We start from the raw sequence: 120,514 nt of genomic DNA on the forward strand, positions 1-120,514 counted from the left end.
TACGTTTTTTTTTCGTTTCATGCTTCACATTGACGACGTATAACATTCAATAAGCATCGTAAATTTTGCAAGAATTATAATTATAAACGACAAGATTCTTGTCTGTTTCTGCAATTTTCCTTTCTATTTTGTACCGTTACCATTAAGTATCATTATTTTTTACGGGTATTACGACAAAGAATTTTTTTTTTCGAATTGGATTGCGGAAGAATCTCCGGGAAATTCCTTCTGACAAATTCGCCTTCATCACTCTTGGTTTTTGTTTTGTTTGCAGTTCATTAAACGCACCAACCACATTTAAAATAATAATAAAATAACGTTACATCACATTGCATATTATTTGCCATCATCATTTCTTTTAGTGCGATGCTTAACTGCAGAGATGGAAAATTTATTTTTTTTTCACGGGATCCAAATTTATTTTATAAAGCCCCTCAATTTCTGAGCTAAATTTTTAACAAAAAAAAATTAAATTTACCTAAATCAAAAAAAAATTAAATTGAAAACTAAAACAAAAAAAATATTTAAATAATTATACAATTTAGTTTATTTAAAAAAAATTATTTAAAAAATTATAAATTACTTAGCATAAAATCGACGATTAAATTAAAATTTTAAAAAATAATTTAAAATTAAATTAAAATTTTTTGATTAAACTTGTGAATTTAATAAAATTAATTATTTTATTAAATTATTAAATCAATTATTATTTTATATTATTTCTGCACTTAAATGAAAAAAAAAAAAATAAAAACTAATTAAATAAAAAAAAAATTAAATAAAATTGTGAATTAAATTGAATTAATTAACTAAAAAAAAAAATTAAAAATATTAAATATTAAATAAATAATTTTTTTTTTAAATTTCTCAAAAATATTTCCGCACTTTTTCCAACACTGACAAAAAGATGCTTTGATTTAACATGTAACTGCGGTTTTGCCTGTCGATAAACATTAGCGAAAGAATTCGCTAGACGAGAGTAAATTTTCATATATTATGCAATACAAACGATTTTTTCTTTTTTTTTCAATAAATATTAAAAATAATAATCATAAAATTAATGTTTACATTGAGCAAACCGAGTTGCGTTGGTGCGAAAAATTAAACTTTATAAAAGGAGAGAGTGCAAGATTTACTGATAACCCTGAGAAAAACAATAAAATAATAAATTTTTAATGACGCACGTTTATGTTTTACGATTTTTCGCTTGCTCTTATCTGCGTTTCGCGTGAATTTTATTAATATTTAACATTAAAAGTGTATTAAAGATGAGTTATGGCTTAAAATTAATCGATAAATAATTCACTTCATTATTGACGTTCCTTTAAAAAAAAATCGAATTCAGTCCTTCGATACACTGCTTGAGGTCATTTAATCAAAAAAAAAAAAATAAAATAAAAAATCTCGAGAAATTAAATTGATTGATTTATAAAAATAATAATTATCTTCCTTCCTTCACAACATTGTTAGGCAACATTGTGGCGAACACAAAAAAAAATCACAATTAATTACATTTTATCGAAAAATCATTAAAATAATTAAGTTACAAGACATTTAAATGCCTGAATTGTTGTCTGTCTAATTCAATCAATTCTTTGTCGTTTCATTGCCATGTCCGCGTAAATACTTCCCATTATTTCGCTCATTGAACCATGCTTTGAAATAGCGCGGAATTTGAACTTACAAAATTACGCTAATTATTTATTTTTTTTTTAAATTGTAGACTTAGAAAGGAAAAAAATAAACACATAAATTGTTTATCGGGTCCCATTGTTTATTGTTTCATAATTAAAATAATTAACTAGAGTTAGATATCGCTTCGCTTGGTTCTTTTTCTCATTTATCGTTGTCGTTACTTTGTTTTAAAAGTTACAATGTTGCAACATAATAAATTTCAATGCAAGTGTAAGAATTTTTTCGCTGTTTTTGTTCTTTTTCTATCTGTTCTCGCGAATGTGAGACTATTATTAAGACATTGCAGGGCGAATAATCGAGAGTCGTGAGGTTACAGGTGAGTTTTAATTTGTTTTAAGAGGAATTTTTGCGCTGTCGTGTTGTTTTGTTATTATTTAGGTGTGAATTACGAAGGGAGTTGACGTGAAATGAAGAAAGAACATTGAACTTTTAGATATTTTTTAATGTTAAAAAGTTGCAAGTTTAGTTCTTTAGAAAAAAATTGATGGTTTGTTAATTTTAATATTGTTAAAAAAATTAATATTAATTAAATTTATAAAATTAATTAAATAAAATTTAAAAAAATTAAATAAATTAATGATCAAATTTTAATAAATTTTGTAATAATTTCTAAACATTTTTTTATTAAAAAATTTAAATTTTATAAAATTTTTTATATGTTAATTTTTTTATAAAACAAAAATTTTAATTAATTAATTATCAATTAATAATAATAATTATTTTATTAATTAATTAATTTTAATAGTAATAAATTAATTAATAACAGTTTTAAAATTAAATCATAATTATTTGAATATTTAATTCTTTAATAAATATTCAATTTTTTTTATTTTTTATATTTTATTTTTTATATTTTATTTTTATATTTATTTTCCTTTTATTTAATTAATTTTATTAAAATAAAAATTAAAAAAATTAATTTTAAAATTTTTTTAAATTAATTAATTTATTTTAAAAAATTAAATATTAATTTTAAAACTGTTTTAATTTATTTATTTCATTTAATTAAAATTGAAAATATATTTTATTTTTTTTTTACAAATCTTGAATGAATTCTTGAAAGATTGTTTTAAGGAACTTCGAAGGCCATAATCTTCAAGTATGATGTAAGAACCTCTTAAAAACAGCAAAAAAAAACTTGACACTTGTACAATAAACACTTCTAATTTACCAGTTTTGCACGAAAAAAAAGTCTTCGTTGTTACATCAGCACACCGTTTCCAGCCTCTTAACGTATCAAATTGCTCGAGTAATGATCAAACAACGCTCGTTACTCTCAACTCTTAATACTTCAAATACACTTTTTGTCCATTCTAATTCTTTTTTTGTTATGTTTTCATATGTTTTGTCATTAATATCTCTTGTAACATAATAAAAACAACAACAACAACTAACAATAAGGTCCCATTTTATCTCGTAAATGTACCGCAGGAAAAAATACAATCGTCGAACCACAACAAACATTCGCGTTGTCAACATAAAATGCGCAAGAAATCGAGCCGAAAGACCTTCAAATGCCACTTTAAACATTTTATTATTGCTATTATTATAATTATTTTGGTGTTCGATACAAAAAATGTGTTTAAAATGTGTAAATTAATAAAAAAAAAATCGCATCTCATATTAAGTTTATTAACGTGCGGTGCTTGAATTAACGGAATGGATGGTGCGACATGAATTTTGAATGTTTTACCAACGGGGATTGGCTCGAATTGATTTCTTTTGTTGAAAAATTTAAATTGTTTGCAGTAAAGTGCTTCAGTTTTTTGTTATGATTTTTTTTATTGAATTATTGTTAATTAAGTAGTTTTTAGTTAGAGTTAATTGAGATTTTTTTCGACAGCGCTGTGGGTGTTGAAATTGGATTTAATATCAATTAATTTTATATTTACAAAAGTTGAACAAAAGGGATGAAATAATTGGAGATCATGGACATGCAGGCGGATATTTAATTAATTTCCGCATTTTATTCACGATTTTTAATAAAATTTTATAAAAATGACCAAAAATAATAATTTTTATTTTTTAAAAAATTATTAAAATAATAAAAAAACTTCAATAATAATTTTAAAATTATTTAAATTTATTTTAAATAAATTTTTAATTAATTTAAATTTAATTTAATTTTAATTTATTTCAATATTAATACTTTGTTTTATATTATTTTATTAATTTAAAAATCTTTAAAATAAATAAAAAAAATATTTAAAATTTTTTGAAATTTTATCTTTGACTCAGTTAATTTAAATTTTGTTAAAAAATTTAATTAATTAATTAATTTTTAAAAAATTTTAATTTTTTAAAAAAATAATTTTTAAAAAATTATTAAAAAATAGAAAAAAATGAAAAAATAAAAAATATTATTTTAAAAATGTTAAATTTATTTTTAATTATTAATTGTTTGTTTAAATAATTTACAAATAATTATTTAAAAAATAATAAAATATTTTAAAATAATTATTTTTTAATTTATAAAATAAATTTTAAAAAATATCAAAAATTTCCAAAAATTGTAGGTAAAAATTTTAAATTATATTTTAAAATTGCCTTAAAAATGAATTACAACTCAAAAAATTAAAGAAACCGTTATTAATCCATAAATTTTCATAAAAGCCTGCAGCTTAAGGACCTGTCATCAATTCCAACTTTATTTCGCAAAAATCGTGAATTACCATAAAAACATTAAAAAAAATAAAATTCTCTCTCAACAAATAAATGAATTATTAGTCACAATTTTTTATTATTATGATATTATTGTCACTACAAAGCACGACGCACGCCTGTCTTTCAACACAAAATCGGCACGAAACAAGAATTTATTTTTTTTTGTGTGTGTTTATCTGGTCATTGTCACATAACTTACTTTGTAATCCACTTTTCACTATAAAATAAAACTTTATTATTATTTTTTTTTTCGTATTAAGACATTCAAAGCTGATCATGCAGCAAACGTTCTGCAGGATTCCGCAAGTGTTATTGAACTTTTTCTTCGTACGTTTGTCAAAAAAAAAATAAAAACAGTAAATAAAGTCGTGAATGAATTGTCATCAAGAGAAAAATCGTGAGCAGCAATTAGTGTTAAAACTCATCAAGGTTCTTAATGAGTCTTAATGACATGTGTGGAGCAGTAAAAATTCATGATCCGTTAGAAATTTGTGCGGTCCAATTTTGAAAACCGAAACAATTGAAAGCTAAAAGTGCGTTAAATAGCTGGCGATGTTGAAACAATTTTTTTTATTGTTACGCACTCACATTTCTTGGATGAATTAAAAATTATTCAAATTAATTCACACTTTTGTTTGTTTGTTTATTTTTTCCTTTCGACACATTTTCAAAAGATTTCAGCAACTGACGAAATCGTGATTGTTCGCAACATTCCGGGTCATGCGTGAGGAACGGAAGTTGCATCTTCGTGAACTTGAATTCTCTTCAACCATCATAAAGTTTGCGCGAAAATTACCTGATTATTTCTTAGCTGGAATAAAATCCGTTGTTTCAAAAAAAAAAATACTAATTTTGAGCAAAAGCAATAAAAAGCGAGTCTGAATGTGAAATCATGACCGTGAAAAAACCATATTAACAAAACATTTATCATGTCGCGCCGCGTGTGTGTGTGTTTGGGTCAATTTTGTTGCTTGAATGACTCATGCGATACGAAAAAAAATTATTTTCGGGTCAATTTGGGTCATTTTTCTGAACAATTTCTCTTCGATCGCGTGATGGATGTTCAGAAATTTTTTTTTTTTGCGATGAAATTTGAGATAAATTTGGACCTTTCGCCTTCATGGAAGTGGAAATTTGATGAGTTTCAGATCGAATTACGATTTCCTTCTTCGCCATAAACGAAATTTGTTTGACGTTTGAATTAAATTATTGCCAAAATATGACTTGATTAGTAGTTTTTTTTTATATTTTTGCAATAAATCGCTAATTTGGTTGATTTTTGGCAAATAAAAATTATGACATCAATAGGAAATGCGACAAAGACAAAAATTAAAAATTTTTCAGGCAGATCATTTTTTTTATTTATACAATTTTTTCGGATTAAGGGAAAAAAGTCTAAAATATTTTGGAATATTTTTATTTTATCCCTTAATTTTGCCCTTAATTTTTCTGCAAAATGTTATCTAAATATTAAATGTACGGTCAATGATGATTCATATACAAATGCAGTTTTTGAGCATTTTTTTTGTATAAAAACTCTTGCAGAACTTCAAAATGTCATCAGTTGTCATAACTTGATCAACCCAATAACTAGAACTCTTTGATATTTTTATGTATTAAGAGTTGGAAAAAATATTTTTACTCTTTTTTTAATCTAAAAAAAAATATCTCTTAAACTTACATTATATTGTTATTATTTTATAAATAAAAAAAAATAAAAATGTAAAAAGAAAGAATTTTGCCCAAAAATTGTTCCGAAAGATTAAACGTAAAATCAGTTGAAAAGTTAAGATTATTTAATTTTTAGTTAAAAAAAAATTTAAATAGAAATTTTTTTTTTTCAAAATTTTAAAACAAATACTTTTTAATTTTATATAAATTTCACTATTAATTTTATTATTGTTTTTAAAGCATAAGGAAATTGGCACATTTTTTTTTTCAATAACTATTTAGATCTCTTTAATTTCTTATTAAGAGTTCGGAAAAACTAAATCTTAGAAACATTAAAGACCGTTTTTCAATTTCACTCTTCATTTCACCTAGAACATATTTTATGACATTTCTCAGTAATTCTACAAATTTTAATTTTTAAATTAAAAAATTTCTCCATTTTTCTCTTAAAAATTCAAAATTTTTTTGTAAATTTCCTATTTTTTTTTCGATATTCTTCTATAAATAAAATCAAGTTTCATTTAAAAAACTGAAGAATTAAAAAAAAACTTCAGAATGAAACTTGGGCTTGATTTCTACCTTTCCCGCTACTCATAAATAATTTGATGCTGATAAAAATGAAGACAGTTATTTACTGCAAGTCTCTTTCAAGAACATGAAAACCTATGACTAGACAAAATTATGGTATAACTTCAACAATAAATCTGCTTTTTGTCATAAATCTACCATTCTTCTTTCAATCTTCCGTGTCTTCTTGCAGAAAAAATGACATAAACCGAGAAGAGATGAGTATCTATAATTTCATCGATTTATAATTATAATATTTATAAACTGCCGAGAACGATTGAATCGATGATTACCTGGTTTGCCCTGAAGCAACTCCATTCTGTGACGAAAGAAAAAAAAGAACGAAGACGACGTTTAATAAATGGTTACAACATACAGAAGCATCGAGAGAGACGACAAAGATGGCAATTAATATTTAAACAAAAAAAAAAACTTTGCAAAAATAAATGCGTGGGATCACGAATTTTTAAAACTGCGAATTTTTCTTTTTTTTTCAAAAAAACCTCGCCGAACATTCCTTCAGTTTTTTCTTCAACAACGACCGATAAAATTCTATTGGCATTGTTTGGTCAATTAAAATTAACAAGCTCTCTTATATGATCCTTTTTGCCACTAAACTTGCCATTGTAATTGAAATTCAATAGAAAATGAAAACATGTTTCTTTTGATAGCTTCTCTGAAAAAAAAGTACACAATGTTCATATCTTTGAAAAAAAAAACGTTTTCTAACAATGAAGAATTTTTTTTCGTGTGATGATAATTGAAATTTTTATCATATCATGGAGATGACGCCGAAGTAATGTTTAGTAGAGTCATGATCAAAGCAAATTTTGAACAATTGGTGCTAAAACGAGTGTTTAAGTCAACACTGAGGAATTTTTGTCTTTTTTTCTGCAGTTAGTAGCAAAGGTTTTTTTTGCGTTTTAACTGAATGTTGTTAAGTAAAGGTCGATAAAGAGCAAAAGTAGACAAAAAATTGGTTAAAGCACACCTTTTTCATGTAATTTTTGATTTTTTTCGGTTGACTTGACAAAAATTGGTTTAAAAAAATTAACAATCTCAAACAAGATTTAATCAAAAAAGTTAAATTAATTGTTGAATAAATTACTTATTTTTATATTTTTTTTCTTTTCAGGTGAGGATTTTTTAACAAAATAATTTTTCGAATAAAATTTGGACCTAATGATGAGTTTGATATTTTATTAAAGGTAAAAATAATTTTTTTTACGAAGAATTTTGAAAAATTTTTTCAACTATTTTTTTTCAACTATGATTTTATTTAATAATTTTTAATTAAATTTTTTTATTTAATAAAAAATATAAAAATTTAAATAAATTTAATAAAAACAGAAAAATTAAACAAATAATTGTAATTTTTCGTTTGTATAAATTAAATATATTAAAATTAAAAAAAAAATAATTTTCATTTTTTAAATTTTTTTTTTCTATTTTTTTTTTATTTAATTTTAAAATTTAATTTAATTTAAAAAAAAGTTATTTAATTAAAAATATTTTTTAATTAAAATTAAATTTATTAAATTTTTTGTTTATTTAAAAAATTAAAAAATAGATTTTTAAAAATTAAATTAATAAAATAAATTTTATGTGCCTAAAATTTAAATGTTCTTTAGATATTTTTATTTTTTGTTTGTAATTTAATTTTTTTTTCTCTATAAAATATAATATTTTTTTTTCAAAAAAAAAAATAATACTTTCAGTCAAGTAATTTATAAAAACCATTCAGAAAAAAATTTTTAATCACAAAAAAAAACGTTAATGATCGCCAGACAACCGAAAAAACGTTTAATATCAACAAAAAAAATTAAACAAACTGAAGCAAGGTCACATTAATCACAATAAATAATAACAATTTGTCCGAAAATTTTTTGTTGTTTTTCGTGCATTCACAATGTCGTGTTTTGAGGTGTAAAACTGTAAACAGAACATGCATGTTTTCGAATTTTCTGTGGTTTCCCTTTTATAACCAGCAACAAGTTTCGCCATTGATCAATCTTTGTTGCACATTATTAACAACATATCCGAAATTAATTGCGTTTTTCATGTTCAAGTTCATGCGATTTCTCAAAAAAAATGCGTCCTAAACTTGTTATTATTTCTCGATCCAAAAACATAATTTACCTCGCTTGTAAAACATAGACACGATATTGGATGCAAAATAAAAAAAAATATTTTAAATTGTCTGAAATTAAGTGGTGTATCTTGTCTATTAACAAAACATTTCACCACATATGATTGAAAATTAACAAGCGTAAAACGACAAAAGGTTTGTTGTTTATTCGCGATACACTCAAGAGATAGCAAGACAGTAGTTTACAAAAAAAAATATTATTTGCGAGCTATTGTTTTTGGGTAGAAAGTGAAAATTTTTAAGAAATAATTTATAAAAAAAAATTAAATAAAAATGCATTTCCTCTAATTTTTATTTTTTATTATTTTTTTGAAGCAATCAGGAAATTATGACAAGGAAAAAAATATTTTTTTCAAGGAGTTTCTAATTATTTTATTTTTTTTTTGTATTTTTTAAAATTATTATTAAAAAAAAAACAAAGAAATATTTCCCAATCTCCGCATTTAATAAAAAAACAATTAAACAACACGCACTCATGCAGAAGGGTGTTGCCTTTTGAACTAAAATGACCTTCCGAAAAGCTCTTACAAGCACCCGAGCCGCTAACAAGGCAAACTTATGAGAGCGTTAAAAACACTCCCCATTAAAAATTCAAAAATAAATCTTTATGAGATGTCAACACACATAAAAATTTGCATTTTTCGTAAATAAAAAAAAATAAATTTTCGGAATAAGTCACGTGACCTTCGCGAGACTTGCAAGGCGTTTCTGCACCTCGTTTCTGTAATGCGCACACCTTTTGACATTCTTAATAAAATTATTTACGTTACGAAATGCAAAGAATATCTCATAAATTATAAAAATAATAGTTGTAACACATTTCACATGCAACACACTCGGTAACGGAATACCTTTAAAGATTAAAAAAAAAAGAATCTTTGTAAACAAACAAAAATGTTACAATAAAAAAAAATGTAAGACAATGAGTAATGTGTGGCAACATAACACTCGAATGCACATGAATGTGGTACTTTGAAGGTCAATTAACATTTTTTTATTAGCTTTATCGTCTCTCTGTGTCGTTGAGAATTGGTCCAGATAATAATTTTTTATTATATGAAGTTATTGTTGTTGCTACTGAACATTTAGAGTTGTGAAGGCATGAGACATAAATAATCTGATTAAAATGTTTATTTGGCTTAACTTTTTTTTTGTTATTAAAACAAACATTAAATTATAAGCATTTTATCAAATTTTAATCATTGAGCATTTAAGACATTTTTTTTTTGTTCTAAACTTTTTTTTAGAATTCTTTTTAAAAAGCAGGAAACAAGTTTTAAAACAGGTATTTTGATGATACCGCTTTTTAAGAGGATTAGAAGGATGAAAAGCGTGTCGCTACAAAAACAAAAAAATAGTTGGAAATTCCATTTCTGAAGAAATTGTACCATCTTGATGATTCATCATAGTGCGTTTTGAAGCCATTTTGGGTATTTTTGTGTATAAAAACTTTTGTAAAACTGTAAGTTCTTATCAGTTGTCAAAACTTGATCAATCCAACAACTTGTGTTCTTTAATATCGTATTAAGAGCTCGGAACAAAGATGTACATATTTCAACTAAATCAATTACTAGGTAATGAACATACAATATCAGGTTATATCAATTGTAATAACTAAATTTTCACCTTTTCAGCAAATGTCATTTCTTTGTAGTTTGAACTTCAACAGACATGGAAAAAGTTTATTTTTTCCCGGGAACCAAATTCATTTCCCAAAATTATATTTACCCCAAGATATTGAAAAAAATCATAAATTTAGTCAATTTTATACATTACTTCCACAAATTTTAATTTTTAAATTATAAAATTTTCCCATTTTACTCTTAAAAATTCAATACTTTTTTAAGATTTTTGTAAATTTCCCGGGAACGAGGTTCCCAGGTTCCCGCACTTTTTCCAGGACCGGTTTGAACATTATATGCATCATTTCACAAATTGTAATTGATAATCTGAAGAATATTAAATAATTAATAATTATGAAAATCGTTAATAAAATTTTTCTATAATTTATATTGGAAGATAAGAATTATTAATATAAATAAATAAAATGATACAATGAATAAGGGTTCTATTTTTTTTATCATTCGTCTTAGATTTTTCTTCTGTCAATTTTTGTCGCACAATTCCAAATTTAATTAAAAAATATAAAATTTTTTAAGATTTTTCAAAATTGTTAAGATCAAATTAACTTTTTATCCACTAACAGAGCATAAATAACACAAAAAAATGATTTAGAAAAATTTTTAAACTTATGCATTTGTGCGATTTATTCTTATTTTTGTAAATTTTTGCAATTGTGTTTGCAATTTTTATTTTAATTTTGAAAATCTTTCATAGTACTCGTATTAACGAATCAAACTCAATTTCGTCAAAAACTGCAGTTGTGCGATTTATCCTTTTTTCCCTTCATTTGAATTTAGACAATAAAAATTTATTATTTTGTCAAAAAAATATTTTATCATTAAAATTCTTATTAAAATTTTACAAGTTTGTCTCAAATATTTCAAATTCTCTCACTTTTTAAACACCATGTTACGTTATGAGACCACAAATAATTTTTAATTCTCACATTTTATTAAGTAATAAAATTCGAATAAAATCTAATGAACTTAATGATGTTTTATGTACTTTGCCGGCAAACACCTTCTTCAAAGCTCAAAAAATACTTCCTGATTAATTTTTCGTCGTCGTTTTTGTTCAATATTTCAGCTTTTTAAAATAAGAAAAATTAAACAAAAAAACTTTCACTATACTTCGATTCATATCTCATCTGTCTGTTGTCCAGCAAGAATCTGTCATTCCTGCGCGCATTGCGAGATTACGAGACAATTACGTGCAGTTTCATGTGGAGTCGAGAGAGACAACAAATCGTCAAGTTAATAAAAATCCGCATCTATCGAGAGCACGTTTTATTTCTACTTTCATTTTCTTTTCATGTCGACTACTGTCTACTACTTTCTTGTTTGTTTGTTTTTGTGCATCATGGATTCTAATGTGTTTCGAATTAAACGAAGAAAACGATAACGATCATTGCATGTCGATGTTTTTGGTACATTTACTCCGAAATAGTCGCATGCGATGCACTTTACATGCATCACAAGCGAAGAAAATGAAAACAACAAAAAAAAATAAACGGTAGTTCAACCGTTCGTTGATTCAGTAAAGTGGACGGAAGCTGATAAATAAATTACGGGGAAATTTATTTCTTTACTTCAATTTAACGGTCGAACTCATTTTTCGTTGAGAGAGTTTTCTTCATTTTCCGGTTCATTTGGGAAATGACGTTGTTCAAGCTCGTCAATGATCCTGCGAGCTTCATCGATGCTATCGGCAATTATTTGCTCGTAAACTTGTGTATCGTTGACTAACTCTTGATGGGTGATGCTAACTTCTTGTTCATACCTTCTCATTGGAGTGATCGAGGAAATCTTTTGAATTTGCGTTTTTATATCCTGCAAACTACTTTTGAGCTCTTTGAAACTTTTTTCAAGCTGAGTTGAAGTAATTGAAGATGTACTTTTGAGTTTTTCCTTCTTCATAGTTTCAGCAATGATATCTGCCAAGATCTTCAATTGACTTTCGGAGATGTAAAATTTATTTTTTGTCGAACTACTTTGGGATTGAATTGATCTTGGATACGAATCTTCCGAAGGATGAAGCAAATTCATCGTGGATTTGTTCGAACTTCGTCTTCGACTTATACGACTTTGACTGGATCTTTCGAGATCTCTTGAGATCCGACGAAGACTTTCAATGTCGGGATCTTCAAACTTTGGATGATCACTGAGACTTAAAGTTTCAGTAGAAGCGATTTCATGACGTAACGACTCTGAACTCAACTCTTGGAGACTTTCTTTGATGAGAGATGCTGCTTTCATCTCAGTTGGCATTCCCACAATTTGTTTAATGACTTCAGCGAAAGTGACAAGAAGTTCATTTTCGGTCAAAATATCCTCGAAGGATTTGATTTTTTGACGATCTGCGATTATTCGTTGTTTCAAGTTCTTCCAAATGTTCGCAACTTGAATAATTGACTCGACAAACACTGCATCCGATTCTCCAATGGCTTGCGATAAGTTCAAAGACTTTTCATCAGATTGAAGAGGCGTGGATTGATACAAGGGACCATCGATAAAAGACACGGATTGACGTCTTTTTTGTTCATCCATCGTCGAAGGTGATTTTTCAGGTTCAACAGTTGATTCCAAACTCACAGCATGGAATGAGGTTTCTGCAATAACCTTCATACTGTGTTCGATAGCTTCACCAAGACGCATTAAGCTGCTGTTAATTGATGTCAAACGATCAAAAATTTGACTTGGATCTTTCTGTATCTTTGAATCCTCTTGCGAGACTTGTTTCGACTCAATTCGAGAATAAGAAGGTTCCAAAGTGATTTCTTCCGATTCCCAAATCTCAACTTTGTCACTCATAGTTAAGACACTTTTGTTAAAGTTGTCGATTGAACTGCTAGTTGGTCGAAAAGAAGGTCTTGAATAAACGGGAAATGATGCTTCTTCTCTTGGCGCGAAACGTTGATCAGTTGGAAATGTGTTTTCATTCGTTTTATCAGGATCGACTTTCCCATAAAAGGCATTCATTTTCTCAATTTCATCTGGAGTCAACGTTTTTCGTTCAGCATGAACCAAATTTGTTGATCCAATGTGTTCATAAGTTGATCCATCTTGGGTTTCAGTACTTGACGAGCCTTTTTGATCATAAAATTTGTTTAGCTCTCGAATTTCAGACGAAGTCAAAGTTGGTCTTTCTTCAAAAACAACATTTTTCGACTCAGAAATCGGTGCAACGTCATAAAATGATCCCGCGATAAGTTTCGCTTTAGCTAAAATATCATCAATGATCGATTTAGAACCTTTCAACATGTTCAACAACGATGAAACTTCCTTCGATTTGAGAGTATCGGTATCTTCTTGTTGCTGAAGCTCTTTCGATTCCTGTCGAAATTCATGATAAGAAGGTTTTTTGCGAACATTTATGTCTGAAACTGCAATATCCTTCAATGGCGTTGTTGAAACTTCAGAAACGCAAGCTGATGTTACAGAAAATTCTGAAAAGCTTTCTGATTCTGAACCGATCGGATTGGAAATGTTCAAGACGGAAGTATTTTGAGTATCTACAATGAAGTCCATTGCCATGTGACGATGAAAGCTGTGACTTTTGCTGTGACGAGATTCACGTCGCATGGTAGATCTTCGAGGAGGATGATCCTTAAACAACCAAAAATTAATTTTAAAACCAAAAATCAAGAAGTTCAAGCACAAAACTCACTTCTTCAGTACTTTTGTCATCGTTAACGGGCAATTCAATGCTACTTCTTGCCTTAAAACCAACATGTTGTTGCACAATCTTCTCATTTGAAGGAACAATCATCACCCGTTTTGAAGTTTTTCTCATAGGTTGAACATCAGACTCACTTAACATCGCCAATCTATGAGTATCGCTCGACGTAACTGCCATAGTTCTCATCAAATTTCGCAAATTAAAAGTTATTTTTGTTCTAACAAATTTTCGTTTTGATTCTGAAGCTGTTGTTGCTGGAATTTTGAATACAAATCGCTTTGAACGTCCTCCATTAACGCCATTTGGATCAAAATATCGCGATGGAGCTGAATTTTGAACACGAACAAATCCAGATTCTAATATATTTGATTGAAAAGTACTACTTGCAGCGAGACTTAACTCATCATTTTGATAACTGACATGAGGTTTTTTCACCGGCAAATCAATTTTTGATAATTTTTCTAATTCATTAGACGTTTCTGACATTCTAAAATTTACAATTATTATCAAAACATTCAAAATTTTGATGCTAAAATTACTTGTTTCTATCTCACAAAAATTTTTAGACATCAATACGAATTTAGAAGCATTAAAAGTGATTTATTGCTCTGAACGAAGACAATTGATACTTAAAACAAAAGTGCAACTACTGCCAAACAACGTTCAGTTCATCAAAACAATAAATAATTGACATACTTTAAATGTCTTATTGGCGCATCTCTTAGCCTACTACGACCTCGTTACACTCCATTCAGCCAGCAAGAAGTCGAAAAACGAGTAAAAGAAGTGTAACCAAAGATGCGCACATAAATTACCCATTCAACTATGAAACAATGAGTTTTTCTCAATTGCACCGAGATTTCCCAATACTTAATCGCTATCCATCGCTGATTTTGTGAATGGAATAGAAAAGTTGTTTGTTTCTTTTTTTATATCTCCATTGAATTGCTCATTCATCGCTTTAGGTCATGTTCATCATCATCAAGACTGGCTCATCTCAATGAGAATATAATGTCTTGTTTACCTAATTTTTGCGAATTAATTGCGAAATTTATCGTCGTGCATACACAGGACAATTTTTTGCATTATTTGCATTAGAAATGAATTAACCTGAAAAAAATTACAGCTTCAAAGGTTAATGCAAGCATCCGATGTTGGCGATGTTCGCAAAATGCCATAACTCATTGTTCGAAACAAAAAATAATTTAATCATAATAACGATAATTAGTTTTATCATCCGCTCATATATATATTTACGAGTGACTCGCATGTTTGTAATTTGACGTAATAATGTTTGAACTTTTAATAAAAAAAAATAATAATAATAATGGAAAGAAATATGGAACTTGAGAAAGTTATTTATTGCGGTCGGTTGTGCGCTTTTGTTTACTTTTTATGATAATTTTTCAATTTTTTTTAAAGACATTCGTTTGGGTGAGAAAGAGAGGAAATTCCATTCTCTTGTGACGACGCCGCGAGATGAGATGACGCACATTTCTTCTTATGCAAAGTAGATCGTCGTCATTATGACATTTGATGAGAATCGGTTTATTTTGGTTTTGCTGGCATTAAATTACTTGATTGGATGACTTTTTTCTCTCTTGTTGATGATCTGTGTGTGTTTTTTGTTTGTTTTATGATTGATAGATTATTGATGGGAGAAATTTTGTGCGATGATGAGTGATGCGAGCTGGAAAGTGGGACGATGTCATCATTGTTGATTTAATTGGTTGTGAGGTTTGTTTTATTTTCTGAATTCTGAATTAAATAACATGACAACAATTTTGAGCCTTCATGATTTTGAGCCTTCATAATTTTTCGCATGAACAAAAACAAAAACATGAGAACTTACCTGAAAAGTGATTCCACGACGCCGTGACATTTCTTCAATTTTTCTTTCGTCTCAGTTCGATATTAACAATACCTCCCCTTTGCCATTCTGTAATAAAGAGAAACACGATTGTTATGTCACTTTACTTACATTTAACGGTTTGATACAACAAAAAGGCAGCTACATGATGATCTCAGTGTAACAAAAGTTGTTTATTTATTATTAGATAATACAAGTCATCAGTCTCCTCAAGAGTTGTTGAATCTGCAATAAGAAAAAAAACTCGTCATTAGGGTCAAATGTTACAATATAACTCGTCAAATTTACCAATATGAGAAGTAATTAACTGGCAAATGACTAAATTTTTGTTTTGTTTTTTTTTTCAGAGTAGTAATATGTAAAAGAGTTAATTCAAGCAACAATCAACGAAACACAGCTTTAACTAGAGTTTAAGAGAGACGCAATAAACACACAATGAAAATGGCATTACGCTTGCGAAAGGATGTCCAAAAAGCCTCGTACTACGTCTGGTTTCTTGGTGCCCAAGAAGCTAAAGGACTGAGGGGCTCCAAAGTCTTGTTACCGGCAATCCCAAAGCTCTTAGAGAGAGCCCGGATACAAGAGCCGCTAAAAGTCACACTACAAATTTCACACAAAGGACTGAAAATTATTCAGGTAAGGCAATTACTCAAATTAATGATGATCGATTATAAAACATAAGAACAAGCCATATGAATGAGGTCACTACACCAATTTTTCTTCTTGACTTTTAATTTATGCTAATCGACGACATTTTTAATGACATTAAGTGTTGAATATAAGTCACAACAAAGCTTTCTCGTTTTTTTTTTTGCATAACTGTTTAATGAACTACACAAATCGTGTTAATCAAAGCGAATAAATTTTTGGCCATTTCCCATTCAAAGTCAAGAACGGAGTCATGTTAACCGCGTCGTCGTTGTCGTTTGTTTACTAATAATAAAAACAAAGTGTATCAATACGATGGCGAAAAAAGTGCCGTTAATGTTTTCCAATAAATTAGATTAAAAAAGCAGCACAATTGAATGGGAATAATCGTGACCATTTTAAGCGACTTTTAATGATCTTTGATTCGATTCTTTTACTTTAAGTGTGCGAAATAATTTCTACTGAATTCTAAATTGAATAACTAGTTTTAAATTTTCTTACAATTTGAAAGAGACAAAAATTTTCTAATCTCTTTAATTTCGAAAGCTATCAGATTTTTTTTCTTTAACATTCAGAATCTTTTCAAAAAAGAAAATTATTTTAATTAAAAATTTAATTTTAAAAATTATTTTAATTAAAAATTTAATTTTAAAAATTTTATTAAAAATTTAATTTTAAAAATTTTTTTAATTAAAAATTTAATTTTAAAAATTTTTTTAAATTAAAAAATTTAATTTTAAAATTTTTTTTAATTAAAAAATTTAATTTAAAAAAATTTTTTAATTCAAAATTTAATTTTAAAAATTTTTTTAATTAAAAATTTAATTTTAAAAATTTTTTAATTAATTAAATTTTAAAATTAATTTTTTAAAAATTTTAATTATAAAAAATTAAAATTTTAAAAATTAAATTAAAATAAATTTTAATTTAATTTTAAAATTATTTTTAATAAAAAATTTAATTTTTAAAATTAATTATTTTAAATATTTGATTAAAATTTTTTAAATAATTATATAATCGAATAATTTTTTAATTACTCTGAATCTTTTAAATATAAAAATAAATAAGTTAAAGTTATAAAAACTTTAAATTCTAAAACATTTATGAAAAAAAAATTAAATTTGTGAATTTTTCAATTTTTTTAAAAATATTTTTAATATTTAAACTTAAAAATATTTTAATTATTCATAAAAAAAAAATCTTTCAGAGTAATTTACTTACAATTTTCTCCATGCATGTCCATTTCTATACATCGTCATTGATCTGAAAAATAAATGAAATATCATTAAAATGAGTTATTATTACATTATTTATTTATAAATAAAAATAATAAATCCGAGAATTTCACTTTCATACAAGTTTTTAATGATTCATGAATACAAAAAAAGAGCTTGTAAATACTTTAAATTCCTTTGTTGCTGGTATTGTTGCAATAAATGCATTAAATTGATATTAAAAAGTATAAATAAATACAAAACGCGAAAATAAATGCCCTAAATTAATATTTTCTTTCATATTTCGAACGCTAAATAAATATGTATGTTGCTGGTCATTGCAGCATGGAAATCAAAAATTATTATCGTGAATATCAAATTTCCAAAGCAAACAAACAATTTTTATGTACAACTAACATTTTCTACTCATGTCATAAATTTTGTTCCATACAAAGTTGCAAAGATTTCATGATTCAGATTAATAAAAATTCACCTCTTGATACTTTTTTCAGGGTTCCACAAAGCACTTTATTCCACATGGCGCGATCACGTGCTCGATGCAAACCGATGATATTGTCGCTTGTGTCCTTTTGCTGTACAATCCGGCGACAAAGTGTCCTTTGCACGTGCACGCATACCGCTGCGACTCGGAGGCAACTGCCATCGCACTAAACGACCAATTACAAATACTGATCAATAGGCCAGATAATCAAAAGCGCTTTAATGAATTAGAGTCAAGGTAAGTTGGATTTATGATTTATTTTTACAACTAATAAATTCCCGAATGTGATGTGTGCGAGATGATGCGATCTAACAATTAATACTTAATTACGGGTGATGTTTCGTGCCACGACTTGATTGAAACCTTGATCAAAATCAATAATTTTTGCGCGATGGATCAAGTGACGATGACGAATTACAAGGAAACCAAAATTGTACAAAAGACTGCTGAATACAAAAGAAGAAGAAGCGACGAACCTGAGTCGATCACCTTGACAACCAACGTGTCAAGTCAATTACTTTCTATTCGACATAAATTCCGCATGCGAAGAGATAAACGCACTTTGGCGAATTTGTGTCACCAGAGTAAAGTTATTGGCATGCATGTAGCACTCAATCAATCAATTGTGCACTTAACTTCTTGGTTGCGTGTTGGAAATTGGAGAGAAAAGATTTAGCTGACGGCGAAGTAGAAGTGATGTTACTGAAAATTTATGTTGTAGTTAATGGAATTGGATGTCATGAAGCTAATTGTTTGATGTCAAGAAGAAATTTTTATGGAAAAAATTTTCATTTTAACAAGTTTCTCGTGATTTGAGGTATGCAATGAATCTTACACGCTGTATTTGGGAAATTTTTAAATTTTCTTAATTTTTTATGATTTTTTACTCAATTTCTTTATTTTTTTGTTGCAAAACCTTCTTATAGCCAGTCTTGACAAATTACAAAAAACCCTACAGAGATTCGCGAAACAGATTTTCAGTGAATCCGTTACAAAGTTTGTTTGAAATTTGAATTTCAATTTTAAATTGAATATTTTAGTGCAGTTTATCACGAAAATCCAAATTTTTTAATAAAAATATTTTAAGACTTTAGAATTATTATTAACGTATGATTTATTAAAATTTTTCAAATGGAATTTAAAATTTTATTATTGGGTTTTCCAACCATATTAAGGCGTCTTCAGAAAGGTTGTGAAGGTCTAGCATTGTCCCGTTAAAGCGTGTTAATAAGCATTCAAAAATTAAATGTTCCATTGTTTGAATTGATCCGCACTCGCATCTTGCATTGTCTGTTATTCTCCATTTATTTAAAAGATATTGACATCTTCCATGGTTACTTCTGACACGGTTCAATTTCACCCATGATTCACGATTTAAGTTAAATCCTGCAAATTTTTTATTTAGAATGAATAGCTTTTTAAAAAATGGATTAAAAAGTTAAAAATCGGCTCAAAATTGCAAATTTATCAAAACCATCAGTTGACAAATGCCAAAAAACTCGTTTATCTCTTTGAAAATTTGCAAATTTTTGAACCAAATGAACTTTCTTCGTTACATATGAATCACTTATCTCATAAAAACCGCACCAAACACTGCAACGCCCATAAATATTCAGCACTAAACGTTTCTTTATATTTTTTCATGGCCATGGAGAAAGGCATTTAACATGTAGTAGAGATAGTCGTTTTGTTAACATTTTCGTCTTAATTAACATAAATGATGGACCATGAAAGTATATTAAAAGTGTATTATGGATAACGGCACACGTAGTAATTAATTAGCATGTGTTTGAATATTTTTTTATCGTAATTTGCCAACTCACGCAACAAAACGGTGCAATTTTTAATCCGTCGCATTTTTTCTCTTCTTACAAATGCCGCCTATCATAAAATGTAACAAAAAATGGCCTTAACAGGGCACACAAATCTATTTCCTTGTCACGCTTCATTAAATTAATTTTTTGATATTAAAAATATTTCTTTCTTCCGATTTGTTTCGTCGTGGCATGGCATGGCAAAAATGTGCAGGAAACCGATACAGTTTAAATTTCTCACAACAATGAATTATCTCCAGCTGAGCGAAGGAGGCAAAGACTGACATTGTGTGAACGCTAAATTAAATCGATATATTGGGACAAACGTGTAACTTTTTTTTTCATATGAACGTAAGGTCTTAAGTCATGTTAAGTTATGTTAAGTTAATGAATCATCAAATTTTGTACTGTAATTTGCTCAAAAGTATCAAAAAGAGACATTTAGGTCTCAAAAGTTCAAGAAATGAGCAAATTTCAGTACAAAATTTGATGATTTATGAACTTAACGTGACTTAACATGACTTAACGTGACTTAAGATCCTTACGTTCATATAAAATTTTACACGTTTGCGCCTAATAAATAAAATTTTTATGAATCAATTGGACTTACCTACTTCACTTGTCTTCTATAGCGTGATTTTAAGTGAAAGTACTTACTTCTCTTTCTCTCTCTCTCCTCATGTTTGGTGACGAAAATTACTCGTTCGTTACATCGTTGTTAATAAAGTTATGAATTTAGACAATTTTTTTCATTTCGACAAAGGTGCGAAAGCATTACAAATTAACAACAACAATTCCATTACGAGTGTCATGTCATTGGAATTTTGCGACGATTCGTCGTAACAAAGACGTTACCAATTTGTGGTGTGAACGTGCCGTCGATTAAGATAATAGCGTGGAAGGGCTATTGTGCGCTAAACTTTACGTGGGACTTTTAATTATGAAAATTTAGTTTTTTCGAATGAAAGTGAATTTTTTTATGCTGCGCCGAGCTGGGAGGTTACATAAAAGTCATAAAAGGGCAACAACTACAAAGGCGCACACACAGAAGGAAAATCATGCAATATTTTTTGCGCCCTAAGGCACTTGTAGCATTCGAGATTTCCAATTTTGATAATCTTCTGTGAAATATTAGAAAGGTTTTAATATTTTTCATGAAATTTTTCGAGTCTCATGACGATTATTAGATAATCGATAATTTAGGGTATTTTTTTTTGTCTACTGAAATTACTTAACAACTTTTTTACTTAAAGACAAAAAAACGATAATTATGAATTTACTGAAGAAAAAACAGTTAAAGAGGTTATTGAACATTTTAACACGACACGAGTTCCATCCAGGGGGTCCCCTGATGATCGATGAAGAGTGAATCTGGGGCTCCGTTAGGCAAACATCAACAGGTGTTTTAGCCTTCATGCGATTAACTCAAGCCGTTATCGCTTCAAAAGTGTAAAATTTGCATGAAACATAATTTTTTTTTGCCGAGTTTATGTTACAACATCCACTTTGACAGTCGATTACATGTATTTATGTTGTCTCCTCTTTAAAATTCACAAGACACATTTGATGGGTTTGGCAAATCCAAATGGAAGGCATGGAACATTATTAATCATTTCCTATCCAAACGTTGACTTTACGTTACATGTTGCCTTTCATAATATTTTTCTATAGTACGATAAGACGTTGGAGAAATAAACATTAAAAAAAATAAAACGAATAAATATAAAAGTCGAGAAGCTTAAAGTTAGTGACATTTGTGCATTGAATTCGTAATTTATTTATCAAAACTGACTTTTAATAATAATAAATCGATGTGAGGATGTTGCATGACGACGTGAATATTACGTGGATGTCGGTTTAAGTCGCTGTGCGGTGAAAAGTCATGGCGGCGATGAAGAAATGATGTAAGAATTCCTTTCTTGGTAGTGAAGAATTATTTTTTTATTATTTGTATAAAAAAAAATTTATTGACTCGAATTTTGAGACGAAGAAAATCTAAAGTCAAAAATTTCTTTAAAAAATTCATAAGAAAAAAATTTTTTGTATCAATAAACTTATTGACCTTAACTTAAATTTTAGAAAAAAAAATTCAATTAAATTCAATAATATTTTTGATATTTAATTTTTTGGAAATTTTAATTTTGATAATTTTTATTTTAAATTTTTTAATATTTTATTTTAGTGAAAATATTTTGGCAAATTTAATTTTTACAAAGCTTAAATATTTTAAACAAAATTTTGAAAGTTTACAGCTCTGTTTTTTTAATTAAATTTGATTTTTTGCTTTTTAAATTTTTTTTTTAACTTTTTTTTAAATTTTGGTAAATTAAATTTTTGCACAGAAAATTATGTCAAATTTAAGTTTAATTTTTTTTTATTTTTGAAGCTTAAGTTTATATTTTTAAAAAATTCACTCTTCAAATTTTAAAAAAAAAAAGTTTATTTTATTTTTTAAAATTTATGCTAAAAATTTGAAAATTTTTTTTTAAAAGATTTTTTCATATTTTCAAATAAATTAAAAATTTTTAAGAAAATATTTCAAGTTTTACTTCTTCAAAATTAAAAAAAATAAATTTAAATTTAATTAATTAAATAATTAAATTTAAATTAATTAAATTAAATTAAAGTAAAATTAAATTAAATTTAATTAAAATTAATTAATTTAATTTATTTTTAAAATTTTTTTTTTTAAATTAAAATTCAGGTCAATATTTGCTCCAGTTTCATTCGTGCACATGCCAAATAATTTCTAATTACTCCTAAAATAGCCACATCCTCCGCATTCTTCAACTTTCTTGACCTTCTTGACACTCACACAACTGATTTGCATGTCTCTCTCTTCCACTTTCTACGAAATTCTTGTCTTGAACGAACAAAAATTATATGGGACACTAACGTATTAATACAATTTCTTTGTTCAAACTCTACTTCATGCATTGCCTAAAATATGAAATTCCTACACAACTTTTACATTACAACAATAAATACATGCCTTTATCTTGTTTTTTTTTCGTATTAAATTCCGTGTCTAAGTTGACTTGCACTTTTATTAAAATCCTCATGTAATTTACTGTCTTCATTTTTTTCGTGGCGTTTATCAAGATGATGACGATCTTTCTTTCTCTCTCTCCGTACTATGTCATTATTAAAATTTCTTTGCAGACACTTAGTTGGTTGGTACTTAGTAAAATGCAAATTTCGTACCACTTTTTGCGGCGTTTACGTGATTTATGGTGAGCGTCATGTGTTGCAAGATGCGTGCAAGTGTTTAGCCATTTTTATGCACATTGTAGGTAATCAGCGATCATTAAGAGATTTTATGGTAAAAGCGATAAATTACGCGGTAAGCAGTGGAAAACTAGGTAAAAACAGTGAAAATACCCGCAGACATGACATGACAGGGAGATGTGATTGTGAAATATGGAGAGAGAGATGCGCTGGTAATTTATCTTCCTCGATGTGCAGTTTTGAAGTTGCAGATTTAGGTTAGTAGGCAGAAATTTGTTATCAAATTACCAAGTATTTACATGAAGAAGTTGCATTTTTGGAATTCTATTTGATCTTTATAAAAAACGCAAATTTGTTAAGATTTTTTGCTTGGTTTGGAATAATTGAAAAATTGAGACGAAATCTATTTTCTGAATTTTTTTGCAAAGAATTTTTTTCACCATTAAGTAAAAATTTTCTTTTGAATTCAACTTAAGTTAAATTTTAAGTCAGTTCTTCAGTTTAAGTCATAAGTTTTTCCTCAAATTGATAAAAAATTGCTTATGACTTAAACTAAAGCTTTAAAAACGTATGTGACTTAAATTTTAACTTAAGCTTAATTCAAAAGAATATTTTGACCTAACAGACTTTTGACTTTAACTTAAGTTCAAATTTTTTTGAAATTTTGAACAAATTTTGGGAAATTTGGAAAAAAAAATTTAAAAACTTTGGTAAATTAAGTCAATTGATTTGACTTAAGTCAAACTTAAGTGACTATTACTCAAGCTTAAGTCTTAAGTCAAATAGTTTTGACTTTTGAATCAATAAGTTTGGCAGCCCTGAACTTTTTAAAGCCCTTTTTCAGCTATTCACTAATTTTAAAAAGCTCAAGAGGATCAAATTTCAATCCTTAATGAGTAGATTTAAGCTTTTTCAAGGTCATCCAAGGTCAACTTAAGTTCTTAAGACCCCAACTTAAGCTAATTTGAACTCTTTGACACTTGAAAAGCTATTTTAACACTTCTTCACAGGATACAAGTATCATTAACCTCCGTTAACTTAACCTGCTGTGATGAGCACAAACATTTATCGAAAGCGAAATGATAAATGTATTGATTGCAAAGATCAACAAACCCGCGCGCGCGTCATAAAATTTAATTACACTTCATAAATTTCTACAAATACTTTGTTTATTTACAATTTTTGCGAAACATTCCGTTAGCAATATTTCAAAGTAACGCAACGAGAGAGCGAAGAAGGAGGAGGAGAGAAGGTCATCCTCGGTCAGTTGTACAAATATTTTCGTGTTTCATGTCTACTTTTATCGCAAACGATAATAAATACTTTTGATTCTCTTCAATTATTTTCTCATTTGTTGCTCAGCGTCTTTGTCCAGCTTTAAATTTTTTTTTTGAAAATTTGAACAATTGTTTGATGTGTTTAACGATAGTGAAAGCTCAGATTTTTAAAGTTATGATTTTTTTTCATGCGATATTTGGCCTAATTTAATTTATTTTTTGTAACTGAGACAGAACAATTTGCCAAATTCAATAAAAAAAAATCAACTCGATCATTTCTAACGTTTTCATGTCAAACAAATCGCTCAGTTTAACGACCTTTCCTTTCAATTTTTGTGCATTAAAGCTCGAGGTCATCAACTCTGTGGTTGGTTGTTTGCTACAAACTGCACAAAAAACATCGACATGTGCTCCTTTTTAATTAAGACTCAATTAAATCTCTGTTTTTATGTAAAAATTTCGCAACACTCCCATTTTTAGATCTCTAAAAGCGACTGTTCGTTCACCTGTTTTTGGAAAAAAAAAAAACGCAAAAAACATAAAACTTGCGACACTTTTCATGAGTGAGCACCATAAATAAATATCAACGTAATTTATGCCGAGACTGTCGATACATGTCTGTCGGTAATTTTTTTTTTCCGCAAATATTTATTTTTTTATCGAGATTTTGCGTTAAATAAAACTGTGGAAAGTCGATCAAAATTTGCGTTAATCTAAAAATCTATCTAATCATGTCTTATGCTTGATACTTAATGATAGATAGTAGCAACTAGTTGTTTAGCTACTGTTATAGATCGCTAATTGTATGAGCCGAGCTACATAAACAAAGATAAATAATAATGAGAAAAAAAGCAGAAAATGTTAAATAAATGTCTCACTTTGTAATTTATTATGCTTTGAGATGAATGTAACTCTATTGCTTCTGTTTTTTTTTATTTATTTTTTTCTTGTAAAACATACAAAATTAAATAAAAAATAAACAAATGAGATTATTATTTAATCTGATATGCGATATGGTTCTTGTCTTGTGTGTGCAAGAAAACAAAAAAAGAGGTTGATTAATAAATTATATTGTTTGAAGAAATGAAAAGAAGAACAACAGAAGTTAATTATTATGCAATTTTTGATACGGTAACGAAACAAAGGATGAGAATGAGGCGACTAGAACAACTTGATTGAATTGTTAGGTTGGAATGAACGGTAAATGCATCCAAAATAGGGCATTTTTGAATAGTTATTATCAGAGTGAAGGGTTTTTTGACGTGATCTACTTGTGGTTTAATTTTTCAAAACTTATTAAATTTTTATGTTTCGCATTTTTTATTCAGAGTGTCTTTTCTTTGCCAAATTTTCATTTTTATTATTATATTTTTTCTTTTAAAAGAAATAATTAAAAAAATAATTTTTTTAATTTAAAAAAAAATAATTAAATATTATTTATAAAAAAATAATTTTTTACTTAATTTCTCGAAAAAAATTTTTTTTTTAATTTTTTTTATGAAATTAATAATTTTTTTAAAAGGTTTTTAATTTTTTTTTTTCAAATTTAAGTTGAATTTTATTAAATATTTTTAAAATTTTATTTCAATTATTTTTTTTATTTTAATTCAAATATTTTTACAAAATTTTTTTTTATTCAAAAGAATATTTTATTTTTATTTTATTCTATTTTTATTTTTTACAAATGAAGTGTCAATTTTAATGAATTTTATAAAATTTTTTTTTTTTTAATTAAATTTTACAAAATTTTCATTTTTTTATTTTTATTTTTTTTTCTATTGAGAGAAAAAATTAAAATTAAAATAAATTTAAAAAAAAAAAAAATTATTTTGAAAAAAATATTAAATATAATATTTTATATAATTTTCGAAAAAATTTTAATTTTTTTATGAACTTAATAAATTTTTTAAAAAGTTTATATTTTTTTTTTTTTTGCAAATTTAGGTTCAATTTTATTAAATTTTTATTGAATTTTATTTAAATTATTTTTTTATTTAAATTAATTTTTTATCTAATTTTTTTTGCAAAAATAGATTTTACAATTTTTTTTTTAAAAAACCAACTATCAAAAAAAAAATTTAAACTGCTCTTAAAACATTTCACACATAATTTCATATAAACACCTCATCACTGCGAGACATAAAACCTTCGCACTGAAATGTGTGTTGCTATTATCGCATCAACCCACATCCCATAAGACAATGATTGACAACCATATTCTAAATTATGCATTATTACCATAACCCATTCATTCATATGTTCGCCACAATCCACAAAAAAAATTACTCTACGGAGAAAGGCCCTTTAAGTCATCGCAACACTTTTTCTATCTGTGTTTATTTATTTTCAAACAGAGAAAAATAAAATATCGAACCGTTACACAACTCCAACCATATTTAATCAAAGAATTGATTACTTAATAGTTTTTTACTGCTCCCAACCACATAAATCACATGCACTCACGTGAAATACCGCAGAATGATATGAAAATGTTATTTCTTTTATTTTTTCGAGAGACAAGATTGGAAAAAATCACATAAAATGAAGGTGTAACTTTTTTCCATCTCTCGGTCTACGTAAATCTGTCTGATACTGAATGAATTTATGAATTCGATTATAAAATGCAGTTACGGCGGTATCAATAGGTTTGGCACAAAACACCATGTGTGATTGTTGTCTATGGACATTGGGCAGCTAGCTACAAATAACGGTTAGGCAATTTTTGCAAGAAAGTTCCCGTTTCGCATAACCAACAAATCACGTTCGATTGTCATTTTTGGTTAAATTTGCACAAAAGCAAAAAATTTGATTGAAAACCACATATGGGCAAATAAAACGGGGAGGGACATTTATGACACTTTTTCATAAAAAAAACATTTTTTTTTGTATCACGTAACAAAACCACGCGAGAGAAAATTTTTTTATATGACATGAAAAAGTGTCGTTGTCACCGCCAAACAACAAGTGCTTATAAGAAATCCGAGCTACTTGAATTAATTGACAAGTATATCTTACTGTACAAACAAAAAGATTTTCACACTCTAAAAATTAGTGATCTCACTTTTTTTCGTCGTGACACCCGCATGCTCACAAAAAATAATAATATTGGTTCTGTCTGTCCCCAAAACCTCGTTACGTTAAGTAAATGTTTGCTTTGCACATCTTTAAATTTTTTTTCATTCACTCAATTTCATTCAATGAATGGAAATTTATCACCTAGATAATTTCTTGCCAGTAACGACAAATATTTTTTCTCACTTGAAGTGTTTTTTCGTGTTATTTACTTCTTAATTGTGAAATAGCAAAAAAAAAATGAAGATTCTGAATGACTTGACAAAACTAAAATTGGGCAAAATTTGAGGTAAATTTAAAAAAAAAATATTTCTCACAATTATTTTATGGTCATTCACCTCCACGGATGCCAATTGATCAATAAAATAAATCAACAAAAAAATCCATGTTTAATTGTTGTTTTGTATATTTTTTCCGCCGGATCTTCATTGATGCCGGTAATCGTTGAGTTCGTAAGAGTCAAGTGTCTCTTAAAGAAATACTTCAAAAAAAATTAAAACGTGGCGTTAATTGGTTTGAAGCTGAATCCAACTTGAAATTAATCGCTTTAAAAAAATATTACGGTTTTCATACTTAATCCGTAGCTGCGAGCTGTTGCTTTAATTCAATCTAATAAATAATATTAAGGTAAAAAAAGTACAAAATGAAAGCAACTTTTATCAACTTAAGAGACAGACAGATTTATCTCTTACGACCTCTAAAGTGATCTCATTTACATCTTTTGCCCATGTTTTATGATAGTTTGCATATAAACAAGCGCCTGTCGCTATTTTGTGTTAAAACATGAATTTTATCGTCTTGGAGGTTGGCATCTTTTACGCACCTCAAGCGGTTTTTTGTGCATCTTCGATGATGGTTAGAACGTCATGATGATCCCCAAGAGCATTTTTGTTTAAAGCATGAACAAACGTGAAATGATTCTTGAAGCGAATACTTACCTTTTTGTATGGTTTTCTATGAAATTCCATTCTGTTTGTCACTCTGTTTAGATGTCGCTGAGTTCGCTGATTCCCTTAAGATGGCGTTGATACTTATTTTAAGCGCAATAAGCCCATTGGTAATTCTGTAAGAGAACCATAGTAAGTGTTAGGTAAAATTTTTAGATTGTGCATTGGGTCAAATTTTCAAAATGTTCATTGGGTCAAAACTTCAGAATTTGCATTGGGGCAAAATTTTAGACTTTGCATTGGGACAAAACTTAAGATTGTTCATTCTTCTTAAAACTTCAGAATGTTTGAGAATCTTCATCAAAGCTTATAGAAATAGAAAATAAAAAATTATAAAAAAAAAATTAAAAATATTTTTTTTATAAAAAAAAGGTTCAAAAAGTTAAAAATAAACAAAAAAAAATTTTTAATTTTAGCAATAGAAAATTAAAGCACCATAAAATAATAAAAAAATTTAAAAAAATTAACAAAAGTTACTGATGTAAAATTTTTTGACTCGAACAATTTTTATCTATTGCTAAAACTTGAAAAATTGACGTTTATTTTTAACTTTTTAGAACCCATTTTTATAAAATTTTAGTTTTAAAATATTTTTTTATAAATTTTTTATTTTTAAATTTTTATTTCCTATCTTTGAGTCTATCGTTTTAATTTTGAGACACTTTTAAGTTTTTCGAAGGAAAAAGTTTTGAGAACTTTCATAAAAACAATTTAATCACTTGCATTAACGCAAAAAAGCATGTAATTTAAAGCAACGATAAAAATAGTAATAACACACAATTTATTTATTAGAAAAGTCGTAAGGCACAAAAAAGTTTCACTTGTGGCGAAAAGCTGTAAGCAACCAAAGAAAATGAAGAAGAAGAAGGTGCAACACAAAAACATATTTTATGAATGGATGACATATTCGATAAACTTGATACACATTCACAGAGAGTAGCTTTCATCGTTAAGACTAACGTTTATGTACCTTTACTTTGTGACTAATAATAATCATTATTTTGATAGCCGAAGGAAATTTCTTTATTGCTTTTTGTTGTTTTAAACTTGATGGGAAATATTTCGCTTCAGTTCAAAACAATGTCCAATTATTTATTAAATGAAAGTGTTTCCAGCGCGATCAAGACTACGCATGATCATCGACAGACCGGCTATCAAAAAACACTTTTCTTGTTTAAGTTGCTGTAAAGTAATTGAGCTTTATACTTTTTATGACCAGCTCATGTTTTTTTTGCATATTTAATGTGTCTTCGATGCTTTTTTTTGTGAGAAAATGGGGACAATTTGTACTGAAGTAATTTTGATAAATAAAAGTGAAATTTGTTTTTTCAATAAATCGTACATGAATTTCAAGTACAAGGTGAAAGATGACACCCTTCAGATATGAAATTGAAAAAAAACACGTTTTAGTCATTATCGTCAATGATGATGATGATCATGACTTGGGGACATTAAATATTTTGATTAACATCTTGGCGAGTAAAGTGAATGATTAAAAGTAAAAATTATCTTGATCAATAAAAAAGTGTGATGTGCCAAAAGCGACTTGGCAACATCGCAGGTGAAAAGTAGTTTTGTGATCGATGTCTAATGACAATTTCGAACCGGAGTTGCTTGTTTGCTGTCAATAAGTCATAAAAGTGAGAGAGTGAAAGAGGAAAAAAGTGTTAATTTTTTTATTGGTTTGTTTTTATGAATAATTATAAGTAAAATTAATGGACAAAAACATGTCGGTGAGTCATTTAAAAATATGAATTATTACTAAAAAGAATGTGATTTCACAAGTTTTTTAAAAAATTTATGAGTAGTTTCATTAAATATTTTATTATTTTTTTTTTTGTATAAGTGCAGCTTTGATCAATTTCTTGTGAGAAAATATGAAATTAAAATTCTAAAATTTAAAAATGAAAAATAACTTACCGGAAATTCATGTCAGAAGATTGTTTTTCATGAAAAAAAATAAAAATTTAGAAAAAATTAATAGATAAAAAAATTAAATAAATAATTAATTAATTAATTCAAATTAATTATTACTTTTATTTTATAATTTTATTATTATTATTTTTATTATTTTATATTTTAATTTTTTTTTATTTAATTATTTTACTCAAAACTAAGGAAAATTTCATAAAGTAAAAATTAAAAAATCAGAAAAAAATTATATCGAAATTTATTATTTTCACAAAAATTTTAAAGTAAAGATAATCTTTTATTGCAAACTTTAATTTAATTTATTTTTCATTCTTTTATTTTTTAATTAAAAAAATAATTAATTTACTTTTAAAATTTTTTTCGTTTTTTTACACCTTTTTTATTTAAAAAAAATTTTTTTTCTTCAATTTTTAATTTTTTTTATTTCATTTCTTTCGCTTTCTTAATTTTTAAAATATTTATTTTCAACAATGGAACAAAACATCTTTCGTACCAATTCTAATTGTCGATTACAATTTACCTTTACAAGCAACTCAAATTACTTCTGACGTATTTCTAACGAGAATTAGAATTACAGAAAGTACAATTACCAGAAGATAATAACTGAACATGAAGTTAAAGAAAGAAAGAAACAAGAAGGAAATTCACATCAACATTTCCAGTTAGTTACCTTTAACTGTGGGGACCCCAAGGTGCTCGTTCTTGTTCTGTGTGTAGTGATTAGAATAAAATAAAATGAAATTATGTCTGTAATTGTATCACGTTTATTGGACTTTGTACTTTTACGAAGAAAAGGGAATTGCAAGAAACATCTTTTGCTTTCATAGAACAAAATGCGGAAGAATAACAATGGAGCAACAACAACAACAACAGATATTCTTGTCATGATAAATAACACGCAAATTAACTAGCGGACTGTGATGTAAAATAATTTTTCTCTCTCTTTCAGTGCATTAAAGAGTTATAATTATTTTCTTATTACCATTGGAAATGTGCATTATTACACCGCGCAGAATGACAATAAATTGCACAAAGTACACACAGAGAGAAAAGTTCTCATGATCATTAGGCATTGTTTGGTGTTTGTTTTTCTCCAACTTCAATGCTGAAACAATGCCTGAGTGATCTAGTTCGTTGTGACAGTTACAATTGTCGTCAGCATTTAGCTGTTAACCAACATGTTCTTCCAAGTAATTAATAAGAAACGAAAGAAGACACGAGATCGGAGAGTTATTAATTACCCAGTGGGCATTTTGTGTGTTTTTTTAAGTGATCTTGAGCTGAAAAGAGGGTCGTTTAAAATTTTTAAAGATATTTTATATTAATAAAAAATTTAATAAATTAAAAATTATCTTCTATAAATTATATAATTCAACTTTAAAATTAAATATTAAAATTTATTTTTTAATTTTTAATTTTTTCTTCAATTTTTAAAAAAATAATATTTTTTTTTTGATTTTTTAAAATTTATATTTAATTTTATCTTTTAATTTTTTTTTGTATTTTTTTAAATTTATTTTTTTATTAATGTAATTCTTGATAAAATTATTTTTCTTTTAAATTTTAATTAATTTTTTTTTCAAATTATATTTTAAAAATTTATTTAATATTTTTTTTATTTTTATTTAGTTTTTTAAATAATTATTCTTAGTTAATGACCTAATTCATAATAATTTTTTTTTAATTTCCAATTTTTTTCAAGTAAAAAAATTCTTTTAATTAATTTCTTTTTAAATCATATTTTTTTTAATTTTTAAAAATTTTTTTCACCCAATTTTGATTTAATAATTCGATTAATTTAAATTTATTATTTTAATTAATTTATTTTTTCAATAATTATTCTTAACTAATTTCATTAATTAATTTAATTTAAAATTTTCAATTAATTTTTCAATTTATTTTAATTTTTAATTTAATTTATTTTTTATGTAAAACCTTATTTTAAACATTTACTTGAATTTTCATTAAATTTAAAAAAAAAATATTAAATAAAAAAAATTATGATCTTTTTCAGTCCATGAAAGCCTTAAAAAACGCCACAAAATTGCCCATTGGGTAAAATTTAACCAGCAAAACAATCGTTTAAGGGTCATTTATGTGACATGTGAATGTCGTCGTCATCGTCTAATGACTGTCAGAACCTTATCTGATCCAAGACTAAATTATGTCAGAAAAATGAACAATAGAATATCATCACACTTCCCGTAAATGCCGTCAAAAAGATAACGATTAATTCTCCGGCATGACACGAAATTCCCACAAATCTCCGTTCTAACTCCACGTTCTCTATAATTATGTTTGTTTTGAGCTCATTTCTTTCTCGCCATCAGTAAAAGAGCCAGAAGTGAGAATTGTACTTTTAATTGCCCCACAATTTAACTGTTAAACAGCTATTTGCATCCCACGTTACACAGGCCACCCATTTGATGTTTTGTTGTGCTGCTTTCACGTGATTGTTTCTTTTCAACCATATATCATCAACCGTCGTCGTCATAACAAAAGTGCAGCATGTGAAATTTTTTTGCCGTGCTTTGACATTGACCTTGTGTACTTGTGCAGAGATTATTGTTCCATTCATTTTTTTTCGCTGCATTTTTGTGAACAATGCACTAAAACTATAAAATGAGTTGTAAAGTGAAAATTACCTGAGGACAAATTACTTAAAAGTAATTTATTTGTACTTACTTGCGTCCCATTCCATGATCATCTATGATTACGTTAAATTATTATTCATACAAAATTAATTCATCAGCGAGACCTTCATGCGTGATTTAAGACGACGAGAGTGCCAGCAGTGATTATATTTTGATGACATTGCGCAGACACGGTTCAGTTGACAGCGTCATGCGATAGTTCGTTAAGTAAATAATGAACATGAGAAAAAAAAATTAGTTGTCGATGATGTTGTTTAGAAAGAGACTTGAACAACACTTTCTTCTGTCAATTTGTCACTACTTGTACTTTTATTAATTTATTAAGAGATTTAAATTTTTTTAAATTATTTTGTGGACCCGTAAACTTCGTTCTACGTTGAAATTTTTTTTAATTATTTTTTTTTTCCTTAAAGTTGGTTTCTAAATAAACAAGTTATTCGCAATTTTTTAATTTTTTGAACATTTTTTTGAGTTTTTCAACTCTAAAAACCTTCTTTAGATAAATATAAATAATTTTTGTCTCAATGAGGAAATCGCTCAACTAGATGGTTTTTGAGTTAAAACGTTACAAAAAATTTATGGAATACCTAAATGAATTTATAGTTTAATTAATTTATTAATTTTTATTTATTTTTTTATTTTAAGGCTTTTTTATGTTTTTTAAATTTGTTTTTTAATCAAAAATACATAATTACTTTTTAGGATTTATTTAAAAATTTTAAAACTTCAAAATAATTTTTTAAAATTTTTGGCTAAATTTTTATTTTTTTTTAATTTTTTTTTAATTTTTTAATGTTTTTTCAATTTTTTTAAAATTTTTTTAAAATATTTTTCACGATTTATTTGAAATTATTTTTTTAATTTTTGGCTTAATTTTTAAATTTTTAATGCAAGTTAAAATTTTATTGATATAATAATTTTAATTAAAATTAATTAAAAATTAATTTTCTCAAATTTCCACACAAAATAAAATTTTTCAAGTTTTTGCATTACATTCCATTTCGGGGCATGTTGTCATACTCGCGCAAGCTGCAGCTTCTTCCTCCGTCAGCGGATCTGGTTTTCGATAATCGCAAGCTTTCTTTGTGTCATCCCAGTACAATTGATTTCCCCATGGCGACATCCATTCAGCCATCCAGGGCATAGTTTGAACCCCTGTACAATCATTCTTATAAGGACATCCAGCATGACATTTCCAGAAAAATAGCTTTGAACATTTATCCGCAATGTGAAAAGTTTCGTCATTTTCTGTTATATTATTGTACGTAAAGACAGGACACTGAGTTTTGGGACACGGCATGTAATTTTGCGCGCGAATCGAAAAAATTAAGAAAATTTTTACTAATAAAAGAGATACTAAATTCATCTTTAAAAGCTTACTCGACTCGAATTTTTCACAAAATGACTTAAAATTTGGCGAAAAGGTTGAATTTTATACAAAATTAGGAATTTTTGAACGTGAGAAATGAAAAATAACAAAAATTCTAATGTTTTTTCTATAATCTCGTACACTAAAGAATTATGTAATTTTAAATAACGTGTCGTTTTTTCACGGCAAACTTCAGAAAAATTCGAAAAAAATAAAAATAAGCAAATTTTATTTTTATTTAAGCCTCATTTTTAATTAAATGCTTTTAATTACGTATTAAAGATTTTTATTTTCAAATATTAAATATTTTTTATTTTATGGCTAAACTTTTTAATACAAATTAAAAATCTGTTGATATAAAAATTAATTAAAATAAATATAAACAAAAAAATAATTTTTAAGTCTTTGCATTGCACTCCATTTCGGGACATGAAGTCATACTCGCGCAAGCTGCAGCTTCTTCCTCCGTGAGCGGATCTGGTTTTCGATAATCACAGGCTTTCTTTGTGTCATCCCAGTACAATTGGGTCCCCCAAGCAGGTACCCACGCAGCTACCCATGGCATTGCTATTAGTCCTTGACATTCTTGCTTATAAGGACATCCAGCATGACATTTCCAGAAAAATGTCTTCGAACATTTGTCTGCGATGTGAATAGTTTCGTCATTTTCTGTTATATTATTATAAGTAAAGACAGGACACTGAGATTTTGGACATTCCATGTAATTTTGTGCGCGATTCGGAAAAAATAGGACACTTGTTAATGCGAGAATGAACAAAAAATTCATACCGAGAAAGTTACTCGACTCAAATTTTGAACAAAATGACTGATATTTCTGTCAAAAAGTTGTTTTTATACTCAAGAATTTTTGAAAATGTTTTTTCTAAAATCTCGTACACTGAAAAATTATGTAATTTTTAAATAAAATGTGTCGTTTTTCACGGCAAATTTCAGAAAAATTAAAAAAAAAAATAAATATAAGTTTTTAGAGCAAATTTTATTTTTATTTAAGCCTCATTTTTAATTAAATGTTTTTAATTAGGTATTAAAGAATTTTTATTTTCAAATATAAAATATTAAAAATTAATTATTTGATTAAAAATTAAATAAATTATAAATTAATTTTTAATACGAATTAAAAACATTGAAAAATTAAAAAATTTTTTAGAAATTTTGTATAAAATAATATTTTAATTTTTTTTTTTTTTAAAATAAATTATACATAGCTATTATTTATTTAATAAAAAAATTTTATTATAATTTTTAATTATTTTTATTAATTTAAATAATTTTTATATTAAATAAATTATTTTCTCTGTTTATTAAATATATATTAGAATTTTACCTAAAAACAAGTAAAAAAAAATTTTTTTTGATTTAAGTTTAAGAATAAGTTAAATAAAATAAGCTTTTAGATTATTAAAAAAAAAATAAAAATTTCAAAGTAAAAATTCGAGTAAAATAAGTGTCAAAAAACGAACGAGAAAGTCTCTTCTATGGCAAATTTTAACAAATGACTCAGAAAACTGGCTTCACCTTGCGTGAATTGCACATTGATCACCATCACCGCAACATTTGTTAATATTTATGTACTTGCCAGACTCATTAATTTTCTTCTAATTTTTTTCACTTTCACACACGTTTTGCGATTTTTGCAAATGTTTCACGAGTTTTGCGAGCAGAAAGTGCGTGATGCTTCATTTTTGCTTGTTTTTTGCTGCATATTTGTGCGAAATTTATGATCACGTTTTTTTTTGTCGATGATTTCAGACGCCGATAAAAGCGCGTTAATTTTTTAAACACTTTCTCAAGCAAATTTTTTTTTTGTTTTTTCTATTTCCAGATTAGGATATCAGAGCACTCCATCGTCCGTTCCATCGTCGGAGCCAATTCCAACGAAGCCGAAGCAAGTCACGCGTCGTTACGAGTCACCGCGACGCTTTGATTCGTCGCTCGGCAGCGACACGGGCACAAGTACACGCGAATCCGAATGCAGCGAAGAACACTCGCCAACAACGGGACCAAAGAGCCCTCTCGCACATGCCGGTTCCACGAAGCTATTTGACTCGCTCGCCGCCGAATTGCGAGCCAAGTTGAATGGCAACGGACCGCCTTTGTTACTGCCGCCACGCGATTACGACACCGTTCATCGATCGCAAGGGAATTTAGCTGCCATTGAGTTAAGAAGGTGAGATTTTTCGAATTTTTTAAAGAAAAAAAATAATTTTTATAATTTTTTTTTAATTTTTTAGATGCCGCAATCAATGCATCGTCGGAAATAACATCAAAAACTCGAAGCAAGTCGTCTCGTCACGCGGTTCTTCAGGAATTGGATCCGATTTGGCGCCCAGTCCTGAACGACATGATGGACAAAGTTCAAGCGGTAAGCAATCAACTCTCACTTTTTACTCGAAACACTTCGAAAAATCAATAAATTTCATCTTTGCATCTTCGAACGAGGCAATTAAAAGGCAATTGAGGTTATTTATCAAATAAATTTCGCTCTCACTTCAAGTGTGGAGACGTAACATCGCATGTTGATCAAGAAAAAATTATTGAAATCCTGAAAACATTCAAGTGTGCTTTCGACAAGTGCGTGTGAAACTAATATTTACACTCCCATTTTATGAGTAAATACAAAAAAAAAACCAAACAAACAAAAAAATTGAAAGCAGTTCAGATTCATATCTCTAAGAGTCTCTATTTAAGTAATGTTTGCAATCAATTCGCAAAACGAAAAAAAAACTTTAAACACGAGGCAAGTAATTGTATGAAATAAAAAAAAATGATGAGTATTGGAGTAATAATAATTATAATTTATTTTTGATTCAATTAAAAAGGCAATGAACGATGACGTTAGAGGTATGTGGAAAGACATAGAAAACGTTTTTACAACGATTGTGAACAGATTTCATGTTAGCCGCAAGACTACTTAGAAAACATGATGGATATACGTATCTCTTGATCTTGTTTCTTGTGAAGACATAAAGTGAAGAAATAAGTAACAAAAGATTAGGAAAAAAAAATCAAAGTAGGACGTATGAGTGTTGCAAAATTGATGTTCACATAGGAAAATTTTTCATTGAGAGTTTTGTGGAAGAATTTCAAGATGTTTTTGTTTTTCACAAAAAGGGCTTTAAAATTTTTTTAATATGAAAATTCATTTTTTTGTGAGAATTTCTGATCTTGAAGATTTTGAAGAATTTTTAAATTAGAAAAAAATAGAAAATTTTTAAATAGAAAAAATTAAATTCAACAAAATTAAAGAATTTTTCATATTTAATGTTAAATAAATTAGTCTGAAACGTCTCGAATTACACTTCAAATTAAGGAATATTTAACATATTAAATTAAATTAATTAATTATTTAAATTATTAAATTAAATTCATAATCAAATAAAATTTTTAATAATTTAATTTAAATATTTAAGAAATTAGAACAAATTTTATTTTTTAAAAATTAAATTAAAATCGAAGTAAAAAAATTAATTAAAAAAAATATTTTTTTTTAAAGAACATTTTATTTTTTTTTTATTTTTATTTAAATTTTATTTTTTTATTGACTTTTTTTTACGCAAAACCAACGAAAAAATTGAAGCAAAGTATTTTATTTTCCTTCAAAAAATAAAGAATTTTATGAAAATTTTGTCAAAAAGAATCAAGTGATGGATTCAGAATACCTAATTCTAAAAGAAGAATAAATTTTCTATATTTTTACTTGAACAATAAAAAATATTTAAATATTATTTAAAAACTTTTAAATTTTTGTCCTGTAAATCTGATTCAAAAAAATTAGAAACGTACGAAAATTAAAAAAAAAATTTTGAAAAAAAATTTGAGTTAGGTATAGAAATATATTTAAAAAAAAATAATTAATAATATTTAAAAATAAAATTAATTCAACTTTTATAAAAGAAAATTTTAAAAATATGAAAAAACCTTAAATTTTTATTTTTTTAAGGATAACTTGAACTTTTATGTCAGTTTAAAAAAATTTATCTAAAATTTATCTATTTTTCAACAATTTGTCATAAAACTCATAAAAAATATTTTTTTTTCAAATTCTACGAAAAATTCACAGCAACCATAAAAATTCACAAGAGACTGATTAAAATATCTTCATAACAATTTTTCTCATTAAACCCACTTTTATATAAAAATTAATTAACCAAACACCTCCACGTCTCATAAAAAATTACAAGTTAATTACCTTTCAATCGAATGGTTCAATAAATCGGAAGCAATTAATCGACAGCAGCAGCAAAAAATGTATCAATCGAACATTATCAAAAGTGATATTTCTGCCAATTTCTCCTCCCATCATGTCACTAAACGACGATTAAACGCCAACGAACTCTAACATTTTTTTTTTCATAACAATTTAAAACCCGATCATCAGGATCTGTGTCTCGGAGAGACAGAAAGTAACCAACAACCGCAATAAATAATAATTTTTATCAAGCTGGGTAAAAGTAGTGCAAGTTGTTTATTTACTTTTTTTTCAGCATTTAACATGAGAAAAAACGATAAATAGCCTTCTATGAGCATCGACCGATTAAAATTGTTCGCAGACCAGACAAGCAACTAGACTAGATACACGCGCAGTGTACAAATAAATTACTTTGATCAATCAATAAAAAATAGATAGGTAATTATGTCTGTAGCTGATGTTATGAAGAAAAAAAAAATTGAAATAGATTTTTAATCGATTTGAAAAAAAAATATCACTTTTTGCACGATGATTAAACGTCGAGCTTACATTGACTTACATTTTTAGATCGGGTAACGCGTTGTGTAAGAACAGATGGTTTAAGACAAGAAATTGCCAGTAACTGCTGCTGGTTGAGCGAATATGGGACTGAAGTAGCTCCGTAGTCTAATTTTGGATTTCAATTATTTCTTTTTAACGAAAATGACCGACTTACTTCATTACTTTGCACTTTTTCATCAGTGGCACTGCAAACTCAAGTAGAAACAATAAACAATCCCCACGAGAGTTCGCATGGTTGTCATCAAAGCAATTAACATAATTTAATTTTCAACATCATACCAGCAAATGAGCATTATTGTCGACGAAGTATGATTGTTACGAGATTATTTTTTCGCTTGTAGGCATAAAATGTGGAGTGTCGTGGAGATTTATGAGAGATAAAATCATGATTTGGAGACGCGATGTGATGTAACGAGGTTTTAAGAGCAAAATTTCTTTCCAAAAAAAAAATAATGGAAAATTCATGAAATTTTATTTTTATTTTAAAGAAAAAAAATTTTTAGTTTTTTTTTAACAAATTTCTTCAATATTTTTTTTTTTTAATTTTACCCTTTTAAAGAAATTTAATAAAAATTCATTAAAATAATTATTTTAGATTTTTTTTAAAAAATTTTTACCAAATAATTATTTTTTTTTTAAAAATATTTTTTTTTTTAATTTAATTAATTAATTTAATTTTACTTAATTAATTAATAAATTTGAAAAGACAAAAAAAAATATTTTTCAATTTTTTTTTTAATTAAATTAAAAATTAATTAATTAAAATTATTTTTTTTTTTAAATAAAAAAATTTTTAAATTGAAAAAAAAAATTTAGTATTTTTCACGAGACGAAATTTTCATGATTTTTCAGAAATCTTCTACAAAAAATATTTTATTTTATTTAAGGGTTGATTTTTAATTTTAATTTAATTCGAAAGTAAAAAATCAAATTTTTATCCGTCACCTAATAAATTTTTATTATAAAAATTTTAAATTTTTAAGCATCAAAAACTTCCCAATCACTAATGAAACAATCTCCAATCTTCAAAAAACTTTCATACCAAATCTCAACTTTAAATCTCCATTCTCCAATAGTTGCTGCCGTTGCATCAATATTCTTATCTGAGACAGGCACCATGTCAAAGCTAATTTCCTCTCCTTTTTTAAAAGGACACGAGTGAATTGACTTTGTTGCTCTGTAAAATGGCTCAGCTTGTGACTTCATATCTTTACAAAAATCGATCATGATGCGATTATATTCTCCAATTTCCCATCCAAAACCGATTTTTCGCTCGGTAGAAAATCGAACCTTAAAAAAATTAAAAAAATAATTAAAATTTTATTAAAAACTAAAAAAATTTTTACCTTTAACGGACTTTTTACGTCTTGTAACACTTTGAACTTTCCTTGCGCGAAAAGTTGACCATCCTGCGTGACAATTTTAAAGCCCGATGGATCCACTCGATTGAACTGTTCACTCGGTAAGCAGCTTCGCACGCCGAGATCTTCATCCATTACGGGTTCATAACGCACCGCAAAAATTACTTTCACACAAAATACGACAATGAGCAAAGTTTTCATGATAACTGATAAATTGAACTTCGTGGGCAGTGAATTTATATGCAAAAGGGAAATGTTTACTCGGTAACATTGTCGGAAGTATAGATTCTTATCATGACGTGTCAAACAGCCTTTTAGAGGTGTTTTTGCCGGGTAATTGTTGCAAATTGTAATAATTTTTGCCAATTGACACCTGTTGTGGGCGTTTTTACGGTAATATTTTTGCGACATGAATTGTATCAATGTAACGTGATTTTGAAAGGGAAATTACAATTTTTTTGTTCTTATCGAAAATTTCCATTACATTTTGTCGTTTAATTGGTATTTTATATTTTTTAAAAGAAACTTCGCAAAAAAAAAAACTAATTTTAAAATTTTTCAAAAAATTATTTTTTTTAAAATTAATTAATGAATTATATTATTAATAAATAAATAATTAAAAAAAATAATTTTAATTTTTTTTTATTTTAATCATTAATAAATTTGTAATTTTGATTTTGAATTTTTATTTTTATTTTTTTTTTTTGAAAAAAATTGTACAAAAAAGTTTAAGATTAAAAATTATTTTTTTTCATAAATTTATATATGTAAATGATTTCTTATTCAATTTGTCAAAAAAAAACTCAAAATTAATAAATTTAAAATTATTTTATATACCTAATAAAGTAAAAATTGAATCTAAATTTATTTAATATTTTATTTAAAAAAAAATATTTTATTAAAAGTTTTAAATGTTTAAATTTAATTTATTCAAGTTTAAATAATTATTTTTTTAACATCTATTCAAAAAATATTTAAAATAATTTTTGTTAATTTTTTTTTCAATGAAAATTAAATTAACTTAAAAAATAAAAAAAAAAATATTATAAAATTAAAGTTTTATTAAAAAATCATTTTTAAAAAAAAAATAAAAAAATTATAAATCAAATAATAATAAATTTAATATTTAATTAAATAAAAAATTAAAATTATTATAAATATTAAAAAAAAATTATTTTTCATGAAAAATTTATTAAAAAAATATTTTTTTAGGAACAAAACTTGAAGCAAAAATTAAAAGTTGATTTTTTTACAGAAAAATCACAAAAACAACTTTCCAAAGACTTTTTCAAATGATAATTTATCAAAAAATCATCACGATAATTAAATTTATCAACGACACTCTCAATTTAATTTATGACTTAAATTCTCACACGAGCAATCGTTAAGCTACTAACTTAATTTCTTAGAATACAAAAGTGATGTTGTTATGCAAAACGCAAAAAAATAGAAGTCATTGACTTCAAATGGTCTTTCTTTCTTCAACATTTGCAAGCCACGAGTTGAAAGAAAGAAGGAATAAATAGACGATAGAAAAACAACAACAAAAACCTCGTTCGTCTTTATGTTGCTTCATGCACCCATGATAACGTGCTCGTTATGTTACAATTTTTTTTTTTATTTTTCAACTGCTTGAAGGTATTAAAGACCGAATAATGTTTATTTTATAAGACGAGAGAAAAAAAAATAGAAATGATAGTGAATGTGTATGCAAAAATGGAATTTAAAATGGATTTCTTGAATAAATTTGAGTCAGTGACATTGGATTCACGATTTTTTTTCTTTTTTTTCCAGACGAAGATTGGGTCAATGATCACCAAGAGTCAGTTATTATCATGCCAGCGACCCAAACGCGCCATAAGAAGGAAGAATACGCGAAACAAAGCAAGCCGATTTCGACGTACATTTATCCGAGGGAGCCTGTAAGCACGAAACATCAACGCTACCAACGTTCCTCGAGTCGCGAAAACAATTCGAGTCCCAAGGGATCGTTGAATTCGCACGAAGAGGAAGTCAAACCGGTCTTAACGAAGCCTGTGCCTTTGGAAAATCGCTTCCGAGAGGTGTTCAAGATGAAAGATTATGACGACAGGAAGAAATATTCGTCGGATGAGGATAGAATTGTGGTTGAGGAGCGTCATCATCATCAATCGAAGGGTAGACCTCAACCGAAATATTTGCCGGAAATCGAGCCTGTTGAGGTTTATAAGAAGCCTTACATCAAAAATGGCAAGAGAGATGCGGATTATCGCGGAAATAAGACCGACAAGCAGAAATATAAGGAAATTACGGAAAATCGTTATCGCACTGCGTCTCCCGTTCATCATCAGGAGGGATACAAGGGATATCGTGCTGCAAGTCCTGAACGCACAAAAAGCTTAAAACGTTATGAAAGTCGCGGAAAAGACGTTGAACCTTCACATCGTCGAGATTCGTATCGCGAACCCATCGACGACGGATATCGTTACAGAAATCGCAGCTCTGAACCGACACGTTATCGAGATAATTCCTCTCCCCCGCCCTTAATTGAAAATTATCCCCCTCATAATCCCTATAAACAGCACGAAGCACTGCCGTATCGCGAATCTATCGATAAAATGATGAAATCGCCCGTCATGCGATACAAATCCTTCGCCGAAGATTCGCGTTATTCGCAACCCCAAGACCCAAGCAACAACAAACACTCATGGGAAACGCGCGGAAAACGTCATTCATCGCAAAACGGAAGTCGTCACAGTCGCGAAATTAGTCCGCCAGATCTGTATCGCGACGATTCGCGTCATCATTTTGTTCAGGTGCACGCAAAACCGCACATCATTGACTCTATCCCGACACCCGAATCGACGTTGCAGAAAAAATCGCCGCGCGATCGCTTCCAAAATGCAAAGGAAAAGTTTCAGGCAATGGAACGCGATCGCATTCCAGACTTGCGAAAACAACCGGAACCAGTGAAGATGCAACGCAAAGCGATCAACGAGATGTTTGAGCAACGCACAAGTCGGCAGCAATATCACTCGAATGGATGGAGTAGCGACGAGGAAATTTCGCGTCCCACACGGAATGCGTACAAAGAGTTGCCTGCGCAACCACAGCCATATGCGATGGATCCGCCCGGAAGAATGTTGCCGTCGAAAAGTCTCGGAAATCTCGTCAAAGGATATCGACACAGCTATGCGGAGCCACGAAACTTTCCGCGAGTCAGTGGGCGTGTAGGACTCGCAGCTGTTAATCCATACTAAATTTTCAGTTTAGTAAAAAATTTTTTGGTTGACGCCATTTTTTCTTGTTTTATTCTAAAAAAAGACAAATTTTCTTCGATCCCATTTTTTTCACACACGAAAACAAGATTTGGGGAAATGTGCCTTATTATGACTTATATTATTTTACATTGAGAAAAAAAAATAAAATTATATTTTAAAGAAAGCTCTAAATAGATTTTAAGTTAAAATTGTATTATTTTCAAAATGTATTCAATTTTTTTTTTGGTTCAAATCAATAAAGAAACATTAAAATAATTTATTTTCTCGTTTCAAGCTTCTTTTTGAAGGAAAAAAGGAAATGAAAAGTAAGTAAAAATGTCATTTTTTTAGTTGTAGTGTACTTTTTATTTGATAATAATTTTAGTCATAGTCAATATAATTCATAACGATCGATAGTTTGTAAAAAGTTTTTAAATATTTAAATGTAAAAATTAACTTTTCTTTAAATGTTTTAAGCATAAAATTATTTTTGAAAATTAAAAAATTTTAACAGCTGAATTTTAACTTATTTTTAAATTTTTTACTTAATTTTACATTTTTTTTTTATAAAAATTAAAATTATATAAAATAATCAAAAAAGTGAAAGTAAAATACAAATTTCAAGTCAAAAAGTTTAAAATTATTTTTCTATTTTTTTTTTTTTTGTTTTTTAAAATAAGAACTTTTTACTAATTTCTATTTTATTTTTTTTTTTAATTTAATTTAATAAATTCCTAGAATTTTATTGAATTTATTTATAATTTAATAATTTTATAATTTAATATTATAATAAATTATAATTTTAATAAATTCTTTATTAATTTAATTTAATAAATTCATAGAAGGAGAATTATAAAAAATTAAAATTATATTAAAATTAAATTAAAATAAATAATTAAATTAAATTAAATAAATTTAAAATTAAAATTTTTAATAAAATCTTAAAATAAGTTTGTAGAATTAGGTATTTAAAATAATTTGATAGGAATCTAATTTTCTCACAAATTCCTGTCAATTTTACAAAAAAAAAAAAAAGAATAAAAATTTCTAAAAATATCAATTTTAACAATTTTTTATTTTTTTGCAAAAAAATCATCTTTAAAACTATTTTAAAAATATTTTTATAATTAATTTAATTAATAAATTAAAAATTAAATAAAAATTAATTTTTAGACTTAAAACAAACATTTTTACTCATAATTTTATTTTTTTTTTTTTGTAAAATTGACAAAAATTTGTAAAAAAAAATTTTTTTTTAAACATTTATAATTTTTAACATTAAAAAATTTAAATTTTAACAAAAAAAAATAAAAAATCCAGCTGTAAAATTTTTTTAACTATCAAAATAATTTCATGCCCTTTTTTAGAACCTTAACAATAATATATGAAAAAACTACTTTGAACAATATTTAAATATAATTCATAAAAAGTAAATATCATCACTTCACAGCTCAAAGCTTAATTTTAAGTAATTTCATTAAATTTAAGTTTAACATTTTTTTTTGTTTCGTGAGGAAGGAAAGCCTTTAGTTTTTTTTTATTTTCAAATTTTTTGAGGGAAAACCATTTTTTTTCGATATAAGTTCGTTCAGGTTTTTATATTTTTAATTTTTTTTTCATAAGAAGGTAGAAAGGTAGAAGAAGCTAGACAACACCAACAAACTAACTAATGATCAAAAATTTGTAAGAAGTTTTTTTTTGTTTAGGTACTACTCTTTATAAGAGTCTTGATTGTTTATCTAACTTTTTTTTTCTTTTTTTTATAATTTTTCTTTCGACTAACAACAATTCTATTCTAAAATATATTTTTTCGTTCCTTCATAATTTTGTTTCGTTAACTTTACATGTGATTTTTGTATTTTTTGGGTTGAAAATTAAGTTAAAAATGGAAGCGCGACACTGATTGGGAAAGTTTTCATTTTTATTTTCACTTAACTACCTGTAGTAAGTTACTTTTATCGTATTTTAATAAATATATATATTTTTTCTTTAAAATAGTAACAAAGCTTCGTGTTTAAATATTCTTTAATTAAAAAGACAACATCGCTATAGACACTTTTTAACACACAACACTTCTAAAAATTTACGTTTTTTGCTATGGAATGGTAAGTTTCGATAATATTTTGTGATTCAATTCATAGATTATTGTTATTTTTCATAATTTTCATGTTTTTCTGGTTGGTACGGGTTGCGATGCATGACAATTTGCATCTCAATTGGGCTTTTTTTGGTGTTTTTTAAAACTTTATTGCTTCTCCTCGTAGTTTTTTGCATTTTTAAGACATTTTACTTCAAATGTCTTTTCATTTCCTTGTTTTGTTCGTGCATTGCTAACTCGGCACGTTCTGATTTCGCCAAAAGTGAGTCCAAAACGTCGATTTGTCGCCCAACTTTATGTCCAATATCACGAACGGAGCGTTTTGGAGTCCCATTATCGGTTGAAGCTTCACCACTGGCAGTTGCTTCGTCGTGATTTTCAGGTTCAGAAGCACCTTCTGCTGCTGGAGCTTGTTCCTCGTTCACATTTGAAGCCGATCCCATGGGACGAAATTTCATCAAACTTGTTAATCCGCCACAAACGACCTGAAAAATGATGAAATTTAATATTTTTCATGGAAATTTTAAAGAAAAGTACCTTAAATTTCGTGTTGAGTTTCTTTTGTGTGTTCGCTAAAATACTGTTAAGCTCGTCAAGTTTGCCGGAAGTGCCTTGTAGTGTTTCGTCGGACTGTGCAATTTCCTGAAAAATGTTTCCTTGTAAGTTTTTCTAACAAAATATTGATTTTTCGCTACTTACAGCATTTTCAGCAATATCTTGTTCTTCTTGCATCTGTTCAAAACGCTCTTTTTGGTTTTTTTCCCATGTTTCACGGTCTGGCGGAGCTACTCCAAGCAATTCAGCTCGCTCTAACTCGTACTCGTAAGTGCCTTCTGCCATTTTTTAATTAAATTTTTCCTTTTTGCAGCTCAAAATCCTTAATTAAGGAAATTTTTTATCACTTTATCACAAAATTATGGCACAACCTGAAGTCAAAAAGTCTTCTAAAGTCCTTTTTACTGGATGTCACTACTTAATTTTTCAAAAAAGGGACACTATTTACGTCTTGGGTAGGAGGAAAATGGGGAAAATGATGAAAATTCATCCTCGTAAAGTCATAAAATTGCCTTTTTGCTAATTCAATCCCGTTTTCTTGATTCAAGCTTCCCATCCAAGGCTTTTGTGCAAGTCCAGCTCTCAAGATAAACAAAAATAAATAGAAAAATTGAGCAACGAGAAGCAAAACATTCTTGTTTTCCTTGATTTTTCGTGGAAAAATGTCCTTTTAACACCAAAAAACCGTGTGATAAATCGCCCAAAGCTCTTCTGTTGCCATAAAACTATAAAAAATCATGCAGAAAACAGTACTCATATCGATATTTCTCGTAAATTTGTGTCTTTCAAATGCCGACGTGGAGCTGCAAACCAAAATCAGTCGCAATGAACGAAGTCCCGCAGTAATTAGTGCTTCGTCGAGTCCCAAACGTCTCATTGACGAGCCAGTTTGCGCTATTTTACGCACTTTTTGCTCCAACACGTTGCTGGAAGTGGATGACTTTTACACGCTCGAGTGCGTACAAAGCCTAAAAAATGACCAAAAAGACCAACTAAGTGACGAATGTCAAACAATTATTTGGAATCACATTCACGAGCTGGTCGAAGATAAAAATGTCTACAGATTACTGCAAAAAAGTTGCAGCAAAGACATGGAAAAATTATCGCAATGCAAACCCACGGACGAATCGGGAAGACTTTTGGGATGTCTTTTGGCGAAAAAGGAGGAAATTCATGGCGCCGATTGCAAAGCTTTTGTTCAAAGATTAGAACTTGTGGCATTTTCGGACTTTAAATTGATCGCTTCGTTCGCGCAAAGTTGTCGCGAAGACGTGGAACGAACAGCTTGTGGTCGCGTTGGTGCAGATGGCAATCAATGGTCACAAGGCGAAACGATTGCTTGCCTGCAAAATCATCTTCAGGCGAACGGAGATGCTCAGGGATTGAGCGCCGATTGCAAACAAAGCATTTTACGACTTTCGGAGATGCAAGCTGAAAGTTTCAAACTCGATTGGAAGCTGTACAAGGCTTGTTTGCAAGATGCCACGACATTTTGTCCCGAAGTGAAGCCCGGAAATGGCGATGTTTACAAATGTCTTTCGATTCATCGCAACGACGATAAGATGTCGCTTCATTGCCAACAGGAATTAACTCGTCGCGAGAAACTTTTGGCTCAGGATTACAAAATGTCACGTGGTTTAGCGAAGTCTTGTAAGGATGACATTCGCATTAATAAATGTCGCCGCGGCGTTTCTGAAGACAAAAACGTTCGTCTCGCCCAAATTTTGTTGTGTCTCGAGAGCGCATACAAAAATAACACAAAATTGACGCCAGAATGTCTCGCCGAGATGCACGAACATCGCAAACTTTTGATGGTTGATTATCATTTGACGCCGGAACTGCTTGATGGATGCGCCCCCGACATTGAAACTTTTTGCAAAGACTTGACCGGAGCTAAAACAATTCATTGCCTGATGGAACACGCTCGACCAAAGAAGAAAACGGAAATTCGTGTGACCCCAAAATGCCAAAGAGCAATAGAATTTTTGGTAAAAGTCGCGGATGTTGGCGAAGATTGGCGCGTTGATCCAATTTTAAGGATGTCCTGCAAGGCAGTTGTTGATGTGGCATGTCGCGATACACAAGGCGGCGATGCGAGAGTCATGTCTTGCTTGATGGAAAAGCTCGGAACGAATTACATGACGGAAGATTGTGAAGCGGCACTGTTGCAAATTCAATATTTCGTCGCCCGAGACTTCAAACTGGATCCGCAGCTGTATCGGGCATGCAAAGATGACGCCGTTAAATTTTGTAAAGCGAAAAAAGCGTGGAATACGGAAGATGATATGGATCCTGAAAGAGGTCCTTTGATCCTGCCATGTCTACATCGGTATGCCTATCAAGCGGATAAGGCGATGCAATTGAAGCCACATTGTTTCCAAGAAGTTAAACGAGTTATGAGACAACGGGCGACCAGTGTCGACCTGATTCCCGAAGTAGAAGACGAATGTTTGTCAGATTTGGCGTTATATTGCTTCGATAAGACCCACAAAGGTGAGGAAATGCAATGTTTGCAAGATAGTCTCGATCGTTTGAGTGATCGTTGCAAAGAAGCTGTCAATCGTTATACCGAAGACGAAGCCGGGCATGTCGAACTGAACCCCATCATCATGTCCGTGTGCAAAGTTGCGATGGAAAAACACTGTGAACACATCCTAACCACCGGCAAAGACGAAGGCGAGATGATGGAATGCCTAATTTCGCACAAAAATGACCCGGATCTCCGTGCTGACCTGAAATGTCGCGCCGCAATCGAACATTTTCAGATAATTTCGCTGAAAAATTACCATTTTACGTACAAATTCAAGGAAGCATGTCGTCCCCATGTGAATCGCTATTGTCCCAATAGCATGACAAAATATGACGTCGTCTCGTGTTTGAGTGAAGTTATGCGAAATGACACGATCAGCGGTAGTCGTCATACAATTCCGAAGGAATGTCGACAACAAGTGCGTGCCCAGCTGTATCAACAACGCGAAAATATCAACTTTGATCCGAAATTGAAGACTTATTGCGCCAAAGAGATGCAAGATTTGTGCCAAAATGTCGTACCGGGGGCGGGACAAGTGCTGGAATGTCTTCAAACGCATCATCAAAAGCTTGGGCCCATGTGTCGACATGCCTTGTTTCCCATTAAAAAGTCAGAAATGTCGGATAGCTCCACGGATTACACCCTGATGACCACTTGCAAGGAAATGTTGAACCAATTTTGTCATGATGCGGATCCGGGAAAATATCTCGATTGTCTGAAGCATCACAGGGACGAACCAAATTTCGATAATGACTGTCACGTGGTCGTCGTTAATCGCATGATCGAGCAAAATACGGATTTTCGCTTCAATCCGGCACTGCATAAGGCTTGCAAGAATAATATTGCGAATTTTTGCGCCTCTGTCATCGCCAAATCCAAAAAAGACGAGGAACTCAACGGAAAAGTCGTCGATTGTCTCAAAACGAAATTCAGGGAAGGCAAGTTGAATACGGAATGTGAGAAGCAAATGACGGAATTGTTGCATGAACAAGCTTTAAATTACAAATTGAACCCGTTGCTGCAAAGTGTGTGCAAAAATGAGATTGAACAAGTTTGTGTGCCGAAAGATGACAAGGTCGAGGATCACGGCGAAATTGAAGAATGTCTCAAAAATATGTTTATGCAGGGAAAAATCATCACGGGCGAGTGTAAAGTTGAGGTAGCGACACTGATACAAGAAGCCAAAGCTGACATTCATGTCGATCCGATTCTGCAAAGGTCGTGCACCGTTGATCTCTTGAAATATTGCTCGAATGTCAAAAGTGGAAATGGAAGAAGTAAGATTTTTTTTAATTCTTTTTTTTTAACAAAAATTTATTTTTTTTTTTTTTAGTGTTAAAATGCCTTCAAGTAATCTTCGAACAACGAGCAGAAACCCTTGAAGAAGACTGTCGACAAAAACTTAAAGAGCGCATGGAAATGTTTCGAAATGCGGCAATTGTAAATTTTAATTTTTTTCAAAAAAAATATTTTTTTTAACAATTTTTTTAATTTTTTAGGTGATTCCCCAAGCCGAAAGTCTCAGTGATCTGTACTCACAAGTTGTGACGTCGCCGTCCAAACATTATTTCATGATTGTTTTGCTGACATTCGTGGGCATCATCTTCATATTCGGACTATTTTGTGGAAGAGTGACGCAAAGAAGTCTTGCACTTAAAAATAAATAGATTTGTAGGGAATTTAAGTTAAACTACGGCCAGAAAATTTAAAAAACTTAGAAAAAGCCTTTTTTAATATAAATATTTACCTAATCAAAGTATATGTTAAGTCATTGTCTCCAAAAAAAAAAAAACTAAAATTAAAAGAATAAAATGATATTTTATGAAAAAGTAGAAAATTGAAGTGTTTTTTGTTTATCGTCAAAAATATTTTTAGTTCTAAAAATGAATTTTTCAGTTTTAAAAAAAAATTCAGCTTTTGAACTTTAAAAATTATTCATCGAAATGAATTTTTAACTCTTTAAAAAAATTAGCTTTTAAAATAATTTTTTTTTCTAAAATACCTATTAATCGAATTAATTTTAAATTTTTTTTTGTCTGAAATTTTAAAAAATTAATTTATCTTTTTATTTGAAAAAATAATTATCATCATAAAATTTAGATGAAAAAAAATAGTTCAATTAATTAAATTTTTAAAAATCTAATTTTTAAATTTTTTTGAAAATTTCAACTAAAATATTAATTCAATTTTTTATTTTTTTTTTAATTTTTATCTTTTTTTAAAATCTAAATTTTTTTATGAACTTTTAACTGAAATTTTTCGATTTTGAAATAATATTTTTAGTCTTAACACAATTTTTAACTAAAGTTTTGAAATTTTTTTTTTATTATTTGAAGCGCAATTTTAAGGTAAAAATCGATTTTATCTCTAAATAAAATTCTTAACTTTTAATGTGTAAAATTTTAGACATTTTAAATGATTTTTTATTTTTAAATAAATTTTTAGCTCTTATAAAAAATTTTAGATTTTACAATGAACACTATACATTAAAAAAAAAATAATTCTTTAAATGTTGATTTTTTAAAGCTTTTTTAAAAAATATTAGCTCTTCAAAAAAATTCTTTGCTTTTAAAATGAATTTATCTCTTGAAGTAACGTTTTTATACGCTTTTTGAAATTTTTTAATAAAAAAAATTAGTTTAAGACATTAAGGAATTATTTAATAATTTAATTCTCAAACAAACTTGTTGTCATAAAATTTGAGTTATTTAAAAAAAATTTTTTTTTAAAATTCTCAAAAATTATATTTTTTTTTATATAAAACCACATGACCAAATTCAAATCTCCCGCAAAACTCAACAATTCACATTTCCATACGCCTTTTCCATAATATTTGAGGAGTTCCGCGCCGTATTGTTTATTAAAATTCTCCAAATTGCATCAAAATCGCAGACTTTGTCGGAGTAAATTAATTCACCAAATAAATAATGTTCCTTGTAGGTTTGACCGGAGGCATTTCCACGGGAAAAAGCACAATTTCCAAGCTCTTTCGCGACAACGGAGTGCCCGTAATCGATGCTGATATCATTGCAAGACAAGGTAAGAAATCTCTCTTCATGACATAACTTTTTTTTTCAAAAGTTAACTACACCTACGGAACTCCGCTCGTACGCGCGTTGATTAATAATGAGGAAAGGATTAATAAAAAAAAAATTCTTGACGTTATCAATGATGCAACTTTTAAAGAATTTCGTAATTTTTCTCTTCTTTTTTAGTCGTTGAGCCCGGAAAAAAGGCCTGGAAAAAGATAAAAAAGGAATTCGGCGACGGAGTTTTCAAAGAAAATGGAGAATTGGATCGTGATGCGTTGGGAAAACTAATTTTTGATGATATCGAGAAACGGCGGAAGTTGAACGACATCACGCATCCCGAAATTCATTGTACCATTTACAAGGAAGTTGTCAGATATTTCTTCTTAGGACACAATTTTATCGTGCTAGACCTGCCATTGCTCTTCGAAACGGGAGTTATGCTCAATTATTTGCACAAAATTATCACCGTTACATGGTAATTCCTCAAATTTACCCAAATTTCTTTTAAAAAAATAATTTTATTTTGAATTTTCAGCGAAGAGGACATCCAACTCACAAGACTGATGGACCGCAACAAGTTATCCGAATCAGATGCCAAGAAACGCATCGCATCCCAGATGCCGCTGGAACGAAAATGCGAACAAAGCAACTTTGTCATCGAGAATTCCGGCAGTACGAAAGACGCCGAAGAGCAATTTTACAAAATTTTGAATATCTTGTCGGAAAGCAATCAGCATTGGAAGATTCGTGGAATTCTTCTCGCAACTACCGCTTTACTTTTTAGCGGAATCGCATGGCTGTTGAACTACAAATACAAGTTTTTGGGCGCCGCAAGTCAAACGTCGTAAATGCAGCACAAAAATTTATTCCAAAATTATTCCCCCAATTTATTTTATTTTTTTGAATAGGGTTTAAGAAGCTTTTTTTTGTTTATTGAAGTTTTTTGATAGTCAGTTAAGTGCCAGAAATGAAATGAGGCAAGGTGCATTTATATATGGAGTTTAATAGATTTTTAGGTTTAGCATTTGTTGTTTTTCTTCTGCTTTTACAATTATTTAAGGATCGCACGAATCAGACCTCAAAATTTTTCGTACTATAAAAATAAAAATTTTTGACGGCAATTTAATGTTTTTTTCTTTACTTTCCTTGAAATAATTTTTTTAATTCCAAACTAAATTTTCAATTCTTGAAATAAAATTTTTCGTTTTCGAAAAAAAATTTTTCAACTTTGAAATGAATTTTTAGCTCTTGAAATAATTTTTTTTCATCTCGAAATGAATTTTCAGCTTTCGAAAAAAAATTTTGGATTTCGAAATGAATTTTTAGCTCTTGAAATAATTTTTTTATATTTCGAAATGAATTTTTAGCTCTCAAAAAAAAATTTTTCTATTTCGAAATGAATTTTTAGCTCTTGAAATAATTTTTTTATATTTCGAAATGAATTTTTAGCTCTCGAAAAAAATTTTTTTTTGATTTCGAAATGAATTTTTAGCTCTTGAAATAAAAATTTTTCTATTTCGAAATGAATTTTTCAGTTCTCGAAAAAAAATTTTTCGATTTCGAAATAAATTTTTAGCTCTCGAAATTTTTTTTTTGATTTCGAAATGAATTTTTAGCTCTTGAAATGAAATTTTTCGATTTCGAAATGAATTTTTAACTCTTGAAATGAAATTTTTCGATTTCGAAATGAATTTTTAGCTCTCGAAAAAATTTTTTTAGCTTTGAAATTTTATTTCGAAATGAATTTCGAAATGAATTTTTATTCTCGAAAAAAAAAATATTTTTTTTCGCTCTTAGTTACATACTGAGGATACAGATGGCGCTCTAAATTTCGAAATGAATGTTTTGGGGCGAAGTTTTAGAATGTGCATTGGGGCTCAAGGTTTTAGAATGTGCAAGGTTTTAGAAAAGGTTTTTTTTAGGGCGAGGTATTTCGAAATGAATTTTTAGCTCTCAGAAATTTTTTTTGGGGCAAAGTTTTAGAATTTCGAAATGAATTTTTAGTCTTAGAAAAATTTTTTTCAGAATTGAAATGTGCATTTTTAGAATGTGCATTGGGGGTGCATTGGGGCGAGGTTTCAGAATGTGCATTGGGGCGAGGTTTTAGAATGTGCATTGGGGCGAGGTTTTAGAATGTGCATTGGGGCGAGGTTTTAGAATGTGCATTGGGGCGCGGTTTCAGAATGTGCATTGGGGCGAGGTTTTAGAATGTGCATTGGGGCGCGGTTTCAGAATGTGCATTGAGGCAAGGTTTTAGAAATAGAAGCTTTAGAATGTTCGAGAATGTTCGAGAAACTCCATAGAATTTCCAGAAAATGAATTTTTCGAAACTTCATAGAATGTTCGAAACTCAATAGAATGTTCTCGAAAATAGAATCAATTTTTCATAGAATGTTTCGAAAATGAAATTAGAATTCGAGAAACTTCATAGAAGCTTTGAAAACCTCATAACATTTTTTTCTAAAATTATAAAATGAATTTTTAAAAAAAAAATATTTTAACAAGAAAGTTGAAAATAAACGAAAGTTTTTAAAAATTTAAGCAAAAGAAAAAAGCATGAGAGGCCAAAGCTTTACGTAATTAAAATAAAATTGTTGGTCTCGAATGTCTTTTTCTTTTGCTTAAATTTTTAAAAACTTTCGTTTATTTTCAACTTTTTAGGGCCCTAAATAAAAAAGCATCTTGTTAAAATATTTTTTTTTTATAATTTTTTATTTGATTTTGAAATGAATTTTTAACTCTCGAAATAATTTTTTTCTATTTCGAAATGAATTTTTAGCTCTTGAAATAATTTTTTTCTATTTCGAAATGAATTTTTAGCTCTCGATTTTTTTTTTTTTTTTGATTTCGAAATAAATTTTTAGCTCTTGAAATAAAATTTTTCTATTTCGAAATGCATTTATAGCTCTCAAAAAAAAATTTTTCTATTTTGAAATGAATTTTTAACTCTCGAAATATTTTTTTTCTATTTCGAAATGCATTTTTAGCTCTCAAAAAAAATTTTTTCTATTTCGAAATGAATTTTTCAGTTCTCGAAAAAAAAATTTTCGATTTCGAAATGAATTTTTAGCTCTTGAAATGAAATTTTTCTATTTTGAAATGAATTTTTAGCTCTTGAAAAGAAATTTTTCGAAATTAATTTTTAGCTCTAAAAAAAAATTTTCGATTTCGAAATTAATTTTCAGCTCTTGAAATGAAATTCTCGTTTAAAAACTGAGCAAATTTTAATTTGAAACTAAAAAAAAAACAAATTTTTTGAAAATTTAATATTTATTCAGTACAAAATCTCAATTCACAACAAATTCCTCCACTTGGAATGTCTCCGACTTAATTTTATTTCCCTTCGCGTCAGTATCTGTTACTTCAATAACGATATTCGAACTCGCCTTTGCCGGTTTCAAGTACTTTTTCATCATATCGAAGTCTTCAATGCGCTTTACGGGGCTCGCCGCATCCTGTTTCGCTTGTTTTTCCTTGTCCTGTTGCGACATTATCTGTTTCGTGACTTCCAAAGACTCCAATCGCATCGATTGGAACTTGAAAAATCCATCTTCGTCTTGAACGAAACGAAAACGCAAGTGTCCCGGCGGATATTGGTAGTTATGAGCAGCAATCAAGTGTCTCGAAAGTCGTTTTCCGTAGTTGAAAGTCTTATCACAGATATGGCACTTGTAGATTTTCGACGTCATTTCGCCGTGTTGTTGCTCCTCGTGCTTTTGCAAGGAAGCTAAATAGCGACATTTGTATTTGCAACCGACAACGGGGCATTTGAGGGCGTATTCCTTGTCATGGGTACGAAGATGCGTTTCGAGATCGCGTTTTGTCACGGATTTGTGATCGCATTTGTCGCACGTAAAAGGTCTTTCGGCGATGTGTCGATACCGAATGTGCTTGGCAAGTTGAGATTTGGAAGCGCAACTCATGTCACAAAGTGTGCATTTGTAGTAATTGACGTGCGCTTTCATATGGACGAGCAAATATTTTTCCGTGGGGAAGCAACGGAAGCATTGCGAGCATTCGTACTGTCCTTCCATTTGTCGCGTCAAGTGATTTACCATTTTGTACTTTGTCACGAAGGATGCCCCGCAATTGTAACAAGCGATTGCCTTTTCTCCCGTATGTTTGACGCAATGCGCTTGCATGTGAATCTTTTGTTTGTACTTTTTGTCGCAATTGAACCATTTACAAGCAATTTCCTCCGTGGCTTTTACGAGTGCCGTTGGATATGCCAGCAAAATATGATACGCGACATGATCAAAAAAGTTCTGAATCGACACAAAAGTCTCTTGACATCCGTCCCAATGACAAAAATAATCTGTCGTCACTTCAGGAATCACATTTCGACTCTCGGAGCTCATTTTACAAACAGGCAACTTCACCGTGTTGCATAAATCCGCGCCTTCAGTCTTAATTCTCGTGTGATAGGCATGAAAACACAAGTGTCGCCGAAGAGATTTTCCATCGGGAGCTTCAAATTTACACAAACTCCATTTACAATTGAGATCTAAAATGAAAATTTTAATTTTTTTCGAAGAAAAATCACGAAAAAACTCACCTTCCGCTTCTTCAGATTCATTTAATTCAACAATATGTGAGTTTATATGCTCCAAATACTTCTTGATTTCGACAAATTCTTGGGTACATCCGTTCCATTCGCATTCCAACATCATTTTTGCCGTGTCTCGAGGCCCATTTGGATTTAATTTTGGCAACTTGCGAAAGGAACATTCGTAATTTGCGGGATTTTCGTTGTAATCGTCCTGTGGTTCGACGTCGTCATCATCCGAAGGCAATTCTTCGACAGTTGCGTGATCAAATTCAGCTTTAGGGACCTTTTTCAGGTCAAAAATCCAGTCTTTGCATTTCTCTTGAATCTCTTGAGGGACTTTAAAGGGGACTTTTTTGCGTCCTTTTGTCTTTTTCTTCTTCTTCGGTGTCGATTTTTTCACTTGTTTCGCGGAAATTCGTATCTTTGGAGCCATTTCATGAGATTTTCAAGGAGATTCTTCACGAAAAACGTAAGAAAATTGAGAAAATTTAAGGAGATTTCATTTTTTGTTGACAAAGTTGCATAAAAGGCGCCCAATTTTGTTTGCTAATTCAGAAATATATTCAATTTCGCACTGGGTTGTCGCCATTTTATGAGGATTTCAGCGAATCACAGAGTGGGAATCAAAAATTCAGTGTTCTGATTGGATTTCAACTCAAGGCAGATGATTTTTAGCCAATCAGCGTGAAGCAGAAAAGTTTTGAGTCCCATTGTGAAATCAAAAATCTTCCTTTCTGCCTCGTTATTCAGGTATGAGGACGTCAAGTATTAATTTTCCTCAAATTTTATCGAAAATTGGTCACAAAATTGCCCGTAAATGGCGTGAAAATGCGTTTCAGAGAGAGAATTTTGCATTTTCGGTGAAGTTACGTCGCGTAACGTGCGATTTGTGCCCGAATTTCGGATAAAAATACGAACCACGCTTACAAACACAAAACCTCCGTATAACTCATGCTCTTTCCATTCACAGAAACCATGGCACCACGGTATGAACTCTGTGTCGGTCTCAACAAGGGACACAAAACCACCAAAATCAAGCAGTTGCAGTACAAGGGAGAACACAAAGTCAAGGGTGTTCGTCCTCAACGTTTGAAGAATGTGAGTAATTCCCGTCAAAAAGACAAAAATTAACCTAAATTTTCGTGACTTGTCCCGTACGAATGATGAAACATCCACTAATCCATTCACAGACTCTGCATAATTGGGCCACTGAACTGCTATGGGCTAATATTCTTTTAGTCTAATGGCAGCGAAGGGTTTCATGGTGCGGTTTATGGTTAAAAATGGCTCTGATATCCCCAAAATTCACAAAAAATCTTGTCGCGATATGAATTTTAAACGTAAATTAATGAATTTTTTACTTTTTTTTGCAGATCCAAACCAAACACACAAAATTCGTGCGTGATTTGGTCCGTGAAGTCGTTGGGCATGCCCCATATGAACGCCGTACCATGGAGTTGTTGAAAGTTTCCAAGGATAAGCGTGCTCTTAAATTCTTGAAACGTCGCTTGGGCACACACATCCGTGCCAAGAGAAAGCGTGAGGAATTGGGTAACATCTTGGCTCATATGCGTAAAGCTGCCCACAAGTAAATGGACATTCACAACATGAATTCAACAAAAAATTTCTTTCGGAAAACTTGATTACGAACAAGATCAGTAATAAAACAAGATGAAGATTATCTATAAATCTTAAAAAATGCATTTTTTCTTTGTTTCTCTTTGTTTTTGATTGATTTTTTTCCTCACAGAATAATTATTAGGAAGTATCTCTTCTAAAAATAAAAATAAAAAGAATCAAAATAGCTTTTAAACTTGATATTTTATTAATTTTGGAAATTTTTTCTCCCAAAAAATTATTTTATGAAGGTTTCTTAAAATTTATCAAAAGATCTCTGAAAAGGTAATTTTTTTTTCATTTTTACCTGCTTCTTAACGAAGTTGCTTTTAAAAAAATATTTTAATTTTTTTTAAAGAGCTCATTTTTTCATAACTTATCGATTTTTAACTTTTTCTTTCAATTTTTTAACTTGAAAAATATATTTTAAATTTTTTTTCTTTAAAATTTGTCATTTTCGTATCGATTTTTGTATTTTATCATATTTTTATCTCCCGTAAAATTAATTTAAGAATTTTTTTTGAATTTGTCTCTAACAAAAAAAATATAAAAAAAGCTCGAATTTTGAGATGATTTTTAACCTTAAATTTTTCACAGTTTTTTGTAATATTTTTTTTTTAATTAATTTTTTTTTATTAATTTTTTGAAATTTTTTTTTATAAAAAAAAAATTTCTTTTCATAAAAAAATATTTCTTTTCATAAAAAATTTTTTTCATAAAAAAAATTTTCCCTTAAAATTTATTTGCAATTCATGAGAAAGCTAAATTTTTTATCCTTCATAAAATTTTCTTTTGAAATATTTTTTTTTTTAATCAATGAAAAATTTCTTAGAAGGACAAATTCGTGATTTTTATGGAAAAATAAAACATTTTATCAACCACTGACTAATATTTTCACGTGATGTTGATCATTCAATACTCTTTTAGCGAAAAATTGATTAATATTTCGACAAAATTTGAAGATTTATAGAAAAAATTTTGCTTGGGGAGTTCAAATGACAAAATTTCTTTTAAAAATTCTCGAGATTTTTTTTTTACAAAATCCATTTTTGAATAAAGATCTTAAGAAAATGAGAAAAACTTATGAAATTAAAACAAATTTTTAGGATTTTTTAAGTTTTTGTGTAGTTTTTTAATAAACGCCCTTAAATTTTACATTCATTTATTGTTTCAAGTAAATGGTTTAACGTTTACTTCTTCTTGGGCTTCTTTGTGGCTGGAGCTTCTGCCTTCTTTGCGGGGGCAGCTTTTGAGGGAGCTGGTTTGGCGGCTTCTTTCTTTGCGGGTGCAGCAGCCTTCTTGGGTGCCTCAACCTTCTTAGTTTCAACCTTCTTTTCCACCTTGGCGGGAGCCTTGGCGTCTTTCTTTCCCTTAACGTCGTCCTTCTTGGCCTTCTTGTCGTCAACCTTCTTGGGTGCGGGCTCCTTCTTCTCAACCTTTGGTTTGCGTTCCTTCTTCTCGACGGAACCGGTTGAGCTCTTGGAGTCGCGCATCGACGACAAACGACTGCGGCGACGCAATTTCTCCTCCTTGCGACGTTGCACAATCAACTTGGCGTATTCGGCTTCGGATTCCTTGCGTGCCTCGACGCGGTGCTTCTTGAGGGCCAAACGGTGTCTCTTGCGTTGCAAAACGACGGGCGTGATCAATCGTTGGATCTTGGGGGCCTTGACACGTGCCTTCTTGCCATCTTTCTCGGGCAAGGGACGCTTGACGACATATTGTCGGACGTCGTCTTCCTTCGAGAGATTGAAGAGTTTGCGGATGTTGCTGGCACGCTTGGGACCCAAACGACGGGGAACTTGGGTGTCGGTCAAGCCGGCGATGTCTTGTTCGCCCTTCTTGACGATGATCAAGGCGAGAGCTGACAAGTTGGCGTCGACGATGCATCCGCGCACAGACTTGCGACGACGTTCGCCGGTACGACGGGGACGATAGCAGGAATGTCCCTTCTTCAACAACAAACGAACACGAGCTGTAATTCAATTTTCATCATTAATTTTCTCAATTTTACAGAAAAACTCGAGAAAAAAGACACTTACTGTTGGTCAAGACACCTTGTTTCATGGGGAAACCTTGCTTGTCGTTTCCGCCAGCAATGCGGAAGACGTATCCCTTCCATTCGTCGCCCAGGGAATCGGCTTCGACCTCAGCGGACATACGTTTGTCATAGAACAAGCGCAATTTGTGCTCATCTACGATTTCAAAAGTTTTTTGAGCGCCCGTTACGGGATATGAAACGTTCAACTGCAAGAGAAAAAAGACAAAATTTTAATTTGGAATCCATTTTTCCCTGTACACACATCGTCGTCGTGCTCGTGAAATGTCAATCCGAACACCATGTGGCAAGCACCGAGTCTTTTTGCTGTTTTTTCGCCCAAAACCTCCGTTTCAGCGACACTTTCGAGCAGATCCACATTCCGGATGACCTTATTTCACATTTTAAGCACTTTTGGGACGCGAAGATGCGGTAATTTATGGAAAAAACGAGGAAAATACCTTCATTTTGATGTCAGTTTGTTAACATCAACTTGCGAAAAGAAAGAGGTAAGCGGCTGGATTTCTCATTTCGAAATGAGGTTAGGAGATTGGATTTCTCATTTCGAGATGGGGTTTTTAAAAAGTGATCGTTGACGAATTTAATTTAATTAATTAATATAAATAATTCAATGATGTAATTAGTGATTTAAATTATATTATTCATTGAAAAATATTTTTTTTTAATTCTAATAATTTTATTTAAATTTAAAATAAAATAAAATTTTAATTATTTTTTAATAGTTTCTTTTTAATTCATTTATATTTTTTAAATTATTAAATAAAAAATAATTTAATTAATAATTAAATTAAATTTAATAAAATAATTAAATCTAATAAAAATTTTAAGATTTATGTAAAATTATTTTTTATATAATAGTATGTATATATATAATGAGGAGCAAAAATCGTACTTTTTTTTCAAGTCAATTTTCAACCAACTTTTGATGGGTTTCAAAGCTAAAAGTTAATAAAATTCATTCTAAAGTTGATTTCCATTGATATCTGATCGATTTTTGATCAAATAAAAAAAAGTACGATTTTATCATATGAGGAGCAAAAATCGTACTTTTTTTTCAAGTCACTTTTCAACCAACTTTTGATGGGTTTCAAAGCCAAAATTAAATAAATATGCATTCTAAAGTTGATTTCCATTGATATCTGATCGATTTTTGATGAAATAAAAAAAAGTACGATTTTATCATATGAGGAGCAAAAATCGTACTTTTTTTTTCAAGTCAATTTTCAACCAACTTTTGATGGGTTTCAAAGCTAAAAGTTAATAAATATTCATTCTAAAGTTGATTTCCATTGATATCTGATCGATTTTTGATGAAATAAAAAAAAGTACGATTTTATCATATGAGGAGCAAAAATCGTACTTTTTTTTTCAAGTCAATTTTCAACCAACTTTTGATGGGTTTCAAAGCTAAAAGTTAATAAATATTCATTCTAAAGTTGATTTCCATTGATATCTGATCGATTTTTGATGAAATAAAAAAAAGTACGATTTTATCATATGAGGAGCAAAAATCGTACTTTTTTTCTCAAGTCAATTTTCAACCAACTTTTGATGGGTTTCAAAGCTAAAAGTTAATAAATATGCATTCTAAAGTTGATTTCCATTGATATCTGATCGATTTTTGATGAAATAAAAAAAAGTACGATTTTATCATATGAGGAGCAAAAATCGTACTTTTTTTCTCAAGTCAATTTTCAACCAACTTTTGATGGGTTTCAAAGCTAAAATTTAATAAATATTCATTCTAAAGTTGATTTCCATTGATATCTGATCGATTTTTGATGAAATAAAAAAAAGTACGATTTTACCATATGAGGAGCAAAAATCGTACTTTTTTTCTCAAGTCAATTTTCAACCAACTTTTGATGGGTTTCAAAGCTAAAAGTTAATAAATATTCATTCTAAAGTTGATTTCCATTGATATCTGATCGATTTTTGATGAAATAAAAAAAGTACGATTTTATCATATGAGGAGCAAAAATCGTACTTTTTTTCTCAAGTCAATTTTCAACCAACTTTTGATGGGTTTCAAAGCTAAAAGTTAATAAATATGCATTCTAAAGTTGATTTCCATTGATATCTGATCGATTTTTGATGAAATAAAAAAAAGTACGATTTTATCATATGAGGAGCAAAAATCGTACTTTTTTTCTCAAGTCAATTTTCAACCAACTTTTGATGGGTTTCAAAGCCAAAATTAAATAAATATGCATTCTAAAGTTAATTTCCATTGATATCTGATCGATTTTTGATGAAATAAAAAAAAGTACGATTTTATCATATGAGGAGCAAAAATCGTACTTTTTTTTCAAGTCAATTTTCAACCAACTTTTGATGGGTTTCAAAGTAAAAATTAAATAAATTATTTCATTGATATCTGATCGATTTTTTCAAATATTTACAAATATGGGTTTCAAAGCTAAAAGTTAATAAATATGCATTCTAAAGTTGATTTCCATTGATATCTGATCGATTTTTGGTCAAATAGAAAAAAGTACGATTTTATCATATGAGGAGAAAAAAGTACGATTTTATCATATTTTTGATGAAATAGAAAAAAGTACGATTTTATCATATGAGGATCAAAAACTCTTTTATTTTGTTTGTAATTTTATTTGTAAGACACAAGAATAGAAACATAACTTTGCACAGAGGATCGACACGTGACACAAGAAATTTTTTACGTATAATTAAAGTCCATTTTAAGCTTCTTTTTTAAATAATTTGACTTTTTCATCTGCATGTAACATAAATATTCATCATTTAACAGTCAAAGCATCATCAACATTATTTTTATATTTTATTTTATTTTTTTACCTAACTTTTCGCTTTATTTAGTCCTTTCTAATTATTATTATTAATTTGTAACATATTTATTTTTATTTTTTATGAATATTTTGGGATAAATTTATTAAAAAGTGATAGTTGACTCTTGACTTGTACAAACTCTAGCTACTTCTCTACCTAAAAAGTAGTCAAGTCAGTGATTTTTTTATTCTCTAAATATTTATTAGTAAGGTAGGGTTAAGTCTTTTATCAATTTTCTTCTCTCAAACGGTTTTTGATTCACTTTTTTTGCAAGAAAATTAATAAATTTGATAGATTTAATGTTAATTTTTGGACGTTTAGTGTTTTTTCATCAAATTCAGCTTTTTTATGCTCTATTAATCGTGTCTTGATGACTTTTCTCGTATTTTTCTCGTTATTTTTTTTAGTATCTTTGTCTGAAAGCAGATCCAACAGTTTGTCCAATGGCTTCATTGGTGGCATTTTGCACCGTTTGATTGCGCCAAAACTCGCTTTGGAACTCTTGTTGGGCCTTTGCCATACTCGTAGTGCCGCTTGCACGATAAATCATGTGAACTTTTCCCAACATGATGGCATTGGCGGCTGCAGCACACGCAAAGCCCGATGCGATAAGCAGCAAAAAGATGCCCGCAAAAATGCCTCCTGCTGTGCCATCAAATTGCGACAATGCCATAATGAAGCCGCAATGTCCCCCGTCGTTCGGTCCGAGTGCTTGGATGCATGTGACGATGAATTGGAAAAAGAAAACAAGGAAAAAGACCATAAAGTTGAAGCTGGAATCTTTTTGGAATGCTTTGTAGATGGGGCGATACCTGTGTGTGTGTATGATAAATTTGTCGTTATCAGTTGTTTTTCTTTGAGGAGTGATAAGATAAGAAATTTTTGACTCACCAGCACAAGAATGACGATGGGACGAAAATTATACTGTAGAAGATGCTTAGGCCAAAGGTTGCGAAATGCCCTCCGTTGAAAATGACAATCAAGCCTCCCAATATGTTGACCATGAGTAACAGCACGTAAACTGAAAAATTCAAATAAAAATAATTCGGCATTTTCAATTGTTTTCAATTGATTTAAATTTTTTTAATTTTATTTGTAAGACACAAGAATAGAAACATAACTTTGCACAGAGGATCGACACGTGACACAAGAAATTTTTACGTATAATTAAAGTCCATTTAAGCTTCTTTTTTTAAATAATTTGACTTTTTCATCTGCATGTAACATAAATATTCATCATTTAACAGTCAAAGCATCATCAACATTATTTTTATAAATTTTTTTTTTTACCTAAATTTAGTCCTTTCTAATTATTATTATTAATTTGTAACAATTTATTTTTATTTTTTTTGAATATTTTGGGATAAATTTATTAAAAAGTGAAACTCTTGACTTTACAAACTCTAGCTACTTCTCTACCTAAAAAGTAGTCAAGTCAGTGATTTTTTTATTCTCTAAATATTTATTAATAAGGTAGGGTTAAGTCTTTTATCAATTTTCTTCTCTCAAACGGGTTTTTGATTCACTTTTTGCAAGAAAATTAATAAATTTGATAGATTTAATGTTAATTTTTGGACGTTTAGTGTTTTTTCATCAAATTCAGCTTTTTTATGCTCTATTAATCGTGTCTTGATGACTTTTCTCGATATTTTTTTTTAGTATCTTTGTCTAAAAAAACAGTTTGTCCAATGGCTTCATTGGTGGCATTTTGCACCGTTTGATTGCGCCAAAAATGGAACTCTTGTTGGGCCTTTGCCATACTCGTAGTGCCGCTTGCACGATAAATCATGTGAACTTTTCCCAACATAATGGCGTTAGCAGCTGCTGCACACGCAAAGCCCGATGCGATAAGCAGCAAAAAGATGCCCGCAAAAATGCCTCCTGCTGTGCCATCAAATTGCGACAAAATGTCCCCCGTCGTTCGGTCCGAGTGCTTGGATGCATGTGACGATGAATTGGAAAAAGAAAACAAGGAAAAAGACCATAAAGTTGAAGCTGGAATCTTTTTGGAATGCTTTATAGATGGGGCGATACCTGTGTGTGTATGATAAATTTGTCGTTATCAGTTGTTTTTCTTTGAGCAGTGATAAGATAAGAAATTTTTGACTCACCAGCACAAGAATGACGATGGGACGAAAATTATACTGTAGAAGATGCTTAGGCCAAAGGTTGCGAAATGCCCTCCGTTGAAAATGACAATCAAGCCTCCCAATATGTTGACCATGAGTAACAGCACGTAAACTGAAAAAAAAATTATTTAAATATTTTTGTTTTTTTTTAATATTTTTTTATGAGAAAAGGTGAAAAAACTTAAAAATTTTAAAGAAATTTAATTTTTTTACTAAATTTTTTTTAAAAATTATTTTTTTTTTGACTGTTTAAAAAATTTTTTTGAGAATTTTTTTTTAAAATTTTAACAATTTAAAAATTCAGAATTTTAAAATTAAAAAAATTTTAAAAAATAAATTTTAAAAAAAATTCGAAAAAAATTAAAATTTTCAAAAATTTGAAAAAAATTAAAAATTAAATTAAAAAATTAAAAAAAAATTTAACTTTTAAATAAAAATAATTTTAAATACGATTTTAAAAAATTAATTATTTTTATAATTTTTTAAAAAAATTTTTTAAATAATTTTTCAACTTTTTAATTTTAAAAATAAATAAAATTTTTAAAAAATTTTTTTTAGGCAAAAAAATTAAAAATAAAAATTTCTTTTAATTAAAAAATAAAATTTAAAAAAAAAATAAATAAAAAGTAAAAAAATTAAAAACTTACAAATCCATAGTCGATATAAATTCGTGACAATTTTCTGAAATTCCGTGGGTATATCCAATTGAATGTCATGATAGAAACACGGTTGGAGCCCGCAACATGCAGCTGGAAGCGGAGGCCAATTATTAGGACGTGCCTGAGATGTATTGTTGCGCAGTTCTTGTTCTCTTCTCTCCAGCTCTTGAGCTTTGCGTTCTAATTCTTCTTGACGTCGCTGCAATTTACAAGAAAAAAAAAGTTATTTTTTTGACCTGACCTTCTTATCACTTTAGTTGCATATAAAAAAAAATAGAAAACACACAAAAGTAACGAAAGAAAAAAAAATAAAAAGTGGAGCAAAAACACCCATAAATAAACAACAATGACTCACCCTCAATTCCTGCCGATTTGAATTTTTTTAGGAATGCGATATTTTTTTGGACAAAAGCACATATTTGAAGCACATTAGTATTGATGACGTCAAGTAAGTAATAAAAAATTCATTTATATTTACCTGTAACTCGGCTGTGGATATTTGGGTTACAGCTGCTGGATCACTGACTTGAGTCGTGGATTGTGTGCTCGGTGCCATCACAGCGGGCCCATTATTTTGTGACATCGTCGTGCTTGCATTTTGCTCGAACGGTTGGTAGTTTTCTAAGGAATTTTGGTTCGCTGCTGTGCTTTGCGCCACTCTCTGAATTGAGGGATCTACAAAATAAAAGCCACGAAAAATAATCAAAAACTCGTTAAAAAGTTAGAAAATGTCGAATTTTACCTGCAAAAGGATCGGCGATTATCGGTTCCCCGAATGGATTATCCTCGAAGTTGCTCATGATACACCCTTCAGTCGGCTAAGACGTGAAAAAAGCAGAAAAAAATAACACATAAGCAATTTTAGATGAGAAAAAAACTAAATCTTTGCAAAACACTCGGAACGTCTTATCACAGCGCCTTTTGTTTTGATAACAAGACAAGCGGAAAGTCATTCAACACTAATTAATGGATCGATTTTTGCAACATATTGCGAGAAAATACAAAAATTCCGTCAGACTTGGAAGTGAATTGTATTCCTCCCTGTTTTTCCGACGCTTTTTCCTCGAAATTTACTATTTTTCGCGCATTACCTTCACTCAATACGGCTCGTGTTGTGCTTTTTCCGGGTATTTTTCACCAAATTTTCGCAGGAAATGTCCTAAATTTCCTTGAAATCTCACGAAATTCTGTGACGATGATTAATCTATTTTGGTTACTCGAATAATGAGACGAACGAAAGTGATAAACGACGATAGAGGGCGCTGCAAGCTACAACTTCCGGAAATGAGCCTTTAAACCGGAAATGAATACTTACCGGAAATTGAATTAGCAAGGATTATCAATTTCATTCGTCTCACTACTGTATTTGCTCGAAAATCGACTCTAACTGCTGTATTCGTTCGAAAAAATACTCTGAAAATGAAGTTTTTGGTTCGACGAAATGAGACGAATGAAATTGATAAAGTCAGAACAGTTGTCTCTAAAAGTCGAAGGGAAAAGTCACAAATTTTCGTGTCTCGCAGTATTTTTCCATTTTTTTCTCAGAAACCGAGGGACAAAAAAGGACACAGCCCGTGAACTCACACTCCCCGGACCTTCGTGCGACGCAAAACGGTGAAAATTCAGCCAGAATACATCCGAAATCGCCGAAATTGATCGGAAACGAAAAATCAATAGACTTCGTTAACACCACAAAAAAAAAATTAAAATAATCAAAAAAATCTGTGTGAAGAATAGAAATTGTGTAGAAATGTTAAATTTAAATATTTAGAGAAAGAAATCAAAAGTCTGAAGAAGAAAAAGTGAAATGTATCAATGGTAAAGTTCATTGAAGAAAAGCATCGATGACCTATTAATAGCAAATCGCATCTAAAATTGTGAAAAAAAAGAAATTGTTGTAATGAAAATGCGTAAATTTTGAGTGAACAACAAGAACGAGGAGAACTACTTAACTATCAAAAAAAAAAAAAAATTGTAATAAAAATGGAATGTTTACATTAAAAAATTAGGTAGGTACGTAAATCCACATCCAAGAGTAATAAGTTTTTGTTGATTTTATGTTAATTACACTTTTTTTCCGCTACTCGAGTGTGGACAGGATTTGGTTGATATGTTTACTTGCTGTCGAAAATTTTTAAAACTTTCATCGTGTTCCGTCTTGTTTATTCAAGTGTTTGAATTTCTTATTAGAATTTTTTTATTTTGCCAATCAGATTTTTTAATGTATTTTTTACGATTTTTTGTGAGATTATTTTTTTTAGGCAAAATAAAAAAAATTGTTTAAAATTTTAATTATTTTGCTTTAATTTTACAAAAATAATTTTTTATAATTAATTTGAGATTTTTTGAGAAATTATTTAATTCAAAATTATATAAAAATTTCACAAAAAAAAATCTTTTAAAAAAAATCTTAAGTTTTTTTAACTTCTCACAATATTGCATTTTTTATTAAAAACGTAACAATTTTATTTTAAAAAAAATAAAAATCAAGAAGTTTTCAATTTTTCATATAAAAAAATCGCAACTTTGTATTTGCCATGCTTCAGGCAACTCATTCGTTTTCCATAAAAATAAAAAGATAGAAAATCTGAAAAATGTTCTATAAACACGAGATAGTGTAGTGAGCAATAATCGTCTTCTTCCTCCTTCATCATCATCATCATCTCATACCAACTTGTCCTATTTTATTTATAACTCGTATTTTTAATTCATCAACTCAAAGTCTTCTCATATTCTAAGTTTCTTGTTTGTTTGCATCTCTCCATCAAAAAGTATAATTACATCAATTAAGACCGGAGAACGCAGAATGTTATAATTAAATTTGATTCCCTTTCCATATATTTCGTTGCGTGTTTTGTAAATAAAAAAGCGAAAAGTTTCTCTAATTGGGTAGATTGAATTCCATTCCCGATAAAGGTTTAGCTGTGAGATCATGCCGATCCGCATAAACAATTCATGCCGCTACTGTTCTGTCTTATTCTTTTATCTGTAACTATCATAGTTGACACTCAATGAAAAACATTGTAAATTATGATTTGATGGTCTGAGCGCGTTGTTCGAATGCATTGAATGTAAAATCGAATAAAAAAAATTTTAAAATTTAAAGTCCGCAGTAACGAGAACGAACATCTGTTTCAAGCGAATACAAATGAGCTGTTTTCGTACATTAATAATAATAATACAAAAATGTTTTAATTAAGAATTCCTATTTGTATCAACAACACAAGTAAATATACAACAAAAAGCATTAGACACACACAGAGCAAGAGAGAGAGCAACTCCATCCATCCATCCATTTCTGGGCTAATATTAAAATTGTGAGAACTTCATGTTTCGCAATGAATTTTGATTTTCAAAAACATATTTTTAATTTTAATATTTCGTTTTAGAAAGGCGCATTTCATTCAGGACGAGAAAGACAATTCATGATTTTAATCATGAAATTATATCAAAAGAACTAACACGGAAATAAATACACAGGACGAGGCTCCATGGATAAATCTCTAATCAATCCTGCTTATAATATCAAATCTCTAAATCAAAATCTCTTAAGATTATAAAGGATGATAGAAACAGTAATCTTCAAAAAGAAGAAGTATTGAAAGAAAGTTTAAGGAAACTCTGAACATTACTATAACTATAATGATTACCATGATTAGAGTATAAAAGGAAGTTGAAACATTTAATAGTTATTCAGTTAATAAAATATATTTCATACAAAACTCAGATCAAAGGCATAGATCGAACTGAAGCAGTTTGTTGGTATTAACCAATGAGCTTATCTATTAAGAAAACATTCAAAATGTAATCTGCATCAGAATACACATCACTCGATTTCATCGAAAAAAAAAATAAAGCATGAGATTTTTTGATGGTTTCGTATTTTTTAGGCCTAAAGCAGTCGAAAAAACCTAAATTCATAATTCTGGAATGAGCTTCAGTGTTTTTACCCAATTTTATTTCGGTTGGGTATGCCAAAAAGTTACTTGAATATCCCCGATGCACTAATGAATGTCCAAAATCCTAATAGCTCATTCCAGAATTTTTAATTTAGGGTTTTTTTTATTATTTTAGGCCTTACTAACACAAAACCATCAAAAAATCTCATGCAATATTTTTTTTCGATGAAATCATAATACAATACAAATTTTTATTTAACCAGGACTTAAATTTATAATAATGAAATTAATAATAGGGACTTGATTACTTACTAATCATAACATCTTATGCATAGAACTTAATAAATAGTAGATTTCTTATTTGACGACAACTGATGAAATGATAAAATCGAGAAATCTGAATATTTACAAATACATTTTTCAAAAAATGTCTTCAATTTTAATTTTCGAAACACAAATTTTTCACAACGCCCTGACGATTCTGATGAACTAAGTGGTATGTGTGTTTTGATATTCAAAACGGCACGATCATCATCATCGTCATAAATAGCTCCCATTGTATTTTAATTCAAAAGTAGCATTATTATTGTTATTAAAATTTTATTTCAGTTTTAGTTTCTGATGAAAAAAAAGAATGTTCAGAACTTCATTAATGACTGTGCTCGTTCTTGCATCGTTGTCGCTCTATTTAATGGATTAATCTTTATGTCAACATGTGTGCATTTGTGTGTGACAAAACTGCGTCACACAAAACTGTCTCGCTTGCTCTTTTTTTTTCGGATGGAACAAAAGAATCCAAAAAAGTTTCTTATCTTTGTATTAAAAAAATGAAGACGCGCGATTGTTTAGTGGGTGCAAGCAACATTACGTAGTCTCTACATTCAAATAACGACACGTAAGATTTTTTTGATTGCTTTTTTTGCAGCTCAACGTCGTCGTTGAATATGTGAAACGAAAACAAAAAATTATGATAATCAAAAAAAGAGCAGCAGAGGCGGAAGCTGTGTATATGAGATTAGTTCATTTGAAATTCGAAATTGACCTTATTTTCAATTTTTTTTAGAAAAAAATGCTTAAGATGGCATTTTTCTTAATGAAATTATCGAAATTTTAACCATCTGCTTATTGAACGTTCGACAAAAATGAAAATATTTGGTCGTCTATGGAATTTCGTCGCAGTAAATAAAGCCATACCTACAAAAAAAAAGTAATTGAATCATGTTTCTGGAAGCGCTCAAGCGGAAGGTGTGTGTAATGATTCGACGTATTCCGTGCCGTGAGTAAAGAAACAAGATCAAGATTAGCATTTATTAGTATTATGTCTAAACAACAACGACGAAGTATAACTGATAGAGAAACATCATCATCGTTTAATCTCTCTTTCTTTCGTTTCATTTCTACTGAGCAAGTGCTGAATAAAGTAAACTTCGTTCGTATCAAATATCGAGGAAACCATAGAAAAAAATGTCCTCAATAAAAAGTGATGAAATGAAGCAAAAAATTCTGATGATTTGTGCCTTTTCCGGAGTTCAGCAGAAAAATTTACTATTTCGAGTGCGCTTACTTGCATTTTAGTTCAACTTCGTTCTAACGAATCAATCATTTGTAATTTATGACCCATAAATCAGATTCAATGCAGTGTAAAGGTGCAGCTTTTAGTATAGCAAAAAAAAAGTTTGTCACAAAGTAAACTGCTAAAGGGGTGACAGAAAAGGACGTTTTTGTTTTTTTAACACCTTTTGGATATTTCTTTGAGCTATTAAGTCAAGTCAGCTATTTAATTTAACTTCAGTTTTTTAAGTCAAAAATTTTAAATGACTGATTCTTTTTTGAAGCAAAAGCAGAAAAACAAATTATATTTTTACTTTTTATTGAACTTAAGCTTAAGTCGAAGTTTTTTAAGTCAAAATATTTTAGATTCTTTTCTTCAGGGTCGAAAAAACTTTCGAATTTTACTTTTGACTTTTTACTTTTTAAGGCTTAATCTTTAACTTGAGTAAAAGTAAAAAAAATATTTTGACTTAATATGCTTTTTAGTTAAGCTTAAGTTAAAGAATAAATGACTTTTTGAAGATTTTTTCTCAAATTTTTGCAAAAAAAAATTGAAAAATTTTCTGAATTAAGTCAAGTAAATTGACTTAAATCGAATTGAAATTGACTTTTACTTAAGCTTAAGTCAAAAGTCAAATTGTTTCGACTTTTGACTTAAAAGTTTTTTCGACCCTGCTTTTGTTCAATTTTAAGATAAAATTTCATAAGTCTTCAGTTTAAGTAAAAAGTTTAAATTAAAAGTTTGTGTTACTCAAAAAAATTTTTGATCTAAACTTAAGCCTAAAGGAGGCTTAAAATTGAATAAATGAAATTTTTGACTTAAAAGTCTTAAATTTTAAGTTAAGTCAATTAGTTTTTAGCTTTTTAACTAAATTTTTGGAAAAAATATTTTTTTTTTAATTTGAAAAATTTTTTGAATTACCTACTTTTCAAAAATAATTTCACAAATTGAATTAACGATTGACTTAACTTAAGTTATTAATTTAATTGACTTAACTGAAGTATGTATTGGAATTTTTTTTCAATTTCTTTTTTCACTGAACCATAAAAATCACATAAAACCATCAATATGTGTAAACTAAACGCATTACGTGCATCCATTTGTGATTTGAAAGTGTCACAATTAACTGATGGACAAATATTGCATTTCAATTCAGGTAGGCAGGCACAACATCCGATTATATCAAAAAACTAACAATACATAACAACACAACCTTGTCGGTCATTGCTTGTACAACAACAACGAACCATCCATTAGTATTGGTTCGATCGTTCAGCCAGAATTTGATATGATTCCATACCTAATCACTCATTCATGAAGCACAAATATTTGTCGTTGTTTTTCGTTTCGTTGTCTGTTATGATTTTTCACCACGTGAATCGAAATGTACGCAATTTATCTTGATTGTTTCCCTTTTTCCCGTTCGTTTGCTTGTTATTATTTATGAGAATGGATAATTTGCTGCCGCTGGTTTGTTTTTCGTTACATAATCGACCTTTTTCTGCACTACACACATGAGCGACAATTTTTCATAAATAATGAAAACGGAGTGAAAAACGAGAGGAAATGTTTTTTAGGATGAATGTGTTACATAACACTTTACACGAAATCCCAGGATGGAAATTTTCATCATTTATGCATAGAAATTACTGCGTGAAAAGTAACAGCAATCACAAAAAAAGTCAAAGAAGACGAAAAATCCTTTTATTTTGCGGTAATGACAGAATTTTAATGAGAATTTTCAGTACAAAATAACTTTTTCACGTTAAAAGCCAAATAACGAGGTGAAACCGCATGTTTCGTTGCAATAAATTATTTTAAAATAACTTTTGATTTTATCAGTTTGCAATAAAATTAAATGACCTTCTTAAAAAATGACGATGCACAACAAACAAACAAAACTCACACAAAAATCAGATAAATTTTAAGGGAATATTAGAACGTGCCTCGGCATAAATTTATCTAAGTAATACTTTCATTTTCCGTTTTTTTTTACATAGAAAAAATTTTTCACGTCGCATCACGTATAGGTAATGAAACTCTCAGCTAACAACGATTATTGCGGACCATATTTGTAAATAGTATCGGTAAATAAATATTTATAACGAGCGTGGATTCTTTCGTGTGTTTAGAGATGCTGAAAAAAATAAAATAAAATAAAAAGACATATAAAGGAAAGGGAAAGTTCGAGATGAATGAGCAACTGAACAACAATTGAGTAATCAAGAAAGATATTGTTTCAGTAGTTAACACAAAGATCGGTTTTTGCATTGCAACACGCATGTTTAGATGCTTAGAAATGGATTTAAGTTTCATTTGGCATGAAAGTTGCTCATGAATTTATGATGGAATTTTTGAAGTATTTCTATTCTATTTAGCAAATTTAAGCTAGAAAATGATAAATTTTTAAACCTTTCTGACAAAAATTTATCCATTTTGACTTAAAAAAAAGTTTTTGAAAAAAAAACGAACTAAAAAGTATAAAACAAGAGCCTTGTGAGAACATAGTTAAAAAAAGTGTTAAGTAAATAATGTAACAAAAATTTTTATTTAAAGGATTTATTTTAGAATAAATGTTAATACTGACGTAGACTGAAATAAATCCTTTAAATAATTTTTTTTTGTTATTTTTAAATTTATTGTTTTATTTTGTTAATTTAACAACTCTTTTCGAATTTGTTCTTACAAGGCTCTTGTTTATTACTTTTTAGTTCGTTTTTTTTGCTGTTTTTTAATTAATTTTTTTTAAATAAATTTTTTAATTATTTTTTTAATATGATTTTTTAATTATTTTTTTTTAATATTTTTTTAATATACCTACCTATAAATATTTAAAAAAATTAAAAATATTTAAAAAATTTTAAATTAAATTAAATTAATTTAAATTAAATTTAATTAAATTTTTATTCAAATAAAAACAGGAAAAGAAAATTTTTCAGATTAAATTTTTTAGTGGTTTAAAGCTATAAAATTATTAAAAAAATTATACAATAAAACTTTTTATGCTCTCTTTAATGAATGACGCCAATATTTTACTTCTTAAACTTTGAAGAAAAAACAAGCCCTACAAAGTTGTTGAAAAGTACCTTTTTTTCTTCTTCAAGAAACCCCAATTACAGCCAAAAACCCTTGCGCGTGCTGCATTTTATTATTACAACACTTCACAATTGTTATTATTACATCTGTTTCCTTTTTCCCTTGTCTTGCTCTAGATACCTTCGTTCAAGGTCGTTCTCGACTTTTCCTTTATAACAAAAACAGGTCTCGCATGCCGCACCATAAAGCCAAAGTACGCTACAATGTTAAACATTATTTAGGGGTTTTTGTGTGAAAGTTCGACGCGATAATCATAGTTCACGACACGACACAACACACTACGCCCCGTTTCGTTGGACGACCGACAGGCAATAAAGCAAACAGCAAAAAGGTGTTTTTTTTTCTTTCGGTGCAAACTACCACACGTGCAATGAACGTGAAATGGACGTAACCATTTTACACTTTATAATTCAAATTTGTTGCTACTGCTGTCGATCATTAACATTCTATGCATTTCACTCCAATTTCTATTAACTCGTTATTTATATTACTCTCTGCGGCGAACCAACCCGCATGTTGATGCTTTTTTTCACTCAAAATAAAATGAATTAAATTTTAATTACGATTTAAAATTTTCTTGTTTTATCCCGGTGGTTAATAAAATACAGTAAAAATTCTAAAAATAGACACAAATTAAAAATTAATTAATAAATTTCTAATAGATTTTTTTTTAATTTTTGATTTAAAAAAATTAAATCGCTTAACTTTTATTTATTTTTTAAATTAAATTTAAAAATTTTAATAATTTTTTTAAATTCTTAATTTTAAAATTTTTAGTTTATAATAAAATAAAATATTTTTTAAAGAAATTTTTTTTTTTATTTTTCAAAATCAAATTTTTAAATTTAGTGCATATTAATAAAATAAATTAATTAATTTTTAAACTAATTAAAAAAAAAATTTTAAAAGGATTGACCTAAATAAAAAAAAACTTCAAAATAAATTAATTTATTTTTATTTAATTAAAAAAAATTAAAAAGTATTTATTAAATTAATTTTATTAATTAATTTTTTTTTTTTAATTTTAATTTTAATTAATTTTTTTTTATTTTATTTTATTTTAAAAAATTATTTTTTTTTTATTAAAACAGAAAGAATTAAATTTTTAATATTTATTTAATTTTTAAATTTTTTAAAAAAATTTTTCCTTTTAAAATTTGATTTTTTTTTGACTTAAAAAAAATTAAATGGCTAAATTTTAAGAATTTAACCAACTAAAAAATTAAATTTTTAATGGAATATTCACTGTAGTGAATGACTTTTGTGAGAGATGGACCATAAATAACATTCCACTTGTCATAAAAAATGTATTTTTTATTAGTTAATGTCCGGGGGATCGGTAATCAAATGCAATTGAGTTATCATCTGATGAGTGTCTGGGTCGTCTCCAAAACATATAAAAATAAATATAAAATTTGATAAATGATTGTAGTTAATCTCAGACTCTTTCCACAGTCCATCGTCATGCGTCGTCTTTTTGCTTGATTAAGGAGTTTCAGGCAAACGAATCACTCACATTTATCAAGTAAACTCTGCGAAAAGTGGAAAAGTTTTCAACAGTTGAACGAACACTCGAGTAACCGAACAGACGAAGATAAATGAAAAACAAGAGGAAATTTTCTGATTGGAATTTGATATTTGAAGTGAGTTTGAGTGAAATGCCTCACAAATGAGAAAATCATCGAAGCTGTTTATCGGAATGCATGACAACATTGAAGTAACGACTTTTTGCTGCTCGCAGTTACCTACCACAGACATAGTTCATGACACGATTGAAGGACGTGTCGTCACATAAAATCTCTCGCATCTCGAAGTATGTGACGACGTATAAACTACTGCGACAAGACGACAAGTCAAGAAGTCGACGAAATTTCATCATCGCTTCATCATTAACGGGAAGTAGTATGTAGGTAGTTCGTTTATTAATTTTCCAGATCAATCAATATTGATTGCCGATGAGAAATTTAATTAAAAGTTCATGAGACTTCTTCTTGTGTTTTGTTGTTTTTTTTATTTTTAATTAATTAGTCGTTGAATTAATCGTTTACACAATTTGTGAGACCTTCGGGGCAAATGTATTAACGAATAGTTGAGGTATTTGGTATTTATTAGATATTTTACAAATATTGTGAAAAATTGTTGTCTCGCTAATGAATTTTACAATTTTTAGTGATAAAAAAAATAAATTTCTATGTTTTTCATTAAAATGGGGGAACCCGCCGTGGAAATTTTTGTAAATTTTATTAATTTTCGCTACTAAAGATGGGTTGAAATTTTTATGAATATCCAAGAATTTTGAACATAAATTGCCTAAATACCTTCTCTTGACTGATCTTAATAAATTACAAATATTTCTTTAAACATTTTTTAAGTGAGTTACAAAGTTCATATGGATTAAAAATTTGAATTTCATATCTAAAGGTTAAAAGTTCAAAAATTATAAGTTTTTTAATAATTTTTTAATATTTTTAATTTTTATATTTTTTTTAATTTTTTTTTATTTTTTATTATTTTTTAAAAATTTTTTTTTATAATTTTTTAAAAATTTTTTTTATATTTTAAATTTATTTTTAAATTTAATATATTTTTTTAAATTATTTTTAAAATATTTTTTTAAATTTTTTACAAAAATTTTTAATTTTTTATAATTTTTTAAATATTTTTTTTAATTATTTTTTTTTATTTAATTTTTTTTTTTTTTTTATTTTTTTATTTTAAATATTATTACGCTTTAAAACCGTGAAATGTAAAAAATAATATTTTTTTTGTTTTTAAAAAATCAAAGATGAAATTTCCGAGGAAAAACTTCTAAAAACTAAATAAAATTTTTTTTTTAAGTGTTTTACTAAATTTCTGTTCAACAAAACTAAAATTTCTTTCAATATCTCTCGTAAATGTCAGTCTGTCCCATATTTTCTAATAAATTTCTCTCTAAAATGTGAACTGATCACGTACAACTCGGATGCCTTTACATTTAAACGAGCATTTTTGTCATAAAAGAATTCTTTGTTGTAATATTTTTTTATTTTTATTTGAAGCAAGTGTCATCACGATCAATAAACGATGTCTGCAGCAGCAAAAACAGCAGCTCGTTGCTAAAAAAATACAATATTTGACGAGACACCAAACTAAATAACTAATCAATATTCAAACAAATGAATTTTCGTTGTTTGCTTATTAAAAAAATGCACACAGCTGTTCAAATATTGATTGAATTGCTACATTATTCGTCTGAAAACTACTTATCAGATAATTAAAATTTTGCTCATGACCGATAATCGCTTTAATTTAAGTAAACACAGACAGAAATGCAAATTTGTCAATAAAAAAAAAAAACAACAAATTGCGTAACTGAGAATTTTATTAGACGAAAAAAAAAATTTTTTTTTCGGGACAAAGCAATTTTTATTCATTTTGTGCCACATTTTATGCTTATAATCGCCTCTAATGAAGAAAAATCACGAAAATCAAGCAAAGTCACTCAAATAGCAACACAATAAATTCGTTCGTCAAAAAATGTAGGTAATAAATAAAATGAATGGTCGTCTTGATTTCCGTCCAAAACTTGAATAAACGTTGCTCGTTGCCGAAGAACGGCGACGAAAAAAGGACTGCCAAATTGAAATTGATTTTCTATTCATTTTCATTTAACTTTCGGCACCGACCGTGGTCTGATGTAATAACAACAAAAGTTGACAGCACTAAAAAAAATATTTTTCGGTCCTTTTTTCGAGAAATTTCTTTCTTTTCTGATGCAAATAATGAAAATAAATATTTAAGTTAAGAGGATGACATAAAAGTTTTTCGAGACAGACCGTCGATGATTTATGCAAGAAAAAACCACTAAATAAATGAAAGGAAGGAAGAAGGATTATTTTTGTCGCTTTTGTAATCGATCATTTTTTTAAGCTGCTTATTAAGTTCATTTTTTGTTGTGCGGTATGGAATGGACCTGAAAAAACATGACATCGACACTTTTTTTTTTGCTCCATGTCAAGCATCTGACAAATTTGGCGTTTAATGAGATGGCAAATAATTGGCATGCTGTTTTCATCTCTTTGCAGCGATACAGCAGAAAAAACTGCTTTTTGTCATTTGAGAATATTGGGCGTGGAGATTTTTTTTTTTTTTGACATAATGAGATGACAAGATAGCGATCAATGAACTTTCTTTGTTAGAAAAATTGTCAAGGGCCTTTTCAAGGACGCGATTTTTTTTGATAAAAATTAATGTTTTTACTTGTTTTACAGGTTTTTTGATAAAAAATTATTTATGAATTTAAAACAAAAAATTTTAAAACCTTAAATTTTTGTAAAAAAAAATACTAATTTTTTAAAATAATTAATAAATAATAAATTAATTAAATTAAATAAAATAATTAAAAATTAAATTAAATAAAATAATTAAAAAATAATTTAAAATTTTAAATATTTTAAAAATTATTTAAGACTGAATTTGATTTAAAAAAAATTAAATTATTAAAATCATTAAAAAATTTGAAAAAAAATAAATAATTAATTGATTTAAAAATTTAAATTAAATTCATTAATTAAAAATTAATTAAATTAAATAAAATTAATTAATTTAAATAAGAAATTATTTAATTAATTAATTATAAATTAATTATAAAATTAAAAATTAATTTTAAAAAAATATTAAAATAATTAATTAATTAAAAATTTATTTTAAAAAAATTAAACTACTTTTTTTTATTTTTTTAAGATTTATTTTTATTTTTTTTATCAATTTAATATTGAATTAGGTCTGTAAAAAAAAATAAAATATAATTATTCTGGTCTTCAGAGACAATAATTTTTCATAAATTAACATTTTAAGCCAAAAAACAATGAAAAATCTCATCTTTTCAAAATTAAATGTCTCAAACCTCAACATAAATTGATTATTTCAACTCGAAGAAAGGTCACAAAAAAGAAATATGATATGCTTGACGCACTTTGGTATACCTTAAATGCGCCTAAATCGTCCCTCGAGGAAAAGATAATCCAATTTTTGTGTTCTTTCACATAAAAATATGAAAATGTCAGACACAAAAAAAAACTGAAATATGAGAAAGATCGGATCTTCAAACATAAAAAACATTTTTTTTTTTGGGTCATTATTCATAAAAAAAATATCTAATCAACTTTTCAGAGAGAGACAAGCACAGAAGTCTCATTCCAAAAAGTCATTAGTCATTCGAACAAATTTACCGATTGTGTCAACATTAAGTGTCCTTAATGTCACACTCGTGTCACTACATTTAATTCTTCTGCTTGAGCTGCCTCGCCTCGTGTCTCCGTGCCATAATAACTACTTTAAAAAACTTACTGTCTGTTTTTTTTTGCCTTCTTCCCTTTTGGTGCTTGCTTTTGTATTATCAGTCGATATTTTGCGCTACAGCGACACTTTTCGCTTTATCAGCAAGCAACATTTTAATAGGAAAGAATTAACTTTGTCTGAGAGACACTCGTTCTTTTGTGCGTCGTCGTTCGTAGGTGATTGCCTTTAAGCCGTCGTCGTCGTCGTAGCTGGAATACCTGTTGTTGTAGAGTTAACAATTCTGGGTAAAAATAAAACTATGTCTGCAAATAGACAATATTGCTCCGTAGAGAGAGAGAAGAGACACGACAGACAGTAAAATGGAAAACGAGAAGGAGGAAACAAAGTGAAATGCTAAGCTATAAACTCGAAGTAGGCAAACATGTTGTAAACATTCTATAAATATGTACATTTTTTTGCCGCATTTCGAAGAAAATTGAGAAAAAATTTAATGATGTTGTCTGTTTCACATAAAAAATGGAAAAATTGAAGAAAATTCAGGGAAATCCCGGAAAAGCAGGGAAATTGTGGGAAAATCTAATGAAAACCTATGAGTTTTCCGGAAAGTTTTATAAAGTTCAATGCAAAACAGCAAGCAAAAAACAATCATATGTTAAAAGATCCGGAAAATTTTAAGAAAATTCATGAATTTTCCGGGAAATTTTAGAAAATTTGATACATTAAAAGTGTTTTATTAGTTTTTTATAACTAAAATTACAATCAAAAGTCAAAAAAATTAAAAAAAAAAAATTAGAAAATTCGGAAAATTTTAAGAAAAACTATAAATTTTCCGGAAAATTCAAAAAAAAAAAAATTATAAATTTTTCAGAAAATTTTTAAAAATTAAATAAATTTTAAGTTGAACAAAAGTTAGATAAGAAAGTCAAAATATTTCAGAAAAATCACAAATATTTGTAAAAATTACGAATTTTCCGGAAAATTTGGGAAATTCAAAAAATTTTCGTAAAAATAAAAATCATGATGATGAATCAAAAGAATTTCCATAAAAAAAAATTCAATTAAATATTTTTAATTTTTCGAAAAGTCTTGGAAAATTTATGAAAATTTTTTAATCAAAATGGAAAATTTTTAAAAAATTAAAATTCTTGAAAAAATGCAATTTTACCCAAAAAATGCGCTAAAGTTCATACTTTCACAAAAAAAAAAATAATTTTTCATTATTTTTCCGTTTCTCCTCTCCCTCACTGGCTTGATTGTTATTACTTCTATCCGAGAAATAGAATGTTATTGCCTTCGTTATTACGCCGCCGACCCATTCAGAAGGTAGTAAAGCACGAAAAAACAAATAAAATAGCAAGAGGCAGATAATCAGACAGTGAAAAACTAGCGATTTATGAGATGTTCTTCTGTTTCTGATTTGCTGATTGTTCTCGTGTCTTCCATTGTGTGCATGAATAATGGAGTAAATATTGCGCGTGCACTCAATTCGAATTTGTGTTGGTCATGGAACGAACCACTTCAATCCCAAAATAATTCAATTTTCATTTAAAATCGAAATTTTTGTCATTTTCATTGAAAAAAATAAAATAAAATGTTTGTCCTTCTCTTGTCACACACAAAAAACTAAAAGCTTTTTCGAATGAATTTTCAATTTTCCTTTTTTTCCTTTCTCTTTTCAGCGAGACTAACCACCATCATCATCATCATCATCATGACAACAAAATAATTCCGCCGCAACAAAAGTAGCTTATAGAATTTTTTTCTGTATTCCACGAAAAAGAAAATAGCGACATGGAATCCGGAGATACGGCAACGCTTCCGCTTTCGAGCCGAAATAGCGGTGAAAGAACGTCGCTCATCATGCCACAACGCCCGTGCTCGTTATTTAATGCCGAAAAGGAATCGCTTTCGTTCCCCATAAATCTCGTTGGTGCTCCGCCCGAAGTCGAGCAACTCATTGAACATATAAAGAGCGTTGCTGAGCAATTTTTGTACCATTGGAAAACTTTTCCTATCAGTGAGTTTAATTTTTTTCTCTGAAATTTAAGAAAAAAATAATTTAAAAATTAAATTAAATAATTAATTTATTAAATTTAATTTTAAAAAATATTTATTTAATTTAATTTAAACTTTAATAAAAAAAAATAAAAATAATTAATTAATTATTAAAAAGATAATTTAATTAATTGAAATTTTTTTTATTAAATAATTAAAAAAAATAATTAATAATTAAAATAATTGAATTAAAAAAATTAAAAATTAATTTAAATTAAATTATTAAATTAAATTTAAATTTAAATTAAAAAAAAATAAATTTTAAAAATTATTAAAATAAAATTAAAAAATAAATAACTAAAAAAAAAATAAAATAATTAAAAAAATATTTTTTAGACCTTCCAGCTCCTTTGACCCCAACTCCGGCAACAGGCACAGTTAGCAGAAAACCACGTCCCATCAACTTGCGTGACTTGTTTATTGCACCGCCCTTCGATGAGCTTGACGCTGTTGCTACCGATGGAACGGGCGAGCCACGTAGACTGACAAATTCTCAACTGCGTGCCGTTCGGGAAAAAGGGTGAGTAGCAATTTCCTTTCGTTTTCGTCAAATACTTAGACGCTTTGAACACACAATCCCCAGCTTTTACTAAAAAAGTACAAAAAAAATTAATAATAAAAAATTTATATTGAGCAATCACCCTTTAAATAAAATTTTCTTTTCTGTACCAAACAACAAAAAAAAAACATAAACGAAACATTTTCCTTTAAATATTCGATCATACAAAAAAAAAAAAATACAAAAACTCACCACAAGAAAAAAAAATCTTTGCAAACACATAACAAACTCTGTGTATTTCTGTAAAGCTTGCAAAAGGAAAAATATGGAAGCAAACCGAAGAAATTGAATTGGGAACAATTAGAATCGATACGATTTACAGGGTAGGAGGAAATACTTTAAATTTTCTCTCTCAACGCTTCTTTTACTTAAAAAAAAAAAAAGAAAAATCGTCTGAAATTATTTTCATTTCCTTTTAAGTACTTATTTTTTTTTCTAATCAATATTCAACAAGTGAATAATTTTAATAATTTATCGCTATGATTTTTTGATGTCATAATTATCGTTTTTTTTCTGTTTCTGATGATATGTTGTCTTGTACTTGTAGAGCAGAAAATGTTTTTTTTATTATTTTTTTCTTGTTTATTTCTGATCGTGTCATGTAATATTCAGTTAAATTCCGAGAATGTCTCGTTCATTTGAATAATAATTCAGGCATTTAATGTTTGGGAAATGAAATGCTTACTTTCGAAGGAATTTGGGGTTGTTTGTTAAAGTTTTTTGACTGATTTGTGGCACGTTTTCTCTGTTTCGGGGAAGTTTTGAGGTTTCGTACTGCAGAAAGCGTAATTAAATATCAAGGTTGTTCAAGGACTTTGGTGAAATTTTTACCTGTAGATTATTTCTTATGAAATTATGAACTATAAGTATTTTTTTAAAAATTAATTTGAGAGCTAACTTTTAGACTTTTGAAAAACTTATCAGATTTTAACAGATTCAAAGGATATTTTATCAAAAATATGCAAAATTTTAATAAAAATCTAAATCTGACAAAATCTGAACATTTTTCATCAAAATTATAGTTCTTCTAATGAAAGAGCTAAAAAAAAATTTGAGAGCTAACTTTTAGAAAACTCATCAAATTTGAATAGACTCAAAGGATTTTTTAAAGTAAATATGTGAAAATCTAATTTAAATCTAAATCTGACAAAATCTGAACATTTTTAATCAATATTATGGTTCTTCAAGTGAAAGAGCTAAAATTTTAATTAGAGCTAACTTTTAAAAAACTCATCAGATTTAAACATATTCAAAGGATATTTTATCAAAAAAAATTTTAATTAAAAAAAATGACAAAATTGAACATTTTTGAAGTATTTCATATGACAAAACTAAAAAAATTTAGAGAGCTAACTTTCTAAAAAATCTTCAGATTTTGTTAAACTCAAAAAAATTTTAATTAAAAATGCATTAAATTTTATAAAAATTCTTTATAAAACTGACAAATTTCAAGAGTATTTCTTATGAACTTTTACTAAAAAACAATTTTCGGTAAAAAATTTAATTAAAGAAAAACAAGTCGTCTCCATTTAAAAAAAATGAAAAAACAAATTATCAAAAAATAAACAAATCGATTGAACAAAATTTCAATTCTGGATCATCATCGCAACAAAAATGAATAACTAACACATTTTTAGGCCATTGATCTCTCTCATTTGCCGTCTTTCTCTCGGATACGGATGATTCCATTCCACTTAACGTAATGAATATGATTCCAGTTTTTATAGTTTTTTTTTTTGAATTTATGACAAAAATAGAAAAATTAACAATTCCATAACACCTGCAGTCCCATAATCAGCATTTTTTCTCGTTTATTTATATAATTGACATCATCGCCGCTGTACAGTGAATTTCATTCAACTTTTTAATATCATTAATTTTATCTTTGTCTACCTTTTAACTTCTACTTCTCTCACTTCACACACAGAATTTGTGTGTCTCTCAGTAGTCTTGTTGTTGTTGTTGTACATGTGAATGTTTACAAAATAAGGCCAATTATAATAATTGCCATTCTCTATTAATTGTAAGTTTTACAGGAATCCTTTATTGCTGCTAATAATGCAATTTGATCATGATAATTAAATATTTTTTCTCTTTTTTCTTCCTTCGATTCCGTTTTTTCTTTCATTTTTTTTCACGTCTTTAATTTTTTCGCACTCTGTCCTTGTTGTCATGAGCATGAAATTAGTGTTGAATGTCCTCGATAGTTGTTTATTTCAATTTTTTTCCAAGAATTTTTAATAAAATTAATTTTTTTCCATTTTTTTCAGGGAATTTGACGTGCCGAGTCTCAATTTTCCGGGACAAGTGCATCGCTGGCGTTTATCTCAGATCCTGCAAAAAGGCACTGAGCGCACTCATGACTCTTTACTCTCAGATTTGGCGTTGGCGGCGCGTTTTCTCGTCGTTACTGCCTGTGCTCGGTTATATGGCTCCTTTTTCTCCGTTGCTCAAGCTGCAAAAGCCCTCCTGAAAGGTTTCATGAAACTTTTGGACATCACAGTGGGCGTCCCATCGCTCGTCGCCCACAATTTGGAGCAAAAAGTGAAGGAAGAACGTTGTCGATACTTAATTGCGGAGCTCGTTTGTCGCACCGAATACGAAGATTGTCTCGATTCGCTTTGTACGTACGTGCGACGACAACTGCGCCGTGCCACGATGGAAAAATTTGACGTTGAATGTGATACAACTGCCCAACCAGTCCCCTATCTTTTCGTTACGCCAAAGGGACAAGACATCGATTTGAGACTTTTTTCGCGTGACATTATGCGAAAAGCGCTGCCTATTTTAGTGCAGATTCTGGAGAAAGAGACACGCGGATGGTTTTTGCATTTCCGCGAACGACTGATCGCCGAGCTGCGCGAAAAGAAAATGTCTGATGCCGAAATCGAGGAAGAAGTCAACGAAGCAGTGATGAAGGAATATTTGCAACGAGTGTATACCTCGATATTGAACAATCCAGATTTGGCTGAGTTGGGAAGCGGCGTGCCACAATTACTCGTACAACAGGCGCAATCTGTCGTTATAATGCACAAGTAAGATTTTTTTTAGGTTTTTTCTCAAAAAATTTCGAAATTTTAATGAAAATTTATTGTAGAGCCATTGAAAAGGTGAAAAAAGATTTGGAAAAAGCCAGAAATGAACAAGAGAAACTTTTAATCAAAACACATCCCGTACTGTCTCGCATCGCGCCATGGATGCGGATGAAATTGAGAATTGCCGAATCGTCTCGCATGAGTAAAACTATCTTTGCAGCGCACGAGGAAGCTCTCAAAATTTGTCTGAAGCACAATTTACAGCAAACTGTCTACTTTTTGAATCGTGATTTAGCATTTTTAAGAGATGTGAGTATTTTTTTATTCTAATAATAGGAAAATATTTAAAAAAAATTAAATTAAAAATTCATAAAAATACAAAAATAAAAATATTACTTTTATGAGATTTTATGAATTTTTTTCCTAAATTTAAAAAAAAATTTTTTTCAAATTTTTAAATTAATTTTTATTATTTTCGTATTAATTTTTTATTATCAAATTTTTTACAAAAATTAGGTATCTTCGTTAAAATTTTTGACAAATTTTTATATTTATTTTTTTTTTTAATTTTAAATTTAAAAATTCCTCATTTCAGGTTAAAATTAAAAAAAAAAAATAAATTAATTAATTAAAAAATTTAAATAAATTTTTTAAATTTTAATTTTTAATCTAAAATATTTTAAATTTAATTTTCAATTTTTAGTCAGGAAAAATTAATTTTTTTTAATTTTTATTTCAATAAAAATTATTTTTTCTTTATTTAAAAATAATCAAAAATATTTTTAAAAAATTATTTTATAAAAAATTATTCAAAAAAATGTCGAAATTTTTTCTTAGACAAAAATTTCAAAATAATTTTGAATCAGAATAATTTTTAATATTTTTTTTAATTTTTCATCCACAGCGTGAACCCATTTTACTGAAAGAACTCAAAAACGACAAGACTCCAACGCGAAATTTCCAATGGGCGATCCGCATTTGGTCCCCCAAGTCGTGGATCATTCGTCGCAGCTTTCAAGGGCATTCAGAAGTCATTCCCACAGTGACGTGTCAACAAGCAACCTCCATCGTGACACCCCGTTCTGACCCAAGTCAACCAGTTTTTCTCGTGGAAAAGGACATAATTCGAACAACGACGACACGCTGGCCCCTATGGCGCGTCATGAATTTAGTGCAACGTACATGGACTTGGACCTGGAACACAATTTTCCTGCTTGGCGTCATTGTGCCATGGTGCAGTCCTTTGGGGCTTCGTGCTTTGTTTTGCGTGAAGCCTTTCATGCCGGATTTGGAGTTGTCGCAAGTGAATGGAACACTTTTTCCCAGAAAAACGAGTATTACACCGACAATGGTTTCACGGCTCGTTGAATTGTGGCGCCATATCTCAAAAGCTCGCACGAAATTCGAAACGGAGCCCGATACTGGTTTCATTGGCAAAGGAATTACGCGACAGCTGAATCGATTGTACAATTATGTCATAAAAGGATTTCTCGGGACTTTCATGATTTTGTTCCTGTTTCCTTTGTTGTGCATCGTCGTTAGTGGCACGAGCATATTTTTCGCTCTAACGGCTCCATTGTGGATTCCCTTTGTCACAATCATCTTGCATATCTACATAATGCTCATTTATGACATCGATTGCCCGGATGACAACCGAAATCGCTTCGCCATTGTCTTTGAAGCCATCGGATGGAACATTTTGGCGCAAGGAGTGCTTCAACCGATTGCTGCTCTCTTCGTTGGAGGCATCATTTGTCCATTTTTATCTGTTTGTGTCTTAATTGGTAAGATAATTTCCTCTAAAAATTAATTTTTCTAATTTTTTTCAAAAATTTCCACAGTTGGCTTCATTCGATATTGGTTCCGCATATTCTGGGATTCGGTTATGTTCCATTTGTTCATCAAAAAAGTCGGGCGAATTCCCGCTTCTGATGGATTTGCTGTACGAAGGATTGCTGGACCCGGATTATTCCAAGATTACTACTTCGCCATTAAGCCAGAACAGGCTCTTGCCGCTTTCGAAGCTAAAATGGAGCTTGATGAGCTTCAGGCGTACCAACATTCGATGGAAACAATCATTTGTCAGCCTCAAAAGGATTTCAGTCAATTTGTGGAAGCGTGTTTTGGTCCGTTTTCAGCGACACTCGCCAAAAGTGGTCCGTATAAGAATCTGGAGCGCGAGGCACAAGACTTGATGGTTAGTTTGCATGAAAAACTCGAGAAGAGAAGACGAGAATTGCAAACAGGATTGACGTCGCAAGTTAAAAGTCGTATAAAATTGAATACTGTCGAGCTGAAGGTGAGATTTTTAATGAAAAAATATAATTTTAATGATTTTTATGAAATTTAGATCGCCATTCAACAAGGAGCGCATATGTTGGAACGTTTCTACCCAAATCACGTTATTTCTCGACTTTCAATGGGCGAAGATGAGTTTTGGGATGCAAAAGTAAGATTTTCACTTCAAATTATTGACTTTTGTCCCCTTAAACGAAACCATGAAACTTAAAAAGAATTTAAATTTTTTGAAAACAAAAAATAATAAATTTTTTTTTAGAAAAAATTAGTTGGAAAATGAGTTCAAAAGGAAAATTTTATAAAATTATCTATTAAAAAATTTTTTTTTTTTTTTTAATTTTTTTTCAAAAATTTTAAGCATTAGAGAAACAGTTCATTAAAAAATCAAATTATTTTTTTAAATTTTTTTTTTTTTTAAATTTAAATTCAAAAAATTAAATCTAAAATTTCAATAATTTCTAAATAAAAATTTGAAAATATTTATAAAAAATTTTGAAAATTATTGATTTTTTCACTTTTATACAAAAAAAAAAAAAAAAATAATTAAAAAAATAAAATTTTGAAAACATTTTTTGTCTTATCGATTAAAGCACTCAGAAAATTTATTTTAAAAAATTATAAAATTTTTTCTGAAAGTTGAAAAACGTAAAAATATTAAATAAAATTAATTAAAAAAATTAAAGAAAATTCAAAAAATGTACGATTTCATGAAAATTCAAAGAAAATAATTTTAAAAAAATCAAAAATTTTCAAGAAGCTTTTAATTTTTAAAAAATTTAAATGAAAACTTGAAAAATTTATTTAGGAAAATTTTGTAAAAAAAAATTAAAATTCGGTAATTTTGGTCTAAATTGAGCACTTTTTGAACTTTTTTTGAGTTTCATGATGACTTTTCTGTCTAATTGATGAAATTTTATTTATTTTTCTTTCATTTCAGGGTCTCTCCGTTGGCGATTGGGCAGGATTAGCAGGTCTAATTTACGCCGACATCTTCGGCTTGGACTTTTTAACGCCTCTCAGCGACACCGACACGCAATTCAAGTTAGAGCCACACACGCAACTGGATTTAGTGCGATACTCCGAGATGGTTCAAAGTGCAAGCGAAATCATAAACGGACCGGATCTCTTGGGCAACGTTTACACACCACGAGGCAATATCCAAGTTCATTCGCCATATCTCGAGGTAACAGCATTCAATCCGCGCTCTCGTCTCGCCATCAACACAAACAAAACGGAGAAAAAAGACACGACAGCTGGTTTAACGACGCCTCGTGTTCGTGCGCGACGCACAACGCTCCCGCAAACCTTGAAACGCGTCACTTTACGTCCCTGGAAACGAAAACAATACGAAAATATCTTCATGGAGAAACTCTTGATACCGCTTCCGATACCGCATCCCGTGCACATTGCCATTTCCATCTACAACCGCGACAGTGACAGTCCAATTCCGCTCGAATGCGACGTTTGCGGCGACATTTTGAAGTCCATCGAGGATTGTCAAGGCGATATGTTGGCAGTTAATGCAGTTTCTCGGTTCCGTGGAGGCGGCGGCGCTACAGAATCAAGCATTGACTCACTTGATTCGCGTTCTCAGACATCTGGAGATACACGTGATAGCATGGATATCGTTGGAAGCACAGATATCGGATGCACAGATACGCTGCCGTGCGTCAATCGAACAGAAACTGTCACTATCACGTCGCCCCAAACAGCAGATCGACAAAGTATCGGGAGTCAAGGCGGTGCAACGCCAACAGGCAGCACAAATCAACGCAGTTATCAATGGACTTTGAGCAGTTGGGCAGGCAATCGACGAAATCGCAACGGACAAAATAACACAGAGACAGTACGAGTCGACTTGGCAAGCCCCGAAGATATTTCGCTTGACACCGATAGTACGAGAGTAGTTTTTAGTGCGTACGGAACGACAGTTTAGATAACAAAAAAATATTTACAATCCACAAAATAATTAATCAATGCGTAACAAACATACACCGACAACTATTTCTGAATCAGAAATTATTTAAAATTTTAAGAAACGACACCACATTAAAAAAAAAAGATATTTGTATAGAAAACAATGAATTTCAAAACTGCTCTCTCACACTTCCTTTTATATATTATATTTAAAAAAAATATAATTAATAATATTACATAAAATTCTATGTATATGTAAAAATAAGTGTAAATATGATGCTTTTTTATCATATTTTTTAATTAATTTATGTTAAATATTTTTAAAGATTTTTTTTTATTTGAAATTTGTATATAAAATATGTATAAATTTAGGCTTTTTAGTGATTTTCGTGCATTTTTATTGTAATTTTTGATTCCATTTTTAGCATCTTAGAAACAAAATTTTGGCTCGTATCTTTTTTTATGGAAATAAATTTTGTTTGGCAGTATTATTCTAGATAAACGAGCTTACTCTGTACAAATTTTTTGTCTACTACAAAATAAACACATTTGAAAATAAAAAAAAAAATAAATTCTAGAAACACTCCATTTTAACTATACAACAGAATATTAATGTTATGGCATTATTGCATGAATAATTCAAAATTATATTTGAGAATAAAAAAAAAAAAAACTAGAAAAATTTTATTAAAAATTTTATGTTAAATTTTTAATTATATTTTAAAAAAAAAAAAAAATTATTTTATAAACTCAAAAAATTTTTTTAAAAATTTTTTAATTTATTTATTTTAGAATTAATTTAACATTTTTTTAAATCTGAATTTTTATAAGAATTTTTATTTACTTAGAATAAGTCAAATAAATATTATTAAAATTTTAGAAATTAAATTAATAATAAAATTTAATTTAATTTTTAAATAATTTTCTTTTTGTAAAATTTAAAATTTTGAGAAAAAAGAAATTTAATTTTAATTATTTTAAAATTTTATTAATATTTATTCGATGGTTTTAAAAATAAAAAATACTAATTATTAATTGAAAAAAATTTTAATTATTATTGAATTTTATAGAAAAAAAAAATTGCAATAAAAAATTCAATGAAATAAATAGAACTTAAATTTGTTCAAAAAATTTTTATTAATAAAAAATAAATAAAAATAAATAAATAAAAAATAAATAAATTTTTAACAAAATATATTTAAATTTAATTATTTTTTTTTATTAAAAAATTTTTGTATTATTTAAATTCTTCAAAACTTTTAAACGAACTTAATAATTTTTATTTTTTTTTTTGTTTAAATATTAATTTTGAATTATTCATGCATATAAAACTACCTAAAACTACATTTGTAAGCAACTAGTCAAGCATTTATCTTGTTTGACCCGTAACTTCTTATTAAATATACAAAAAAAAAATATTAAAAAAATAAAAAAAGCTTTGAACAACAAAAATAAGCTCATGATGATGAACAAATTTTATTACATAACCTAATGAAATAATTTTTATAATTATTAATTTTTTCCTGAATTTCAACTAAATTTAAATAAATTCAATTTCCATGATAAATTTTACAAAATTTAATTTTTAGATTTTTTTTCCAATTTTTTTTTAGTACAAAAATTTACTTCTAGCATTTATTTTTACAAAATTCTCGAATATTTTCCATAGAAATACTTCATAAAAAAAATTACGAAAAAATATACAAAAAATATATTCGTAGCTGTTACAACCGTAGAAGTTTTTGTACAATAGAAATAATAAATTTAATAACATTATTAAATATTTAGCTAGTTGTTGAAAAAGTGAAAATTTGAATTTAGATTTTTTTTATCATTCCCCGAATTTTATAATTTTAAATGTGAATTTTTTTGAGCAATATCCTGCCATCAGCCAGCTTCTGTTGCTTTCCTTGCCTCACATTTGTACTATTTACAACTAGAATATTTAAGGAATTCTCTATAAAATTATAGATATGCATAAAAAATATTGATATGTACTAAAAAAAAGTGAATGTTTGTGTTTTTTAACAACAAAAAATTATCGATAACTTAGCGATTAGGTTAAATATAATAATAAACTGAAACCGAAACTAAAGATATTTGAAATATATACAAGAGATGATGATTAAAAAGTTGTTTTTTTCTATCCCAAACGTGAATAGACATTATTATTCAAGCGTTTAACAGGTTTTTTCGCTTTTCCTTGGGTTTGTTGTTGATGTTGTCTCTGATTTCCATGGAAATTGTTCGCGTTTCGTTGGTTATTGTACCCATTTTGCGGATAATTGTTGTTATTTTGTTGATTTTTCACATTTCTCGTCGCATGATAGCGTTGATGGTTGTTATTGTTGTTCGTTCTGACGACAGATGGCGTTGTCGTATGCACAGGAATGAATTTATTCCCGTTACTGAGATGCGTTTGCAGGTGATTCGTCAAGGCACTTTTATCGTCAAAGACTTTTTTGCAAACTTTGCAGTCGTACGTTTCGCGTGGCGTTTCGTGCGTTTCAGCGAAATGTTGTCGCATCAAATCTTTGCTCACAAATCGTTCGGGACACATGGAGCAACGAACCCGTCGTGCATTGTGCACTTCCGAGATGTGATCGTTCAGGCAAAATGCCGAATGGAACACCAAATCGCAATAAATGCATTGAAGTGCCCGCTGATTCGCGTGTTGCTGCAAGTGATTGTTGAGTGTCGCGTAATCGTGGAAGGGTTTCGTGCAAAGTTGACAGAGAATCTCGCTGGAATGCACGAAAGAATGCATTTTCAGGGCTTGCGGCGACGGAAATTGCTGCGCACACTCGCCGCACGGGAACCGCGTGTTCATTTCGATGAAATGTTTCAGTTGATGCGAATTATTTGCGACTTGGTTGTTGAAAACGGCACCACAAGTGTCACATAAAATGCATAAGGCTTCATGCACTTCCGCTAAATGAACCAAAAAATCCGTCTGCGTCTTATGCGTTGACGAGCATTTGAAACATTCGAACCGATAAGGCACAATAACTCGTATTTTTTGCACTTTTTTGGCATCAGGCGTGGAAATTTCTCGATTTTCTGGAAATTTTATCGGACTTTTTCGCGTTCTCACGACTTCTTCGTCGTCGTCATCAATTACAACCAAGGGCGGCGTTGGAATCCTGATCAAAACTGGTTCGTATGCCTCCAAGACTTGATCCTGCATCTGTTCCGGCTCCAAATCCAAGTCTTGTTTAATTTGAATCACTTTGGTTGATTGAACGCACATCTGATAAAAGGACTGTGTGTTGAGAAGTTGCTGCAAACAATCGTTGCAAATCATACTTCCGACGTGAAATTCCCGAAAAATTTGATAATCATCCGTGAAACACCTGAAAAGATCGGCAATTTTTGTTTCTTGTCTGTCGAATTCGATGCTGGAGTGAATTAATCTCAGATTTTCGTCACTTTTTAGGCAGCATTGACACGTTTGGTCGGTGTTTTCGGCATTGAACATCGTTGGGGGATTGTGAGTTGTGGAAAAAGTTCAAGAAAATTTGAATAATTTACGAGAAATTGTAGTTTTTGGGTTTAAAAAGTTAAACAAAGACTAGCGGCGCGTTACCTTAAATGACAACATAACGGATTGCTGCGATTTTGATAAGGAAATCTGTCATGGAAGGACATTTTCATTGTAAATGTGCTACTTAGAGGTGTCTTTCCGTAAGTTATTTTAATGAATTTAAAAAAAAAATTTTAGAGATCAATATTTGAAATATTTCAATCAATTTTTTAACATTTTCATTAATTTTGAATTAGAATTTCTTTGAAACTGAATCAGAATGACTTTTTATTCAATTTCGAGCTTGGAATTGCCCAAAAATTGACTTGCAAAATTTATCACGATTTTATGTCAGCATGAGGAAGAATCGTGAAAAATTTTATTTGTTCGAAAATTGAGAAAATATGAATGGAAACATCTTCAGAAATTATTTTTCTAATTTAGAAAAAGTGTTTTTAAGTAAATATTTAAATAAAAATTTAAAAAATAAATTTAAAGTCATACATAAAATTTTTAATTAAAAAAAAATAAATATATTAAAATAAATTCAATAAAACATTTAATTAAAAGTTACGATAAAAGTTTGACTTAATTTAAATAAATTTAAATTTAAAAAAAAATTAAATAAATTTTTAAAAAATTTTAAAATAAAATTAATAAAAATAAAAGTTAATGAATTAATTTAATTTTTTATAAGTAGAATTAAAATAATTTAAAAAAAAATATTTACTCGAATAAAATTTATTTATTTTTATTTCAAATAAAAAAATTCGGAAATTCATAAAACTGATCTTAAAAATCGCAATTTAATGATTTTACTTTGGAGAAATTAATAAAATTAACATAAAAATTATTTTGGAAATTTTTTGAGATTTTTTTTTTACTTTTTTTTGGTTTATGAATTCTAATATGGCTTAAAAATAATTAATAAATATTCAAAAAATAAATTTTTTAATAAAGACAAGAAAAACTTTTGGGCAAAAATTTAGGAAAAATAATAATTAATTATTTATAATTTTAAAATAATAAATTTCAACTAAAATTATTCGAAATTGAAGAATTTTTGAGAAAATCTTTGGAAAAAATTCTCAGAAACGGCAATTTTTGAAAAAAAATTAAATTTTCAAATTAAGACAAGAACAAGAATTTTTAAGTTAAATTTAAAATGACACAAAATAAAATAAAACAAACAATTTTTTTGTATAATTTTTATAAAATCACAATACAAAAAAATTCGAGTACAAAATTTTCCTTATAAAATATTTATCGATTAATATGTAAAAATTTTCCACTCAATATTGATAACTTAGATAATTTCTCAATTTCAGAGGGACCTGTAACGTTTCCATTATATCATAAAAGCGTTGTTTGGCACTTGTCAAGTCTCCGGCGCATCGAACTTTGCATTTTTCAAAAAGTCCCGCACGAAAGGCACTGCGACACAAGCTCTCCAGCGGCAACATTTCCCTATTTTGCGTCAAAATATTAATATACTTCGGACTAAGATACGACTTCAACATCCGATATTCCTTGCTCTGCAAGACATCTTCCTTCGTAAGAAAATGCCGAGCCAACTCAATATCGGAAATAGTGGATGGCGTTGGTTCCTCAACCATTAAACGCATCTGACTTTGCAAAATCCCGCTTCGCAACTGGAAAATTTTATTCTCGAAGGTGTGTTGCGTGTTGAAAAGTATCTCGCTAATGCAAAATTTCACAGCTTTATCAATGCTAATAAACCCGAAACGATTAAAAGCTTCATAGAACTCCTTCAAACGAGGACGCAGCTCGTCGACTGTCATGTCAACCGGGAGACGAGGAAAGAACAAACTTTGTTTCATACCAATACCACAATTGATGGCATCGACATTTTTGAGGACTTCTGCGACTTTTATCAAGGTTTCGATATTTTTTCCCTCGTAAACGGCATCTTCGGCGCAAACACTGAGCTGCTCCGCAAGTTTGATGTTGACAGCAATTTCAATTTTTGACTTCGAGACGAGATCATGAAGGCACAAGGCGATGATGTTGCGTTCGGGATACGATTCCAGCTGAAATTCTTCCGTGAATTCTTGGACAATGGCAGCGTACGGGTTGCTTTTGACGGTGTAGCAGCTGTAAATCCACGAGGAAAGCACCTCAAAGCGCGGGAAACGTTCGATTGTTTTGTGATAACGTTCAAAAACTTCAGGAAACGTTTCTTCGATGTTCCCATCGTTGTAGGTATAGGGCATAAGAAGGCACAAAATTTCAATTTTAGTCTCGTCGTCATTGACTCCGTATCGCAAATACTTGAAAAGTTCCGTAAACAAATTATTTCCATTTTTATTTTTCAGATGCACATTGGCGCCTCCATATTCCAACAACCAACGAACGATTTCGACACTGTCATTCCACGTAGCTGTCTCCAAAGCAGTGCGCCCTTCCGCATCTTGAACATCGACATCGACGCGAAATTCACGAATTAGCAATTCAACAACTTCGAAATTGTGACATCTTGAGGCTTCGATCAATGGCGTGACGCCACATTTGTTCGCGATGTGCGCCAATTCCGGAGCATTTTCCAAAAATTTCTTAATCCACTCCAATTGGACGTCATGTTTGATCGCCAGATGCAAAACTGTGTCACCCTCACTTGTCCGAGCGAGAACATTCAACTGCATCGCCTCCATTTTCGCAAATAATGCTTCGAGCATTTCGTCTCTTAACAGCTCGTGCGCCAAAATACAATGCACTAAAGTCCATTCTTTCGCGTTCAGAGGTTCGTTTATCATGGTGACGTCTTTGGCTAAGATTAAGTCGACGATATCCATTCTACGACGTTTCGCTGCATAGAAAAGTGGCTCGTGTAGACACGTTTTTGGCAAAAATCCCTTTTTTATCTCTAAAATGCCCATTAGTGTCTCAATGATATCCAAAGGACATCCTTTGGTGAAGCAAGCGACTGTTAATGCGGTATAGTCGAAAGAATCCTCTTGCTTGAACTCGGTTTTCTCGAACAAAAATCGAACAATATCGAAACTGCGACAAATTATTGCATGAATTACGATCGATTGCCCGTAAATTGTCGTGCAATTGATCAAATCCGGGTATTTTTCCAACAACAAACGCACTACTTCGATTTGGTTCAAGCGGATTGCGAGTAAAAGTGTGTTTTCGCCTTCGCACAAAGTCCAATTTCGCGGTGTTACGAGCTCGAGCAGTTGCGGAAACATGCATTCAATAACGGGATCAAGACTATCCGGGTCTGCCTTCAACAAAGCTTCCTCGTCTTCGTACACGCCATTCGAAAAGTTGAGCAAAAGGTCACAACATGCCGGGCATTGGCGAATCAGCAAGGCATCTTGGAGCAATTCAAGTATTTGGTTCTTGTCCGAGTAGAAAAATTCGGCTGTGAGATGACTAATTGTGAGTTGATGTAACTTTGAGCGACACAATTTCTCCATTACATTTTCAATGTTCATGCCTTCCATGTTGGCAGCAAATTCATTTTCTGCAAGAGATGAAAGTATTTTTAGTCTGCACACGAAAAATGATTGATTTTCTTACCTGCATCCATGATTTTGCGTTAATTTTTCCCTTTTTCTTTTTGGAAGTGAAAAATTATATTGCGAGGATGTTGCGTTGTAATATTTTCTTTTTTCGTCTCACACACAGCTAACTCATCGCACGTCGACGATGACGGAAAATGAAAATTCACACATCTCGCTCTCTTCTGTGTACATTTATTTTCTTTATGCGAAAATCTTTTGTGTTGATCTTTGTCGCTGAACTCACAGCTGATTTTTTCTTTATTTATTTACGTCTGTCTTCGTGCTTTTCCGGGAGAATTCCCCCCAGCATAGCGAACGTGGATGTTGAGTGGATCAAGTAATGACGTATTTTAGGGTTGCCATTAATTGAATTTTTATTGAAAAATTTTTAAAATTATTTTTGAATATTTTTGACAAGCCTTTTTTCATTTTCATCATTTTTAATCATTTTATAACTCAAAACTGCCAAAAAATTGAAACTGAAAAAAAATTTTTCTTTGACATAGTTTTGTTTAAAAAACTAAATCAAGAGCAAAAAAACTGTGTCAAAAACTGTGTCAAAGCTATTTTTGTCAAATCTTGCTCCAAATGGATTGAAATTTGTCAGAGGGCTCTAATTTATCATTTTTAATCATTTTATAACTCAAAACTGCAAAAAAATTGAAAAAAAATTTTTGTCAAACAAATGGATAAAAATTTGTCAAGGGCTCTAATTTATCATTTTTAATCATTTTTAACTCAAAACTGCCAAAAAATTGAAACTGAAAAAAAAATTTTTCTTTGACATAGTTTTGTTTTAAAAACTAAATCAAGAGAAAAAAAAAAACTGTGTCAAAAACTGTGTCAAAGGCATTTTTGTCAAATCTTGCTCCAAATGGATAAAAATTTGTCAGAGGGCTCTAATTTATCATTTTTAATCATTTTATAACTCAAAACTGCCAAAAAATTGAAACTGAAAAAAAAATTTTCTTTGACATAGTTTTGTTTTAAAAACTAAATCAAGAGCAAAAAAAACTGTGTCAAAAACTGTGTCAAAAACTGTGTCAAAGCAATTTTTGTCAAATCTTGCTCCAAATGGATAAAAATTTGTCAGAGGGCTCTAATTTATCATTTTTAATCATTTTATAACTCAAAACTGCCAAAAAATTGAAACTGAAAAAAAAATTTTTCTTTGACATAGTTTTTGTTTTGAAAACTAAATCAAGAGAAAAACTATGTCAAAAACTGTGTCAAAAACCGTGTCAAAGACATTTTTGTCAAATCTTGCTCTAAATGGATAAAAATTTGTCAGAGGGCTCTAATTTATCATTTTTAATCATTTTGCAACTCAAAACTGCCAAAAAATTGAAACTGAAAAAAAAATTTTTCTTTGACATAGTTTTGTTTTGAAAACTAAATCAAGAGAAAAACTATGTCAAAAACTGTGTCAAAAACCGTGTCAAAGCCATTTTTGTCAAATCTTGCTCTAAATGGATAAAAATTTGTCAGAGGGCTCATTTTATCATTTATCATTTTCAATTATTTTATAACACAAAACTGCCAAAAAATTGAAACTGAAAAAAAAAATTTTCTTTGACATAGTTTTGTTTTAAAAACTAAATCAAGAGAAAAACTATGTCAAAAACTGTGTCAAAAACCGTGTCAAAGCAATTTGTGTCAAATCTTGCTCTAAATGGATAAAAATTTGTCAGAGGGCTCTAATTTATCATTTTTAATCATTTTATAACTCAAAACTGCCAAAAAATTGAAACTGAAAAAAAATTTTTTCTTTGACATAGTTTTGTTTTGAAAACTAAATCAAGAGAAAAACTATGTCAAAAACTGTGTCAAGACAATTTTTGTCAAATCTTGCTCTAAATGGATAAAAATTTGTCAGAGGGCTCTAATTTATCATTTTTAATCATTTTGCAACTCAAAACTGCCAAAAAATTGAAACTGAAAAAAAAATTTTTCTTTGACATAGTTTTGTTTTGAAAACTAAATCAAGAGAAAAACTATGTCAAAAACTGTGTCAAAAACTGTGTCAAAGACATTTTTGTCAAATCTTGCTCAAAATGTATAAAAATTTGTCAGAGGGCTCTAATTTATCATTTTTAATCATTTTATAACTCAAAACTGCCAAAAAATTGAAACTGAAAAAAAATTTTTTCTTTGACATAGTTTTGTTTTGAAAACTAAATCAAGAGAAAAACTATGTCAAAAACTGTGTCAAAAACCGTGTCAAAGACATTTTTGTCAAATCTTGCTCTAAATGGATAAAAATTTGTCAGAGGGCTCTAATTTATCATTTTTAATCATTTTATAACTCAAAACTGCCAAAAAAAAAACCGAAAAAAAATTTTTCTTTGACATAGTTTTGTTTTGAAAACTAAATCAGAGAAAAATCTTGCTCCAAATGGATAAAAATTTGTCAGAGGGCTCTAATTTATCATTTTTAATCATTTTATAACTCAAAACTGCCAAAAAATTGAAACTGAAAAAAAATTTTTTCTTTGACATAGTTTTGTTTTAAAAACTAAATCAAGAGCAAAAAAACTATGTCAAAAACTGTGTCAAAGACATTTTTGTCAAATCTTGCTCCAAATGGATAAAAATTTGTCAGAGGGCTCTAATTTATCATTTTTAATCATTTTGCAACTCAAAACTGCCAAAAAATTGAAACTGAAAAAAAAATTTTTCTTTGACATAGTTTTGTTTTGAAAACTAAATCAAGAGAAAAACTATGTCAAAAACTGTGTCAAAAACCGTGTCAAAGCAATTTTTGTCAAATCTTGCTCTAAATGGATAAAAATTTGTCAGAGGGCTCTAATTTATCATTTTTAATCATTTTATAACTCAAAACTGCCAAAAAATTGAAACTGAAAAAAAAATTTTTCTTTGACATAGTTTTGTTTTGAAAACTAAATCAAGAGAAAAAACTGTCAAAAACTGTGTCAAAGCCATTTTTGTCAAATCTTGCTCCAAATGGATAAAAATTTGGCAGAGGGCTCCAATTTATCATTTTTAATCATTTTGCGACTCAAAACTGCCAAAAAATTGAAACTGAAAAAAAATTTTTTCTTTGACATAGTTTTGTTTTGAAAACTAAATCAAGAGCGAAAAAACTGTGTCAAAAACTGTGTCAAAAACTGTGTCAAAGCAATTTTTGTCAAATCTTGCTCCAAATGGATAAGAATTTGTCTAATTTATCATTTTTAATCATTTTATAACTCAAAACTGCCAAAAAATTGAAACTGAAAAAAAAAAATTTCTTTGACATAGTTTTGGTTTTGAAAACTAAATCAAGAGCAAAAAAACTGTGTCAAAAACTGTGTCAAAACTATTTTTGTCAAATCTTGTCAAATGGATAAAAATTTGTCAGAGCTCTAATTTATCATTTTTAATTTTTGCCAAAAAATTCTGAAAAAAATAATTTTTCCAAATGGATAAAATATTTTTTTTGTAGATTTATCATTTTTAACCAATATTTTGTTTAGTATTACAATTTTTTTCTCAAAATATGATCTTAAGTTTTAAACCAATTTTAAAAAATTTCTTATTGGAATTCATTTAAAAATCAGCATACATAGCAACCCTAAAATAATTGTTGCTGTTTTGCAATTTTTGACAATCCAGTCGTCGCGCGAATTGAATTTCACAACAGAAAAATCTTCTCTCTTTAAAAAATGGATTTTAATCCTGATAAATTCGACGATGACGAATCAGAATGGATGCCAGGACGTGATGGATACGTTTGTCTCGTCGATTGTTCGAAACAAATGTACGACGGGAAGAAATTTCACGAAGTTATTGAAATGATAAAGATCACAATTCGCAATTTGATTATCAAAAGTGAGAAGAATATGGTAAACAAATTTTCGATTTTAATGAAAAATTATCATTTTCAACTTCTTTTTTGCTTTTTTAGTTTGGAGTTTTATTCTACAACACAGAAAAAAGTCCTCCATCGAATTCAACTGCTTCAGATATCGTCGTGGAAAATAATATCGCAGTCTTTTTGAACATCAAAGCAGTTTGTGCCGACTCCTTAAAGTACGTCCATAACTATTTGCAACGAGGAATTAATGATTTTCCCTCAGTTTATGGACATTGCGACACAAATCCCAATTGCTTGAACGATGCTGTGTGGATTGCTTCGAAAATGTTACGAAATTGCGGTTACAAACTCGTCGAATCGCGCATTTTGGTGTTCACGGATAATCCAAAGCCTTTTGAGCCGGGCAGCAATGAGGAACGAAATGCCTTCAAAAAAGCAGAAGATTTACGAGATTCTGGGATAACTGTCACTGTGATGCCCATGAGTGATGATTTCACGGGAGAACCATTTTACGCTCAATTCATTGAAACAGTTTTCGGTTGTGAACTGCCCGACATTCGCATGGATTTGGAAAAGCCTGTGCAAACAAGAGAAATGTTGATGCAACGCGTCACGCAGAAAGATTACACAAAAAGATGTTCATCGCGGATAAAATTCCATTTTGGGCAAGGATTGGATATGAGTGTTGGCATTTATTCGATGTATCGTCAAGTAAAGCCTCCGAAAGCGGTGACCTTGCATCGAAAGGACAACGAACAAATACAAGCGAAACGAGTTCATGTCGTGAAAGAAGCATCTGAGAACGAAATTAGTTCAAATAACGAAGAAATCCAAGCTAAAAATGAGCCAAAAGCATCCAACAACAACGTTTTCAACTTTAATTTTACGAAACCTGCGATCATTCCAACAGAATTAATTCACTATCAGCAATTCGGTGAAGATAAAATCAAATTTACCAATCAAGAACGCACCAAAATGCAAACTCTCATGCAACCGGGACTCAATTTACTCGGTTTTAAGCCTCTTGATACGTTTGTCCTTGATGCCCATCTACGCGGACCTAACTTCATGTACCCTGACGAGAAGTTACTCAAGGGGTCAACTACTTTATTTCGTGCTTTGTGGGAACGATGTCTCGCCAAAAAGGTCGTCGCTTACGGAATTTTAGTTGAACGATCTCGTGCCAACCCGAAACTCGTAGTTTTAGTGCCGCAAGACGAGTTGAGCGGAAAATATTCGCGTTACGGAGGTTTTCGCATCGAATATGTCGCTTATGCGGATGCCATTCGAGATATTGATGCCTTCAAATGCTTTCAAGACGAAGATTTTCCCGAAGAAGTCATCAATCAGGGCACAGAACTTTTCATCAAAGTCATCGATAAGCTGAAATTCCGTTATAAACCGGAAAAAATCGCAAATCCCAAAGTTACGGGCTTGTACGAAGTCATTGAAGCGACAGTTTTGGAGGAACAACCACCGCCGGCGATTGATACGACACTTCCAGATACGGAACAGATGGATGCACAACTTGCCGACGTTGTTGAGCAATTTCAGGAGTTGTTCCAAGTCGATGAGGCGCCGGAAAAGAAGAAACGTAGCGCGGATCCGTCAAGTCAACGACCAAAAATGGCAAAAACTTTCGATGCGGCGGAGATTGAACGTTCCAATAACTTGAGCAGCTTCACTGTGGATGCCTTAAAAGCTTATTTGACCTCCAAGGGCGTCACGGGGCTCTCAAAATGCAAAAAATCCGACCTCGTTGAGAAAGTACAAGAAATTATCGAAACGTATTCTGTTGATATTCCATGAAAAATAAATTTTTGCTGTCATTTTGAGCTGTCAAACGTCCGCAACTGTCATTCCAATTCTTTTTTTCATTCGAATCATTAGCGTTATTTTTGCTGTTTTCATCAAAAAAGGTAATTCAAGACGCCTCGCATGCCGTGTGACTTCCATCTCCCGTCGCAGCTCCCGAAATTGCAGCAATTAGTTTCGTGCAAAGTGCAAAATTGACAAAAAGAAATTCAAATATTTAAAAAATCACAGATTCGTTGGATGAGTTTCAGTTTGTGTTTGTGCCGAAAATCTTATCTCCATAATTTGCGGATTTTTCTCGGGCAGCAAGTGACGTGCGGGCCAAAAACGGGAGCAGCAACGTCTCGTATCTTCATTTTTCCGCTGAAAATTGCCGGTAAAACTGATTTCGGACAGAAAAATTGATTTTTCTCGGAAATATTTTCCTGTTACGTTTCTCGTGTGTGCCAGCGCCATATTTAATGTGCCCGTGCATGGATGTGTGTGTGACGTATACGTGTGAGTGGAGGAAAAAACGACGCCTAATTTCAAAAATTTGAATTTAAAAAGTCTCTCGACCAATGCACGTTTCAGGCAGTGACGGGAAATGCATTTTTTTCGTAAAATCCGAACTAAATTCACGATTTCTCCTGTATTTGCAGCAAAAAAGACGTGAAAAGTAGTAGTTGTTAAGCAAAAAGTGTAAAAATAATGGATATGGAAGAGGAACACACGACGACGATGCACGGGGAAGACCTCGACGACTTGATCCAATACGAGGAAGTCGAATACGAGTACGAAGAAGTCGGCGACGAGGACTATCAGATAGAGACAAACATGGAAGAGGAGCATTTGGAGTACGAAGAAGAGCCAGAAACGATCCCCAAGGTCGTTCATATTCAGCAACAGAGTCCAGCGCGACAACAAATCGTCAGAAGTGAGTTCAATTTTTCATATTTTAACAAAAAATTTTAATTTTTTCGTTTTTTCCAGATGCTCAAGGTCAAATAATGATTGTTCAAAGTGCGCCGCAACCAGTTTCCATTAAAATCGAGTCCCAGCCACAATCGGGCGGCATTCAAATCGTGCGTAAAAGTGCTCCGCAAGTCGTTTCGACGCCGCAACAACGCGTCGTTACGCAAATAATTTCGCCTCAGGCATCGAGCAGTGCGAAATATGTCTTGAAACAATCCGGCGGGCAGCAATATTTCGTCGCTGCGAAGGATGAACCCATGGAAACGACCACAATAACGCGTCAATACGTTCCGCAAAATCGCGGAAATGTAACAATTACTCGTACAACAAACGCTGGCAACCAAAGTTCTCCGACAATTCTCAACAGTAAAGTTGTGCAAAAGCCTGCGCCGCCTCAAATAACCGTAAAACAGATCCGTTCGCCGCCTCTTGCTACACAAACAAGAACAATCTTGAACAAATCTGCAAGTCCGAATGCTCAGCGAGTGCTTTTGAATCAACAATCGAGCAGCGGAACACTGCAAGCCGTGAATATTCCCGGAAAAGGCGTTCAATATGTTCGAGTTTTGAACTCGCAAGCACCTTCGAATGTCGCTATTCAACCACGAACGATCCAAAGTAGTCCGAAAAAGATTATTAACTCGACTTTGTCGCCGACGAACGCAGGAGCGAATCGAGTTTTGGTTCCCGGGAAGACAAGCGGGACATATACACTTGTTCAAGCTGGCGGATCTCAAGTGAGACAAGATCGAGTGTTGGTAAGACGTTATTTTTACTTAATTTTTCGTAGAAAAATAAATTTAATATTTTTTTTTAGCAGCGACCTGTTCAAACCGTCGTCAAACGTGAACATTCATCGCCGCAAAAGCTGATCGCAGTAGTTAAAAAGGAAAAAGATCCTTCAAAAATGACGGTAAAGATTTTTTTAAGCTAATTTTTGTCAAAAAGTGAATTTTTGAAAATTTTTTTAGCCACAAAAGTCTGGAGAAAAGGTCACAAGAACAACAGTTCTGACAACAAGTCAATTGAATCAACTCAAGGGCGTAAATATCATCCCGGGAAGCAATAGTAAGACGAAAATTGTCATGTTGCCGTCGGATTACATGGAACAGTTGAGAGAATTGCAAGCGAAACAACCTGATAAGAAGTTGATGCCACGTACGATTATCACGACAAATTCCGCTCGTAAAATTAAACGAGAAAAGTTTGAGGATGAAGAAGGTTTGTTACGAAATTTCTATTTCTTTTCAAAAATTTTCTTTAAAAAATTTTTTTTTTTTTTTGAATATTTTGAAAAAAATAAAAATAATTTTTCTTTTAAAAAATTTCCATAAAATATTTTTTCGATTTCAATTTTTTTTTATCTTAAAAAATCAATTCCAAAAAATTATTTTTACAAAATTTTTTTTTATATTTTTTCAAAATTCAAAAATTTAAATTTTTAGAATATTTTTTTTTAATAATAAATTTCATTCATTTTTTTTTTCAAGAAAATTTCTCAAAAAAAAATAATTTTTTAGCACAAAATTTTTTTAAAACAATTTTTCGATTTAAAATTTTTTTTTTTTAAATCAGTTTTTGAAAATTTTTCTTTTATATATTTTTTCAAAATTTAAAATTTAAATTTTTAGAATATTTTTTTTTAATAATAAATTTCATTCATTTTTCTTTCAAGAAATTTTCTTCAAAGTTCAATTTTTTTAATATTAAAAAAAATTAGATTAAAAAATTTTTATAAAATTCTGTTCAAGAATTTTTCTCAATATTTTGCACAAAATACAATTTTTTACATGAGATTTTTTTAAATTTTTAAATTAAAAAAAATTATTTTTTTTCTAAAAATTTGAATAACAAAATAAATTTTTAAACATTAAAAAAAAATAATTTTTAAAAATTAAATTTTCTTTAATAATTTTTTTATAAAACTAATTTTTCAAATCATTTTTTAGGAAACAAAAAACGTCGTTGCAACTGCACAAAGTCCCAATGCCTGAAATTGTACTGCGATTGTTTCGCAGCGGGCGAATTCTGCGGCGATTGTAACTGCAAAGACTGCTTTAACACTGTCGACCACGAGGATGATCGTCAAAAAGCTGTCCGACAATGCTTAGAACGCAATCCCTATGCCTTCAAGTAAGTAGGCGACGAATTATCTGTTATCACGTGAAACGTCACAATTTTTCTTTTTGCTTCATCATCATTTTCAGGCCAAAAATTAAGGATACTGAAACGCTGCGTCTTCATCACAAAGGTTGCAATTGCAAGAGATCCGGTTGTTTGAAGAATTATTGCGAGTGTTACGAAGCAAAAGTCACGTGTTCTGGAATTTGCAAGTGTATCGGTGAGAAATTTTTAAAAAATTTACTAAAAAAATTGAAAATTTAATTAAAAAATTAAATTTCAGGATGTCATAATTTTGATCCCGCCATGGCTGAGGAGAAGGAAGCAGCTGAACGCGAGCTCCAACGTGAGAAACAAGCGATGAAACGAGCGGCACACGAGCAAAATGACAAAAATGCCGCTAACAACAAGCATCCGTTCAATTTTATGACTCCCGATGTCATCGAGGCGACAGTCCAGTGTATGATTGCTCAAGCAGAGGAATGCCAAAAACGCGAAATGGACCCAACGACATCGGAAAAGATGATTTTGGAGGAGTTTGGACGGTGTTTAGTGGAAATTATTGACTTTTCCACGAAAAATGAGTAATACTGAGGCGTACAAGAAATAAAAAATAAAAAAATATAAAAAATTTAGGTACTTTAGAGACAAAGAGAGAGAGAGTTATTGTATATAAAATATAAGAAAAAAAATAGAGTTTCATGATAAAAATTAAATTTTTTATTCCGTTGGCGGTTGTGCGATTGGCGTCGAAAAATACTGATTTGAACAGAAAAATTCCTTGAAATATTCACCGCCTTTCTCTTCGTATTCCGCTTTTGTGAGTAACGCTTTTTTCAATTCCTTCGAGTTATTCGCGAATTCACGGGCGCCATACCATCCATCCATCGACGCACTCTTAGCGAAGGTAATTTTGTGCGACGTCTCAAAGGGACGCATTTCCAACAACTCCCGATCGAGTCTTTCACGCAGCCCGGGAAACTTTGAAGCACCTCCCGTTAAGAAAACATTGTTCGCCAACTTCAATTGATCCTCCGGACTGAACATTTTCAACACAAAATCAATAATTTCCGCTAATCCTGCTTCCTGGCATCCGATCATCGATGGCTGAAACAAAAGTTCGGGAGCTCGAATCGCTTCGACGCCGACATGGAGCTGAAAAATACAAAAATTCATGAAAATTTAACAGATTTTAGACCTCTAGCGGTAGAAAATTGAACTTTATGACATTTGTTCCATCAAAACAGAGACAAAAATTTCACAAGTCGAGTTTTTGTGTTAAGAAAATCACGAATATTTAGGAATTTAGAGATAAATTAGCAAAAATGGCACAATTAGGACGTCAAATAATAAGAAATCTAGCGAGAAATGGATTGAATGTGAGGAGTCAAAGACCGGTTTTGAGGTAATTTTGTATCGCCGAGTGTTCCAGAGTTTATATAATGCATTTTTGCTCTTGTAGTTGCCAGTTTTTGAAGCAAAACATCAATAAAAGTACAAATTATGGACAAATTAGGAGCTATTCGGGTGCTTATGACTGCGATGGGAAGACAACCATGTCATTGCTGAATGCAGATCACGAATACGGACTCATGGTTGATTCGTACAGTCAACTTGGGTTTCGGTTGAACAACAGGGTTTTCGTTTTGGGTCCCATGGCGATTTTTCCAAAGTAAGATTTTGATATTTTTTCATCAAAAAAAGGTGATTTAAATTTATTTCAAACTTTTTTTTTTAAATTATGGAATATTTGAAGGATTTTTAATTTTTTTTTAAATTAAAATTTAATAATTTAAGAAAATATTAAGAAAAATTAAATTAAAATTAAGAAAAAAATTGATAAAAAAATATTTCATATTTTTTTTTTATTTTTAGAGAAAAATTATGTTTAAAAAAAATTAACAAAAAAAAATATTTAATTAATTTTTAATTAATTAATTAATTAATTTTTTTTAATTAATTAAATTATTGAATTTAATTAAAAAATTGATTCGGTGAAATAATTTTCAAAAAAAACATAAAAAAATTTAAATTTTTAATAAAATTTTTTTTTAATTTTTTTTGACTTTCTAACTTTCAAAAAAGACAAAATTAAAAAAAAAAGTTTGAAATAAATTTCCTTCAATAATTTTTTTTCAAAAAATTTTTTTTTTTCATATTTTTTAGGACAGTTTTATCATGGGACGTCGCATCGAAGGACGACATCGACGAAAACAGCTTACGACTCATCGCCCTGTTAGAACCCAAAATCGACATTTTAATTTTAGGCATCGGAGATGCTGAAGTCGACCCCAATTTCATGAAAAAAATCCTCGCCTTCATGAAAAAATACAAAATTAACGTCGAAGTACTGCGCACGGAACAGGCCTGCTCAACTTTCAACTTCCTGAATGCCGAAAGTCGCATGGTAGCTGCCCTGCTAATACCGCCCATGCATATGCGCGTCAACGAAGACGAGCTGTACGGAGTTGGCGACGCCTTAAAACTCCGCGATGACGATCCCTTTGTCGAAGCCTTACCAAGTAGAAAATAAAAATTCTCACCTGATTCAATTCCGCGGCATTTCCTTCCGTAATTTGCGATTCGAACATCTCCGGTTCGTGATGTCGCAACACTTCCTCGTATTCCATGAGCTTTTCGTTCTCCAATTCGCTATCGCTGTCGCCACCCTCGCGACTTATCGTCTTGTAAATGTCCCAATCTTCGTCGCGACTTCCGAAATCGTCGGTGCCTTTTTCTTTTTTTGCCAATTGTGAGATTATTCGCATGCGTTCTTGTGCGGCGGCAGTTCGACGCTTTGCTAAATCTTGTTTCCGTTGTCGTTTGGCAGCTTTTTTCTCCATGAGCAACGTTCTTTTGCGTTTGATGTCCGTTAACCATGCTTCCATGCTCAAATTTGGCGGCGGTTGGGGTACTACGATGGGTTTTTCTTCGGGAGTTTGGTTCCCGCTCTCAGCTTGGGCCATTTTTTGCTTCACTCGTTCGATGCGGTTGCTTATTTGCGTGATTTGTTTCTCGAGTTCCTCGTAACTGGCGATTTCTGCTTGTTTAAGAGCATCTTCGAAGTCACCTTCGTCCTTGTTGAAGTACATGTCACGGATTAAAATCAGTTTTTGCAACGTTTCTTCGTCCTCAAGTAATTTTTCTTCGCGTTTTCGGGCATTCATCTCCACGAGACGCTTTGCCAACTCCCGTTTCTTCTCTAATTTTTGCTCGGCACTCATCACGGGAGCTGCTACGGGCACCGTATAGGGTAATTGGATGATTTTCACATATTTTTCGTAGTAATCGAGGTTACTCCATTTCTTCAGCTCTTCCATGTAGTCATACGCGATGGAGCAATGTTCATGCAAAAGCTCTTCAACACGACTAATGGTGATGGCATTCACGTGAACGGGGTATTTTAGCTGCAATAATCGATGCAAATAATTTATCATGTGACATCCGCCGATATTTATGCGTCGCGCATTCACTCCGATGACTTTGTGATTGAGCACGGGAATGACATGGGTCGTATTGTAGCCAATATTGACGATTAAACCATCTCGCGCCGCATTACTAAACTTGTAACTGAACAATCCATCGACGCCATAAGCCACAGAAGGGACCCCATAGCATTCAAACAACAATTCCGACATCAACGCTCGACAACTATTCGGATTTCCAAAGCATTCGGTCATGACAATTGGATGTGCGACGCCTGAAGTTGTAATGCCGAGATGTTTAAACGTGTAATCGAAGATTTGTTCTTGAATCTGGTAATGTGTGACGACATTTCGATCGAATTGGCTCTTCAGTTGGAATCGCAAAGCTTCAATATTGACAATTTCGTTGCCAATTTGGACCGGCGGTTGGTTTGCGGTGCCTGTTTCGTCTTTTTTATTCCGTTCCTTACGTGGTTTGGCGATTAAATTACGAAAAGTTAACGATGGTTCCTTGTTACAAGCCCATCCAACGCGACATTGGTAGCTTCCTAAAAGAAAATTTCAGTTTGAAATGCGAGGGAAAGCCAAAAAACGTTAAATTTCATACCATTATCGATCACAATGGGGATATTTCCATTCCGGATCTTCGGGGTGTACTCATGAACGATGTCAGGAACAATTTTTTCGCCTTTTAGCTCGATCATTTGTGGATTTTTATCGATTTTCCGGTGAAATTTGTGCTCAGTTGTTTGTCAACAATGCCGGTTTTGACGTTTATTTGACATTTTCGGATGTAAACAAATCTCACACACGGAAATTTCGTTCCACGAAGTCTGAAAATGGCTTCAAAAGAGCATTTGGAGTTATCGGGCTTCATTAAGGATGTTCATAAAAATCTGCGAAACGCGGCAAAACTCATCGGAAGTGATCTTGCGTGGAAACAACACCTAGAAGAGGAGAAACAATTGAGAGATTATGCGGAGGCGATGAAAAATTTATCAGAAAACCATTGGAAAGTGAATAGAGACAAGGAATTAAACCGAATTGACTGGACTGTGAAGCAATGTCGGCAGTATTTTGACGAAAAATCAATCGAAAAGTATCGAAAAAAGGAAGAAGAGATACTAGAAAAGGCTTACCTCGAAAATTTGGACAATCCGTTCAAGCCCGTACCATGTTACCGACGACCCACAGAAGAAAACTCCCCGATTCGACTCTTGGATGTTGGAAGTTGCTTCAATCCTTTTACGAAATACGAGAATTTTGACGTAATTGCCATCGATATTGCTCCCAGCAAGTCCAGCGGAGTGTTCAAAATGGATTTTACGAATGTAGAAATCGTTGATGAGCCAATGAACTTTTGTCATAATCGTCTTTCGCACTTGCCTCACACGTTTTTCGATGTCGTGGTCTTTAGTTTGCTCCTGGAATATCTTCCGTCGTCGAAACAACGCATAAAATGTGTTCAAAATGCTTATGAAGTGCTCGATAATGAAGGTTTGCTCGTGATAATTACGCCAGATTCGAAGCATGTGGGAGCAAATGCGAAATTAATGAAGAATTGGAGATACACGATCTCGTTAATGGGCTTCAATCGTATCATGTTTGAGAAAATGGAGCATGTTACTTGTATGGTTTTCCGAAAATGTATTGACAAAAGTGTTTCTCGGAGATGGGCAAAGTTGCACAAAGAGGATTTCATGACGGAGGAAATTAATATTCCGCAGGATTTTACGGAGTATGAAGTAGACGATGATCGACCGGAGGATGAGAGAACGGAAGAAGACGATGCAAGAGGGAAAGAATTGTTGTTTGAGCAATTACCGAATGTGATTTAAAAGGAAAAATTAAGATTATTTTGAAATTAAATTATTTTTTTTAATAAAAGAAACAAACTTTATAAAAAAATTATATATGAACAGAAATCAACAAAAAAAATTATCAAAAATCATCTTTTGAAATTTATTCAATTTTAGGCTTTATATGATTTTTTACTGAGTTTGAACCTTCTGATTTTTTTGTTTCGTCAAATATCGACCCAATATGATCAGAAATCCTCTTTAGAATGAATATTTATTCAATTTTAGGCTTAAAACTGGTCAAAAAATGACTTGCAAGAAAAATCAGAGTTTGAACCTCCAAATATCGACCCAATATGAACAGAAATCAACTGATTTTTTTTTTCATCAAATTTCGACCCAATATGGCAGAAATCAACTGAATATTTATTCAATTTTAGGCTTAAAACTGTCAAAAAATACTTTATTCAAAATTAGAGCTTAAAACTGCTTAAAACTGGTCAAAAAATGACTTGTAAAAAAAAGAGTTTGACTATGTAAAAAAATCAGAGTTTGAACCTCCAAACTCTGATTTTTTTGTTTCATCAAATTTCGACCCAATATGATCAGAAATCATCTTTAGAATGAATATTTATTCAATTTTAGGCTTAAAACTGGTCAAAAAATGACTTGTAAAAAAAATCAGAGTTTGAACCTCCAAACTCTGATTTTTTTGTTTCATCAAATTTCGACCCAATATGATCAGAAATCATCTTTAGAATGAATATTTATTCAATTTTAGGCTTAAAACTGGTCAAAAAATGACTTGTAAAAAAAATCAGAGTTTGAACCTCCAAACTCTGATTTTTTTGTTTCATCAAATTTCGACCCAATATGATCAGAAATCATCTTTAGAATGAATATTTATTCAATTTTAGGCTTAAAACTGGTCAAAAAATGACTTGTAAAAAAATCAGCGTTTGAATTGACCCAATATGATCAGAAATCATCTTTAGAATGAATATTTATTTAATTTTAGGCTTAAAACTGGTCAAAAAATGACTTGCAAAAAAAATCAGAGTTTGAACCTCCAAACTCTGATTTTTTTGTTTCGTCAAATATCGACCCAATATGATCAGAAATCATCTTTAGAATGAATATTTATTCAATTTTAGGCTTTGTCAAAAAATCAGAAAAAAAAATCAGCGTTTGAACTCCAAATGATTTTTTTGATCAATATGATCAAAAATCATCTTTAGAATGAATATTTATTCAATTTTAGGCTTAAAACTGATCAAAAAATGACTTGTAAAAAAATCAATTTTGGAGCTGTAAACTGGTCAAAAAATGTTTGTAAAAAAATCAGCGTTTTTACTTCCAAACGCTGATTTTTTTGTTTCGTCAAATATCGACCCAATATGAACAAAAATCATCTTTAGAATGAATATTTATTCAATTTTAGGCTTAAAAGTGATCTGATTTTTTTGTTTCGTCAAATATCGACCCAATATGAACAGAAATCATCTTTAGAATGAATATTAATTCAATTTTAGGCTTAAAAGTGATCAAAAAATGACTTGCAAAAAAATCATTTTAGGCTTTGTCAAAAAATGACTTGTAAAAAAAACCTCCAAACTCTGATTTTTTTGTTTTGTCAAATATCGACCCAATATGATCAGAAATCATCTTTAGAATGAATATTTATTCAATTTTAGGCTTAAAAGTGATCAAAAAATGACTTGTAAAAAAATCAGCGTTTGAACTTCCAAACGCTGATTTTTTTGTTTTGTCAAATATCGACCCAATATGATCAGAAATCATCTTTAGAATGAATATTTATTCAATTTTAGGCTTAAAACTGGTCAAAAAATGACTTGTAAAAAAAAAAAATCAGTTTCGTTTGAACTTTAGAATGAATATTTATTCCAAACTCTGATTTTTTTGTTTCTTCAAATTTCGACCCAATATGATCAGAAATCATCTTTAGAATGAATATTTATTCAATTTTAGGCTTAAAACTGGTCAAAAAATGACTTGTTAAAAAAATCAGCGTTTGAACTTCCAAACGCTGATTTTTTTGTTTTGTCAAATATCGACCCAATATGATCAGAAATCATCTTTAGAATGAATATTTATTCAATTTTAGGCTTAAAAGTGATCAAAAAATGACTTGTAAATTTATCAGCGTTTGAACTTCCAAACGCTGATTTTTTGTTTCGTCAAATATCGACCCAATATGATCAGAAATCATCTTTAGAATGAATATTTATTCAATTTTAGGCTTAAAACTGGTCAAAAAATGACTTGTTAAATTTATCAGCGTTTGAACTTCCAAACTCTGATTTTTTTGTTTCGTCAAATATCGACCCAATATGATCAGAAATCATCTTTAGAATGAATATTTATTCAATTTTAGGCTTAAAAGTGATCAAAAAATGACTTGTAAAAAAATCAGCGTTTGAACTTCAAAACGCTGATTTTTTTTGTTTCATCAAATATCGACCCAATATGATCAGAAATCATCTTTAGAATGAATATTTATTCAATTTTAGGCTTAAAACTGGTCAAAAAATGACTTTTCTGATTTTTTGTTTTGTTAAAGAATCCGTCTTAAATTAAAATTTATAAATTATTTATAAAATAAATTGATTAATTCATGTTTATTAAAATTTGTTAAAAAAACGATCGTTAAATTTGAATTTTATTTCAGAAATTTGATTGGCTGATGCGCATAAAACTGTCGACCAATAAGAAAAAAGTATATTTGACGTTTCAAAAGTGAGCCGAGAATTCTCAATTCATTCGAATTTCCACGAAAAATTTAAATTAAACTAAGAAAATCAGACATTTTGAGCGTGAAAAGTGTTTAAAATTAAGGTAAAACTCCCCGAGCATCTCCTGAAACATAAATTTCCCTCCAAATCTTGTTAGTTTCACGAAAATATTGAATTCCCAAATTTGTCCCGAGAAGTTGTTTACGTTCCCAAAACAACGCCATATTATGCATTGCCAAAAATTCTACTAAAATTTCCGATTTTTTTTCATTTCAGGACGAGAAATGTCTGATTCTGAAGTGAGTAACGCTTCAGACAGCGGTTCCGAGGGATCAAATCGTTCGTCCCGCTCCCGCAGCGGATCCGGATCGGACAATGAGGTTCAACAACCGCAACGAAATCGCAAAAATCGTCGCCCGCGTGACGAAGAAGAGGAAGACGACATGGATTCGGAAGAGTACGAGGAGGAAGACGATCATCCGCGCAAGAAAAAGAAGAAGGAACGTTACGGCGGATTCATTATTGACGAGGCAGAAGTCGATGACGAGGTTGAGGAAGACGACGAATGGGAAGATGGAGCGCAAGAAATTGGCATTGTCGGAAACGAAATCGAGGAATTTGGTCAAACTGCGCGCGAAATCGAAAATAGACGTCGCGGAGCCCTTTGGGACTCGCAGAAAGAAGACGAAATTGAGGAATATTTGCGTAAAAAGTACGCTGACGAGTCTGTGGCACGTCGTCATTTCGGCGATGGCGGCGAAGAAATGTCCGATGAGATTACGCAGCAAACTTTGCTGCCCGGAATTAAGGATCCCAACTTGTGGATGGTCAAATGTCGCATTGGCGAGGAAAAAGCAACGGCTCTTTTGCTGATGCGTAAGTTCCTGACATACGCAAATACGGATGAACCGTTGCAAATTAAGACAGTCGTGGCTCCGGAAGGCGTCAAAGGCTACATTTACGTCGAAGCGTACAAACAAACGCATACAAAAGCCGCCATCCAAAATGTTGGAAACTTGCGCATGGGAATTTGGAAGCAAGAAATGGTCCCGATCAAGGAAATGACTGACGTACTAAAAGTCGTCAAGGATCAAAGCACGTTGCGATCGAAACAATGGGTTCGTTTGAAGCGCGGCTTGTACAAAGATGACATCGCGCAAGTCGATTACGTCGATCTCGCCCAAAATCAGGTTCATTTGAAGCTTTTGCCGCGTATCGATTACACGCGTTTACGTGGCGCCCTGCGAACAACCCAAAGTGAAGCCGATGACGCGAAACGCAAGAAAAAACGTCGTCCGCCAGCAAAACCCTTCGATCCCGAACAAATTCGCGCAATTGGCGGCGAAGTTACATCCGACGGAGATTTCTTGATTTTCGAGGGAAATCGTTACAGTCGCAAGGGGTTTTTGTACAAAAACTTCACAATGTCGGCAATTCTCGCAGACGGCGTCAAACCAACACTTGCCGAGCTCGAAAGGTTCGAAGAGCAACCGGAAGACATCAACATTGAAATTGCTGTCTCGAAATCCGATCCATCGGGAACACATTCCTTCTCAATGGGAGACAATGTCGAAGTTGCATGCGGCGACTTGGAGAATTTGCAAGCGAAAATTATCGCAATTGATGGCGCCATGATCACCGTTCAGCCGAAACACGAAGACTTGAAGGATCCGTTGATCTTTAAGGCGGGCGAGTTGCGGAAATATTTCAAAGCGGGAGACCATGCGAAGGTACTTGCGGGTCGTTATGAGGGCGAAACTGGCTTGATTGTGCGTGTCGAGCCGCAACGCGTTGTTTTGGTGTCGGATTTGACGATGCACGAGTTGGAAGTTTTGCCACGCGATTTGCAATTGTGCTCGGATATGGCGACAGGCGTTGATTCCTTGGGGCAATATCAATGGGGAGATTTGGTTCAATTGGAGTAAGTTATTTTTTTTTATCTGAAAATTATGTATTCAAAACAATTTATTTTTTTTTGTTTTTTGAGAACTTTAATTAAATATTTTTTTATTGAAAAAATCTAAAAAAATTAAAAAAAAATATTAAAAAATTTTTTTTTATTCTTTAAAATATTTTTCAATAATTTTTTGAAGAAATTGGTTTTAAAAAAGGATTAAATTATTTTTTTTTCAATTTTTTTTAATTAATTTTTGTTTTAATTTAAAATTATTTTTTTAATTTTTAAAATAAAAAAAATAGATCAAATATTTTTTTTTTAATTTTTAAACATTTTGAGCAAACATTTTTAGATGAAAAAAAAAATAAAAAAAATTTGGGACAAAAAAATTTTCAAGAAATAATTTTTAAGCTGCTTTTTGTGAAAATTATGAAAAATATCTAATTTTTTAACTTTTTTTTACTTACAGTGCACAAAACGTTGGTGTAATTGTCCGTTTGGAGCGCGAAAACTTCCATGTGTTGAGCATGCATGGAAAAGTCGTCGAATGTAAGCCAACTGCTTTACAAAAACGTCGTGAGAACCGAAATACGATCGCTTTGGACAGCGAACACAATCAAATTCGTCGCAAAGATATCGTCAAAGCCATCGAAGGACCCCATGCTGTAAGAAAAATTTATGATTTTTCATAAAAAATTAGTTTCTAATGAAATTTTATCTTTTTCAGGGTCGAGATGGCGAAATCAAGCACATTTATCGCAATTTGGCATTCTTACACTCTCGTATGTACACCGAAAACGGCGGTATTTTCGTCTGTAAAACGCATCACTTGCAACTTGCGGGCGGAAGCAAAAATAATGCCAACAACGCTGCGCCATTGGGACTTTTTAACGGGCTCATGTCGCCCCGCATCCATTCTCCGATGCATCCTTCGGGCGGTCAACGTGGCGGAAGAGGCGGAGGTCGCGGCGGACGAGGCGGTTTCAACAATCGCGTTTCGCGTGATCGTGAAATTCTCGGAAAAAGTATCAAAATTACCGGAGGTCCGTACAAGGGCGCCGTTGGAATTGTCAAAGATGCCACTGAGAGCACAGCTCGTGTCGAACTGCATTCGTCGTGTCAGACAATTTCTGTCGATCGTAATCACATTGCTGTCGTTGGACAACCCGCAAAGGATGGCAGTATTTCGAGTTATGGCAGAACTCCGGCACGTACACCGTCGTCGTCGCACGGAGCTCAAACACCGATTTACAATGCGGGATCAAAGACACCGTTGCATGGAGGAGCAACGCCGCAATACGATGGAAGTCGAACACCCTTTGGCGGCATGACTCCGTCGCACGATGGCAGTATGACGCCACGACATGGCGCTTGGGATCCCGCAAATACGCCCGCACGTATGAACGATTACGAGTATAATTTGGATGAGGCGAATCCATCGCCGGGATATAATCCAAGCACGCCAGGTAAGAATAAACAATTTTTATTCAAGAAATTTTACATAAATGCAAATTTTTATCCCAATATAAATTTTGAGTTTCATCCCAATGCAAATTTTGAAATTTTTTTTCCAGTTCAAATTTTGAAATTCAAATTTTGAACCCTATTTTGATTTTCAACTGAATGTAACTTTTTTACTTTTTATTCCAATTTTATTTTTATTTTATTTTATTTTACTTTCCATTTAAATTTTTTTCATTCAATGATGAAATTTTATCCCAAAGCTCATTTTTTTAATTCTTATCCCAATGCATATTTTTAATTTTCATCCCAATGCAAATTTTATCCCTATACATATTTTGAGTTTCATCCCAATGTAAATTTTGAAATTTTTAATACAATACACATTTTGATTAAAATCCCAATGCAACTTTTAAATATTTTCACATTTTGAATTTTTTTGTCCCAATTCACATTTCTTATTTTGAAATTTTTTACCCAATGCACATTTTGAATTTTCATCCCAATGCCAATTTTTTACTTTTTATTACAATGAAAACTTTCTTTTTGAGCAATTTGAATTTTTAGAATTCTCATCTCAATGCAAATTATGAAATTTTTCCCATAATTCTTATTTTAAATTATTATCCCAATGCACATTTTAAATTCTATTGATCAATATCAGACTTTTGCCCGAATATAAATTTTGAATTTTCATCCTAATGAATATTTTCCAATATTTGCCCCAATTTACATTCAAATAATTTGACCCAATACACATTTTGAATTTTTATCCCAATGCACATTTTGAAATTTTTTCTTTGATTTTTACAAAAAAATATTTTTTAATTTTGAAAATATGTATTAAAAAAATTCAAAAAGCTCAAAAATAAAAATCCATGATTAAAATAAATTTTTCAAAAATACTAAAATTATCAATTTTCTTTTTCAGGATACCAACACACTCCATTCGCGCCCCAAACTCCCGGCTCATCTCACATGTACGGCAGCGAAAGTTACAGTCCGTATCAAGCAAGCTCCAGCCCAAGCCCGAGCCCTTATGCATCTGGTTACATGGGCACTCCATCGCCAACTGGTTATTCGCCCGCTGCCGGGCCCTCATCTCCCTACAATCCACAAACGCCGGGCGCCAGCTTGGATTCCCAAATGAACGATTGGTGCACAACCGACATCGAGGTGAAAATTAAGTCGAACGACGACAACGACTTGTCCGGGCAAAATGGCATCATTCGTACCGTCAACAATGGCGTTTGTTCCGTCTTCTTGATCGAGGAAGATCGCGTCGTGACGGTTCAAGCGAGCAATTTGGAGCCCGTTGCACCACGTTTGCGCGAATATTGCAAAGCTATCTCGGGCGAGAATCGCGATCAGGTCGGACAAGTATTGCAAATTTTCGGCGGAGGACGTGAAGCTTTGGTTAAATTCAATTTTTCGAGTGAGCCGCATATGGTACCCATGTACACTTTGTGCAAAATGAAGTCAGACTAAGAAAAAAAAAAGTGGAATGGACTACATGAATGAATGGAAGACAACCGGAAATATTCAACTATTGATTTTTTTTTGTTCTACACAAACCGGAGTTATTCGATAAATTATTTTTTTTTGCTCTTTTGAATAAAATGCAAATTATTTCCTTTAACTAAAATTTATTAGAGCACTATTGAAGTCGTTAAATCACCTTTTTTCTTCAATTATTTTACGAAAGGAGGTCATCTAACCATTTTTGCATGCTTTCCTTACTTTCAGGCTCAGCGGCGGAGACAACTGCGGTACTTTCTGACGTCGTTTTAAACTTCAAAACTGGTTCGACGACAATATGAAACGATCTCGTGCCCTCAAGGATCTCATCTAGCTCGTCGCGCGTGGAGTCAGTCTCCATTTCCGTATCTTCGGAAAATCTCACAGGTCGCTGCTGGGTCTGTGGATGAATTTCAGGCAGTTTTTTGTTGCTTTTCTTCCCAACTAAAAGCTCTTTACTGCGATTTTCGCACATTTTGCGGTACTTTTCCTCATTTTCCGTTGCAATTTGGTCCTGATCTTCCAATTCTTCTGCACTAAAATATTGCGATGGGATATCGAGCCTCTGATAAAAGGGAATTGTCGACAAGGCACACTCCATTAACTTTGAGTCGATGTGAAAAAGTGACGATTTAAAGTCCTCACTTTTGTCCTTTTGTTGCTCCTTTTCGTCTTTGAACTGAAAATAGGCGCCAACGTTGGTGCTTTGTCGCAAAACTTCTTGAAAATCGGGCGCTGCGGACGAGCTGCTGTCATCTTCGTCGGAGTTTTCGTCGTAAAATGACCAATTTGACTCGAGAACGATGCGAGTTGGATGCACTGGTAGACTGGATTTTGGCTTGAATTTACTGTGTTTGTCTTTTTGTTGCTTGTGACGACTGTGTTTGCTGCAAAAAAGAGGAAATGGATCGTAAAATTTTATGTCTTGCATGTAAATGACATAAAAACTTACTTTCGCCCAAGAGCTTTGCTGTTAAATTCACTCATGATTCGATGGAGGCAGCGAAAGGACTAAACTACGAAGGGAAAATCACGAAGGCGCAAAGGATTTCGGTTTTGTTTACGAATTTAAATTAAAAGATACCAAATGCTAATTCAATATTTACAGTGAGTTGGCTTAAAATGATAAAGGACACGACAATAATTAAAAATGTTTTCTATTTTAAAAAATTTTCAAATTTTTTATCAAAAAAATTTTAGAAGAAAAATCTAAAATAAAATATTTGAAAATAAGAAAAACTTTTTCAATATTTTTTATTCAAAAATAAAAATTTAGCAAAAATAAAAAAAAAATAGAGAATCATATACTTTCAAAACAAAACCATGTCAAAGAAATTTTTTTTCAGTTTCAATTTTTTAGCAGTTTTGAGTTATAAAATGATTAAAAATGTTAAATTAAAGCTCCTCTAATAAATTTTTATCCATTTGGAGCAAGATTTGACAAAAATGGCTTTGACACAGTTTTTGACACAGTTTTTGATTTAGTTTTGCTCTTGATTTAGTTTTCAAAACAAAACTATGTCAAAGAAAAAATTTTTTTTCAGTTTCAATTTTTTGGCAGTTTTGAGTTATAAAATGATTAAAAATGATAAATTAGAGCCCTCTGACAAATTTTTATCCATTTGGAGCAAATTTTTTTTGACACAGTTTTTTTTGCTCTTGATTTAGTTTTCAAAACAAAACTATGTCAAAGAAAAAAATTTTTTTCAGTTTCAATTTTTTGGCAGTTTTGAGTTATAAAATGATTAAAAATGATAAATTAGAGCCCTCTGACAAATTTCAATCCATTTGGAGCAAAATTTGACAAAATTGGCTTTGACACAGTTTTTTTGCGCTTGATTTAGTTTTTAAAACAAAACTATGTCAAAGAAAAAATTTTTTTTCAGTTTCAATTTTTTGGCAGTTTTGAGTTATAAAATGATTAAAAATGATAAATTAGAGCCCTCTGACAAATTTTTATCCATTTGGAGCAAAATTTGACAAAAGGCTTTGACAATTTTTTGGCAGTTTTGAGTTATAAAATGATTAAAAATGATTTAGAGCCCTCTGACAAATTTTTACCCATTTGGAGCAAAATTTGACAAAAATTGCTTTGACACAGTTTTTTTGCTCTTGATTTAGTTTTTAAAACAAAACTATGTCAAAGAAAAAAATTTTTTTCAGTTTCAATTTTTTGGCAGTTTTGAGTTATAAAATGATTAAAAATGATAAATTAGAGCCCTCTGA

General features: G+C 30.0%; 18 protein-coding genes across 24 annotated transcripts; 10 read left to right on the forward strand and 8 right to left on the reverse strand.

Annotated features, from left to right (window-relative positions):
• Positions 1–16,358: 16,358 nt before the first annotated feature.
• On the forward strand, positions 16,359–44,035 carry LOC134837737 (uncharacterized). The gene is made up of 5 exons (XM_063853124.1): positions 16,359–16,553; positions 18,292–18,518; positions 36,418–36,762; positions 36,827–36,957; positions 42,501–44,035. The coding sequence occupies exons 1-5, from the start codon at positions 16,359–16,361 to the stop codon at positions 43,943–43,945; spliced, it is 2,343 nt and encodes a 780-aa protein (XP_063709194.1). The 3' UTR covers positions 43,946–44,035.
• Positions 44,036–45,730: 1,695 nt separating this feature from the next.
• Positions 45,731–47,041, reverse strand: LOC134827168 (uncharacterized). The gene is made up of 3 exons (XM_063839738.1): positions 46,743–47,041; positions 46,581–46,685; positions 45,731–46,528 (listed from the first exon to the last, which is right to left on the reverse strand). The coding sequence occupies exons 1-3, from the start codon at positions 46,881–46,883 to the stop codon at positions 46,232–46,234; spliced, it is 543 nt and encodes a 180-aa protein (XP_063695808.1). The 5' UTR covers positions 46,884–47,041; the 3' UTR covers positions 45,731–46,231.
• Positions 47,042–47,222: 181 nt separating this feature from the next.
• Positions 47,223–50,952, forward strand: LOC134826963 (Golgi apparatus protein 1). The gene is made up of 3 exons (XM_063839478.1): positions 47,223–50,405; positions 50,462–50,568; positions 50,628–50,952. Exons 1-3 carry the CDS (start codon positions 47,336–47,338, stop codon positions 50,793–50,795), a joined length of 3,345 nt encoding a protein of 1,114 aa, XP_063695548.1. The 5' UTR covers positions 47,223–47,335; the 3' UTR covers positions 50,796–50,952.
• A 1,035-nt stretch (positions 50,953–51,987) lies between these two features.
• LOC134836895 (dephospho-CoA kinase domain-containing protein) lies at positions 51,988–53,281 on the forward strand. The gene is made up of 3 exons (XM_063852167.1): positions 51,988–52,167; positions 52,344–52,635; positions 52,696–53,281. The coding sequence occupies exons 1-3, from the start codon at positions 52,056–52,058 to the stop codon at positions 53,006–53,008; spliced, it is 717 nt and encodes a 238-aa protein (XP_063708237.1). The 5' UTR covers positions 51,988–52,055; the 3' UTR covers positions 53,009–53,281.
• A 2,158-nt stretch (positions 53,282–55,439) lies between these two features.
• LOC134838012 (histone H4 transcription factor) lies at positions 55,440–57,221 on the reverse strand. Its single transcript, XM_063853445.1, has 2 exons — positions 56,716–57,221; positions 55,440–56,664 (listed from the first exon to the last, which is right to left on the reverse strand). The coding sequence occupies exons 1-2, from the start codon at positions 57,140–57,142 to the stop codon at positions 55,448–55,450; spliced, it is 1,644 nt and encodes a 547-aa protein (XP_063709515.1). The 5' UTR covers positions 57,143–57,221; the 3' UTR covers positions 55,440–55,447.
• A 427-nt stretch (positions 57,222–57,648) lies between these two features.
• LOC134826967 (large ribosomal subunit protein eL36) lies at positions 57,649–58,322 on the forward strand. The gene is made up of 2 exons (XM_063839482.1): positions 57,649–57,807; positions 58,083–58,322. The coding sequence occupies exons 1-2, from the start codon at positions 57,661–57,663 to the stop codon at positions 58,299–58,301; spliced, it is 366 nt and encodes a 121-aa protein (XP_063695552.1). The 5' UTR covers positions 57,649–57,660; the 3' UTR covers positions 58,302–58,322.
• Positions 58,323–59,425: 1,103 nt separating this feature from the next.
• LOC134836809 (small ribosomal subunit protein eS6) lies at positions 59,426–60,891 on the reverse strand. The gene is made up of 3 exons (XM_063852044.1): positions 60,826–60,891; positions 60,369–60,573; positions 59,426–60,301 (listed from the first exon to the last, which is right to left on the reverse strand). Exons 1-3 carry the CDS (start codon positions 60,829–60,831, stop codon positions 59,517–59,519), a joined length of 996 nt encoding a protein of 331 aa, XP_063708114.1. The 5' UTR covers positions 60,832–60,891; the 3' UTR covers positions 59,426–59,516.
• A 2,081-nt stretch (positions 60,892–62,972) lies between these two features.
• On the reverse strand, positions 62,973–67,204 carry LOC134837546 (secretory carrier-associated membrane protein 1). Its single transcript, XM_063852931.1, has 6 exons — positions 67,073–67,204; positions 66,724–66,799; positions 66,460–66,656; positions 65,970–66,180; positions 65,305–65,434; positions 62,973–64,005 (listed from the first exon to the last, which is right to left on the reverse strand). Exons 2-6 carry the CDS (start codon positions 66,779–66,781, stop codon positions 63,597–63,599), a joined length of 1,005 nt encoding a protein of 334 aa, XP_063709001.1. The 5' UTR covers positions 66,782–66,799; positions 67,073–67,204; the 3' UTR covers positions 62,973–63,596.
• Positions 67,205–67,479: 275 nt separating this feature from the next.
• Positions 67,480–90,178, forward strand: LOC134837994 (uncharacterized). Of its 5 annotated transcripts, none has more exons than XM_063853418.1 (11): positions 67,480–67,994; positions 81,488–81,825; positions 82,200–82,383; positions 82,671–82,745; positions 84,693–85,457; positions 85,520–85,766; positions 86,362–87,241; positions 87,299–87,756; positions 87,808–87,906; positions 88,693–89,668; positions 90,045–90,178. In XM_063853418.1, the coding sequence occupies exons 2-11, from the start codon at positions 81,600–81,602 to the stop codon at positions 90,083–90,085; spliced, it is 3,951 nt and encodes a 1,316-aa protein (XP_063709488.1). In that variant the 5' UTR covers positions 67,480–67,994; positions 81,488–81,599; the 3' UTR covers positions 90,086–90,178. The 5 variants fall into 5 exon arrangements, with proteins under 5 accessions (XP_063709488.1, XP_063709487.1, XP_063709489.1 ...); XM_063853417.1 differs by having other exon boundaries at positions 67,480–67,990; XM_063853419.1 differs by having other exon boundaries at positions 67,480–67,990; positions 88,693–89,939; positions 90,045–90,063.
• A 980-nt stretch (positions 90,179–91,158) lies between these two features.
• Positions 91,159–93,226, reverse strand: LOC134837995 (zinc finger protein 528-like). Its single transcript, XM_063853422.1, has 2 exons — positions 91,786–93,226; positions 91,159–91,206 (listed from the first exon to the last, which is right to left on the reverse strand). Exon 1 carries the CDS (start codon positions 93,148–93,150, stop codon positions 91,816–91,818), a length of 1,335 nt encoding a protein of 444 aa, XP_063709492.1. The 5' UTR covers positions 93,151–93,226; the 3' UTR covers positions 91,159–91,206; positions 91,786–91,815.
• A 1,173-nt stretch (positions 93,227–94,399) lies between these two features.
• On the reverse strand, positions 94,400–97,040 carry LOC134837067 (uncharacterized). Its single transcript, XM_063852378.1, has 2 exons — positions 96,745–97,040; positions 94,400–96,688 (listed from the first exon to the last, which is right to left on the reverse strand). Exons 1-2 carry the CDS (start codon positions 96,752–96,754, stop codon positions 94,488–94,490), a joined length of 2,211 nt encoding a protein of 736 aa, XP_063708448.1. The 5' UTR covers positions 96,755–97,040; the 3' UTR covers positions 94,400–94,487.
• Positions 96,466–106,023, forward strand: LOC134837069 (protein lin-54 homolog). 3 transcript variants are annotated; one of them, XM_063852381.1, is made up of 8 exons: positions 96,466–96,603; positions 103,002–103,276; positions 103,333–104,072; positions 104,132–104,227; positions 104,286–104,535; positions 105,264–105,447; positions 105,522–105,655; positions 105,719–106,023. In XM_063852381.1, the coding sequence occupies exons 2-8, from the start codon at positions 103,051–103,053 to the stop codon at positions 106,021–106,023; spliced, it is 1,935 nt and encodes a 644-aa protein (XP_063708451.1). In that variant the 5' UTR covers positions 96,466–96,603; positions 103,002–103,050. The 3 variants fall into 3 exon arrangements, with proteins under 3 accessions (XP_063708451.1, XP_063708450.1, XP_063708452.1); XM_063852380.1 differs by lacking the exon at positions 96,466–96,603 and adding an exon at positions 102,396–102,464; XM_063852382.1 differs by lacking the exon at positions 96,466–96,603 and adding an exon at positions 102,396–102,464 and having other exon boundaries at positions 104,135–104,227.
• LOC134837070 (ATP-dependent DNA helicase 2 subunit 1) lies at positions 100,344–102,404 on the forward strand. The gene is made up of 2 exons (XM_063852383.1): positions 100,344–100,573; positions 100,636–102,404. The coding sequence occupies exons 1-2, from the start codon at positions 100,394–100,396 to the stop codon at positions 102,352–102,354; spliced, it is 1,899 nt and encodes a 632-aa protein (XP_063708453.1). The 5' UTR covers positions 100,344–100,393; the 3' UTR covers positions 102,355–102,404.
• Positions 105,973–109,592, reverse strand: LOC134837068 (actin-related protein 5). Its single transcript, XM_063852379.1, has 3 exons — positions 109,468–109,592; positions 107,979–109,408; positions 105,973–106,590 (listed from the first exon to the last, which is right to left on the reverse strand). The coding sequence occupies exons 1-3, from the start codon at positions 109,562–109,564 to the stop codon at positions 106,156–106,158; spliced, it is 1,962 nt and encodes a 653-aa protein (XP_063708449.1). The 5' UTR covers positions 109,565–109,592; the 3' UTR covers positions 105,973–106,155.
• Positions 106,681–107,987, forward strand: LOC134837073 (NADH dehydrogenase [ubiquinone] 1 alpha subcomplex assembly factor 3). Its single transcript, XM_063852385.1, has 3 exons — positions 106,681–106,840; positions 106,898–107,107; positions 107,602–107,987. Exons 1-3 carry the CDS (start codon positions 106,761–106,763, stop codon positions 107,966–107,968), a joined length of 657 nt encoding a protein of 218 aa, XP_063708455.1. The 5' UTR covers positions 106,681–106,760; the 3' UTR covers positions 107,969–107,987.
• A 69-nt stretch (positions 109,593–109,661) lies between the features above and the next one.
• Positions 109,662–110,750, forward strand: LOC134838226 (S-adenosylmethionine sensor upstream of mTORC1). The gene has a single exon (XM_063853707.1). The coding sequence runs from the start codon at positions 109,700–109,702 to the stop codon at positions 110,696–110,698; it is 999 nt and encodes a 332-aa protein (XP_063709777.1). The 5' UTR covers positions 109,662–109,699; the 3' UTR covers positions 110,699–110,750.
• Positions 110,751–113,400: 2,650 nt separating this feature from the next.
• LOC134837066 (transcription elongation factor SPT5) lies at positions 113,401–118,412 on the forward strand. Its single transcript, XM_063852377.1, has 5 exons — positions 113,401–113,515; positions 113,689–115,333; positions 115,779–115,974; positions 116,037–116,775; positions 117,702–118,412. Exons 2-5 carry the CDS (start codon positions 113,697–113,699, stop codon positions 118,256–118,258), a joined length of 3,129 nt encoding a protein of 1,042 aa, XP_063708447.1. The 5' UTR covers positions 113,401–113,515; positions 113,689–113,696; the 3' UTR covers positions 118,259–118,412.
• On the reverse strand, positions 118,378–119,367 carry LOC134837072 (uncharacterized). Its single transcript, XM_063852384.1, has 2 exons — positions 119,241–119,367; positions 118,378–119,175 (listed from the first exon to the last, which is right to left on the reverse strand). Exons 1-2 carry the CDS (start codon positions 119,273–119,275, stop codon positions 118,467–118,469), a joined length of 744 nt encoding a protein of 247 aa, XP_063708454.1. The 5' UTR covers positions 119,276–119,367; the 3' UTR covers positions 118,378–118,466.
• Positions 119,368–120,514: the final 1,147 nt, after the last annotated feature.

Source organism: Culicoides brevitarsis, chromosome 1 (genome assembly GCF_036172545.1).
Source record: "Culicoides brevitarsis isolate CSIRO-B50_1 chromosome 1, AGI_CSIRO_Cbre_v1, whole genome shotgun sequence".
In the NCBI taxonomy this organism is placed as follows: Eukaryota; Metazoa; Arthropoda; class Insecta; order Diptera; family Ceratopogonidae; genus Culicoides; species Culicoides brevitarsis.

Coding starts and splice junctions, on each gene's coding strand:
- LOC134837737 (XM_063853124.1), top strand. CDS start 16,359: ATGGCATTACGCTTGCGAAAGGATGTCCAAAAAGCCTCGTACTACGTC. Junction 16,554..18,291: donor AAGGACTGAAAATTATTCAG/GTAAGGCAATTA, acceptor TACTTTTTTCAG/GGTTCCACAAAGCACTTTAT. Junction 18,519..36,417: donor TTTAATGAATTAGAGTCAAG/GTAAGTTGGATT, acceptor TTCTATTTCCAG/ATTAGGATATCAGAGCACTC.
- LOC134827168 (XM_063839738.1), bottom strand. CDS start 46,883: ATGGCAGAAGGCACTTACGAGTACGAGTTAGAGCGAGCTGAATTGCTT. Junction 46,686..46,742: donor AAGATATTGCTGAAAATGCT/GTAAGTAGCGAA, acceptor AACATTTTTCAG/GAAATTGCACAGTCCGACGA. Junction 46,529..46,580: donor AACTCAACACGAAATTTAAG/GTACTTTTCTTT, acceptor ATCATTTTTCAG/GTCGTTTGTGGCGGATTAAC.
- LOC134826963 (XM_063839478.1), top strand. CDS start 47,336: ATGCAGAAAACAGTACTCATATCGATATTTCTCGTAAATTTGTGTCTT. Junction 50,406..50,461: donor CAAAAGTGGAAATGGAAGAA/GTAAGATTTTTT, acceptor TTTTTTTTTTAG/TGTTAAAATGCCTTCAAGTA. Junction 50,569..50,627: donor TGTTTCGAAATGCGGCAATT/GTAAATTTTAAT, acceptor TTAATTTTTTAG/GTGATTCCCCAAGCCGAAAG.
- LOC134836895 (XM_063852167.1), top strand. CDS start 52,056: ATGTTCCTTGTAGGTTTGACCGGAGGCATTTCCACGGGAAAAAGCACA. Junction 52,168..52,343: donor TGATATCATTGCAAGACAAG/GTAAGAAATCTC, acceptor CTTCTTTTTTAG/TCGTTGAGCCCGGAAAAAAG. Junction 52,636..52,695: donor AAAATTATCACCGTTACATG/GTAATTCCTCAA, acceptor TTGAATTTTCAG/CGAAGAGGACATCCAACTCA.
- LOC134838012 (XM_063853445.1), bottom strand. CDS start 57,142: ATGGCTCCAAAGATACGAATTTCCGCGAAACAAGTGAAAAAATCGACA. Junction 56,665..56,715: donor TGAATCTGAAGAAGCGGAAG/GTGAGTTTTTTC, acceptor TTTTCATTTTAG/ATCTCAATTGTAAATGGAGT.
- LOC134826967 (XM_063839482.1), top strand. CDS start 57,661: ATGCTCTTTCCATTCACAGAAACCATGGCACCACGGTATGAACTCTGT. Junction 57,808..58,082: donor GTCCTCAACGTTTGAAGAAT/GTGAGTAATTCC, acceptor TTTTTTTTGCAG/ATCCAAACCAAACACACAAA.
- LOC134836809 (XM_063852044.1), bottom strand. Junction 60,302..60,368: donor ACAAGGTGTCTTGACCAACA/GTAAGTGTCTTT, acceptor ATTGAATTACAG/CTCGTGTTCGTTTGTTGTTG.
- LOC134837546 (XM_063852931.1), bottom strand. CDS start 66,781: ATGAGCAACTTCGAGGATAATCCATTCGGGGAACCGATAATCGCCGAT. Junction 66,657..66,723: donor AATCGCCGATCCTTTTGCAG/GTAAAATTCGAC, acceptor TTTATTTTGTAG/ATCCCTCAATTCAGAGAGTG. Junction 66,181..66,459: donor TATCCACAGCCGAGTTACAG/GTAAATATAAAT, acceptor TGTAAATTGCAG/CGACGTCAAGAAGAATTAGA.
- LOC134837994 (XM_063853418.1), top strand. CDS start 81,600: ATGGAATCCGGAGATACGGCAACGCTTCCGCTTTCGAGCCGAAATAGC. Junction 81,826..82,199: donor TTGGAAAACTTTTCCTATCA/GTGAGTTTAATT, acceptor AATATTTTTTAG/ACCTTCCAGCTCCTTTGACC. Junction 85,767..86,361: donor ATTTAGCATTTTTAAGAGAT/GTGAGTATTTTT, acceptor TTTCATCCACAG/CGTGAACCCATTTTACTGAA.
- LOC134837995 (XM_063853422.1), bottom strand. CDS start 93,150: ATGTTCAATGCCGAAAACACCGACCAAACGTGTCAATGCTGCCTAAAA.
- LOC134837070 (XM_063852383.1), top strand. CDS start 100,394: ATGGATTTTAATCCTGATAAATTCGACGATGACGAATCAGAATGGATG. Junction 100,574..100,635: donor TCAAAAGTGAGAAGAATATG/GTAAACAAATTT, acceptor TTGCTTTTTTAG/TTTGGAGTTTTATTCTACAA.
- LOC134837069 (XM_063852381.1), top strand. CDS start 103,051: ATGGATATGGAAGAGGAACACACGACGACGATGCACGGGGAAGACCTC. Junction 103,277..103,332: donor GCGACAACAAATCGTCAGAA/GTGAGTTCAATT, acceptor CGTTTTTTCCAG/ATGCTCAAGGTCAAATAATG. Junction 104,228..104,285: donor AAGATCCTTCAAAAATGACG/GTAAAGATTTTT, acceptor AAATTTTTTTAG/CCACAAAAGTCTGGAGAAAA.
- LOC134837073 (XM_063852385.1), top strand. CDS start 106,761: ATGGCACAATTAGGACGTCAAATAATAAGAAATCTAGCGAGAAATGGA. Junction 106,841..106,897: donor AGTCAAAGACCGGTTTTGAG/GTAATTTTGTAT, acceptor TTGCTCTTGTAG/TTGCCAGTTTTTGAAGCAAA. Junction 107,108..107,601: donor CCCATGGCGATTTTTCCAAA/GTAAGATTTTGA, acceptor CATATTTTTTAG/GACAGTTTTATCATGGGACG.
- LOC134837068 (XM_063852379.1), bottom strand. CDS start 109,564: ATGATCGAGCTAAAAGGCGAAAAAATTGTTCCTGACATCGTTCATGAG. Junction 109,409..109,467: donor CCCCATTGTGATCGATAATG/GTATGAAATTTA, acceptor ATTTTCTTTTAG/GAAGCTACCAATGTCGCGTT. Junction 106,591..107,978: donor ATGCCGCGGAATTGAATCAG/GTGAGAATTTTT, acceptor TGTATTTTTCAG/CTCCATGTCGGCGTCGAAGC.
- LOC134838226 (XM_063853707.1), top strand. CDS start 109,700: ATGGCTTCAAAAGAGCATTTGGAGTTATCGGGCTTCATTAAGGATGTT.
- LOC134837066 (XM_063852377.1), top strand. CDS start 113,697: ATGTCTGATTCTGAAGTGAGTAACGCTTCAGACAGCGGTTCCGAGGGA. Junction 115,334..115,778: donor GGAGATTTGGTTCAATTGGA/GTAAGTTATTTT, acceptor TTTTACTTACAG/TGCACAAAACGTTGGTGTAA. Junction 116,776..117,701: donor ATATAATCCAAGCACGCCAG/GTAAGAATAAAC, acceptor TTTCTTTTTCAG/GATACCAACACACTCCATTC.
- LOC134837072 (XM_063852384.1), bottom strand. CDS start 119,275: ATGAGTGAATTTAACAGCAAAGCTCTTGGGCGAAA. Junction 119,176..119,240: donor AGCAAAGCTCTTGGGCGAAA/GTAAGTTTTTAT, acceptor TCTTTTTTGCAG/CAAACACAGTCGTCACAAGC.